The 142,203-nt window shown below is 45.8% G+C and overlaps 1 protein-coding gene, 27 non-coding genes and 5 pseudogenes across 28 annotated transcripts; 17 read left to right on the forward strand and 16 right to left on the reverse strand.

Annotated features, from left to right (window-relative positions):
- Nucleotides 1–729: 729 nt before the first annotated feature.
- LOC115376306 (uncharacterized) lies at nucleotides 730–5,240 on the reverse strand. Its single transcript, XM_030075793.1, has 4 exons — nucleotides 4,750–5,240; nucleotides 2,754–2,897; nucleotides 2,352–2,538; nucleotides 730–941 (listed from the first exon to the last, which is right to left on the reverse strand). The coding sequence occupies exons 1-4, from the start codon at nucleotides 4,882–4,884 to the stop codon at nucleotides 730–732; spliced, it is 678 nt and encodes a 225-aa protein (XP_029931653.1). The 5' UTR covers nucleotides 4,885–5,240.
- An 8,295-nt stretch (nucleotides 5,241–13,535) lies between these two features.
- Nucleotides 13,536–13,699, forward strand: LOC115377168 (U1 spliceosomal RNA). Its single transcript, XR_003929923.1, has one exon. It is a non-coding gene; the product is annotated as a U1 spliceosomal RNA (small nuclear RNA).
- Nucleotides 13,700–17,013: 3,314 nt separating this feature from the next.
- LOC115377173 (U2 spliceosomal RNA) lies at nucleotides 17,014–17,204 on the reverse strand. Its single transcript, XR_003929926.1, has one exon. It is a non-coding gene; the product is annotated as a U2 spliceosomal RNA (small nuclear RNA).
- Nucleotides 17,205–19,377: 2,173 nt separating this feature from the next.
- LOC115377154 (U1 spliceosomal RNA) lies at nucleotides 19,378–19,541 on the forward strand. The gene has a single exon (XR_003929910.1). It is a non-coding gene; the product is annotated as a U1 spliceosomal RNA (small nuclear RNA).
- Nucleotides 19,542–22,083: 2,542 nt separating this feature from the next.
- Nucleotides 22,084–22,274, reverse strand: LOC115377174 (U2 spliceosomal RNA). Its single transcript, XR_003929927.1, has one exon. It is a non-coding gene; the product is annotated as a U2 spliceosomal RNA (small nuclear RNA).
- Nucleotides 22,275–24,460: 2,186 nt separating this feature from the next.
- On the forward strand, nucleotides 24,461–24,621 carry LOC115377171 (U1 spliceosomal RNA). The gene has a single exon (XR_003929925.1). It is a non-coding gene; the product is annotated as a U1 spliceosomal RNA (small nuclear RNA).
- Nucleotides 24,622–29,574: 4,953 nt separating this feature from the next.
- LOC115377169 (uncharacterized) lies at nucleotides 29,575–29,753 on the forward strand (annotated as a pseudogene).
- A 2,928-nt stretch (nucleotides 29,754–32,681) lies between these two features.
- LOC115377175 (U2 spliceosomal RNA) lies at nucleotides 32,682–32,872 on the reverse strand. The gene has a single exon (XR_003929928.1). It is a non-coding gene; the product is annotated as a U2 spliceosomal RNA (small nuclear RNA).
- A 2,147-nt stretch (nucleotides 32,873–35,019) lies between these two features.
- Nucleotides 35,020–35,183, forward strand: LOC115377167 (U1 spliceosomal RNA). The gene has a single exon (XR_003929922.1). It is a non-coding gene; the product is annotated as a U1 spliceosomal RNA (small nuclear RNA).
- Nucleotides 35,184–38,112: 2,929 nt separating this feature from the next.
- On the reverse strand, nucleotides 38,113–38,303 carry LOC115377180 (U2 spliceosomal RNA). The gene has a single exon (XR_003929933.1). It is a non-coding gene; the product is annotated as a U2 spliceosomal RNA (small nuclear RNA).
- A 2,181-nt stretch (nucleotides 38,304–40,484) lies between these two features.
- Nucleotides 40,485–40,648, forward strand: LOC115377155 (U1 spliceosomal RNA). The gene has a single exon (XR_003929911.1). It is a non-coding gene; the product is annotated as a U1 spliceosomal RNA (small nuclear RNA).
- A 2,543-nt stretch (nucleotides 40,649–43,191) lies between these two features.
- LOC115377177 (U2 spliceosomal RNA) lies at nucleotides 43,192–43,382 on the reverse strand. The gene has a single exon (XR_003929930.1). It is a non-coding gene; the product is annotated as a U2 spliceosomal RNA (small nuclear RNA).
- Nucleotides 43,383–45,570: 2,188 nt separating this feature from the next.
- Nucleotides 45,571–45,734, forward strand: LOC115377156 (U1 spliceosomal RNA). The gene has a single exon (XR_003929912.1). It is a non-coding gene; the product is annotated as a U1 spliceosomal RNA (small nuclear RNA).
- A 2,539-nt stretch (nucleotides 45,735–48,273) lies between these two features.
- Nucleotides 48,274–48,463, reverse strand: LOC115377186 (U2 spliceosomal RNA). The gene has a single exon (XR_003929938.1). It is a non-coding gene; the product is annotated as a U2 spliceosomal RNA (small nuclear RNA).
- A 2,186-nt stretch (nucleotides 48,464–50,649) lies between these two features.
- Nucleotides 50,650–50,813, forward strand: LOC115377157 (U1 spliceosomal RNA). The gene has a single exon (XR_003929913.1). It is a non-coding gene; the product is annotated as a U1 spliceosomal RNA (small nuclear RNA).
- A 2,542-nt stretch (nucleotides 50,814–53,355) lies between these two features.
- LOC115377178 (U2 spliceosomal RNA) lies at nucleotides 53,356–53,546 on the reverse strand. The gene has a single exon (XR_003929931.1). It is a non-coding gene; the product is annotated as a U2 spliceosomal RNA (small nuclear RNA).
- Nucleotides 53,547–55,727: 2,181 nt separating this feature from the next.
- Nucleotides 55,728–55,891, forward strand: LOC115377158 (U1 spliceosomal RNA). Its single transcript, XR_003929914.1, has one exon. It is a non-coding gene; the product is annotated as a U1 spliceosomal RNA (small nuclear RNA).
- Nucleotides 55,892–58,434: 2,543 nt separating this feature from the next.
- Nucleotides 58,435–58,625, reverse strand: LOC115377184 (U2 spliceosomal RNA). The gene has a single exon (XR_003929937.1). It is a non-coding gene; the product is annotated as a U2 spliceosomal RNA (small nuclear RNA).
- A 2,137-nt stretch (nucleotides 58,626–60,762) lies between these two features.
- LOC115377172 (uncharacterized) lies at nucleotides 60,763–60,894 on the forward strand (annotated as a pseudogene).
- Nucleotides 60,895–65,975: 5,081 nt separating this feature from the next.
- Nucleotides 65,976–66,136, forward strand: LOC115377170 (U1 spliceosomal RNA). The gene has a single exon (XR_003929924.1). It is a non-coding gene; the product is annotated as a U1 spliceosomal RNA (small nuclear RNA).
- A 2,543-nt stretch (nucleotides 66,137–68,679) lies between these two features.
- Nucleotides 68,680–68,870, reverse strand: LOC115377179 (U2 spliceosomal RNA). Its single transcript, XR_003929932.1, has one exon. It is a non-coding gene; the product is annotated as a U2 spliceosomal RNA (small nuclear RNA).
- Nucleotides 68,871–71,040: 2,170 nt separating this feature from the next.
- LOC115377160 (U1 spliceosomal RNA) lies at nucleotides 71,041–71,204 on the forward strand. The gene has a single exon (XR_003929915.1). It is a non-coding gene; the product is annotated as a U1 spliceosomal RNA (small nuclear RNA).
- Nucleotides 71,205–74,134: 2,930 nt separating this feature from the next.
- LOC115377183 (U2 spliceosomal RNA) lies at nucleotides 74,135–74,325 on the reverse strand. The gene has a single exon (XR_003929936.1). It is a non-coding gene; the product is annotated as a U2 spliceosomal RNA (small nuclear RNA).
- Nucleotides 74,326–76,489: 2,164 nt separating this feature from the next.
- On the forward strand, nucleotides 76,490–76,653 carry LOC115377161 (U1 spliceosomal RNA). Its single transcript, XR_003929916.1, has one exon. It is a non-coding gene; the product is annotated as a U1 spliceosomal RNA (small nuclear RNA).
- Nucleotides 76,654–79,968: 3,315 nt separating this feature from the next.
- On the reverse strand, nucleotides 79,969–80,143 carry LOC115377187 (uncharacterized; annotated as a pseudogene).
- Nucleotides 80,144–87,899: 7,756 nt separating this feature from the next.
- Nucleotides 87,900–88,063, forward strand: LOC115377162 (U1 spliceosomal RNA). The gene has a single exon (XR_003929917.1). It is a non-coding gene; the product is annotated as a U1 spliceosomal RNA (small nuclear RNA).
- A 2,543-nt stretch (nucleotides 88,064–90,606) lies between these two features.
- On the reverse strand, nucleotides 90,607–90,780 carry LOC115377189 (uncharacterized; annotated as a pseudogene).
- Nucleotides 90,781–98,569: 7,789 nt separating this feature from the next.
- Nucleotides 98,570–98,733, forward strand: LOC115377163 (U1 spliceosomal RNA). Its single transcript, XR_003929918.1, has one exon. It is a non-coding gene; the product is annotated as a U1 spliceosomal RNA (small nuclear RNA).
- A 2,543-nt stretch (nucleotides 98,734–101,276) lies between these two features.
- On the reverse strand, nucleotides 101,277–101,467 carry LOC115377181 (U2 spliceosomal RNA). Its single transcript, XR_003929934.1, has one exon. It is a non-coding gene; the product is annotated as a U2 spliceosomal RNA (small nuclear RNA).
- A 2,167-nt stretch (nucleotides 101,468–103,634) lies between these two features.
- Nucleotides 103,635–103,798, forward strand: LOC115377164 (U1 spliceosomal RNA). Its single transcript, XR_003929919.1, has one exon. It is a non-coding gene; the product is annotated as a U1 spliceosomal RNA (small nuclear RNA).
- Nucleotides 103,799–108,307: 4,509 nt separating this feature from the next.
- On the reverse strand, nucleotides 108,308–108,498 carry LOC115377182 (U2 spliceosomal RNA). Its single transcript, XR_003929935.1, has one exon. It is a non-coding gene; the product is annotated as a U2 spliceosomal RNA (small nuclear RNA).
- Nucleotides 108,499–110,638: 2,140 nt separating this feature from the next.
- On the forward strand, nucleotides 110,639–110,802 carry LOC115377166 (U1 spliceosomal RNA). Its single transcript, XR_003929921.1, has one exon. It is a non-coding gene; the product is annotated as a U1 spliceosomal RNA (small nuclear RNA).
- Nucleotides 110,803–113,569: 2,767 nt separating this feature from the next.
- Nucleotides 113,570–113,750, reverse strand: LOC115377190 (uncharacterized; annotated as a pseudogene).
- Between the last annotated feature and the right edge of the window lie 28,453 nt (nucleotides 113,751–142,203).

Genomic DNA, 142,203 nt, shown 5'->3' on the forward strand with positions numbered 1-142,203 from the left:
CAGTCTCCATCATGGCTCAGTAGGAGCCATTTGTTAATCCTGCAAAACGACTTTTTTTTCCAAATAAGGAGACAGAATAATAACACTTCCAACACAGCGGTCTCCATTGTAAATAAGTCCTCAAAACAGCCTGTACTAAACCAAAAGGTTGAAAAATAATTAAGTATATAATAATACTAAGTACGTAAGTGTTTGAAAAACAACACAAATGTTAACACATGACTCTTAACAAGAGAAACTAATAAACAGAGAGGTCCATTGTTTTCTAACTCCTCAAGACGTGGCGTAGCTCTACCACCCTCTTCTCAATTTCACAGTCTAGGTCCATCAACTCCCCTCTCTTGTCCTTGCATCTTTTTCTTATGGAGTTGGATTTAGTGACGAGTTCTGCCATCTTGGTCCCTGCTGTATTCTCAGCCTTCTTTGCAAGGCTATCTGCATCTTTTTCTAGAGTTTCGCACACAGTTGAGACTGTTCTTCTTTTCTTGCATAGCTCTTCAAGCTCATTTTCAGTCCCTTTTCTCTTGTCCATCTGTTTTGTCTTTTCCTTTTTCTTCCTCTCATCATCCAAGAAGATCCTGTACTGGCTGCGTGCAGTTGCACACTCATTTAGCAGCTCTTTAGTCAGTGGCACTTTGACCACTCCACCACACACCCTCACGTAGTCACAGATCAGTCTCTGTGAGACTATAGTGTCCTCATTCATATTGCACATCTCCACCTCCTTGTTTATGGAGAATCCACATTCCACTGCTGCTTCTGTCCATGGGACAGAAGCAGCAGCTTTTCCACAAAGCTCCAAAGTACTGCATATCCATTCATGGCCTTATGCAGGAAGCTGTCAACTCTCGATTTTCCATCCAATGCACCGAAGGCCATGAAATCCTCTCCTCTGGCCTCAGTGAACAGGAACTTCTGAAATTGTTGTGCAATCTCATCACCTGCATTTAGATAAAGACAAGCACATATATAATAATTCCGGTTAAAATTATATTTTTTGGAAATCACAAGACATTTTTTGTATTCAGTATACCCTGGAAAATGAATCTCAGATTTCCAACTATATTTCAATTATTATGTCAAAGAATATATATTAGGCCTGCAAAATAATAGGCTAGTATAGCTTGACATCTAAAATATGACAGTTTGCTGATTACAACATCGGGCTCTAGTTTCCCGGCGCAGCGCGGGGTGGCGCAGTGAGGCGAACCCCGCGCAGAGCTAGTTTCAACCGGCGAAACGGCAGAGGCGGACAGTTTCCAAGTTTCGCAGGCGGAGGTTCGCCGAGATGGGAGTGGCGGCGCAGCGGGGGGAGGTGCCGACAGATTCGGCTTGGCGCAGTGACAGTTTCGTGCCAAAAGGCTTCGCCGAGGTGCGCCAAAAGCTCGCCATCTGAAACCACGTCTACTTTCAGCGCAAGGCGGAGCGGAGCTGGCGCAGTGGAAGTTTAGCTGCCTGGCGCACATTACCAAAACCTCACAATCAGCACAAACGGTGCCAATCTCCTTTGATCTGACATCAGCTGTGACGGGACAGTTGATATGGAGATATATGTATGTGCTGATTATGATCGTAGCATTGAATAGTGTTTTTTTCGGTATTAATTGCATTGTTCATGTGTCTGACATTCCGGAAGCCTGCCTGTGAGGTTTTGGTGACGTGTGCGCACTGCTCGCCGGTCTCCGCTCCGCGCCTGTCTCCTGAGCTCCGCTCCGCCTGCGGCAATAGACCTCCATGTCAGCTATGTAAACTTTCATTACGCCTTCACGCAGCGCATTTTAAAGGCAAGGACAGGGGCTCATTTGATTGGTTACATGTGAATCGGCTGTGTCAAACCCACTCCATGCCTTCTCTCCTCCCCTCCGCCGGTAGGAGGGACGGCGGAGTACTTGCGCCACCGAGAACGGCGTGCCAAACTTGGAAAATCCGCCTGGCCACACCCAGTTGGCGAAGCGCATCTGCGCTACGCCCTCGCCTGGTCTGCGAAACTAGAGCCCATCATCTTAGTGAAAGACATTGAGAAGAGAGACACAAAAACATTTAGAGCAGTGGTTCTCAAACCAAGGACCCCGAAACTGGCACAAATTAGACCACAAATCCCCATCTTTTAAGATTTCGGCATTTAGATATTTTAATACAAAAAGTGTATGAATCCCATTACCAAAATAGTCATACATTCTGTCACTATTTATGGATGGAATTATAGTGAAAATAAAGGTGAGGTGAAGGTGCCCAAAGACTCCCTTTGCTAAACACAAGGTAACTGTTCACATTTCTATATGTCTACACATATTACCCGCTGTGACTCCTCCTGACAATTTCTTGTCCTGCACAAATTTCATGATGAGGGCCTTCATTTTTTGCAGGCACCTGTCTGGTCTTTTGGGGGTCCAGGCACATCATATTTCGGTCAGCGGGGTATTTCAGGGGGCACTCCAATAGAATGTTCTGACAAATTTTTGACAGAGCACTCTGGCTGTCTCGCATGAACTGAAACACATCACGCTCACTTCCACCACTCTGACTGCCTGGCATTCCCTGACAAAAGCACAAAAGTCACGTGTCCTGAAACATCAAATAAATCTCCCTATGTGTAACTTACACTACACAATATTCAACAAATCATGTTACTATGTTAACTGCTTGATGTATAAAAAATGAATCTAATCTCTTAATTTTTCAGCATAAATACTTCACTAGTCATAGAATTTGCAGTTGATATAGCACATTGTTATCTAAGATAATAAAGTTACCTTGAGGACAGCTGTGGCTCCCATGCCAATGTCCACTTGCTTTGGACTGACCCAAAGCTTTTGGTCTGTCACATCAAGCTTGACCAGCTTTACTGGGGAAACATCAACCTGGACATCTTGCTTTATGAAGCGTCTGAGAAGGCTCTGAAAGTAGAATAGCACAGGCATAATAATTATTATTAGAATCAAAATTGGAATAAGTATTACAGTATTTACAATACTTTCTACAAACATCAACATGCTGACGACTCATTATTTTATTTTAGTGTTCATATCCTCTGTAAGTAACTGTGCTTAAAAGACTAAAGGGTCATTCCATGTCATTTCACCAGTAAAGTACCCATTCTGAATTTCACCATACATAAAATATGCATGACTAACCATTACTGGTTTGAACAGTCCATGTATGTATCTCAAAGCTCTGCAAAGTTGTTTTCTGAAGACCCAAACATGGTCGACCACAAAACCTGTGTAATTTTTTTTTCCATTTTTGAGGTGCTGGCATGCCAACCAGTTATGATGTATGACAGATGTTTTTGTATATTCTGAGAGAGTAGGTAGAGGTCTATTATAGTACCAAATTTCAGTTTCCTATGTGGTGTAGATCCTGAGATATTGCCACCTGAAAATAGAGGAAAAATAAGGACGCGCCAAAATCGCACCAAATTTGACACATACTCCCCTCACTAAATTGGCCGTATCTCAAAAAGTGTCCATCCGAGCAAACTAAAATTTTACAGTGTGCCTACTGGATACTAGACCTGCCGAAAATAATCGATTCTTGGATGCATCGAGATTCTTTACTGGATGATGCAGCATCGATGCTGTGACGCCAGAGAATCAATTTTTTATTAAATAAATAAATAAATAAGTAAACGGCAGCTGATTTTTCCCCATTATATATTAGACACATTATACTTTTTATATTATATAATATTATATGTTATGACCAGAATACATTTCATGCACGCGTTGAAATGGTGCATTCGGTGCATGCGCATGCGCCATCAGAACAACCTGATTTTGACATGTCATGACACGATCAGTCAGTCAGTTGGCGAATGGCGCTGGCTGAGGCAGATACCAACAGCGTCGTCCATCGGACGATTAGAAACACTGACACCCTAAAAGCGGACATATGGAAACACTTCCAATTTCATGAAGTTGAAGGAAAGAGAGCGCTTGACAAAACGTTTGCCATTTGCAAAGAGTGCCACGCCAAAATAAAATACTTCAGAAACACGACGAACATGCGGAATCTCCTCAGCAGATGGCATGACGAACTAGCCAAAGGCCTAGCTACCGGCGGTAGCAGCAGCAGTGCTAGCGATTGCACACCCGACCAACCAAAAATCACCGAATCGATGAAGAAATTGCCACCGGGGTCAGTGCGAGCTCACTCACACACTCACTCACTCACTCACTCACACTCACTCACTCATTCACTCTCACTGTGAATAATCCTGTTGACTTGACTTTTTGTAAGGATTTTATGTTAAACAGTCCTGTGACTGACTACTCTTTATTTTCAGAGTCGACTCATGTTGCACTGAATGTTGCACTTGAATGTTGCATTTGAATAATTTTGCACCGAAGAATTTATTTTTAAGAATAAATTAATACAGAATCAGCTGCATGTGTTCTAAATAAACAATCATTTAATGAATCATCTGCTGACTAAAACAGGCTTTTTGGCTGTTGCAGCCTTTACCATTTTGCTTTGATATCTCCAAAAATGTTCTGGTCTAATATGGAAAATGCAGGATGTGTTGCATCGAGATGCATCGGATAATCGGATCAAATCGAATCGCAGACTGCTGAATCTTAATCAAATCGAATCTTCAGGAGGGGGAAGATGCACACCCCTGCTGGATACACAAGGAACAACTGGTGAATTTTTCAGAATTTTTTGAGACCCAAGTGTGTTGGCCATTTGGTGAAATGACGTGGAATGACCCTAAACCATTAATACATTTTTAGTAGTCATTAGGCCTACCCTGATCAGATCCTCCAAATCTCTGCCGAGGAAGGGAATCATCAGGGCATCTGTCTGGTACTTGCTGAGAAATAGCTGAAAACTTCTTGAGATAGTCATGAAGAAGTGCAACTTCGCCAGGATAATGGGATCCATCCGGGCTTCTGCGATGGTGTCATATGATGATGACCTTGGATTGGGGAGCTTCTTGGCTTCGACTTGATCCACATAGGTGACAGTATATGGCCAAATTTCAATGGCTTTCTCCACTGCTGGAAGGTTTTCCAGCCAACGATGTCCACAAAATGGTAGAGGAAATGTATCACACTTAGTCACTAACACAGTCTTCTCTCCTTACAGGTGCACAATGAAACAAGTTGTGCAGGGCTTTCAGGACTTTCTCAACTTGCCACACCGTGATGCCATTCTTGAATGAGTTGTACATCGTATGAAGGCCACAACTCCCAATTATTTGTAGTTGGGCTCCACCACACTAATCTCTGTGTTCCTCTTGTAAGAGTTCAACAAATTTCCAGTTAACACTGGGCTCATCCATTGACAGTGAGAGCATATTGTTTGGATTCAGCTCCTTTGTAATTTCTTGCACATATGGAAAAAAAGGAAATTATCAATTCAATGTGCCAAGTAATCATTAGTGTAATGATGATAAAAATATTACTACTACTAAATTTACACTTCCGCATCTTTGCATCTTTACGCTCTCCTTGACAACCGCGAAATGGCAACATGCCCAGTGTCAGCGTCTGTCGCTGACGGTACGTCGCTTAACATCTATTAATCGCTAAGTCTCCAATTTGCTGCACGGTAAGTTAATGAAACAAATACACACTATTAGAAGTTTTACAGTGGGCCACAGTGCTTTCTCAATGGCATTAAATGCACCGTCTGGAAATTTTGTTTTTTTCAATTGCTTACACACAAAACCTTTATATATCACACTATTTCTAAACTCTTTCACTCAAACCTCACAACTTCACCTCAAATCAGCAAAACCATAAACTAATTCTCAGCCTTGACACAGTTTTCAATTTAGCTATTCACTTTTTGCAAATCAGTGCACACAATTCTCTAGCTAACACACAAAAATCTGTCAGGAAGTAACTTGATTTCCCATTTCAAACACAACCAATCAAAATGCCACACTTATTCATCAGTGCCTCAGACTCTGTCCTCACGTGTAAACAATAATTGCTTTACTGAACACCAACCAATCACTCCTTGACATAGGCCTATAAATAGGCCAAAGGTCAAACTATCTGTCTTGAACAATGTATGACAACAATGCAGAGAGAGCCAGGGGAGTCAGAGGAAGACGCAGAGGACAAGGAGTCCAGGTTCGTGGAGGACGCTTTGGAATAGTGATGGGTCGTTCGAGAACGAACTGGCTCTAAGAGCCGGCTCTTTGAAGTGAACGGCGGGAGCCGGCTCCTGATTGGGAGCCGTATTTTTTTTTTTTTCTTTTAGGAGCCGATTGATTATTTTTTCTGCGAAAGCTGCACTTGATTGGTCAAGATGTGGGGTACCGTCTGTCTGCGCTGAGCGCTTCACCCCGAACCGGCAGGTACACACACACAGTAAACACACACACACACACACACACACTCACACTCTCCTCCATGTGTGATGGTTGGTGTACTTTGCTTTGATTTTTTATTATGCGCTCAATGCTGCATCCACAACAGCAACTGATTTATTCAGAAAATTAAATATTTTTGGTTCCATTATTGCATGTGTTGACTTCTATTTGCATGCTACTGTATTTTCACTCTTATATGGCAATATATCAAGAAAATCCATTGAAATAAAAGAGCTTTAGATTTAGAGCACCAGTGTGTAAATGATATACACAAGTATGTGACACAATGGGAAATGTGTTTGTGATGTGAGACAAATGCTTGCTATTGAGATGTGTTTACAATATTTTGAATACTGTGTTTCATTTTGCAATAGATAGGGCGCTTTTTGCATTTTGTGTGAGCAGTAGTTGGATTTGTGTGTAAAGTTTTGAGAAAAAGACACAGAGCTTTGAAAATGTGTGTAAACAATTGAAAAAACTGTAATACCGACAGCAAATTTATAGTAAATTTAATAGAATTTAAGACCTTAATTACCCAGATTTTAATTTAAGACATTTTAAGACTTTTTAAGGACCCGCGGGAACCATGGCTGTCTGCTGAGACGTTCCCAATCTATTTCAAAACAAGGAAAACAACTTCTAATAATGTGCAAAACAGTGTTTCAACCCACAATACAAAGAGATGAACAATGCTGTAGGATAAATAACTTCAATACTCACACGGCCAAAGTGGACAGCATTCTTAAAAATGCCTGGCAGGACAGTCCTGGTGCCGCCATCTTCATTTCTTCAAATGAATAAAAGATGTCTGTTGAATATATTGTGGCGAAGTGAAGGGTAGCAGGCCAGTAGTCATCTTTAATAAAGTTGTCCAGTCCAGTGTAACACGTAACCCTTCTGAAGAAAGTGGGTAATGGTAATTATAACAGTAACTTAAACTAATGGCCAGATAACAGAAGATATAGGTTTGACTACGGAGCCCAGGATTAACAACAACACCAGGAAGACACAGAAACTGTATGGCTTTTAAGAAACAGTATGCTTCCCTATTTATTACAGTGGGAAAATAGCATGAACACAGGAAATACACAAAACAACCTTACCCGGGTAAGTATGAAAAATAACAAACCAAGTAAAATAAAAATGTTTTTGCAGCTGCGTGAGTCTCTTGTTATTGTTTGGTCAGTTCACTTTACTGTGTGCGCACCGTTCAGGTGGGGATCAGTCACGCCACACTACTGTGTGTGGTGGTGTGTGCATATGTAAAAGTGAAAAAAGGATTCAATTCCGCGGTCGTAGATCTAATGATCCTCCAGGGTCAGGCTCACCATCAACATCACTCTGGCTCCGACATCCAGGCAGATCCAGTCCAAATCCAAGGGTATCTCAAAAAACCTGACCAATGCGATTCTCCTTCCGAGCGAGTCCTCCAGCTGCACTCCTGCAGGTCCGGGTCGTCCGGGGGAATTCCACTGTAGATATTTTTCCGAGCTTTTATCAGTTTTCACAGTTTAATCCACTTTCTTGCATCCACCGTCCTGATATGAGGGTCGTGTCCTAAGCGTGTTCGCGTTCGCGCTCTCTCTTCCAGAGACTTAGGCGGAAGTGACTCTGGGCCGTCAGGGTCACAGGGTGTGTCTGTTCTCATCATTAATTTATTGTTTTTAAGCAACATAAATATTTTTAATACAAAACTATTTTAAATGCAGATTTTTTTAACCCAACATCACAGTGAATTATAATTCTATTTTAACCCAACATCACATCATTACATTACATGAATTATTATTATTTATATTTTTTCTATCACAGATTTTTTAACCTGGGTTACACCAGCACTTCAAGTGGCTTGGCATGCATCACAACCCAATTCAGGCATGCTGAGATCATATCGTCCTAGAAAAATGAAAAACACATCCACTGTAATGTAAAACTTAGCCACTTAATAACGGTTAGGTTTTTTGTATAATGCGGCATACATTACTCGATAGTCCTGTAGATTTCATAATAATAAATAATAATGACTTGAATTTATATAGTGCCTTTCAAGGAGCCCAAGGACGCTGGACAATAAAACAGATACAAAACATGTAGGAATAGATATTTTTTTTAAGCTTCTTTTCAAACGGGACAAAATCTAAGTTCTTCACAACCTCACCATTCATTGTGACCACAGCAACAGCCTTTCCTGGTTTGACTCTAAATGACCCTGGTGGACAACCACAAATTTTGAAAGGCATCTCCAGAGGTACAAGCCGCTCTGAAAAAGATTATACATGTGAATTACTATCATGGGAAATATAACATTGCAATGAGACAAAAAATTCTGGAAGATTTCTGGAACCACTTTAAACTGATAAAAACAGATTTTTTTTCTTTCGAAAGCTTCTTTCGAAGCTCTGCCAGTAGCTCTGTCTCTAATCTACATTTTACCCAGCATTTACCCAGCTTTTAGACAGAATTTTGTATCACGCTTGCCTAAATCCTCTCGTGCTATGCCTATGTTTTAACTTGGTACAACGTTTTTAGTCATCGGAGATTTGGATTTTTAATTATACGACTCGACTGCCACGACCGGCTTGGCTCCGCTTGTTTTCAACTCTGTCAGCACTGGGCTACCTCTCACCACCAACCGAGAGGAATCACACACCGCCAAACCTGCTTACCGGAGGCTGGGTTACCGGTAAGTTTCGATCCGACCCAGGACCCTCTGTGTACAGCTAACTCTGTCAAGTCTACTCTCCGCTGTGGGCTCCCGTTGTGGAGCCCTCACGAGTAAGTCTTGCCCTGTGTCACTGCCTACTGCTAACTTTAGCCGACCACCACCACCACCACCAATCAACAACAACAACATCAATAACAACACTACTGTCTCCCTTGTCTCGACATCCTTACTGGCCACAGCTGTTTTCTCTCCCCAGCAACCACCACCTAACACAATAAGACATGCCTCCACTCACCTCACCTGGATGCGACAGCTGCCTTCGCCTAACCCAGAGGATCTCCGAGCTGGAAGGGAGAATGTCCACCTTATATCAGCTGAGGGAGGAAGAGCAGATCATCAATTCGATGGTTGTCGCCGTGGGTCTTGCTGCCAGCTCTGCAACCGCCGGAGAAATGGACTCAACTGTTCCACTCCCATGTGCGGACGTCGCTGCTGCCTCAGCCACAGAGCACTGGTCCCGGCTGGGCGCTAAGCCCAAGGCTCTGGTTAGCTCCATTCCCACTCCCTGTCAGGAGGAGCCGTGGTGTACTGCCCGTAGAGGTAAACATGGTGGGAGGCCGGCCTCTTGCTCACCTCCGTCTCAGCCCCTCCTGCTGAACAACAAATTTTCCATCTTGGACGAGCAGCACTTTCCCCCACTTATCGATCACCACACCACTCCTCCGTCACTGAAGTCCGAAAAACACGCCAGAAAGTGCCATCTCTCCACGCCAACATGTCAGTCCAGCTGGTCATCCACCATTCCGGCTCCCCCCCGACGTCCAGATGGAACTGGAAAACCTTGTCGGCCCAATACTTGCTACTCCAAGCCTCTGTTTACTCCTGCACCTCGGGCCCCGTCCTTCTCTCCGCGCCCTGCCCGTGCCGCTGCACACCTCCACGACCCCGCCCCCACCGCTGCCCCCTCGTTCTCAGCTGCATCACCTCAAACACCAACCCTCAGTCCAACCACGCTTGTCATCGGGGATTCCATAATAAGAAATGTCCGCAGAAAATTTGCCAAGTGTTTTTGCTTTCCTGGTGCAAAGGTGTCTGATATAACGGAAAAATGCGTTAGCCTTCTGGCCAAATACCCCCGAGCACGCAGCATTGTCATTCATGCGGGATGCAACAACGTTCCGGAGCAGGGGTCTGAAATCTTAAAACAAGATTTCTTAGAGCTGTTTGACTCCCTGAAAGATTGTGGCAGGAGAATCTTTATATCTGGACCTCTTCCTCCTTTCGAGCGAGGATGTGACCGTTTTAGCAGAACTCTCGCCCTCCACACCTGGCTCCAATCTGCGTGTGCAATGCACAATGCACTTTTTATCAACAATTTTAATCTTTTCTGGAATTGTCCGTCTTTTTATAGGAATGATGGCATTCATCCCAGTTCCCTGGGCGGGCGCATCTTAACTGAAAACATGTTTTATACCGTTTTAAACACTCCTCTTCAGCCGTGGTCCTGACACCTGTCCACCACCGGTCACTTCCGGCCCACAGCCAAGTGACTACTTCTCCGCTGTGACACTACCACGACTCCCACTGCCAAACTCATCAGCTCCACCTTGTGGCCTGACGCCCGAAATGACCAAAATCCCTGTTTTAATTAACTATAGACCCCCGTATGCAAACTGGAAAACCCGGTCTATAAATAATCTGATATCTGTGCCTATTGTAAAGTGCACCCCACTCATACCCACCTCTGTAGTCACTAAACCCCCCAAACCTCCCCTACTAGACGCTGCTCAATTTAAGGCCAGAAAAGGCCTTGGGATTTTACATTTAAATATCAGAAGTCTCTGCAGACAAATAGATTATTTAAAGATCCTTGTACAACAGTCTGACCCCGATATTGTAGTTCTGACTGAAACCTGGCTCAAAAAGAGTATCCCTGATTCAGAGGTTTCCCTCCAAAATTATAATCTTTATAGGATGGACAGAACTGGCAGAGGGGGGGGGGCTGTTGCTGTATTTGTAAGATCTAACTTTCCCGTCTCTATTTCAAGTGCTGCTTCTGTGCCACCCTGTTTTGAGCTTATTGTTTTGAAAATCAATTTATCTCATGACAGGTCCTTTAATCTAGTGGGTGTTTATAGACCACCATCGGCTGTCCCTGGCTCTATCAGTGCTTTAGCTGATTTGCTTGCCCAGTTTGAGCAGACTGAGCTATTGGTCCTGGGTGACCTAAACCAGAACTGGTTATCGAATGATTATTCCAGTCTAAAGGAGATGTGTGCAAATCTCAACCTGTCACAGCTGATTGAGGAACCAACCAGACCCAATTTAAAGGATCCATCAAAATCTGATTGACTTAATTTTTACAAACAGGAAGGAAAACATTACAGCCTCTGGGGTTTTCCCACTTGGTTTTAGTGATCATTGTCCTGTGGTATGCATACACAGCTGTAAACGGAAAAAACTGGGCTCTAAAATTGTTTTTAAAAGGAATTTTAAATCTTTTAATGAGCAGTCCTTCCTCAGGGACCTCGCTGACAGTAATTTATGTCACACCTCTGACATTCCAAATGTGGAGGCAGCCTTAGAATATTTCACAAACATTTTACTTGCTGTCATAGATAAACATGCACCACTCAAGAAGCTTAGGATTAAGAAAAGATCAAGCCCATGGTTTAACTCAGAGTTGTCTTTGTTATTCAAGGCAAGGGACAAAGCCCGGTCACAAGCCAGGCGTACTGGAGCAGCAGTTGATTGGCTCATTTTTAGACAACTTAGAAATAAATGCACATCCTCCTTACGGAAATCAAAAGCAAACTGATGCTGAGGTCCCCGCCCCCTTCAATGTAGAGGGTGATGTATTGTGTTGCCTCCCCCCCCCCACACACACATTCATAACCACCACCCCAAAAATTGCACTAAACCAGCTGTTTTAGTCAAACCTCTGCTACGGGGAAAACGTAGGCCAAATGGGAAAACGCTGGGACGGTATCTGTTTTAAGGACCATGACCTCTCCACCGCATGTCAGTTTTCTCCATTTCCATGATGACTAGATCCGTACTCTTAAATCAAGTCAAATGTCAGAACCAAACAACTAATCACATTCATAAACATTCGTCCTCGCTTAAAGGCAGTCAAACTATTGTTTCAGGGATACGACGGCTCCAGCACTTTCCACCCAGCAGCCACACGCTGACTGGACTCTGCCCAGCGGCACAACTGGCCCAGTCTGCTTTTTCCTCCAGGCTTTTCTAAGCAGACACAAATGGCTGAGCAGCCACAGCTGGAAGTCCATCCTCGTAGCAAACAGCAACAACATCACCATTTTCCATGCAACAAATTGTGTGTAAGTTGTACTGTGTTTCTTGCAGTCCTTCTTTGCATAATGTTTGTTACTTGCTGGGATCCACGGGCACCGTCCATGGCTCTGTTCAACTCCATCACTGATCGTGGGATTCCATTTACAGTGCATGATGGGAAATCAAGCACTGACATTATTCCAACTAGAACAATAAGAACAGCACTGGTGCCTTGAAATAGAATGCTAGTGTAAAGACAGTGTGTTGGAGCGCTGTTTGAAAAAATGAACAGTGTGAATCTACAATTGTTTTCTTGGGTGCTTTCATGCAGCAATGCTGCATTGCATGATGGGAAGTAGAATCAAGGCATTTGATCACAATTCAACCTTCTCTTTCAAAATTATTTTCATTGATTTTTCCATGGATGCATGTTCATATCAACTGACAGGGTAAACAGGATTTAATCCAATACATCCACAAAGTTGTGAGGTACAATAATAATAATGATATTACCAAGATTATATAGAATCAAACTATTCCAAAACAGTGCAAGTAGAATATAACATGAAAAATAACCGTACATGAGAAGGAAAAAAAAACAACAACAACAACAGAGGAATGAAATGAAACTGAAATAATAACAATAATTAGAAGAAAAAAAAAGATATAAATGAAAGACAGGCAAGAGACACACGGACAGACAGACAAGGAGGGAACACATAGAGGAAGGGAAAGATTGGGGGTGGGGGGTCCAGTTGCACGTTGAATTGTTCTTACTCAGGGAAAGATTGGGGATGGGGGGTCCAGTTGCACGTTGAATTGTTCTTACTCAGCCAGGGTTCACGACGTTGTTACTGGTCAGCTGGTAGTCCATCACTCTACTTGTAGTCCATCTAGTTGCTTAACAAATCCAATAAGGTCATCCCATGTCTTGTGAAAGTTCTGAAGAGCACCATTAACATTATACCTGATCTTGTCTAGCTTGAGATTGCACATGATACTCTTGATGAGATGTGTGTGGGTGGGTGCACAATTCAAACTTCTCAAGGAAATAATTGCAACTCTTAGTGAGCCTTGGAAAAGCAGGGATGTAGAGTGGATGTGAAGTGATGTTCCAGGCTGTGTGTGTGTGTGTGTGTGTGTGTGTGTGTGTGTGTGTGGTTTTGTTCCACTGTGCCAGTGTGAGCACCATGAGACAGAGTGGTGTGTGTGTGTGAAGGGGGCTCCAGCGTGCGTGTCGGTGACTTCATACTTACCTGGCATGGGAGATACCATGATCAAGAAGGTGGTTCACCCAGGGCGAGGCTCAGCCATTGCACTCCGGCTGTGCTGACCCCTGCGAATTCCCCAAATGTGGGAATCTCGACTGCATAATTTATGGTAGTGGGGGACTGCGTCCGCGCTCTCCCCTGATCAGCGTGTCCAAAGACAACAGCCTTACAAATACACACGCCACGGCTTGCCCAATGCACGGCCTTATACGTCATGCTCGCTTGGGCAACAAACATCACTGCCCGTTTCACATTTCTCCTTCTATTTCTTATCATTCCACATGCTTGGACTATGTTCTTCTCTTAACCGTTTCATCAACCGCGTTTGCCTGCCAGTCACATACGCACAAGTCAAAACATGGATGACTGGACATTTCTCTTCAGCACAATCCTAGTTCCATCTTTAAACTGGAGCCCGTGCGATCAAGCTATTTGTCACTGAAAAGGATTGTTGAAGGTCAGCCCTGCATCAGCCTGTGATTGGTCCTCCTCACCGTCTGAACTAGCTCCGCCCTCTGCCCGCATCACCTCGTCCTCGCCCGAGCTCTCCGTTGATGAGGCTGTTGCAGGCCCCTCCCCTTCTCCCGCCTCACCCGCCTCCTCTACTCCAGTCACAGGATTTGGCGGGAGATTTGAACTTGCTTGGTCTTGTCTGCCGTTTCCTCCATTTTCATTTTGTTTGGCTGCCTTCAGTTTGTTGGCAAAAGACTTTGGGCAACCTCTGAAGAGGTGGTTTGACTCTGCACAGAGGTCGCACCTCCTGCCATTGGAGCACTCCTCCTAGGTGTGCCCACTTTCCTGGCCATTGCTGGATGGGGACTTTGTCAACCTTACAAGAAGAACAGCCTCTCCAGCCAGAAGCTATGAGCCCTGTGATATTCATCATCTATGATGACATGATGGTTTATGATGTCATAAGGGGGCTTTGTTGGCAGCTGTGAGCCCTGCGACATCATCATCATCTATGATGACATGATGGTTTATGATGTCATAGGGGGCTTTGTTGGAACACTGGTGCTTTTGTGTTTATTCAAGCTTTACAACGGCGGCGAATGGAGGCCTGCTGGAGTGGGTGATGTCACAGCCTTCTGACCAATCAGCTCTCAGTATTCAGTGATGACCTCATCTCCGAGGTCAGGCAGAGCCTATATAGGCGGGGGCCTCTCCTCACCTCATTTGGTCACGTGCACAACTCCTCCCGGGGACTTTGTCAACCTTACAAGAAGAACAGCCTCTCCAGCCAGAAGCTATGAGCCCTGTGATATTCATCATCTATGATGACATGATGGTTTATGATGTCATAAGGGGGCTTTGTTGGCAGCTGTGAGCCCTGCGACATCATCATCATCTATGATGACATGATGGTTTATGATGTCATAGGGGGCTTTGTTGGAACACTGGTGCTTTTGTGTTTATTCAAGCTTTACAACGGCGGCGAATGGAGGCCTGCTGGAGTGGGTGATGTCACAGCCTTCTGACCAATCAGCTCTCAGTATTCAGTGATGACCTCATCTCCGAGGTCAGGCAGAGCCTATATAGGCGGGGGCCTCTCCTCACCTCATTTGGTCACGTGCACAACTCCTCCCGGGGACTTTGTCAACCTTACAAGAAGAACAGCCTCTCCAGCCAGAAGCTATGAGCCCTGTGATATTCATCATCTATGATGACATGATGGTTTATGATGTCATAAGGGGGCTTTGTTGGCAGCTGTGAGCCCTGCGACATCCTCATCATCTATGATGACATGATGGTTTATGATGTCATAGGGGGCTTTGTTGGAACACTGGTGCTTTTGTGTTTATTCAAGCTTTACAACGGCGGCGAATGGAGGCCTGCTGGAGTGGGTGATGTCACAGCCTTCTGACCAATCAGCTCTCAGTATTCAGTGATGACCTCATCTCCGAGGTCAGGCAGAGCCTATATAGGCGGGGGCCTCTCCTCACCTCATTTGGTCACGTGCACAACTCCTCCCACTCTCTGTAGCGCTTTAAAAATGGCAGGCCGCATGGGGACCCTCCAAGCACAGTTCCAAGCGCCATCCTCATCCCTCACTTTGGTAGTGATGTGGAAAACTTCGGTCCAAATCAGGCCAGATTGACTTCAAAAACTTCTTAGACTTGGTACCAAAAACACTAATAAAATAAGTCTTGGAGGCTTCAAAATTAAGACTGAAACGAGGCAGCGTCTCAAGCAGGCAGGTTTATTTTCATTCGAGATCCCAAAATGGAAACAAACAGTGAGTCGATCACAAAAGATAGACGACTGACTTTCTTTGTTTGTGCACTTGATTTTATACCCTCCCAACCACCGTGTCATCGATTCTGTTCATAACAAAGAGATCATACATGATCACAAGAGTAGATGTGCCAGTGTAAGGCTTTCTGGTAAGACAACAATTTTTAATTGGGCCAGATGTACCTTAGGTTTGCAGATCTTGGACTCTGGCCGATGATTAGTGATCTTGTTTTTCTACACAAGGATGGCTGACTGGATACATTCTAATTAGGTAAGACCTTGATATGCCTTTAGGCATGGCAGTTGTGGTCAGTGCAGGCTTGTTCTCTTACAGAATGTTACTTGACCTGTGTGAGCCTTGACGTCATCATAGTGAGAAAGCATCACCTAAGTGCTTATGCTCTTGCTTCAAAGCAATGCTTAAGCCTTGATGTTTCTAGACTAATGCTGACTCCTGTCCTTCATTATGAGCTCTCTCTCTCTTCTTTAATACCCTCTGCAGTGTTGATTTTTTAGGCTCAGAATTACCTCTACAGTAGCCTGGCCTTTAACCGTGCAATATCTACCCGGCCACAGACAAATGTCCTCTGCATTCACCGTCTCATTGAACATTCTGACAATAACTGTTTTAGAAGCATTGTCAGTCAGTTTCTCCACAATGAAAGCAGCAAACTGGGTTTTGGCATTTTCAAATCGTGCCCAGAAGTCCCTCCAAAGGGCAGCAGATCTAAAGCTGACATCAAAACCTTTATTAAATGGCAGTGACAGTATACAGTTCAAGTCGTTTGGAGTAAAGTTTAGGGCTTTCTGGAGGAGCTTCCGGCAGAGATCGAGTCACGACATCACTTGCTCGGCCCGGTCACGGTATTAGTCCGGCAGAGTACAGGGACAGAAGTCCTCTGGGCCACTGAAAGTTGAAAGACTTTCCAACAGGAATGTGTGGAATTTCCTCCCAAGAGCTGGTAATAACCAATGCCACAGGAAGGCAAGGATTTTTACCACCAAGAAGAGGCGATCGCAGCGAAATATTGTACACAAAGCTTTTGGCTGTGTATGCGATGTTGACGGCAAGCATGAGCGCTTGAGATGTAAAGCGTAAGCCCCTGCATACCACACGTCCCGTTGGCAGTGGCTGCAAGTCCAAAGTTATGGGCCGATGTGTGTTTGCAGCTGGAGAAAGAGCTGGGGCGAGCGTAAGCTGTTATTGCACATGGTGAGGGAGGGGGTGCACCGTTCCTGGAGATACTGCAATACCGGGTCGATGCGTGGAGTGGACGGAGCAAGCCCCTATTCCATCTCCCTGTTCCAGAAATCCATTTAATATATGGTCCCCGGGTAGGGGACGTATCAGATATTAAACTGATAAGAACAGATACTACACTTGATCTTAGCCAAAAGGCCGAGAAGCGATAACTCTCACACGCTCAGAGGGAAGCGCCCCTCTCCCGGACAGGTCACTCCCACGGACGGTTTGGACCTCCCGCCACACACTTGAACCACACGTCAGCAAATGGCACACAAAGCACAGCCACTAGCCAAGGACTAACGGGTCATATCATTGCAGGAAAAGAAAGCATTTGGCCAACGCATCTTCTGGACCCCTGCGCATCTCGTGGTGCGTTAAGGTCCAGTCGGAAAATAGGAACCTCTGGGGAGTCAAAGTGGAGCACTGAACCACCAGATCCCAGGGAAAGCTGTAAATATGGGACGCAGATCAAAGCGGACTGTGAATCCCACGACAAGCAGGTGAAGACGGTGCCTTTTCACAAGCCAACAGCTCACCTCCCACAAATCAAACGCAGCTGTATATGCCTCTGGTGGACAATGGAGCCAACTGCCAAACATCTCTCTTCACAGGAGATGCTGAGGTCCCCGCCCCCTTCAATGTAGAGGATGATGTATTGTGTTGCCCCCCCACATTCATAACCACCACCCCAAAAATTGCACTAAACCAGCTGTTTTAGTCAAACCTCTGCTACGGGGAAAACGTAGGCCAAATGGGAAAACGCTGGGACGGTATCTGTTTTAAGGACCATGACCTCTCCACCGCATGTCAGTTTTCTCCATTTCCATGATGACTAGATCCGTACTCTTAAATCAAGTCAAATGTCAGAACCAAACAACTAATCTCATTCATAAAAATTCATCCTCGCTTAAAGGCAGTCAAACTATTGTTTCAGGGATACGACGGCTCCAGCACTTTCCACCCAGCAGCCACACGCTGACTGGACTCTGCCCAGCGGCACAACTGGCCCAGTCTGCTTTTTCCTCCAGGCTTTTCTAAGCAGACACAAATGGCTGAGCAGCCACAGCTGGAAGTCCATCCTCGTAGCAAACAGCAACAACTTCACCATTTTCCATGCAACAAATTGTGTGTAAGTTGTACTGTGTTTCTTGCAGTCCTTCTTTGCATAATGTTTGTTACTTGCTGGGATCCACGGGCACCGTCCATGGCTCTGTTCAACTCCATCACTGATCGTGGGATTCCATTTACAGTGCATGATGGGAAATCAAGCACTGACATTATTCCAACTAGAACAATAAGAACAGCACTGGTGCCTTGAAATAGAATGCTAGTGTAAAGACAGTGTGTTGGAGCGCTGTTTGAAAAAATGAACAGTGTGAATCTACAATTGTTTTCTTGGGTGCTTTCATGCAGCAATGCTGCATTGCATGATGGGAAGTAGAATCAAGGCATTTGATCACAATTCAACCTTCTCTTTCAAAATTATTTTCATTGATTTTTCCATGGATGCATGTTCATATCAACTGACAGGGTAAACAGGATTTAATCCAATACATCCACAAAGTTGTGAGGTACAATAATAATAATGATATTACCAAGATTATATAGAATCAAACTATTCCAAAACAGTGCAAGTAGAATATAACATGAAAAATAACCGTACATGAGAAGGAAAAAAAACAACAACAACAACGACAGAGGAATGAAATGAAACTGAAATAATAACAATAATTAGAAGAAAAAAAAAGATATAAATGAAAGACAGGCAAGAGACACACGGACAGACAGACAAGGAGGGAACACATAGAGGAAGGGAAAGATTGGGGGTGGGGGGTCCAGTTGCACGTTGAATTGTTCTTACTCAGGGAAAGATTGGGGATGGGGGGTCCAGTTGCACGTTGAATTGTTCTTACTCAGCCAGGGTTCACGACGTTGTTACTGGTCAGCTGGTAGTCCATCACTCTACTTGTAGTCCATCTAGTTGCTTAACAAATCCAATAAGGTCATCCCATGTCTTGTGAAAGTTCTGAAGAGCACCATTAACATTATACCTGATCTTGTCTAGCTTGAGATTGCACATGATACTCTTGATGAGATGTGTGTGGGTGGGTGCACAATTCAAACTTCTCAAGGAAATAATTGCAACTCTTAGTGAGCCTTGGAAAAGCAGGGATGTAGAGTGGATGTGAAGTGATGTTCCAGGCTGTGTGTGTGTGTGTGTGTGTGTGTGTGTGTGTGTGTGTGTGTGTGGTTTTGTTCCACTGTGCCAGTGTGAGCACCATGAGACAGAGTGGTGTGTGTGTGTGAAGGGGGCTCCAGCGTGCGTGTCGGTGACTTCATACTTACCTGGCAGGGGAGATACCATGATCAAGAAGGTGGTTCACCCAGGGCGAGGCTCAGCCATTGCACTCCGGCTGTGCTGACCCCTGCGAATTCCCCAAATGTGGGAATCTCGACTGCATAATTTATGGTAGTGGGGGACTGCGTCCGCGCTCTCCCCTGATCAGCGTGTCCAAAGACAACAGCCTTACAAATACACACGCCACGGCTTGCCCAATGCACGGCCTTATACGTCATGCTCGCTTGGGCAACAAACATCACTGCCCGTTTCACATTTCTCCTTCTATTTCTTATCATTCCACATGCTTGGACTATGTTCTTCTCTTAACCGTTTCATCAACCGCGTTTGCCTGCCAGTCACATACGCACAAGTCAAAACATGGATGACTGGACATTTCTCTTCAGCACAATCCTAGTTCCATCTTTAAACTGGAGCCCGTGCGATCAAGCTATTTGTCACTGAAAAGGATTGTTGAAGGTCAGCCCTGCATCAGCCTGTGATTGGTCCTCCTCACCGTCTGAACTAGCTCCGCCCTCTGCCCGCATCACCTCGTCCTCGCCCGAGCTCTCCGTTGATGAGGCTGTTGCAGGCCCCTCCCCTTCTCCCGCCTCACCCGCCTCCTCTACTCCAGTCACAGGATTTGGCGGGAGATTTGAACTTGCTTGGTCTTGTCTGCCGTTTCCTCCATTTTCATTTTGTTTGGCTGCCTTCAGTTTGTTGGCAAAAGACTTTGGGCAACCTCTGAAGAGGTGGTTTGACTCTGCACAGAGGTCGCACCTCCTGCCATTGGAGCACTCCTCCAAGGTGTGCCCACTTTCCTGGCCATTGCTGATGGGGACTTTGTCAACCTTACAAGAAGAACAGCCTCTCCAGCCAGAAGCTATGAGCCCTGTGATATTCATCATCTATGATGACATGATGGTTTATGATGTCATAAGGGGGCTTTGTTGGCAGCTGTGAGCCCTGCGACATCATCATCATCTATGATGACATGATGGTTTATGATGTCATAGGGGGCTTTGTTGGAACACTGGTGCTTTTGTGTTTATTCAAGCTTTACAACGGCGGCGAATGGAGGCCTGCTGGAGTGGGTGATGTCACAGCCTTCTGACCAATCAGCTCTCAGTATTCAGTGATGACCTCATCTCCGAGGTCAGGCAGAGCCTATATAGGCGGGGGCCTCTCCTCACCTCATTTGGTCACGTGCACAACTCCTCCCACTCTCTGTAGCGCTTTAAAAATGGCAGGCCGCATGGGGACCCTCCAAGCACAGTTCCAAGCGCCATCCTCATCCCTCACTTTGGTAGTGATGTGGAAAACTTCGGTCCAAATCAGGCCAGATTGACTTCAAAAACTTCTTAGACTTGGTACCAAAAACACTAATAAAATAAGTCTTGGAGGCTTCAAAATTAAGACTGAAACGAGGCAGCGTCTCAAGCAGGCAGGTTTATTTTCATTCGAGATCTCAAAATGGAAACAAACAGTGAGTCGATCACGAAAGATAGACGACTGACTTTCTTTGTTTGTGCACTTGATTTTATACCCTCCCAACCACCGTGTCATCGATTCTGTTCATAACAAAGAGATCATACATGATCACAAGAGTAGATGTGCCAGTGTAAGGCTTTCTGGTAAGACAAGAATTTTTAATTGGGCCAGATGTACCTTAGGTTTGCAGATCTTGGACTCTGGCCGATGATTAGTGATCTTGTTTTTCTACACAAGGATGGCTGACTGGATACATTCTAATTAGGTAAGACCTTGATATGCCTTGAGGCATGGCAGTTGTGGTCAGTGCAGGCTTGTTCTCTTACAGAATGTTACTTGACCTGTGTGAGCCTTGACGTCATCATAGTGAGAAAGCATCACCTAAGTGCTTATGCTCTTGCTTCAAAGCAATGCTTAAGCCTTGATGTTTCTAGACTAATGCTGACTCCTGTCCTTCATTATGAGCTCTCTCTCTCTTCTTTAATACCCTCTGCAGTGTTGATTTTTTTAGGCTCAGAATTACCTCTACAGTAGCCTGGCCTTTAACCGTGCAATATCTACCCGGCCACAGACAAATGTCCTCTGCATTCACCGTCTCATTGAACATTCTGACAATAACTGTTTTAGAAGCATTGTCAGTCAGTTTCTCCACAATGAAAGCAGCAAACTGGGTTTTGGCATTTTCAAATCGTGCCCAGAAGTCCCTCCAAAGGGCAGCAGATCTAAAGCTGACATCAAAACCTTTATTAAATGGCAGTGACAGTATACAGTTCAAGTCGTTTGGAGTAAAGTTTAGGGCTTTCTGGAGGAGCTTCCGGCAGAGATCGAGTCACGACATCACTTGCTCGGCCCGGTCACGGTATTAGTCCGGCAGAGTACAGGGACAGAAGTCCTCTGGGCCACTGAAAGTTGAAAGACTTTCCAACAGGAATGTGTGGAATTTCCTCCCAAGAGCTGGTAATAACCAATGCCACAGGAAGGCAAGGATTTTTACCACCAAGAAGAGGCGATCGCAGCGAAATATTGTACACAAAGCTTTTGGCTGTGTATGCGATGTTGACGGCAAGCATGAGCGCTTGAGATGTAAAGCGTAAGCCCCTGCATACCACACGTCCCGTTGGCAGTGGCTGCAAGTCCAAAGTTATGGGCCGATGTGTGTTTGCAGCTGGAGAAAGAGCTGGGGCGAGCGTAAGCTGTTATTGCACATGGTGAGGGAGGGGGTGCACCGTTCCTGGAGATACTGCAATACCGGGTCGATGCGTGGAGTGGACGGAGCAAGCCCCTATTCCATCTCCCTGTTCCAGAAATCCATTTAATATATGGTCCCCGGGTAGGGGACGTATCAGATATTAAACTGATAAGAACAGATACTACACTTGATCTTAGCCAAAAGGCCGAGAAGCGATAACTCTCACACGCTCAGAGGGAAGCGCCCCTCTCCCGGACAGGTCACTCCCACGGACGGTTTGGACCTCCCGCCACACACTTGAACCACACGTCAGCAAATGGCACACAAAGCACAGCCACTAGCCAAGGACTAACGGGTCATATCATTGCAGGAAAAGAAAGCATTTGGCCAACGCATCTTCTGGACCCCTGCGCATCTCGTGGTGCGTTAAGGTCCAGTCGGAAAATAGGAACCTCTGGGGAGTCAAAGTGGAGCACTGAACCACCAGATCCCAGGGAAAGCTGTAAATATGGGACGCAGATCAAAGCGGACTGTGAATCCCACGACAAGCAGGTGAAGACGGTGCCTTTTCACAAGCCAACAGCTCACCTCCCACAAATCAAACGCAGCTGTATATGCCTCTGGTGGACAATGGAGCCAACTGCCAAACATCTCTCTTCACAGGAGATGCTGAGGTCCCCGCCCCCTTCAATGTAGAGGGTGATGTATTGTGTTGCCCCCCCACATTCATAACCACCACCCCAAAAATTGCACTAAACCAGCTGTTTTAGTCAAACCTCTGCTACGGGGAAAACGTAGGCCAAATGGGAAAACGCTGGGACGGTATCTGTTTTAAGGACCATGACCTCTCCACCGCATGTCAGTTTTCTCCATTTCCATGATGACTAGATCCGTACTCTTAAATCAAGTCAAATGTCAGAACCAAACAACTAATCTCATTCATAAACATTCATCCTCGCTTAAAGGCAGTCAAACTATTGTTTCAGGGATACGACGGCTCCAGCACTTTCCACCCAGCAGCCACACGCTGACTGGACTCTGCCCACACGCTGACTGGACTCTGCCCAGCGGCACAACTGGCCCAGTCTGCTTTTTCCTCCAGGCTTTTCTAAGCAGACACAAATGGCTGAGCAGCCACAGCTGGAAGTCCATCCTCGTAGCAAACAGCAACAACTTCACCATTTTCCATGCAACAAATTGTGTGTAAGTTGTACTGTGTTTCTTGCAGTCCTTCTTTGCATAATGTTTGTTACTTGCTGGGATCCACGGGCACCGTCCATGGCTCTGTTCAACTCCATCACTGATCGTGGGATTCCATTTACAGTGCATGATGGGAAATCAAGCACTGACATTATTCCAACTAGAACAATAAGAACAGCACTGGTGCCTTGAAATAGAATGCTAGTGTAAAGACAGTGTGTTGGAGCGCTGTTTGAAAAAATGAACAGTGTGAATCTACAATTGTTTTCTTGGGTGCTTTCATGCAGCAATGCTGCATTGCATGATGGGAAGTAGAATCAAGGCATTTGATCACAATTCAACCTTCTCTTTCAAAATTATTTTCATTGATTTTTCCATGGATGCATGTTCATATCAACTGACAGGGTAAACAGGATTTAATCCAATACATCCACAAAGTTGTGAGGTACAATAATAATAATGATATTACCAAGATTATATAGAATCAAACTATTCCAAAACAGTGCAAGTAGAATATAACATGAAAAATAACCGTACATGAGAAGGAAAAAAAAACAACAACAACAACGACAGAGGAATGAAATGAAACTGAAATAATAACAATAATTAGAAGAAAAAAAAAGATATAAATGAAAGACAGGCAAGAGACACACGGACAGACAGACAAGGAGGGAACACATAGAGGAAGGGAAAGATTGGGGGTGGGGGGTCCAGTTGCACGTTGAATTGTTCTTACTCAGGGAAAGATTGGGGATGGGGGGTCCAGTTGCACGTTGAATTGTTCTTACTCAGCCAGGGTTCACGACGTTGTTACTGGTCAGCTGGTAGTCCATCACTCTACTTGTAGTCCATCTAGTTGCTTAACAAATCCAATAAGGTCATCCCATGTCTTGTGAAAGTTCTGAAGAGCACCATTAACATTATACCTGATCTTGTCTAGCTTGAGATTGCACATGATACTCTTGATGAGATGTGTGTGGGTGGGTGCACAATTCAAACTTCTCAAGGAAATAATTGCAACTCTTAGTGAGCCTTGGAAAAGCAGGGATGTAGAGTGGATGTGAAGTGATGTTCCAGGCTGTGTGTGTGTGTGTGTGTGTGTGTGTGTGTGTGTGGTTTTGTTCCACTGAGCCAGTGTGAGCACCATGAGACAGAGTGGTGTGTGTGTGTGAAGGGGGCTCCAGCGTGCGTGTCGGTGACTTCATACTTACCTGGCAGGGGAGATACCATGATCAAGAAGGTGGTTCACCCGCTCAAGAAACATCCTAAGACTCTGCCTGGAAATGGCCTCGGCTTCAGCTGGTTCCCGTAGGAATGCAGTTCGATTTGTGCTCCTTGAAGAATTGGAAATGGACAGACTACAGTTCAGCCGCAATGTCATCCAGAAGGAACTGGGCTTTACACCGCCACAGCTGGACTATGTTTTTGCCCTGCCTGGAAAGAAGACATTTGAGGTGATCTTTACTACTTATACTCTGTTTGAACAATGCCTTGAGCGCTACAACCAGAAGAAGGATAACAACCAAAGACTGAGTAAAGTGCATCTCATCCCCCTTTCAGAGAGGGAAGCAAAAACAGTTACTGTTATCATGTATTCTGAAAAAGTAACGACTGAAGACATCACTACATGGTTGTCTTTCCACTGCACTGTCTTACGCACCATGGAGCTCAGAGATGAGGATGGTATCAAAACTGGGGCTAGACGCTTTTATGTAAGGCTGAAGACTGATGGTGATTCCGGGAAACTCTGCCACCTGCCTTCCACTATTCAGCTGGGACCAGTTAGAGGCCATGTTTTCTATGCTGGGCAGCCAAAAACCTGTAGGAAGTGCGGCTCTACATCCCACCTTGCAGCCGAATGTAATGCTACCTTCTGCAGAAACTGCCAAAGGGTGGATCATTACACCAAAGACTGTGATCAACCAATGAGATGCAACCTATGTGGTTCAAACACCCACACATTTAGGGGTTGCCCCAAGTCATATGCTAATAGAACCAGACGTTTTACCACTACCTTCCAAGACCCTGAACCCATACCAGCAGAGGAACAGCATGACCCTGAGGAGTCAGACAAAAATGAGAGCGAACCAGGATTCCCTCACCACAACCAGCCAAGACATGGTGACCAGCAGCAACCAGTGTCTGTAGGCCAAGGAAGCCTGGAACCTACTGGTGAGGGAATTCAGTTGTGTTCCACCCCCCAAGAAGACCACCAAGGGACTGGAGATGAGGACCACACCTGCCAGGTGACCGCTCACTTTCAATATGACCAGCCAACCTCCGAGCCTCAAGAGATGCAGCTGTCCCAAGAGGATCTCCCAGCAGGCCAGACAGGGCAGACATCTGTAGAGAGCGCTCCTGTCTTAGCCAAAGACTGTAGAGATCTTCTGGACTTTATGCTTGCAGACCTGCCCTCTACTAGTAGCTCAACCAGTACCCCTCAGGGAATGTGCCAAGTCCTACCTGGGGACATGGAGGCCCCGTCTTCTTCCCCTTTACTCCCCAATGTCCCCAACGTACTCCTGGAAGCAACGCCATCCCGGAAGCACCCCCGGAAAACATCAAGTGATTCCTCTTCTCGGAGTCCAGACCTAGAGGTATGGTCTGACCCTTTGCCTATTTCCCCCCCTTTCTTGGACCCCCAGAGCTTGTCTGCCTTTTCTGCTGCCACCCAAATGAATAGTAGTGTGGGGGAAACAGAAAGGGGCTGGAGAAACCAAAAGAAGAAGAAAAAGAAAAAGGACAAACCCCCACCCCCACTGGTATGAAATGTTCTGTAGGCCCTTGATTTCCCTCAACACAAATCCGTAATGTCAACAATTAAGATTTGCACTATTAACACTAGAGGCCTTAATGACTCTGTTAAATGTCAGTCTGTTTTCAGTTTCTTATATAGAGGTGGGGGGGACATATTCCTTCTACAGGAATGTTCCATTGCCTTCAAAGATAATTACAAACTGTATGAAAACAGATGGGCACATGGACAGTCAGTGTGGTCGGGGGACAATAAGAACAGAGCCTCTGGCTTGGCAATCCTATTCAATAGCCAACTCTTTCGCATCCAGAAGGTTGAGAGGGTCATAGATGGTAGATTGCTGTTGGTAGACGTGGAGGGAAAAGGAGCCAAATTTAGAGTTATAAACATTTACTGCCCCACTGAGACTCAAGACCGTATTACTGTATTACAGACTGTACAAACTCTGATTCACTGTGGGAGGGAAGTTATCATCGGGGGGGATTTTAACTGTCTTGTGGACATAACAGACAGAAAATCCACCTCTCCTGTGAAATTAGATGCCAGTTCTTATGTGCTCCAGAATATGATTAAAGATTGTAAACTTGTCGATACCTATAGACAAAAAAATCCTAATACACCAGGGTATACTTGGACAAATGGGAGAACCTTTTCTCGTATAGATTTTCTGTTTACCACACCAGGAGTCACACCAGTGAATTGTGCAATTGAACCAGTGCCTTTCTCAGACCACCATAAACTAGACTGCTTATTAGAAATCAGCAACTCTATTAAGGCTGGGCCAGGTATTTGGAAACTTAACACAAGCCTTTTAGACAATCCAGAGGTGGTGGCAAGATATAAGGATAAACTTAACCAGTGGTTCACTTTGCAGCCCTTGTTTGACTCCATAGGAGAGTGGTGGGAGGACGTTAAATGTAAAACAAGGAAGTTTTTCATGGCCGAAGGCAAAAAAGCAGCAGCAAAGAAACGGGCTTTCCAAAAAAGAATGCAGGCTAAGTTGCAACGTTACTACCTTCTTTCCCTGTCTGGTTTTGAGGTCAATGAGGATATAGCTAAACTAAAAAAAGACATGATGAAATTATATAATGAAAAGAGTAGAGGGGTTCTCATGAGGAGCAGGGTGCAACACTTAGAAGAAAATGAAAAGTGTACTCGTTACTTTTTCAATAAACTGGCCAAATCCAGACATTGTATTGAAGCTGTGTTAGACAGAGAAGGGAAAGAGGTTAGTGATCAACAAGAGGTACTCAGGGTTGTCAGGTCTTTCTACCGCGACCTCTATCAAGATAGTGCCATATCTGAACAGTCAATCAGTTTCTTTTTGACACATTTAACAACAAAACTGAATGATACAGATAGTGATTTGCTTGAGAGAGACTTGACAATCAATGAGTTAACAAAAGCTATGCAGAGTATGCAGAATAATAAATCTCCTGGTCTGGACGGTCTACCCAAGGAGTATTACAGCACCTTTTGGGACCAGCTAAAAAATCCTCTATTGCAAGTGTTTAAAGAGAGTTTCTCTAGAGGTACACTACCCCTTTCACTAAGAACAGGTTCTATCTCCCTTCTTAAAAAAAAAGGAGACAGAAAAGACTTGAAGAACTGGAGACCTTTAACCTTGCTTGGAGTTGATGTTAAAATCCTGTCAAAGGCCCTTTTTTTTCGGATGCAACCAGTAGTCCATCAGCTGGTTAGCATAGATCAAACATGTGGAGTTGTAGGCCGGTCCATGTCCGACAGCCTGGCCTTAGTTAGAGATTCTTACCTGTTTGCCCAAGATCGTCATCTTCCTCTTTGCATTCTGGGGCTAGATTTGGAGAAAGCCTTTGATAGTATTAGTCACCAGTACCTTAAAGCTGTTTTGAACCATCTCAATTTTGGTAATACATTCAGAACCTGGGTAGACCTACTCTATGCAGACATTTCTAGTGTAGTTTTAGTAAATGGAAAATACACAGATCCATTTAAAGTCAAGTCAGGTGTACGACAGGGTTGTTCACTTTCCCCTATGTTATTCATCCTTGCAATTGAACCTCTCGCATGTGTTTTGAGACAAGAGAGAATTATCAGAGGTTTTCCAATTCCAGGGGCATCGGGTAAAGAGGCAAAACTTAGTTTGTACATGGATGACCTAACCCTCCTTCTCACAGATAATAAGTCCGTAAGAGACACTTTAGATATTTGTGATCTTTTTACTGCTGCATCAGGAACAAAAGTCAATAAAGATAAATGTGAATTACTCTACCTCAACTGGAGAGAGCCAGTGGAACACCTAGGCCTTATTAAAAAAAAAGATACGATCAAAATTTTAGGGGTACACATTGGGAAAAACATGGAAAAAATTAATTGGGAGTCAAAATTATCAAAAATTAGAGGAAAACTAATTCAGTGGCAAGACAGGGACTTATCAATAACAGGAAAAGTACTTGTCATAAAAGCAGAAATTCTTGCACCCCTGACTTTCCTAGCAACCACTTTTCCAGTCCCACACAGGTTTATGATGACAATTAGAAAAATGGTTTTCCAGTTCATATGGGAGGGAAAACACGAGAGAATTAAACGTGAAATAATGTGCAGGCCATTAGAGATGGGGGGTAAAGGTGTCCCAGACATTGAGAACAAACTAAAGGCGATGTTTGTGACTCCGATTTTAAAAGCTTGCTTGAAGCCTGAGGCAGGGCCAAGTTGGGCTCATTTTGCCCTGTTTTGGGTAGGGTGTGGTGTGCTTAGAGCGTGGGGGGAAAGGCCACCACAAACCATCCCATACGCACAAACATGGCCAAAAATTTATGATACAGTATTATCATGTTTAAAGAAAGGCATATCTCAACTTGCATACGACAAAATAACAAGAAAGGGTATAGAACAGGCCTTGTCACCCTTTCTCTCAAGGTTAACTCCCGCGGGCACATTAACAGAAGAAGTTTCAAAAATGGCATGGTGTAATATTAATAACTCCAGTTTAACCAATAATCACAAAGATTTAGCTTGGCAAGTTGCCCACAAGTGTTTACCCACGAGAGCTTTCCTTGAGGGAAGAAAATTCAGCCACAGTGCTAAGTGTCCTAGGCCTTCCTGTGGTGATAATGAAACTGTAGAACATCTTTTCTGGTCATGCCCTTTTGCGAAAACTGTGTGGTTTCTTGTGTCACCATGGCTGAAAACTTTGTATAAAGTCCCAGTATGTTTTGAAGATATAGCGTATGGTTGCTTGCAAAAAAACTCAAAAGCTAAGATTATTAAATGGTGGGTTGTTATTAATTGTGTAAAAGAAAGCCTGTGGAAAGCAAGAAATGTATGTGTTATGAAAAAGTATTGTGTATCACAAGAAATTGTTATAAGATCTATGTTAAGTATTTTCAACGATTATATGTTGAAGGATAAGACAACAACAGACAAGAAAACAAAATTGCAATTATGGAAAGTTCCAAAAACTGCATTGTTTGAGAACGCATAATCTGCTTCAGTGGAAAATAATGAAATTTGTGATGATTTTAGGGTGAAACTTTAAATGTAGTGATGTGAAATTAATTGTGTGTTTTTGATTTTTGTCCCTAAGGTAACCCTGTATTGGACTAAATAAACGTTTAAAAATTGAAAATTGAAAATTGGTTCACCCAGGGCGAGGCTCAGCCATTGCACTCCGGCTGTGCTGACCCCTGCGAATTCCCCAAATGTGGGAATCTCGACTGCATAATTTATGGTAGTGGGGGACTGCGTCCGCGCTCTCCCCTGATCAGCGTGTCCAAAGACAACAGCCTTACAAATACACACGCCACGGCTTGCCCAATGCACTGCCTTATACGTCATGCTCGCTTGGGCAACAAACATCACTGCCCGTTTCACATTTCTCCTTCTATTTCTTATCATTCCACATGCTTGGACTATGTTCTTCTCTTAACCGTTTCATCAACCGCGTTTGCCTGCCAGTCACATACGCACAAGTCAAAACATGGATGACTGGACATTTCTCTTCAGCACAATCCTAGTTCCATCTTTAAACTGGAGCCCGTGCGATCAAGCTATTTGTCACTGAAAAGGATTGTTGAAGGTCAGCCCTGCATCAGCCTGTGATTGGTCCTCCTCACCGTCTGAACTAGCTCCGCCCTCTGCCCGCATCACCTCGTCCTCGCCCGAGCTCTCCGTTGATGAGGCTGTTGCAGGCCCCTCCCCTTCTCCCGCCTCACCCGCCTCCTCTACTCCAGTCACAGGATTTGGCGGGAGATTTGAACTTGCTTGGTCTTGTCTGCCGTTTCCTCCATTTTCATTTTGTTTGGCTGCCTTCAGTTTGTTGGCAAAAGACTTTGGGCAACCTCTGAAGAGGTGGTTTGACTCTGCACAGAGGTCGCACCTCCTGCCATTGGAGCACTCCTCCAAGGTGTGCCCACTTTCCTGGCCATTGCTGGATGGGGACTTTGTCAACCTTACAAGAAGAACAGCCTCTCCAGCCAGAAGCTATGAGCCCTGTGATATTCATCATCTATGATGACATGATGGTTTATGATGTCATAAGGGGGCTTTGTTGGCAGCTGTGAGCCCTGCGACATCATCATCATCTATGATGACATGATGGTTTATGATGTCATAGGGGGCTTTGTTGGAACACTGGTGCTTTTGTGTTTATTCAAGCTTTACAACGGCGGCGAATGGAGGCCTGCTGGAGTGGGTGATGTCACAGCCTTCTGACCAATCAGCTCTCAGTATTCAGTGATGACCTCATCTCCGAGGTCAGGCAGAGCCTATATAGGCAGGGGCCTCTCCTCACCTCATTTGGTCACGTGCACAACTCCTCCCGGGGACTTTGTCAACCTTACAAGAAGAACAGCCTCTCCAGCCAGAAGCTATGAGCCCTGTGATATTCATCATCTATGATGACATGATGGTTTATGATGTCATAAGGGGGCTTTGTTGGCAGCTGTGAGCCCTGCGACATCATCATCATCTATGATGACATGATGGTTTATGATGTCATAGGGGGCTTTGTTGGAACACTGGTGCTTTTGTGTTTATTCAAGCTTTACAACGGCGGCGAATGGAGGCCTGCTGGAGTGGGTGATGTCACAGCCTTCTGACCAATCAGCTCTCAGTATTCAGTGATGACCTCATCTCCGAGGTCAGGCAGAGCCTATATAGGCGGGGGCCTCTCCTCACCTCATTTGGTCACGTGCACAACTCCTCCCACTCTCTGTAGCGCTTTAAAAATGGCAGGCCGCATGGGGACCCTCCAAGCACAGTTCCAAGCGCCATCCTCATCCCTCACTTTGGTAGTGATGTGGAAAACTTCGGTCCAAATCAGGCCAGATTGACTTCAAAAACTTCTTAGACTTGGTACCAAAAACACTAATAAAATAAGTCTTGGAGGCTTCAAAATTAAGACTGAAACGAGGCAGCGTCTCAAGCAGGCAGGTTTATTTTCATTCGAGATCTCAAAATGGAAACAAACAGTGAGTCGATCACAAAAGATAGACGACTGACTTTCTTTGTTTGTGCACTTGATTTTATACCCTCCCAACCACCGTGTCATCGATTCTGTTCATAACAAAGAGATCATACATGATCACAAGAGTAGATGTGCCAGTGTAAGGCTTTCTGGTAAGACAACAATTTTTAATTGGGCCAGATGTACCTTAGGTTTGCAGATCTTGGACTCTGGCCGATGATTAGTGATCTTGTTTTTCTACACAAGGATGGCTGACTGGATACATTCTAATTAGGTAAGACCTTGATATGCCTTTAGGCATGGCAGTTGTGGTCAGTGCAGGCTTGTTCTCTTACAGAATGTTACTTGACCTGTGTGAGCCTTGACGTCATCATAGTGAGAAAGCATCACCTAAGTGCTTATGCTCTTGCTTCAAAGCAATGCTTAAGCCTTGATGTTTCTAGACTAATGCTGACTCCTGTCCTTCATTATGAGCTCTCTCTCTCTTCTTTAATACCCTCTGCAGTGTTGATTTTTTTAGGCTCAGAATTACCTCTACAGTAGCCTGGCCTTTAACCGTGCAATATCTACCCGGCCACAGACAAATGTCCTCTGCATTCACCGTCTCATTGAACATTCTGACAATAACTGTTTTAGAAGCATTGTCAGTCAGTTTCTCCACAATGAAAGCAGCAAACTGGGTTTTGGCATTTTCAAATCGTGCCCAGAAGTCCCTCCAAAGGGCAGCAGATCTAAAGCTGACATCAAAACCTTTATTAAATGGCAGTGACAGTATACAGTTCAAGTCGTTTGGAGTAAAGTTTAGGGCTTTCTGGAGGAGCTTCCGGCAGAGATCGAGTCACGACATCACTTGCTCGGCCCGGTCACGGTATTAGTCCGGCAGAGTACAGGGACAGAAGTCCTCTGGGCCACTGAAAGTTGAAAGACTTTCCAACAGGAATGTGTGGAATTTCCTCCCAAGAGCTGGTAATAACCAATGCCACAGGAAGGCAAGGATTTTTACCACCAAGAAGAGGCGATCGCAGAGAAATATTGTACACAAAGCTTTTGGCTGTGTATGCGATGTTGACGGCAAGCATAGCGCTTGAGATGTAAAGCGTAAGCCCCTGCATACCACACGTCCCGTTGGCAGTGGCTGCAAGTCCAAAGTTATGGGCCGATGTGTGTTTGCAGCTGGAGAAAGAGCTGGGGCGAGCGTAAGCTGTTATTGCACATGGTGAGGGAGGGGGTGCACCGTTCCTGGAGATACTGCAATACCGGGTCGATGCGTGGAGTGGACGGAGCAAGCCCCTATTCCATCTCCCTGTTCCAGAAATCCATTTAATATATGGTCCCCGGGTAGGGGACGTATCAGATATTAAACTGATAAGAACAGATACTACACTTGATCTTAGCCAAAAGGCCGAGAAGCGATAACTCTCACACCCTCAGAGGGAAGCGCCCCTCTCCCGGACAGGTCACTCCCACGGACGGTTTGGACCTCCCGCCACACACTTGAACCACACGTCAGCAAATGGCACACAAAGCACAGCCACTAGCCAAGGACTAACGGGTCATATCATTGCAGGAAAAGAAAGCATTTGGCCAACGCATCTTCTGGACCCCTGCGCATCTCGTGGTGCGTTAAGGTCCAGTCGGAAAATAGGAACCTCTGGGGAGTCAAAGTGGAGCACTGAACCACCAGATCCCAGGGAAAGCTGTAAATATGGGACGCAGATCAAAGCGGACTGTGAATCCCACGACAAGCAGGTGAAGACGGTGCCTTTTCACAAGCCAACAGCTCACCTCCCACAAATCAAACGCAGCTGTATATGCCTCTGGTGGACAATGGAGCCAACTGCCAAACATCTCTCTTCACAGGAGATGCTGAGGTCCCCGCCCCCTTCAATGTAGAGGGTGATGTATTGTGTTGCCCCCCCACATTCATAACCACCACCCCAAAAATTGCACTAAACCAGCTGTTTTAGTCAAACCTCTGCTACGGGGAAAACGTAGGCCAAATGGGAAAACGCTGGGACGGTATCTGTTTTAAGGACCATGACCTCTCCACCGCATGTCAGTTTTCTCCATTTCCATGATGACTAGATCCGTACTCTTAAATCAAGTCAAATGTCAGAACCAAACAACTAATCTCATTCATAAACATTCATCCTCGCTTAAAGGCAGTCAAACTATTGTTTCAGGGATACGACGGCTCCAGCACTTTCCACCCAGCAGCCACACGCTGACTGGACTCTGCCCAGCGGCACAACTGGCCCAGTCTGCTTTTTCCTCCAGGCTTTTCTAAGCAGACACAAATGGCTGAGCAGCCACAGCTGGAAGTCCATCCTCGTAGCAAACAGCAACAACTTCACCATTTTCCATGCAACAAATTGTGTGTAAGTTGTACTGTGTTTCTTGCAGTCCTTCTTTGCATAATGTTTGTTACTTGCTGGGATCCACGGGCACCGTCCATGGCTCTGTTCAACTCCATCACTGATCGTGGGATTCCATTTACAGTGCATGATGGGAAATCAAGCACTGACATTATTCCAACTAGAACAATAAGAACAGCACTGGTGCCTTGAAATAGAATGCTAGTGTAAAGACAGTGTGTTGGAGCGCTGTTTGAAAAAATGAACAGTGTGAATCTACAATTGTTTTCTTGGGTGCTTTCATGCAGCAATGCTGCATTGCATGATGGGAAGTAGAATCAAGGCATTTGATCACAATTCAACCTTCTCTTTCAAAATTATTTTCATTGATTTTTCCATGGATGCATGTTCATATCAACTGACAGGGTAAACAGGATTTAATCCAATACATCCACAAAGTTGTGAGGTACAATAATAATAATGATATTACCAAGATTATATAGAATCAAACTATTCCAAAACAGTGCAAGTAGAATATAACATGAAAAATAACCGTACATGAGAAGGAAAAAAAAACAACAACAACAACGACAGAGGAATGAAATGAAACTGAAATAATAACAATAATTAGAAGAAAAAAAAAGATATAAATGAAAGACAGGCAAGAGACACACGGACAGACAGACAAGGAGGGAACACATAGAGGAAGGAAAGATTGGGGGTGGGGGGTCCAGTTGCACGTTGAATTGTTCTTACTCAGGGAAGGATTGGGGATGGGGGGTCCAGTTGCACGTTGAATTGTTCTTACTCAGCCAGGGTTCACGACGTTGTTACTGGTCAGCTGGTAGTCCATCACTCTACTTGTAGTCCATCTAGTTGCTTAACAAATCCAATAAGGTCATCCCATGTCTTGTGAAAGTTCTGAAGAGCACCATTAACATTATACCTGATCTTGTCTAGCTTGAGATTGCACATGATACTCTTGATGAGATGTGTGTGGGTGGGTGCACAATTCAAACTTCTCAAGGAAATAATTGCAACTCTTAGTGAGCCTTGGAAAAGCAGGGATGTAGAGTGGATGTGAAGTGATGTTCCAGGCTGTGTGTGTGTGTGTGTGTGGTTTTGTTCCACTGTGCCAGTGTGAGCACCATGAGACAGAGTGGTGTGTGTGTGTGAAGGGGGCTCCAGCGTGCGTGTCGGTGACTTCATACTTACCTGGCAGGGGAGATACCATGATCAAGAAGGTGGTTCACCCAGGGCGAGGCTCAGCCATTGCACTCCGGCTGTGATGACCCCTGCGAATTCCCCAAATGTGGGAATCTCGACTGCATAATTTATGGTAGTGGGGGACTGCGTCCGCGCTCTCCCCTGATCAGCGTGTCCAAAGACAACAGCCTTACAAATACACACGCCACGGCTTGCCCAATGCACGGCCTTATACGTCATGCTCGCTTGGGCAACAAACATCACTGCCCGTTTCACATTTCTCCTTCTATTTCTTATCATTCCACATGCTTGGACTATGTTCTTCTCTTAACCGTTTCATCAACCGCGTTTGCCTGCCAGTCACATACGCACAAGTCAAAACATGGATGACTGGACATTTCTCTTCAGCACAATCCTAGTTCCATCTTTAAACTGGAGCCCGTGCGATCAAGCTATTTGTCACTGAAAAGGATTGTTGAAGGTCAGCCCTGCATCAGCCTGTGATTGGTCCTCCTCACCGTCTGAACTAGCTCCGCCCTCTGCCCGCATCACCTCGTCCTCGCCCGAGCTCTCCGTTGATGAGGCTGTTGCAGGCCCCTCCCCTTCTCCCGCCTCACCCGCCTCCTCTACTCCAGTCACAGGATTTGGCGGGAGATTTGAACTTGCTTGGTCTTGTCTGCCGTTTCCTCCATTTTCATTTTGTTTGGCTGCCTTCAGTTTGTTGGCAAAAGACTTTGGGCAACCTCTGAAGAGGTGGTTTGACTCTGCACAGAGGTCGCACCTCCTGCCATTGGAGCTCTCCTCCAAGGTGTGCCCACTTTCCTGGCCATTGCTGGATGGGGACTTTGTCAACCTTACAAGAAGAACAGCCTCTCCAGCCAGAAGCTATGAGCCCTGTGATATTCATCATCTATGATGACATGATGGTTTATGATGTCATAAGGGGGCTTTGTTGGCAGCTGTGAGCCCTGCGACATCATCATCATCTATGATGACATGATGGTTTATGATGTCATAGGGGGCTTTGTTGGAACACTGGTGCTTTTGTGTTTATTCAAGCTTTACAACGGCGGCGAATGGAGGCCTGCTGGAGTGGGTGATGTCACAGCCTTCTGACCAATCAGCTCTCAGTATTCAGTGATGACCTCATCTCCGAGGTCAGGCAGAGCCTATATAGGCGGGGGCCTCTCCTCACCTCATTTGGTCACGTGCACAACTCCTCCCGGGGACTTTGTCAACCTTACAAGAAGAACAGCCTCTCCAGCCAGAAGCTATGAGCCCTGTGATATTCATCATCTATGATGACATGATGGTTTATGATGTCATAAGGGGGCTTTGTTGGCAGCTGTGAGCCCTGCGACATCATCATCATCTATGATGACATGATGGTTTATGATGTCATAGGGGGCTTTGTTGGAACACTGGTGCTTTTGTGTTTATTCAAGCTTTACAACGGCGGCGAATGGAGGCCTGCTGGAGTGGGTGATGTCACAGCCTTCTGACCAATCAGCTCTCAGTATTCAGTGATGACCTCATCTCCGAGGTCAGGCAGAGCCTATATAGGCGGGGGCCTCTCCTCACCTCATTTGGTCACGTGCACAACTCCTCCCACTCTCTGTAGCGCTTTAAAAATGGCAGGCCGCATGGGGACCCTCCAAGCACAGTTCCAAGCGCCATCCTCATCCCTCACTTTGGTAGTGATGTGGAAAACTTCGGTCCAAATCAGGCCAGATTGACTTCAAAAACTTCTTAGACTTGGTACCAAAAACACTAATAAAATAAGTCTTGGAGGCTTCAAAATTAAGACTGAAACGAGGCAGCGTCTCAAGCAGGCAGGTTTATTTTCATTCGAGATCTCAAAATGGAAACAAACAGTGAGTCGATCACAAAAGATAGACGACTGACTTTCTTTGTTTGTGCACTTGATTTTATACCCTCCCAACCACCGTGTCATCGATTCTGTTCATAACAAAGAGATCATACATGATCACAAGAGTAGATGTGCCAGTGTAAGGCTTTCTGGTAAGACAAGAATTTTTAATTGGGCCAGATGTACCTTAGGTTTGCAGATCTTGGACTCTGGCCGATGATTAGTGATCTTGTTTTTCTACACAAGGATGGCTGACTGGATACATTCTAATTAGGTAAGACCTTGATATGCCTTTAGGCATGGCAGTTGTGGTCAGTGCAGGCTTGTTCTCTTACAGAATGTTACTTGACCTGTGTGAGCCTTGACGTCATCATAGTGAGAAAGCATCACCTAAGTGCTTATGCTCTTGCTTCAAAGCAATGCTTAAGCCTTGATGTTTCTAGACTAATGCTGACTCCTGTCCTTCATTATGAGCTCTCTCTCTCTTCTTTAATACCCTCTGCAGTGTTGATTTTTTTAGGCTCAGAATTACCTCTACAGTAGCCTGGCCTTTAACCGTGCAATATCTACCCGGCCACAGACAAATGTCCTCTGCATTCACCGTCTCATTGAACATTCTGACAATAACTGTTTTAGAAGCATTGTCAGTCAGTTTCTCCACAATGAAAGCAGCAAACTGGGTTTTGGCATTTTCAAATCGTGCCCAGAAGTCCCTCCAAAGGGCAGCAGATCTAAAGCTGACATCAAAACCTTTATTAAATGGCAGTGACAGTATACAGTTCAAGTCGTTTGGAGTAAAGTTTAGGGCTTTCTGGAGGAGCTTCCGGCAGAGATCGAGTCACGACATCACTTGCTCGGCCCGGTCACGGTATTAGTCCGGCAGAGTACAGGGACAGAAGTCCTCTGGGCCACTGAAAGTTGAAAGACTTTCCAACAGGAATGTGTGGAATTTCCTCCCAAGAGCTGGTAATAACCAATGCCACAGGAAGGCAAGGATTTTTACCACCAAGAAGAGGCGATCGCAGAGAAATATTGTACACAAAGCTTTTGGCTGTGTATGCGATGTTGACGGCAAGCATAAGCGCTTGAGATGTAAAGCGTAAGCCCCTGCATACCACACGTCCCGTTGGCAGTGGCTGCAAGTCCAAAGTTATGGGCCGATGTGTGTTTGCAGCTGGAGAAAGAGCTGGGGCGAGCGTAAGCTGTTATTGCACATGGTGAGGGAGGGGGTGCACCGTTCCTGGAGATACTGCAATACCGGGTCGATGCGTGGAGTGGACGGAGCAAGCCCCTATTCCATCTCCCTGTTCCAGAAATCCATTTAATATGTGGTCCCCGGGTAGGGGACGTATCAGATATTAAACTGATAAGAACAGATACTACACTTGATCTTAGCCAAAAGGCCGAGAAGCGATAACTCTCACACGCTCAGAGGGAAGCGCCCCTCTCCCGGACAGGTCACTCCCACGGACGGTTTGGACCTCCCGCCACACACTTGAACCACACGTCAGCAAATGGCACACAAAGCACAGCCACTAGCCAAGGACTAACGGGTCATATCATTGCAGGAAAAGAAAGCATTTGGCCAACGCATCTTCTGGACCCCTGCGCATCTCGTGGTGCGTTAAGGTCCAGTCGGAAAATAGGAACCTCTGGGGAGTCAAAGTGGAGCACTGAACCACCAGATCCCAGGGAAAGCTGTAAATATGGGACGCAGATCAAAGCGGACTGTGAATCCCACGACAAGCAGGTGAAGACGGTGCCTTTTCACAAGCCAACAGCTCACCTCCCACAAATCAAACGCAGCTGTATATGCCTCTGGTGGACAATGGAGCCAACTGCCAAACATCTCTCTTCACAGGAGATGCTGAGGTCCCCGCCCCCTTCAATGTAGAGGGTGATGTATTGTGTTGCCCCCCCACATTCATAACCACCACCCCAAAAATTGCACTAAACCAGCTGTTTTAGTCAAACCTCTGCTACGGGGAAAACGTAGGCCAAATGGGAAAACGCTGGGACGGTATCTGTTTTAAGGACCATGACCTCTCCACCGCATGTCAGTTTTCTCCATTTCCATGATGACTAGATCCGTACTCTTAAATCAAGTCAAATGTCAGAACCAAACAACTAATCTCATTCATAAACATTCATCCTCGCTTAAAGGCAGTCAAACTATTGTTTCAGGGATACGACGGCTCCAGCACTTTCCACCCAGCAGCCACACGCTGACTGGACTCTGCCCAGCGGCACAACTGGCCCAGTCTGCTTTTTCCTTCAGGCTTTTCTAAGCAGACACAAATGGCTGAGCAGCCACAGCTGGAAGTCCATCCTCGTAGCAAACAGCAACAACTTCACCATTTTCCATGCAACAAATTGTGTGTAAGTTGTACTGTGTTTCTTGCAGTCCTTCTTTGCATAATGTTTGTTACTTGCTGGGATCCACGGGCACCGTCCATGGCTCTGTTCAACTCCATCACTGATCGTGGGATTCCATTTACAGTGCATGATGGGAAATCAAGCACTGACATTATTCCAACTAGAACAATAAGAACAGCACTGGTGCCTTGAAATAGAATGCTAGTGTAAAGACAGTGTGTTGGAGCGCTGTTTGAAAAAATGAACAGTGTGAATCTACAATTGTTTTCTTGGGTGCTTTCATGCAGCAATGCTGCATTGCATGATGGGAAGTAGAATCAAGGCATTTGATCACAATTCAACCTTCTCTTTCAAAATTATTTTCATTGATTTTTCCATGGATGCATGTTCATATCAACTGACAGGGTAAACAGGATTAATCCAATACATCCACAAAGTTGTGAGGTACAATAATAATAATGATATTACCAAGATTATATAGAATCAAACTATTCCAAAACAGTGCAAGTAGAATATAACATGAAAAATAACCGTACATGAGAAGGAAAAAAAAACAACAACAACAACAACAGAGGAATGAAATGAAACTGAAATAATAACAATAATTAGAAGAAAAAAAAAGATATAAATGAAAGACAGGCAAGAGACACACGGACAGACAGACAAGGAGGGAACACATAGAGGAAGGGAAAGATTGGGGGTGGGGGGTCCAGTTGCACGTTGAATTGTTCTTACTCAGGGAAAGATTGGGGATGGGGGTCCAGTTGCACGTTGAATTGTTCTTACTCAGCCAGGGTTCACGACGTTGTTACTGGTCAGCTGGTAGTCCATCACTCTACTTGTAGTCCATCTAGTTGCTTAACAAATCCAATAAGGTCATCCCATGTCTTGTGAAAGTTCTGAAGAGCACCATTAACATTATACCTGATCTTGTCTAGCTTGAGATTGCACATGATACTCTTGATGAGATGTGTGTGGGTGGGTGCACAATTCAAACTTCTCAAGGAAATAATTGCAACTCTTAGTGAGCCTTGGAAAAGCAGGGATGTAGAGTGGATGTGAAGTGATGTTCCAGGCTGTGTGTGTGTGTGTGTGTGTGTGTGTGTGTGTGGTGTGTGTGTGTGTGTGTGTGGTTTTGTTCCACTGTGCCAGTGTGAGCACCATGAGACAGAGTGGTGTGTGTGTGTGAAGGGGGCTCCAGCGTGCGTGTCGGTGACTTCATACTTACCTGGCAGGGGAGATACCATGATCAAGAAGGTGGTTCACCCAGGGCGAGGCTCAGCCATTGCACTCCGGCTGTGCTGACCCCTGCGAATTCCCCAAATGTGGGAATCTCGACTGCATAATTTATGGTAGTGGGGGACTGCGTCCGCGCTCTCCCCTGATCAGCGTGTCCAAAGACAACAGCCTTACAAATACACACGCCACGGCTTGCCCAATGCACGGCCTTATACGTCATGCTCGCTTGGGCAACAAACATCACTGCCCGTTTCACATTTCTCCTTCTATTTCTTATCATTCCACATGCTTGGACTATGTTCTTCTCTTAACCGTTTCATCAACCGCGTTTGCCTGCCAGTCACATACGCACAAGTCAAAACATGGATGACTGGACATTTCTCTTCAGCACAATCCTAGTTCCATCTTTAAACTGGAGCCCGTGCGATCAAGCTATTTGTCACTGAAAAGGATTGTTGAAGGTCAGCCCTGCATCAGCCTGTGATTGGTCCTCCTCACCGTCTGAACTAGCTCCGCCCTCTGCCCGCATCACCTCGTCCTCGCCCGAGCTCTCCGTTGATGAGGCTGTTGCAGGCCCCTCCCCTTCTCCCGCCTCACCCGCCTCCTCTACTCCAGTCACAGGATTTGGCGGGAGATTTGAACTTGCTTGGTCTTGTCTGCCGTTTCCTCCATTTTCATTTTGTTTGGCTGCCTTCAGTTTGTTGGCAAAAGACTTTGGGCAACCTCTGAAGAGGTGGTTTGACTCTGCACAGAGGTCGCACCTCCTGCCATTGGAGCACTCCTCCAAGGTGTGCCCACTTTCCTGGCCATTGCTGGATGGGGACTTTGTCAACCTTACAAGAAGAACAGCCTCTCCAGCCAGAAGCTATGAGCCCTGTGATATTCATCATCTATGATGACATGATGGTTTATGATGTCATAAGGGGGCTTTGTTGGCAGCTGTGAGCCCTGCGACATCATCATCATCTATGATGACATGATGGTTTATGATGTCATAGGGGGCTTTGTTGGAACACTGGTGCTTTTGTGTTTATTCAAGCTTTACAACGGCGGCGAATGGAGGCCTGCTGGAGTGGGTGATGTCACAGCCTTCTGACCAATCAGCTCTCAGTATTCAGTGATGACCTCATCTCCGAGGTCAGGCAGAGCCTATATAGGCGGGGGCCTCTCCTCACCTCATTTGGTCACGTGCACAACTCCTCCCACTCTCTGTAGCGCTTTAAAAATGGCAGGCCGCATGGGGACCCTCCAAGCACAGTTCCAAGCGCCATCCTCATCCCTCACTTTGGTAGTGATGTGGAAAACTTCGGTCCAAATCAGGCCAGATTGACTTCAAAAACTTCTTAGACTTGGTACCAAAAACACTAATAAAATAAGTCTTGGAGGCTTCAAAATTAAGACTGAAACGAGGCAGCGTCTCAAGCAGGCAGGTTTATTTTCATTCGAGATCTCAAAATGGAAACAAACAGTGAGTCGATCACAAAAGATAGACGACTGACTTTCTTTGTTTGTGCACTTGATTTTATACCCTCCCAACCACCGTGTCATCGATTCTGTTCATAACAAAGAGATCATACATGATCACAAGAGTAGATGTGCCAGTGTAAGGCTTTCTGGTAAGACAAGAATTTTTAATTGGGCCAGATGTACCTTAGGTTTGCAGATCTTGGACTCTGGCCGATGATTAGTGATCTTGTTTTTCTACACAAGGATGGCTGACTGGATACATTCTAATTAGGTAAGACCTTGATATGCCTTTAGGCATGGCAGTTGTGGTCAGTGCAGGCTTGTTCTCTTACAGAATGTTACTTGACCTGTGTGAGCCTTGACGTCATCATAGTGAGAAAGCATCACCTAAGTGCTTATGCTCTTGCTTCAAAGCAATGCTTAAGCCTTGATGTTTCTAGACTAATGCTGACTCCTGTCCTTCATTATGAGCTCTCTCTCTCTTCTTTAATACCCTCTGCAGTGTTGATTTTTTTAGGCTCAGAATTACCTCTACAGTAGCCTGGCCTTTAACCGTGCAATATCTACCCGGCCACAGACAAATGTCCTCTGCATTCACCGTCTCATTGAACATTCTGACAATAACTGTTTTAGAAGCATTGTCAGTCAGTTTCTCCACAATGAAAGCAGCAAACTGGGTTTTGGCATTTTCAAATCGTGCCCAGAAGTCCCTCCAAAGGGCAGCAGATCTAAAGCTGACATCAAAACCTTTATTAAATGGCAGTGACAGTATACAGTTCAAGTCGTTTGGAGTAAAGTTTAGGGCTTTCTGGAGGAGCTTCCGGCAGAGATCGAGTCACGACATCACTTGCTCGGCCCGGTCACGGTATTAGTCCGGCAGAGTACAGGGACAGAAGTCCTCTGGGCCACTGAAAGTTGAAAGACTTTCCAACAGGAATGTGTGGAATTTCCTCCCAAGAGCTGGTAATAACCAATGCCACAGGAAGGCAAGGATTTTTACCACCAAGAAGAGGCGATCGCAGAGAAATATTGTACACAAAGCTTTTGGCTGTGTATGCGATGTTGACGGCAAGCATAAGCGCTTGAGATGTAAAGCGTAAGCCCCTGCATACCACACGTCCCGTTGGCAGTGGCTGCAAGTCCAAAGTTATGGGCCGATGTGTGTTTGCAGCTGGAGAAAGAGCTGGGGCGAGCGTAAGCTGTTATTGCACATGGTGAGGGAGGGGGTGCACCGTTCCTGGAGATACTGCAATACCGGGTCGATGCGTGGAGTGGACGGAGCAAGCCCCTATTCCATCTCCCTGTTCCAGAAATCCATTTAATATATGGTCCCCGGGTAGGGGACGTATCAGATATTAAACTGATAAGAACAGATACTACACTTGATCTTAGCCAAAAGGCCGAGAAGCGATAACTCTCACACCCTCAGAGGGAAGCGCCCCTCTCCCGGACAGGTCACTCCCACGGACGGTTTGGACCTCCCGCCACACACTTGAACCACACGTCAGCAAATGGCACACAAAGCACAGCCACTAGCCAAGGACTAACGGGTCATATCATTGCAGGAAAAGAAAGCATTTGGCCAACGCATCTTCTGGACCCCTGCGCATCTCGTGGTGCGTTAAGGTCCAGTCGGAAAATAGGAACCTCTGGGGAGTCAAAGTGGAGCACTGAACCACCAGATCCCAGGGAAAGCTGTAAATATGGGACGCAGATCAAAGCGGACTGTGAATCCCACGACAAGCAGGTGAAGACGGTGCCTTTTCACAAGCCAACAGCTCACCTCCCACAAATCAAACGCAGCTGTATATGCCTCTGGTGGACAATGGAGCCAACTGCCAAACATCTCTCTTCACAGGAGATGCTGAGGTCCCCGCCCCCTTCAATGTAGAGGGTGATGTATTGTGTTGCCCCCCCACATTCATAACCACCACCCCAAAAATTGCACTAAACCAGCTGTTTTAGTCAAACCTCTGCTACGGGGAAAACGTAGGCCAAATGGGAAAACGCTGGGACGGTATCTGTTTTAAGGACCATGACCTCTCCACCGCATGTCAGTTTTCTCCATTTCCATGATGACTAGATCCGTACTCTTAAATCAAGTCAAATGTCAGAACCAAACAACTAATCACATTCATAAACATTCATCCTCGCTTAAAGGCAGTCAAACTATTGTTTCAGGGATACGACGGCTCCAGCACTTTCCACCCAGCAGCCACACGCTGACTGGACTCTGCCCAGCGGCACAACTGGCCCAGTCTGCTTTTTCCTCCAGGCTTTTCTAAGCAGACACAAATGGCTGAGCAGCCACAGCTGGAAGTCCATCCTCGTAGCAAACAGCAACAACTTCACCATTTTCCATGCAACAAATTGTGTGTAAGTTGTACTGTGTTTCTTGCAGTCCTTCTTTGCATAATGTTTGTTACTTGCTGGGATCCACGGGCACCGTCCATGGCTCTGTTCAACTCCATCACTGATCGTGGGATTCCATTTACAGTGCATGATGGGAAATCAAGCACTGACATTATTCCAACTAGAACAATAAGAACAGCACTGGTGCCTTGAAATAGAATGCTAGTGTAAAGACAGTGTGTTGGAGCGCTGTTTGAAAAAATGAACAGTGTGAATCTACAATTGTTTTCTTGGGTGCTTTCATGCAGCAATGCTGCATTGCATGATGGGAAGTAGAATCAAGGCATTTGATCACAATTCAACCTTCTCTTTCAAAATTATTTTCATTGATTTTTCCATGGATGCATGTTCATATCAACTGACAGGGTAAACAGGATTTAATCCAATACATCCACAAAGTTGTGAGGTACAATAATAATAATGATATTACCAAGATTATATAGAATCAAACTATTCCAAAACAGTGCAAGTAGAATATAACATGAAAAATAACCGTACATGAGAAGGAAAAAACAACAACAACAACAACAGAGGAATGAAATGAAACTGAAATAATAACAATAATTAGAAGAAAAAAAAAGATATAAATGAAAGACAGGCAAGAGACACACGGACAGACAGACAAGGAGGGAACACATAGAGGAAGGGAAAGATTGGGGGTGGGGGGTCCAGTTGCACGTTGAATTGTTCTTACTCAGGGAAAGATTGGGGATGGGGGTCCAGTTGCACGTTGAATTGTTCTTACTCAGCCAGGGTTCACGACGTTGTTACTGGTCAGCTGGTAGTCCATCACTCTACTTGTAGTCCATCTAGTTGCTTAACAAATCCAATAAGGTCATCCCATGTCTTGTGAAAGTTCTGAAGAGCACCATTAACATTATACCTGATCTTGTCTAGCTTGAGATTGCACATGATACTCTTGATGAGATGTGTGTGGGTGGGTGCACAATTCAAACTTCTCAAGGAAATAATTGCAACTCTTAGTGAGCCTTGGAAAAGCAGGGATGTAGAGTGGATGTGAAGTGATGTTCCAGGCTGTGTGTGTGTGTGTGTGTGTGTGTGTGTGTGTGTGTGTGTGTGTGTGTGTGTGTGTGTGTGTGGTTTTGTTCCACTGTGCCAGTGTGAGCACCATGAGACAGAGTGGTGTGTGTGTGTGAAGGGGGCTCCAGCGTGCGTGTCGGTGACTTCATACTTACCTGGCAGGGGAGATACCATGATCAAGAAGGTGGTTCACCCAGGGCGAGGCTCAGCCATTGCACTCCGGCTGTGCTGACCCCTGCGAATTCCCCAAATGTGGGAATCTCGACTGCATAATTTATGGTAGTGGGGGACTGCGTCCGCGCTCTCCCCTGATCAGCGTGTCCAAAGACAACAGCCTTACAAATACACACGCCACGGCTTGCCCAATGCACGGCCTTATACGTCATGCTCGCTTGGGCAACAAACATCACTGCCCGTTTCACATTTCTCCTTCTATTTCTTATCATTCCACATGCTTGGACTATGTTCTTCTCTTAACCGTTTCATCAACCGCGTTTGCCTGCCAGTCACATACGCACAAGTCAAAACATGGATGACTGGACATTTCTCTTCAGCACAATCCTAGTTCCATCTTTAAACTGGAGCCCGTGCGATCAAGCTATTTGTCACTGAAAAGGATTGTTGAAGGTCAGCCCTGCATCAGCCTGTGATTGGTCCTCCTCACCGTCTGAACTAGCTCCGCCCTCTGCCCGCATCACCTCGTCCTCGCCCGAGCTCTCCGTTGATGAGGCTGTTGCAGGCCCCTCCCCTTCTCCCGCCTCACCCGCCTCCTCTACTCCAGTCACAGGATTTGGCGGGAGATTTGAACTTGCTTGGTCTTGTCTGCCGTTTCCTCCATTTTCATTTTGTTTGGCTGCCTTCAGTTTGTTGGCAAAAGACTTTGGGCAACCTCTGAAGAGGTGGTTTGACTCTGCACAGAGGTCGCACCTCCTGCCATTGGAGCACTCCTCCAAGGTGTGCCCACTTTCCTGGCCATTGCTGGATGGGGACTTTGTCAACCTTACAAGAAGAACAGCCTCTCCAGCCAGAAGCTATGAGCCCTGTGATATTCATCATCTATGATGACATGATGGTTTATGATGTCATAAGGGGGCTTTGTTGGCAGCTGTGAGCCCTCCGACATCATCATCATCTATGATGACATGATGGTTTATGATGTCATAGGGGGCTTTGTTGGAACACTGGTGCTTTTGTGTTTATTCAAGCTTTACAACGGCGGCGAATGGAGGCCTGCTGGAGTGGGTGATGTCACAGCCTTCTGACCAATCAGCTCTCAGTATTCAGTGATGACCTCATCTCCGAGGTCAGGCAGAGCCTATATAGGCGGGGGCCTCTCCTCACCTCATTTGGTCACGTGCACAACTCCTCCCACTCTCTGTAGCGCTTTAAAAATGGCAGGCCGCATGGGGACCCTCCAAGCACAGTTCCAAGCGCCATCCTCATCCCTCACTTTGGTAGTGATGTGGAAAACTTCGGTCCAAATCAGGCCAGATTGACTTCAAAAACTTCTTAGACTTGGTACCAAAAACACTAATAAAATAAGTCTTGGAGGCTTCAAAATTAAGACTGAAACGAGGCAGCGTCTCAAGCAGGCAGGTTTATTTTCATTCGAGATCTCAAAATGGAAACAAACAGTGAGTCGATCACAAAAGATAGACGACTGACTTTCTTTGTTTGTGCACTTGATTTATACCCTCCCAACCACCGTGTCATCGATTCTGTTCATAACAAAGAGATCATACATGATCACAAGAGTAGATGTGCCAGTGTAAGGCTTTCTGGTAAGACAAGAATTTTTAATTGGGCCAGATGTACCTTAGGTTTGCAGATCTTGGACTCTGGCCGATGATTAGTGATCTTGTTTTTCTACACAAGGATGGCTGACTGGATACATTCTAATTAGGTAAGACCTTGATATGCCTTTAGGCATGGCAGTTGTGGTCAGTGCAGGCTTGTTCTCTTACAGAATGTTACTTGACCTGTGTGAGCCTTGACGTCATCATAGTGAGAAAGCATCACCTAAGTGCTTATGCTCTTGCTTCAAAGCAATGCTTAAGCCTTGATGTTTCTAGACTAATGCTGACTCCTGTCCTTCATTATGAGCTCTCTCTCTCTTCTTTAATACCCTCTGCAGTGTTGATTTTTTTAGGCTCAGAATTACCTCTACAGTAGCCTGGCCTTTAACCGTGCAATATCTACCCGGCCACAGACAAATGTCCTCTGCATTCACCGTCTCATTGAACATTCTGACAATAACTGTTTTAGAAGCATTGTCAGTCAGTTTCTCCACAATGAAAGCAGCAAACTGGGTTTTGGCATTTTCAAATCGTGCCCAGAAGTCCCTCCAAAGGGCAGCAGATCTAAAGCTGACATCAAAACCTTTATTAAATGGCAGTGACAGTATACAGTTCAAGTCGTTTGGAGTAAAGTTTAGGGCTTTCTGGAGGAGCTTCCGGCAGAGATCGAGTCACGACATCACTTGCTCGGCCCGGTCACGGTATTAGTCCGGCAGAGTACAGGGACAGAAGTCCTCTGGGCCACTGAAAGTTGAAAGACTTTCCAACAGGAATGTGTGGAATTTCCTCCCAAGAGCTGGTAATAACCAATGCCACAGGAAGGCAAGGATTTTACCACCAAGAAGAGGCGATCGCAGAGAAATATTGTACACAAAGCTTTTGGCTGTGTATGCGATGTTGACGGCAAGCATAAGCGCTTGAGATTAAAGCGTAAGCCCCTGCATACCACACGTCCCGTTGGCAGTGGCTGCAAGTCCAAAGTTATGGGCCGATGTGTGTTTGCAGCTGGAGAAAGAGCTGGGGCGAGCGTAAGCTGTTATTGCACATGGTGAGGGGGGGGTGCACCGTTCCTGGAGATACTGCAATACCGGGTCGATGCGTGGAGTGGACGGAGCAAGCCCCTATTCCATCTCCCTGTTCCAGAAATCCATTAATATGTGGTCCCCGGGTAGGGGACGTATCAGATATTAAACTGATAAGAACAGATACTACACTTGATCTTAGCCAAAAGGCCGAGAAGCGATAACTCTCACACGCTCAGAGGGAAGCGCCCCTCTCCCGGACAGGTCACTCCCACGGACGGTTTGGACCTCCCGCCACACACTTGAACCACACGTCAGCAAATGGCACACAAAGCACAGCCACTAGCCAAGGACTAACGGGTCATATCATTGCAGGAAAAGAAAGCATTTGGCCAACGCATCTTCTGGACCCCTGCGCATCTCGTGGTGCGTTAAGGTCCAGTCGGAAAATAGGAACCTCTGGGGAGTCAAAGTGGAGCACTGAACCACCAGATCCCAGGGAAAGCTGTAAATATGGGACGCAGATCAAAGCGGACTGTGAATCCCACGACAAGCAGGTGAAGACGGTGCCTTTTCACAAGCCAACAGCTCACCTCCCACAAATCAAACGCAGCTGTATATGCCTCTGGTGGACAATGGAGCCAACTGCCAAACATCTCTCTTCACAGGAGATGCTGAGGTCCCCGCCCCCTTCAATGTAGAGGGTGATGTATTGTGTTGCCCCCCCACATTCATAACCACCACCCCAAAAATTGCACTAAACCAGCTGTTTTAGTCAAACCTCTGCTACGGGGAAAACGTAGGCCAAATGGGAAAACGCTGGGACGGTATCTGTTTTAAGGACCATGACCTCTCCACCGCATGTCAGTTTTCTCCATTTCCATGATGACTAGATCCGTACTCTTAAATCAAGTCAAATGTCAGAACCAAACAACTAATCACATTCATAAACATTCATCCTCGCTTAAAGGCAGTCAAACTATTGTTTCAGGGATACGACGGCTCCAGCACTTTCCACCCAGCAGCCACACGCTGACTGGACTCTGCCCAGCGGCACAACTGGCCCAGTCTGCTTTTTCCTCCAGGCTTTTCTAAGCAGACACAAATGGCTGAGCAGCCACAGCTGGAAGTCCATCCTCGTAGCAAACAGCAACAACTTCACCATTTTCCATGCAACAAATTGTGTGTAAGTTGTACTGTGTTTCTTGCAGTCCTTCTTTGCATAATGTTTGTTACTTGCTGGGATCCACGGGCACCGTCCATGGCTCTGTTCAACTCCATCACTGATCGTGGGATTCCATTTACAGTGCATGATGGGAAATCAAGCACTGACATTATTCCAACTAGAACAATAAGAACAGCACTGGTGCCTTGAAATAGAATGCTAGTGTAAAGACAGTGTGTTGGAGCGCTGTTTGAAAAAATGAACAGTGTGAATCTACAATTGTTTTCTTGGGTGCTTTCATGCAGCAATGCTGCATTGCATGATGGGAAGTAGAATCAAGGCATTTGATCACAATTCAACCTTCTCTTTCAAAATTATTTTCATTGATTTTTCCATGGATGCATGTTCATATCAACTGACAGGGTAAACAGGATTTAATCCAATACATCCACAAAGTTGTGAGGTACAATAATAATAATGATATTACCAAGATTATATAGAATCAAACTATTCCAAAACAGTGCAAGTAGAATATAACATGAAAAATAACCGTACATGAGAAGGAAAAAACAACAACAACAACAACAGAGGAATGAAATGAAACTGAAATAATAACAATAATTAGAAGAAAAAAAAAGATATAAATGAAAGACAGGCAAGAGACACACGGACAGACAGACAAGGAGGGAACACATAGAGGAAGGGAAAGATTGGGGGTGGGGGGTCCAGTTGCACGTTGAATTGTTCTTACTCAGGGAAAGATTGGGGATGGGGGTCCAGTTGCACGTTGAATTGTTCTTACTCAGCCAGGGTTCACGACGTTGTTACTGGTCAGCTGGTAGTCCATCACTCTACTTGTAGTCCATCTAGTTGCTTAACAAATCCAATAAGGTCATCCCATGTCTTGTGAAAGTTCTGAAGAGCACCATTAACATTATACCTGATCTTGTCTAGCTTGAGATTGCACATGATACTCTTGATGAGATGTGTGTGGGTGGGTGCACAATTCAAACTTCTCAAGGAAATAATTGCAACTCTTAGTGAGCCTTGGAAAAGCAGGGATGTAGAGTGGATGTGAAGTGATGTTCCAGGCTGTGTGTGTGTGTGTGTGTGTGTGTGTGTGTGTGTGTGTGTGTGTGTGTGTGTGTGTGTGTGGTTTTGTTCCACTGTGCCAGTGTGAGCACCATGAGACAGAGTGGTGTGTGTGTGTGAAGGGGGCTCCAGCGTGCGTGTCGGTGACTTCATACTTACCTGGCAGGGGAGATACCATGATCAAGAAGGTGGTTCACCCAGGGCGAGGCTCAGCCATTGCACTCCGGCTGTGCTGACCCCTGCGAATTCCCCAAATGTGGGAATCTCGACTGCATAATTTATGGTAGTGGGGGACTGCGTCCGCGCTCTCCCCTGATCAGCGTGTCCAAAGACAACAGCCTTACAAATACACACGCCACGGCTTGCCCAATGCACGGCCTTATACGTCATGCTCGCTTGGGCAACAAACATCACTGCCCGTTTCACATTTCTCCTTCTATTTCTTATCATTCCACATGCTTGGACTATGTTCTTCTCTTAACCGTTTCATCAACCGCGTTTGCCTGCCAGTCACATACGCACAAGTCAAAACATGGATGACTGGACATTTCTCTTCAGCACAATCCTAGTTCCATCTTTAAACTGGAGCCCGTGCGATCAAGCTATTTGTCACTGAAAAGGATTGTTGAAGGTCAGCCCTGCATCAGCCTGTGATTGGTCCTCCTCACCGTCTGAACTAGCTCCGCCCTCTGCCCGCATCACCTCGTCCTCGCCCGAGCTCTCCGTTGATGAGGCTGTTGCAGGCCCCTCCCCTTCTCCCGCCTCACCCGCCTCCTCTACTCCAGTCACAGGATTTGGCGGGAGATTTGAACTTGCTTGGTCTTGTCTGCCGTTTCCTCCATTTTCATTTTGTTTGGCTGCCTTCAGTTTGTTGGCAAAAGACTTTGGGCAACCTCTGAAGAGGTGGTTTGACTCTGCACAGAGGTCGCACCTCCTGCCATTGGAGCACTCCTCCAAGGTGTGCCCACTTTCCTGGCCATTGCTGGATGGGGACTTTGTCAACCTTACAAGAAGAACAGCCTCTCCAGCCAGAAGCTATGAGCCCTGTGATATTCATCATCTATGATGACATGATGGTTTATGATGTCATAAGGGGGCTTTGTTGGCAGCTGTGAGCCCTGCGACATCATCATCATCTATGATGACATGATGGTTTATGATGTCATAGGGGGCTTTGTTGGAACACTGGTGCTTTTGTGTTTATTCAAGCTTTACAACGGCGGCGAATGGAGGCCTGCTGGAGTGGGTGATGTCACAGCCTTCTGACCAATCAGCTCTCAGTATTCAGTGATGACCTCATCTCCGAGGTCAGGCAGAGCCTATATAGGCGGGGGCCTCTCCTCACCTCATTTGGTCACGTGCACAACTCCTCCCACTCTCTGTAGCGCTTTAAAAATGGCAGGCCGCATGGGGACCCTCCAAGCACAGTTCCAAGCGCCATCCTCATCCCTCACTTTGGTAGTGATGTGGAAAACTTCGGTCCAAATCAGGCCAGATTGACTTCAAAAACTTCTTAGACTTGGTACCAAAAACACTAATAAAATAAGTCTTGGAGGCTTCAAAATTAAGACTGAAACGAGGCAGCGTCTCAAGCAGGCAGGTTTATTTTCATTCGAGATCTCAAAATGGAAACAAACAGTGAGTCGATCACAAAAGATAGACGACTGACTTTCTTTGTTTGTGCACTTGATTTTATACCCTCCCAACCACCGTGTCATCGATTCTGTTCATAACAAAGAGATCATACATGATCACAAGAGTAGATGTGCCAGTGTAAGGCTTTCTGGTAAGACAAGAATTTTTAATTGGGCCAGATGTACCTTAGGTTTGCAGATCTTGGACTCTGGCCGATGATTAGTGATCTTGTTTTTCTACACAAGGATGGCTGACTGGATACATTCTAATTAGGTAAGACCTTGATATGCCTTTAGGCATGGCAGTTGTGGTCAGTGCAGGCTTGTTCTCTTACAGAATGTTACTTGACCTGTGTGAGCCTTGACGTCATCATAGTGAGAAAGCATCACCTAAGTGCTTATGCTCTTGCTTCAAAGCAATGCTTAAGCCTTGATGTTTCTAGACTAATGCTGACTCCTGTCCTTCATTATGAGCTCTCTCTCTCTTCTTTAATACCCTCTGCAGTGTTGATTTTTTTAGGCTCAGAATTACCTCTACAGTAGCCTGGCCTTTAACCGTGCAATATCTACCCGGCCACAGACAAATGTCCTCTGCATTCACCGTCTCATTGAACATTCTGACAATAACTGTTTTAGAAGCATTGTCAGTCAGTTTCTCCACAATGAAAGCAGCAAACTGGGTTTTGGCATTTCAAATCGTGCCCAGAAGTCCCTCCAAAGGGCAGCAGATCTAAAGCTGACATCAAAACCTTTATTAAATGGCAGTGACAGTATACAGTTCAAGTCGTTTGGAGTAAAGTTTAGGGCTTTCTGGAGGAGCTTCCGGCAGAGATCGAGTCACGACATCACTTGCTCGGCCCGGTCACGGTATTAGTCCGGCAGAGTACAGGGACAGAAGTCCTCTGGGCCACTGAAAGTTGAAAGACTTTCCAACAGGAATGTGTGGAATTTCCTCCCAAGAGCTGGTAATAACCAATGCCACAGGAAGGCAAGGATTTTTACCACCAAGAAGAGGCGATCGCAGAGAAATATTGTACACAAAGCTTTTGGCTGTGTATGCGATGTTGACGGCAAGCATGAGCGCTTGAGATGTAAAGCGTAAGCCCCTGCATACCACACGTCCCGTTGGCAGTGGCTGCAAGTCCAAAGTTATGGGCCGATGTGTGTTTGCAGCTGGAGAAAGAGCTGGGGCGAGCGTAAGCTGTTATTGCACATGGTGAGGGAGGGGGTGCACCGTTCCTGGAGATACTGCAATACCGGGTCGATGCGTGGAGTGGACGGAGCAAGCCCCTATTCCATCTCCCTGTTCCAGAAATCCATTTAATATATGGTCCCCGGGTAGGGGACGTATCAGATATTAAACTGATAAGAACAGATACTACACTTGATCTTAGCCAAAAGGCCGAGAAGCGATAACTCTCACACCCTCAGAGGGAAGCGCCCCTCTCCCGGACAGGTCACTCCCACGGACGGTTTGGACCTCCCGCCACACACTTGAACCACACGTCAGCAAATGGCACACAAAGCACAGCCACTAGCCAAGGACTAACGGGTCATATCATTGCAGGAAAAGAAAGCATTTGGCCAACGCATCTTCTGGACCCCTGCGCATCTCGTGGTGCGTTAAGGTCCAGTCGGAAAATAGGAACCTCTGGGGAGTCAAAGTGGAGCACTGAACCACCAGATCCCAGGGAAAGCTGTAAATATGGGACGCAGATCAAAGCGGACTGTGAATCCCACGACAAGCAGGTGAAGACGGTGCCTTTTCACAAGCCAACAGCTCACCTCCCACAAATCAAACGCAGCTGTATATGCCTCTGGTGGACAATGGAGCCAACTGCCAAACATCTCTCTTCACAGGAAATGCTGAGGTCCCCGCCCCCTTCAATGTAGAGGGTGATGTATTGTGTTGCCCCCCCACATTCATAACCACCACCCCAAAAATTGCACTAAACCAGCTGTTTTAGTCAAACCTCTGCTACGGGGAAAACGTAGGCCAAATGGGAAAACGCTGGGACGGTATCTGTTTTAAGGACCATGACCTCTCCACCGCATGTCAGTTTTCTCCATTTCCATGATGACTAGATCCGTACTCTTAAATCAAGTCAAATGTCAGAACCAAACAACTAATCACATTCATAAACATTCATCCTCGCTTAAAGGCAGTCAAACTATTGTTTCAGGGATACGACGGCTCCAGCACTTTCCACCCAGCAGCCACACGCTGACTGGACTCTGCCCAGCGGCACAACTGGCCCAGTCTGCTTTTTCCTCCAGGCTTTTCTAAGCAGACACAAATGGCTGAGCAGCCACAGCTGGAAGTCCATCCTCGTAGCAAACAGCAACAACTTCACCATTTTCCATGCAACAAATTGTGTGTAAGTTGTACTGTGTTTCTTGCAGTCCTTCTTTGCATAATGTTTGTTACTTGCTGGGATCCACGGGCACCGTCCATGGCTCTGTTCAACTCCATCACTGATCGTGGGATTCCATTTACAGTGCATGATGGGAAATCAAGCACTGACATTATTCCAACTAGAACAATAAGAACAGCACTGGTGCCTTGAAATAGAATGCTAGTGTAAAGACAGTGTGTTGGAGCGCTGTTTGAAAAAATGAACAGTGTGAATCTACAATTGTTTTCTTGGGTGCTTTCATGCAGCAATGCTGCATTGCATGATGGGAAGTAGAATCAAGGCATTTGATCACAATTCAACCTTCTCTTTCAAAATTATTTTCATTGATTTTTCCATGGATGCATGTTCATATCAACTGACAGGGTAAACAGGATTTAATCCAATACATCCACAAAGTTGTGAGGTACAATAATAATAATGATATTACCAAGATTATATAGAATCAAACTATTCCAAAACAGTGCAAGTAGAATATAACATGAAAAATAACCGTACATGAGAAGGAAAAAAACAACAACAACAACAACAGAGGAATGAAATGAAACTGAAATAATAACAATAATTAGAAGAAAAAAAAAGATATAAATGAAAGACAGGCAAGAGACACACGGACAGACAGACAAGGAGGGAACACATAGAGGAAGGGAAAGATTGGGGGTGGGGGGTCCAGTTGCACGTTGAATTGTTCTTACTCAGGGAAAGATTGGGGATGGGGGTCCAGTTGCACGTTGAATTGTTCTTACTCAGCCAGGGTTCACGACGTTGTTACTGGTCAGCTGGTAGTCCATCACTCTACTTGTAGTCCATCTAGTTGCTTAACAAATCCAATAAGGTCATCCCATGTCTTGTGAAAGTTCTGAAGAGCACCATTAACATTATACCTGATCTTGTCTAGCTTGAGATTGCACATGATACTCTTGATGAGATGTGTGTGGGTGGGTGCACAATTCAAACTTCTCAAGGAAATAATTGCAACTCTTAGTGAGTCTTGGAAAAGCAGGGATGTAGAGTGGATGTGAAGTGATGTTCCAGGCTGTGTGTGTGTGTGTGTGTGTGTGTGTGTGTGTGTGTGTGTGTGTGTGTGTGTGTGGTTTTGTTCCACTGTGCCAGTGTGAGCACCATGAGACAGAGTGGTGTGTGTGTGTGAAGGGGGCTCCAGCGTGCGTGTCGGTGACTTCATACTTACCTGGCAGGGGAGATACCATGATCAAGAAGGTGGTTCACCCAGGGCGAGGCTCAGCCATTGCACTCCGGCTGTGCTGACCCCTGCGAATTCCCCAAATGTGGGAATCTCGACTGCATAATTTATGGTAGTGGGGGACTGCGTCCGCGCTCTCCCCTGATCAGCGTGTCCAAAGACAACAGCCTTACAAATACACACGCCACGGCTTGCCCAATGCACGGCCTTATACGTCATGCTCGCTTGGGCAACAAACATCACTGCCCGTTTCACATTTCTCCTTCTATTTCTTATCATTCCACATGCTTGGACTATGTTCTTCTCTTAACCGTTTCATCAACCGCGTTTGCCTGCCAGTCACATACGCACAAGTCAAAACATGGATGACTGGACATTTCTCTTCAGCACAATCCTAGTTCCATCTTTAAACTGGAGCCCGTGCGATCAAGCTATTTGTCACTGAAAAGGATTGTTGAAGGTCAGCCCTGCATCAGCCTGTGATTGGTCCTCCTCACCGTCTGAACTAGCTCCGCCCTCTGCCCGCATCACCTCGTCCTCGCCCGAGCTCTCCGTTGATGAGGCTGTTGCAGGCCCCTCCCCTTCTCCCGCCTCACCCGCCTCCTCTACTCCAGTCACAGGATTTGGCGGGAGATTTGAACTTGCTTGGTCTTGTCTGCCGTTTCCTCCATTTTCATTTTGTTTGGCTGCCTTCAGTTTGTTGGCAAAAGACTTTGGGCAACCTCTGAAGAGGTGGTTTGACTCTGCACAGAGGTCGCACCTCCTGCCATTGGAGCACTCCTCCAAGGTGTGCCCACTTTCCTGGCCATTGCTGGATGGGGACTTTGTCAACCTTACAAGAAGAACAGCCTCTCCAGCCAGAAGCTATGAGCCCTGTGATATTCATCATCTATGATGACATGATGGTTTATGATGTCATAAGGGGGCTTTGTTGGCAGCTGTGAGCCCTGCGACATCATCATCATCTATGATGACATGATGGTTTATGATGTCATAGGGGGCTTTGTTGGAACACTGGTGCTTTTGTGTTTATTCAAGCTTTACAACGGCGGCGAATGGAGGCCTGCTGGAGTGGGTGATGTCACAGCCTTCTGACCAATCAGCTCTCAGTATTCAGTGATGACCTCATCTCCGAGGTCAGGCAGAGCCTATATAGGCGGGGGCCTCTCCTCACCTCATTTGGTCACGTGCACAACTCCTCCCACTCTCTGTAGCGCTTTAAAAATGGCAGGCCGCATGGGGACCCTCCAAGCACAGTTCCAAGCGCCATCCTCATCCCTCACTTTGGTAGTGATGTGGAAAACTTCGGTCCAAATCAGGCCAGATTGACTTCAAAAACTTCTTAGACTTGGTACCAAAAACACTAATAAAATAAGTCTTGGAGGCTTCACAATTAAGACTGAAACGAGGCAGCGTCTCAAGCAGGCAGGTTTATTTTCATTCGAGATCTCAAAATGGAAACAAACAGTGAGTCGATCACAAAAGATAGACGACTGACTTTCTTTGTTTGTGCACTTGATTTTATACCCTCCCAACCACCGTGTCATCGATTCTGTTCATAACAAAGAGATCATACATGATCACAAGAGTAGATGTGCCAGTGTAAGGCTTTCTGGTAAGACAAGAATTTTTAATTGGGCCAGATGTACCTTAGGTTTGCAGATCTTGGACTCTGGCCGATGATTAGTGATCTTGTTTTTCTACACAAGGGTGGCTGACTGGATACATTCTAATTAGGTAAGACCTTGATATGCCTTTAGGCATGGCAGTTGTGGTCAGTGCAGGCTTGTTCTCTTACAGAATGTTACTTGACCTGTGTGAGCCTTGACGTCATCATAGTGAGAAAGCATCACCTAAGTGCTTATGCTCTTGCTTCAAAGCAATGCTTAAGCCTTGATGTTTCTAGACTAATGCTGACTCCTGTCCTTCATTATGAGCTCTCTCTCTCTTCTTTAATACCCTCTGCAGTGTTGATTTTTTTAGGCTCAGAATTACCTCTACAGTAGCCTGGCCTTTAACCGTGCAATATCTACCCGGCCACAGACAAATGTCCTCTGCATTCACCGTCTCATTGAACATTCTGACAATAACTGTTTTAGAAGCATTGTCAGTCAGTTTCTCCACAATGAAAGCAGCAAACTGGGTTTTGGCATTTTCAAATCGTGCCCAGAAGTCCCTCCAAAGGGCAGCAGATCTAAAGCTGACATCAAAACCTTTATTAAATGGCAGTGACAGTATACAGTTCAAGTCGTTTGGAGTAAAGTTTAGGGCTTTCTGGAGGAGCTTCCGGCAGAGATCGAGTCACGACATCACTTGCTCGGCCCAGTCACGGTATTAGTCCGGCAGAGTACAGGGACAGAAGTCCTCTGGGCCACTGAAAGTTGAAAGACTTTCCAACAGGAATGTGTGGAATTTCCTCCCAAGAGCTGGTAATAACCAATGCCACAGGAAGGCAAGGATTTTTACCACCAAGAAGAGGCGATCGCAGAGAAATATTGTACACAAAGCTTTTGGCTGTGTATGCGATGTTGACGGCAAGCATAAGCGCTTGAGATGTAAAGCGTAAGCCCCTGCATACCACACGTCCCGTTGGCAGTGGCTGCAAGTCCAAAGTTATGGGCCGATGTGTGTTTGCAGCTGGAGAAAGAGCTGGGGCGAGCGTAAGCTGTTATTGCACATGGTGAGGGAGGGGGTGCACCGTTCCTGGAGATACTGCAATACCGGGTTGATGCGTGGAGTGGACGGAGCAAGCCCCTATTCCATCTCCCTGTTCCAGAAATCCATTTAATATATGGTCCCCGGGTAGGGGACGTATCAGATATTAAACTGATAAGAACAGATACTACACTTGATCTTAGCCAAAAGGCCGAGAAGCGATAACTCTCACACCCTCAGAGGGAAGCGCCCCTCTCCCGGACAGGTCACTCCCACGGACGGTTTGGACCTCCCGCCACACACTTGAACCACACGTCAGCAAATGGCACACAAAGCACAGCCACTAGCCAAGGACTAACGGGTCATATCATTGCAGGAAAAGAAAGCATTTGGCCAACGCATCTTCTGGACCCCTGCGCATCTCGTGGTGCGTTAAGGTCCAGTCGGAAAATAGGAACCTCTGGGGAGTCAAAGTGGAGCACTGAACCACCAGATCCCAGGGAAAGCTGTAAATATGGGACGCAGATCAAAGCGGACTGTGAATCCCACGACAAGCAGGTGAAGACGGTGCCTTTTCACAAGCCAACAGCTCACCTCCCACAAATCAAACGCAGCTGTATATGCCTCTGGTGGACAATGGAGCCAACTGCCAAACATCTCTCTTCACAGGAGATGCTGAGGTCCCCGCCCCCTTCAATGTAGAGGGTGATGTATTGTGTTGCCCCCCCACATTCATAACCACCACCCCAAAAATTGCACTAAACCAGCTGTTTTAGTCAAACCTCTGCTACGGGGAAAACGTAGGCCAAATGGGAAAACGCTGGGACGGTATCTGTTTTAAGGACCATGACCTCTCCACCGCATGTCAGTTTTCTCCATTTCCATGATGACTAGATCCGTACTCTTAAATCAAGTCAAATGTCAGAACCAAACAACTAATCTCATTCATAAACATTCATCCTCGCTTAAAGGCAGTCAAACTATTGTTTCAGGGATACGACGGCTCCAGCACTTTCCACCCAGCAGCCACACGCTGACTGGACTCTGCCCAGCGGCACAACTGGCCCAGTCTGCTTTTTCCTCCAGGCTTTTCTAAGCAGACACAAATGGCTGAGCAGCCACAGCTGGAAGTCCATCCTCGTAGCAAACAGCAACAACTTCACCATTTTCCATGCAACAAATTGTGTGTAAGTTGTACTGTGTTTCTTGCAGTCCTTCTTTGCATAATGTTTGTTACTTGCTGGGATCCACGGGCACCGTCCATGGCTCTGTTCAACTCCATCACTGATCGTGGGATTCCATTTACAGTGCATGATGGGAAATCAAGCACTGACATTATTCCAGTAGAACAATAAGAACAGCACTGGTGCCTTGAAATAGAATGCTAGTGTAAAGACAGTGTGTTGGAGCGCTGTTTGAAAAAATGAACAGTGTGAATCTACAATTGTTTTCTTGGGTGCTTTCATGCAGCAATGCTGCATTGCATGATGGGAAGTAGAATCAAGGCATTTGATCACAATTCAACCTTCTCTTTCAAAATTATTTTCATTGATTTTTCCATGGATGCATGTTCATATCAACTGACAGGGTAAACAGGATTTAATCCAATACATCCACAAAGTTGTGAGGTACAATAATAATAATGATATTACCAAGATTATATAGAATCAAACTATTCCAAAACAGTGCAAGTAGAATATAACATGAAAAATAACCGTACATGAGAAGGAAAAAAAAAACAACAACAACAACGACAGAGGAATGAAATGAAACTGAAATAATAACAATAATTAGAAGAAAAAAAAGATATAAATGAAAGACAGGCAAGAGACACACGGACAGACAGACAAGGAGGGAACACATAGAGGAAGGGAAAGATTGCGGGTGGGGGGTCCAGTTGCACGTTGAATTGTTCTTACTCAGGGAAAGATTGGGGATGGGGGGTCTTCTTACTCAGCCAGGGTTCACGACGTTGTTACTGGTCAGCTGGTAGTCCATCACTCTACTTGTAGTCCATCTAGTTGCTTAACAAATCCAATAAGGTCATCCCATGTCTTGTGAAAGTTCTGAAGAGCACCATTAACATTATACCTGATCTTGTCTAGCTTGAGATTGCACATGATACTCTTGATGAGATGTGTGTGGGTGGGTGCACAATTCAAACTTCTCAAGGAAATAATTGCAACTCTTAGTGAGCCTTGGAAAAGCAGGGATGTAGAGTGGATGTGAAGTGATGTTCCAGGCTGTGTGTGTGTGTGTGTGTGTGTGTGTGGTTTTGTTCCACTGTGCCAGTGTGAGCACCATGAGACAGAGTGGTGTGTGTGTGTGAAGGGGGCTCCAGCGTGCGTGTCGGTGACTTCATACTTACCTGGCAGGGGAGATACCATGATCAAGAAGGTGGTTCACCCAGTTCTAGTCTTTGAGTACAGTCTTTGCTGTTGCCGTGCGGTGTATGGGGCACAAGTGAAGAACATTGTTGGAGGTTGTCTTTCCAGAGGGGCTGGTTCTCCGGCCTTGTCCTCTGGTTACCATCATGGCAGCAGTGCAAACCCAAAATAGGCGGAACGCTGTCCGTTTTGAACTCCAAGGAGACCTTGAGATGGACCGTCTACAATTCTCAAGAAATGTCCTACAATCGGAATTAGGGTTTTCAGCTTCTCACCTGGATTATATCTTCGCCCTGCCAGGAAAAAAGGTGTTTGAGGTCATTTTTTCGACCTTTGCTAGTTTTGAGCAGTGTGTGGACAGATTCAGACAAAAACAAGCCAACAGTCTCAGGCTTGAGAATATAACTCTCATCCCATTGTCTGAAAGAGACGCTAGATCTGTCACAGTAATCATGTTTTCAGAGAACATCACGACTGAAGACATCCAAACCTGGCTTTCATACAAGTGTACTGTTCTGAGAGGAATGGAGCTCAGGGACCAAGATGGCATCCGGACTGGGGCACGGCGTTTTTACGTCAAGTTGAAGAGGGACCAGAGCACTGGACAGCTGCATCATCTGCCATCCACCATCCAGCTGGGGCGGGTCAGAGGCAGTGTCTTCTACCAAGGGCAGCCCAAGGTGTGCAGAAGGTGTGGTTCACTGGGTCACCTAGCTGCTGAGTGCAAAAACATTTTTTGCAAGAACTGTAAAAACTCTAACCATGAGACTAGGGATTGCGACCAGCCCATGAGGTGCAATCTCTGTGGGGACAACACACATACCTTCAGGGGATGCCCAAAGTCCTACGCCAACAAGACAAGGCAGCCAGAGCTGTTCCAGGCAGACGAACCAGCACCAGCACCAGTACATGACCAGGCTCCAGAGCAGGAACAGCAGACCAGGCAGGAAGGGGCGACATCTAACATCCAGCAAGCCGAGCTAGCCCAGGATGGCCAAGGAGGGGAACTTTCAACCAGTACAGGGTCCTCAACACCAGCAGTGGAGTCAATCCAAGCTCAACCCAGCCAGGGGGAGCCTCCCATTGAGAGCGGGCGGCTAGACTGGAGTGACACCCCAGTTGACATGGGCGAAGATGAGGAAGACAGCAGCCAGTTGGACCTGCCACCGGCACAACACCAGGCCCCGGCAAACTCCACCGTCATCGCTACAAGCGACTGCAGAGACCTCCTAGACAACTTGCTGGCAGATCTACAGGCAACCCCGGAAGGCCGCCCCGAGTCTTTCGGGTCGAGGGGCAGACCTGAGGGGGCCGGGGGACCACTCCAGCCCATGGCTCCATTCATCGATGGCCCTGCGCAACAACAACCTTCTCCACTGAAGCGCTCGCAGCCAGAGACATCAGAAGAGTCCATCACCCTGGGCTCTCAGGTATGGCCTTCTCCATCATCCGCTTCTGCTTCCTTCTTGGATCCTGAGTGTCTGACTGCCTTCTCCACTGCCACACAAATGAACGTGACAGAGGGGGAGAGCACTCAGTACCAAAATAAGAAAAGGAGAAGGCGTAAGGGTGGAAAGCGAAGCCCCGACACCGACCCCCCCAGAGTGTGAACCCCCCAAGTATACCCCATGACTAACATATCAATCGCCTCCCTCAACACTAGAGGCCTGAATGACCCTGTAAAGTGTGTATCTGCTTTTGACTTTTTACATTCAGAGGGCAGTAACATCTGTCTATTACAGGAGTGTAACATCCCTTACAAGGACAATTATAAAGTGTATGAGGAAAGATGGAGTCATGGGCAGTCAGTATGGTCTGGGGACAACAAAAACAGGTCATCAGGGGTGGCTGTGTTGTTCAAAGGGTGGGGGTATAATATCCAAAGAGTACAGCAAGTGATATATGGGAGGCTTTTATGTGTAGATGTAGAATGGAACAATGTCAGGCTGAGGATAATTAATGTTTACTGCCCAGCAGATCTACAAGAGCGCATAGATACCTTAAAAGCCATTCAGCCTCTGTTACTGTGTGACAGCGAGGTTGTCTTGGGGGGAGATTTTAACTGTTTGGTAGACTCTAAAGACAGAATGACAACCAGTACAGTGAGGCTAGACTCCAGCTCAGTGTCACTAAAAAACATCATAAGTGACTTCAAACTGACAGATACTTTCCGTACAATACACCCCAGACAACCCGGATACACATGGACAAATGGCAGAATATATTCCAGAATAGACTTTTTACTTACCTCTAAAGGTTTGCAGGTTTCAGATGCCTCAGTTACACCAGTCTTTTTTTCAGACCATTCTAAAGTTGCCTGCTCTCTGGTCCTGGCGGACAGAAACAAAAGGGGTAAAGGGTTATGGAAGCTTAATACCTCTTTACTTCTGGATAAAAAGGTGGTTAGCAAACTAAAAGAAAAACTGAATCAGTGGTCTTCCCTACAGTTTGTCTTTGAATCAGTGGGAGAATGGTGGGAGGACGTGAAGGAACGAGTGAAGAGGTTTTTTATTGAGGTAGGGAAAAAGGCAGCCAAAAAGAAACGTTTTAAGCTAAAAAAACAACAGGCAAAATTACAACGCCTATATACAATGGCCCATGTCGGTTTTGAAGTCTCGGAAGACATTGCAAAATTAAAGAGAGAAATGCTTCAACTGTCCACAGAGGTGAGTCAAGGACTATTGGCTCGTAGCAGAGTCCAACATATGGAGGAGAATGAAAAATGCTCCAGATATTTTTTTAGAAAACTAGCCTGTCCCAAAAACAAAATGGAGGCAATTTATGACCAAGATGGTAATGAACAAAGAGAAGAAAAAAATATACATACTTGTGTACATTCCTTTTACTCAGACCTCTACAAGGGGGAAGACCTAGATAGAGCGTCTCTGGACAGACTCCTGTTAAAAGTAAACAAAAAGATAAATGACTTCAATTGTTTGTTGGAATGTGAACTGTCTGAAAAGGAACTCACAAAAGCAGTGGAAAGCATGCAGGATAACAAGGTACCAGGAGCTGACGGCCTGCCCAAAGAGTTTTATACTACCTTTTGGGCGGAAATAAAGGGGCCCCTTCTAGACATGTTTAAAGAGAGCCTTCTCTTAGGTAAATTACCACCATCTCTGAGGGAGGGTATTGTGTCTTTACTGTTTAAAAAAGGCGACAAAAAGGACATCAAGAACTGGAGACCACTCACACTGCTGGGGGTGGATCGTAAAATTCTAGCAAAGGCCCTCTTTTTCAGGCTGCAGGACATGGCAGGAGAGCTGGTGGGCGAGGAGCAGACATGTGTGGTGCCAGGGCGGTCAATGACTGATAGCCTGGCCCTAGTCAGAGACTCTTTTCTATACGCTGTTGACCGAAAGGTCCCCCTTTGCATAGTAGGCCTAGATTTGGAGAAGGCCTTTGACAGAATCAACCACATTTACCTAAAAAAGGTGATTGAGGCCTTTGGTTTCGGGCCAAAAATAAGGGCCTGGATAGACCTCCTCTATAATGACTGTGTAAGTAGAATTACTATAAATGGAAACACTACAGATACCTTCAAGGTACAGTCAGGGGTCAGGCAGGGTTGCCCTCTATCAGTGGTCCTCTTCATCCTGGCAATGGAGCCTTTGGCCTGCGCTATACAGCAGGACCCCTCCATTCATGGCCTCCTTGTACCAGGGAGCAGTGGGAGGGAGGCCAAGTTGACCCTGTACATGGACGACCTGACCATTCTAAGTACAGATAACAACTCGTTAGTCAATGCCCTTGGTTGGAGTGACTGTTTTTCAAGGGCATCAGGAGCCAAGCTCAACAGAACTAAGAGTGAAGCGCTGTATGTGAACTGGAAAGAAAGCAAACTTGACTTGGGACTGGTTGAACAACAGGACAGAATAAAAATTTTGGGAATATTTTTTGGTAAAGACATGGTGAAGGCAAACTGGGACTCAAGACTACCAAAAATAAGAGGCAAGCTTCTAAAATGGGAGGATAGAGATCTAACCATTACAGGGAAGGTTCTCGTCATAAAGGCAGAAGTTTATGCCTCTCTGACCTTTTTGGCTGTCACCTTGCCTGTGCCCAGATCGTTCTTAACAGCACTGAGAAGATTTATGTTTGAATTTATATGGGGTTCTCAGCAAGAAAGAGTAAAGCGTGACATCATGTATCGACCCCTGGATAAAGGGGGAAAAGCAGTGCCAGAGCTAGGTACCAAATTTGATGCATTGTTTTTAACTCCGATTGTAAATGCAGTTTTAAATGTTGATGCCACTACTTTATGGTTCAGTTTTGCCAAGTTCTGGGCGGGCCAAACCATATTAAAAAAGCTTGGGAGAAGACCCCCTCAGAATACCCCCTATGCAGAGTCAAGGCCACCACTTTATGGGAAGGCAGTTATACTTTTTAAGTCTGCAATCTGGGAAAGGCCAGTGGGAGGGAAGGTAAACAGGACTACTGTGGAAAATAGTCTTTCACCTCAATCCACAAGTCTGGTTCCAATTGGTATCTTGAAAGAAATAGAGTGCATTCAAGTTTGGAAAAATGTTAATGCCGGTTTTTTGCTCAATGTACATAAAGATATAGCCTGGAATGCAGTACAGAACAGTTTTCCCACCCGTGTTTTTTTGTACAGGAGGAGATGTTCGCGCAGCTCAAAGTGTCCCAGGGTAAATTGCAATATGGACGAGAACGTAACACATTTATTTTGGCATTGCACTCATTCACAAAGGGTGTGGGCACTTCTGAGACCCTGGTTGACTGACCTTTATAGGCGTCCTAATGTAGTTGATGTTCTGTATGGTGACCTTCAACCTAAAGAACAGGAAAGATGGGTAAGGTGGTGGGCAGCAATCAACTGTGCCAAAGAAGCCATTTGGAAGTGCAGAAATGTACTGGTTTTTAAAAAGTTTTCTGTGCCTCCAGAGTCAGTCGCTAAACTTACTTTATCAGTTGTCCGAGATTATATATTGAGAGACAAAATGAAGCTTGGCAAGGAAGAAACTATGAGGTTATGGAGAATGGAATATGGTTTGGGGAATTTTTTTTTAACAGATGCACTTTCATGTACAGAAATCTAATGTGTTTTGTATCACTGAAATTTTCTCTGAATTCACGATATGTAATTGTAGGTATTCTTGTGACTTATCTTAATTAGTTGCGTATGTCATATTGTAATGAAGTTCATGTAAATCCTTGACAAAATCTCAATAAAATAGCTAAAAAGTGAAAAAGTGAAAAGTGGTTCACCCAGGGCGAGGCTCAGCCATTGCACTCCGGCTGTGCTGACCCCTGCAAATTCCCCAAATGTGGGAATCTCGACTGCATAATTTATGGTAGTGGGGGACTGCGTCCGCGCTCTCCCCTGATCAGCGTGTCCAAAGACAACAGCCTTACAAATACACACGCCACGGCTTGCCCAATGCACGGCCTTATACGTCATGCTCGCTTGGGCAACAAACATCACTGCCCGTTTCACATTTCTCCTTCTATTTCTTATCATTCCACATGCTTGGACTATGTTCTTCTCTTAACCGTTTCATCAACCGCGTTTGCCTGCCAGTCACATACGCACAAGTCAAAACATGGATGACTGGACATTTCTCTTCAGCACAATCCTAGTTCCATCTTTAAACTGGAGCCCGTGCGATCAAGCTATTTGTCACTGAAAAGGATTGTTGAAGGTCAGCCCTGCATCAGCCTGTGATTGGTCCTCCTCACCGTCTGAACTAGCTCCGCCCTCTGCCCGCATCACCTCGTCCTCGCCCGAGCTCTCCGTTGATGAGGCTGTTGCAGGCCCCTCCCCTTCTCCCGCCTCACCCGCCTCCTCTACTCCAGTCACAGGATTTGGCGGGAGATTTGAACTTGCTTGGTCTTGTCTGCCGTTTCCTCCATTTTCATTTTGTTTGGCTGCCTTCAGTTTGTTGGCAAAAGACTTTGGGCAACCTCTGAAGAGGTGGTTTGACTCTGCACAGAGGTCGCACCTCCTGCCATTGGAGCACTCCTCCAAGGTGTGCCCACTTTCCTGGCCATTGCTGGATGGGGACTTTGTCAACCTTACAAGAAGAACAGCCTCTCCAGCCAGAAGCTATGAGCCCTGTGATATTCATCATCTATGATGACATGATGGTTTATGATGTCATAAGGGGGCTTTGTTGGCAGCTGTGAGCCCTGCGACATCATCATCATCTATGATGACATGATGGTTTATGATGTCATAGGGGGCTTTGTTGGAACACTGGTGCTTTTGTGTTTATTCAAGCTTTACAACGGCGGCGAATGGAGGCCTGCTGGAGTGGGTGATGTCACAGCCTTCTGACCAATCAGCTCTCAGTATTCAGTGATGACCTCATCTCCGAGGTCAGGCAGAGCCTATATAGGCGGGGGCCTCTCCTCACCTCATTTGGTCACGTGCACAACTCCTCCCACTCTCTGTAGCGCTTTAAAAATGGCAGGCCGCATGGGGACCCTCCAAGCACAGTTCCAAGCGCCATCCTCATCCCTCACTTTGGTAGTGATGTGGAAAACTTCGGTCCAAATCAGGCCAGATTGACTTCAAAAACTTCTTAGACTTGGTACCAAAAACACTAATAAAATAAGTCTTGGAGGCTTCAAAATTAAGACTGAAACGAGGCAGCGTCTCAAGCAGGCAGGTTTATTTTCATTCGAGATCTCAAAATGGAAACAAACAGTGAGTCGATCACAAAAGATAGACGACTGACTTTCTTTGTTTGTGCACTTGATTTTATACCCTCCCAACCACCGTGTCATCGATTCTGTTCATAACAAAGAGATCATACATGATCACAAGAGTAGATGTGCCAGTGTAAGGCTTTCTGGTAAGACAACAATTTTTAATTGGGCCAGATGTACCTTAGGTTTGCAGATCTTGGACTCTGGCCGATGATTAGTGATCTTGTTTTTCTACACAAGGATGGCTGACTGGATACATTCTAATTAGGTAAGACCTTGATATGCCTTGAGGCATGGCAGTTGTGGTCAGTGCAGGCTTGTTCTCTTACAGAATGTTACTTGACCTGTGTGAGCCTTGACGTCATCATAGTGAGAAAGCATCACCTAAGTGCTTATGCTCTTGCTTCAAAGCAATGCTTAAGCCTTGATGTTTCTAGACTAATGCTGACTCCTGTCCTTCATTATGAGCTCTCTCTCTCTTCTTTAATACCCTCTGCAGTGTTGATTTTTTTAGGCTCAGAATTACCTCTACAGTAGCCTGGCCTTTAACCGTGCAATATCTACCCGGCCACAGACAAATGTCCTCTGCATTCACCGTCTCATTGAACATTCTGACAATAACTGTTTTAGAAGCATTGTCAGTCAGTTTCTCCACAATGAAAGCAGCAAACTGGGTTTTGGCATTTTCAAATCGTGCCCAGAAGTCCCTCCAAAGGGCAGCAGATCTAAAGCTGACATCAAAACCTTTATTAAATGGCAGTGACAGTATACAGTTCAAGTCGTTTGGAGTAAAGTTTAGGGCTTTCTGGAGGAGCTTCCGGCAGAGATCGAGTCACGACATCACTTGCTCGGCCCGGTCACGGTATTAGTCCGGCAGAGTACAGGGACAGAAGTCCTCTGGGCCACTGAAAGTTGAAAGACTTTCCAACAGGAATGTGTGGAATTTCCTCCCAAGAGCTGGTAATAACCAATGCCACAGGAAGGCAAGGATTTTTACCACCAAGAAGAGGCGATCGCAGAGAAATATTGTACACAAAGCTTTTGGCTGTGTATGCGATGTTGACGGCAAGCATGAGCGCTTGAGATGTAAAGCGTAAGCCCCTGCATACCACACGTCCCGTTGGCAGTGGCTGCAAGTCCAAAGTTATGGGCCGATGTGTGTTTGCAGCTGGAGAAAGAGCTGGGGCGAGCGTAAGCTGTTATTGCACATGGTGAGGGAGGGGGTGCACCGTTCCTGGAGATACTGCAATACCGGGTCGATGCGTGGAGTGGACGGAGCAAGCCCCTATTCCATCTCCCTGTTCCAGAAATCCATTTAATATATGGTCCCCGGGTAGGGGACGTATCAGATATTAAACTGATAAGAACAGATACTACACTTGATCTTAGCCAAAAGGCCGAGAAGCGATAACTCTCACACGCTCAGAGGGAAGCGCCCCTCTCCCGGACAGGTCACTCCCACGGACGGTTTGGACCTCCCGCCACACACTTGAACCACACGTCAGCAAATGGCACACAAAGCACAGCCACTAGCCAAGGACTAACGGGTCATATCATTGCAGGAAAAGAAAGCATTTGGCCAACGCATCTTCTGGACCCCTGCGCATCTCGTGGTGCGTTAAGGTCCATTCGGAAAATAGGAACCTCTGGGGAGTCAAAGTGGAGCACTGAACCACCAGATCCCAGGGAAAGCTGTAAATATGGGACGCAGATCAAAGCGGACTGTGAATCCCACGACAAGCAGGTGAAGACGGTGCCTTTTCACAAGCCAACAGCTCACCTCCCACAAATCAAACGCAGCTGTATATGCCTCTGGTGGACAATGGAGCCAACTGCCAAACATCTCTCTTCACAGGAGATGCTGAGGTCCCCGCCCCCTTCAATGTAGAGGATGATGTATTGTGTTGCCCCCCCACATTCATAACCACCACCCCAAAAATTGCACTAAACCAGCTGTTTTAGTCAAACCTCTGCTACGGGGAAAACGTAGGCCAAATGGGAAAACGCTGGGACGGTATCTGTTTTAAGGACCATGACCTCTCCACCGCATGTCAGTTTTCTCCATTTCCATGATGACTAGATCCGTACTCTTAAATCAAGTCAAATGTCAGAACCAAACAACTAATCTCATTCATAAAAATTCATCCTCGCTTAAAGGCAGTCAAACTATTGTTTCAGGGATACGACGGCTCCAGCACTTTCCACCCAGCAGCCACACGCTGACTGGACTCTGCCCAGCGGCACAACTGGCCCAGTCTGCTTTTTCCTCCAGGCTTTTCTAAGCAGACACAAATGGCTGAGCAGCCACAGCTGGAAGTCCATCCTCGTAGCAAACAGCAACAACTTCACCATTTTCCATGCAACAAATTGTGTGTAAGTTGTACTGTGTTTCTTGCAGTCCTTCTTTGCATAATGTTTGTTACTTGCTGGGATCCACGGGCACCGTCCATGGCTCTGTTCAACTCCATCACTGATCGTGGGATTCCATTTACAGTGCATGATGGGAAATCAAGCACTGACATTATTCCAACTAGAACAATAAGAACAGCACTGGTGCCTTGAAATAGAATGCTAGTGTAAAGACAGTGTGTTGGAGCGCTGTTTGAAAAAATGAACAGTGTGAATCTACAATTGTTTTCTTGGGTGCTTTCATGCAGCAATGCTGCATTGCATGATGGGAAGTAGAATCAAGGCATTTGATCACAATTCAACCTTCTCTTTCAAAATTATTTTCATTGATTTTTCCATGGATGCATGTTCATATCAACTGACAGGGTAAACAGGATTTAATCCAATACATCCACAAAGTTGTGAGGTACAATAATAATAATGATATTACCAAGATTATATAGAATCAAACTATTCCAAAACAGTGCAAGTAGAATATAACATGAAAAATAACCGTACATGAGAAGGAAAAAAAAACAACAACAACAACGACAGAGGAATGAAATGAAACTGAAATAATAACAATAATTAGAAGAAAAAAAAAGATATAAATGAAAGACAGGCAAGAGACACACGGACAGACAGACAAGGAGGGAACACATAGAGGAAGGGAAAGATTGGGGGTGGGGGGTCCAGTTGCACGTTGAATTGTTCTTACTCAGGGAAAGATTGGGGATGGGGGGTCCAGTTGCACGTTGAATTGTTCTTACTCAGCCAGGGTTCACGACGTTGTTACTGGTCAGCTGGTAGTCCATCACTCTACTTGTAGTCCATCTAGTTGCTTAACAAATCCAATAAGGTCATCCCATGTCTTGTGAAAGTTCTGAAGAGCACCATTAACATTATACCTGATCTTGTCTAGCTTGAGATTGCACATGATACTCTTGATGAGATGTGTGTGGGTGGGTGCACAATTCAAACTTCTCAAGGAAATAATTGCAACTCTTAGTGAGCCTTGGAAAAGCAGGGATGTAGAGTGGATGTGAAGTGATGTTCCAGGCTGTGTGTGTGTGTGTGTGTGTGTGTGTGTGTGTGTGTGTGTGGTTTTGTTCCACTGTGCCAGTGTGAGCACCATGAGACAGAGTGGTGTGTGTGTGTGAAGGGGGCTCCAGCGTGCGTGTCGGTGACTTCATACTTACCTGGCAGGGGAGATACCATGATCAAGAAGGTGGTTCACCCAGGGCGAGGCTCAGCCATTGCACTCCGGCTGTGCTGACCCCTGCGAATTCCCCAAATGTGGGAATCTCGACTGCATAATTTATGGTAGTGGGGGACTGCGTCCGCGCTCTCCCCTGATCAGCGTGTCCAAAGACAACAGCCTTACAAATACACACGCCACGGCTTGCCCAATGCACGGCCTTATACGTCATGCTCGCTTGGGCAACAAACATCACTGCCCGTTTCACATTTCTCCTTCTATTTCTTATCATTCCACATGCTTGGACTATGTTCTTCTCTTAACCGTTTCATCAACCGCGTTTGCCTGCCAGTCACATACGCACAAGTCAAAACATGGATGACTGGACATTTCTCTTCAGCACAATCCTAGTTCCATCTTTAAACTGGAGCCCGTGCGATCAAGCTATTTGTCACTGAAAAGGATTGTTGAAGGTCAGCCCTGCATCAGCCTGTGATTGGTCCTCCTCACCGTCTGAACTAGCTCCGCCCTCTGCCCGCATCACCTCGTCCTCGCCCGAGCTCTCCGTTGATGAGGCTGTTGCAGGCCCCTCCCCTTCTCCCGCCTCACCCGCCTCCTCTACTCCAGTCACAGGATTTGGCGGGAGATTTGAACTTGCTTGGTCTTGTCTGCCGTTTCCTCCATTTTCATTTTGTTTGGCTGCCTTCAGTTTGTTGGCAAAAGACTTTGGGCAACCTCTGAAGAGGTGGTTTGACTCTGCACAGAGGTCGCACCTCCTGCCATTGGAGCACTCCTCCAAGGTGTGCCCACTTTCCTGGCCATTGCTGGATGGGGACTTTGTCAACCTTACAAGAAGAACAGCCTCTCCAGCCAGAAGCTATGAGCCCTGTGATATTCATCATCTATGATGACATGATGGTTTATGATGTCATAAGGGGGCTTTGTTGGCAGCTGTGAGCCCTGCGACATCATCATCATCTATGATGACATGATGGTTTATGATGTCATAGGGGGCTTTGTTGGAACACTGGTGCTTTTGTGTTTATTCAAGCTTTACAACGGCGGCGAATGGAGGCCTGCTGGAGTGGGTGATGTCACAGCCTTCTGACCAATCAGCTCTCAGTATTCAGTGATGACCTCATCTCCGAGGTCAGGCAGAGCCTATATAGGCGGGGGCCTCTCCTCACCTCATTTGGTCACGTGCACAACTCCTCCCGGGGACTTTGTCAACCTTACAAGAAGAACAGCCTCTCCAGCCAGAAGCTATGAGCCCTGTGATATTCATCATCTATGATGACATGATGGTTTATGATGTCATAAGGGGGCTTTGTTGGCAGCTGTGAGCCCTGCGACATCATCATCATCTATGATGACATGATGGTTTATGATGTCATAGGGGGCTTTGTTGGAACACTGGTGCTTTTGTGTTTATTCAAGCTTTACAACGGCGGCGAATGGAGGCCTGCTGGAGTGGGTGATGTCACAGCCTTCTGACCAATCAGCTCTCAGTATTCAGTGATGACCTCATCTCCGAGGTCAGGCAGAGCCTATATAGGCGGGGGCCTCTCCTCACCTCATTTGGTCACGTGCACAACTCCTCCCACTCTCTGTAGCGCTTTAAAAATGGCAGGCCGCATGGGGACCCTCCAAGCACAGTTCCAAGCGCCATCCTCATCCCTCACTTTGGTAGTGATGTGGAAAACTTCGGTCCAAATCAGGCCAGATTGACTTCAAAAACTTCTTAGACTTGGTACCAAAAACACTAATAAAATAAGTCTTGGAGGCTTCAAAATTAAGACTGAAACGAGGCAGCGTCTCAAGCAGGCAGGTTTATTTTCATTCGAGATCTCAAAATGGAAACAAACAGTGAGTCGATCACAAAAGATAGACGACTGACTTTCTTTGTTTGTGCACTTGATTTTATACCCTCCCAACCACCGTGTCATCGATTCTGTTCATAACAAAGAGATCATACATGATCACAAGAGTAGATGTGCCAGTGTAAGGCTTTCTGGTAAGACAAGAATTTTTAATTGGGCCAGATGTACCTTAGGTTTGCAGATCTTGGACTCTGGCCGATGATTAGTGATCTTGTTTTTCTACACAAGGATGGCTGACTGGATACATTCTAATTAGGTAAGACCTTGATATGCCTTTAGGCATGGCAGTTGTGGTCAGTGCAGGCTTGTTCTCTTACAGAATGTTACTTGACCTGTGTGAGCCTTGACGTCATCATAGTGAGAAAGCATCACCTAAGTGCTTATGCTCTTGCTTCAAAGCAATGCTTAAGCCTTGATGTTTCTAGACTAATGCTGACTCCTGTCCTTCATTATGAGCTCTCTCTCTCTTCTTTAATACCCTCTGCAGTGTTGATTTTTTTAGGCTCAGAATTACCTCTACAGTAGCCTGGCCTTTAACCGTGCAATATCTACCCGGCCACAGACAAATGTCCTCTGCATTCACCGTCTCATTGAACATTCTGACAATAACTGTTTTAGAAGCATTGTCAGTCAGTTTCTCCACAATGAAAGCAGCAAACTGGGTTTTGGCATTTTCAAATCGTGCCCAGAAGTCCCTCCAAAGGGCAGCAGATCTAAAGCTGACATCAAAACCTTTATTAAATGGCAGTGACAGTATACAGTTCAAGTCGTTTGGAGTAAAGTTTAGGGCTTTCTGGAGGAGCTTCCGGCAGAGATCGAGTCACGACATCACTTGCTCGGCCCGGTCACGGTATTAGTCCGGCAGAGTACAGGGACAGAAGTCCTCTGGGCCACTGAAAGTTGAAAGACTTTCCAACAGGAATGTGTGGAATTTCCTCCCAAGAGCTGGTAATAACCAATGCCACAGGAAGGCAAGGATTTTTTACCACCAAGAAGAGGCGATCGCAGAGAAATATTGTACACAAAGCTTTTGGCTGTGTATGCGATGTTGACGGCAAGCATGAGCGCTTGAGATGTAAAGCGTAAGCCCCTGCATACCACACGTCCCGTTGGCAGTGGCTGCAAGTCCAAAGTTATGGGCCGATGTGTGTTTGCAGCTGGAGAAAGAGCTGGGGCGAGCGTAAGCTGTTATTGCACATGGTGAGGGAGGGGGTGCACCGTTCCTGGAGATACTGCAATACCGGGTCGATGCGTGGAGTGGACAGAGCAAGCCCCTATTCCATCTCCCTGTTCCAGAAATCCATTTAATATATGGTCCCCGGGTAGGGGACGTATCAGATATTAAACTGATAAGAACAGATACTACACTTGATCTTAGCCAAAAGGCCGAGAAGCGATAACTCTCACACGCTCAGAGGGAAGCGCCCCTCTCCCGGACAGGTCACTCCCACGGACGGTTTGGACCTCCCGCCACACACTTGAACCACACGTCAGCAAATGGCACACAAAGCACAGCCACTAGCCAAGGACTAACGGGTCATATCATTGCAGGAAAAGAAAGCATTTGGCCAACGCATCTTCTGGACCCCTGCGCATCTCGTGGTGCGTTAAGGTCCAGTCGGAAAATAGGAACCTCTGGGGAGTCAAAGTGGAGCACTGAACCACCAGATCCCAGGGAAAGCTGTAAATATGGGACGCAGATCAAAGCGGACTGTGAATCCCACGACAAGCAGGTGAAGACGGTGCCTTTTCACAAGCCAACAGCTCACCTCCCACAAATCAAACGCAGCTGTATATGCCTCTGGTGGACAATGGAGCCAACTGCCAAACATCTCTCTTCACAGGAGATGCTGAGGTCCCCGCCCCCTTCAATGTAGAGGGTGATGTATTGTGTTGCCCCCCCACATTCATAACCACCACCCCAAAAATTGCACTAAACCAGCTGTTTTAGTCAAACCTCTGCTACGGGGAAAACGTAGGCCAAATGGGAAAACGCTGGGACGGTATCTGTTTTAAGGACCATGACCTCTCCACCGCATGTCAGTTTTCTCCATTTCCATGATGACTAGATCCGTACTCTTAAATCAAGTCAAATGTCAGAACCAAACAACTAATCTCATTCATAAACATTCATCCTCGCTTAAAGGCAGTCAAACTATTGTTTCAGGGATACGACGGCTCCAGCACTTTCCACCCAGCAGCCACACGCTGACTGGACTCTGCCCAGCGGCACAACTGGCCCAGTCTGCTTTTTCCTCCAGGCTTTTCTAAGCAGACACAAATGGCTGAGCAGCCACAGCTGGAAGTCCATCCTCGTAGCAAACAGCAACAACTTCACCATTTTCCATGCAACAAATTGTGTGTAAGTTGTACTGTGTTTCTTGCAGTCCTTCTTTGCATAATGTTTGTTACTTGCTGGGATCCACGGGCACCGTCCATGGCTCTGTTCAACTCCATCACTGATCGTGGGATTCCATTTACAGTGCATGATGGGAAATCAAGCACTGACATTATTCCAACTAGAACAATAAGAACAGCACTGGTGCCTTGAAATAGAATGCTAGTGTAAAGACAGTGTGTTGGAGCGCTGTTTGAAAAAATGAACAGTGTGAATCTACAATTGTTTTCTTGGGTGCTTTCATGCAGCAATGCTGCATTGCATGATGGGAAGTAGAATCAAGGCATTTGATCACAATTCAACCTTCTCTTTCAAAATTATTTTCATTGATTTTTCCATGGATGCATGTTCATATCAACTGACAGGGTAAACAGGATTTAATCCAATACATCCACAAAGTTGTGAGGTACAATAATAATAATGATATTACCAAGATTATATAGAATCAAACTATTCCAAAACAGTGCAAGTAGAATATAACATGAAAAATAACCGTACATGAGAAGGAAAAAAAAACAACAACAACAACGACAGAGGAATGAAATGAAACTGAAATAATAACAATAATTAGAAGAAAAAAAAAGATATAAATGAAAGACAGGCAAGAGACACACGGACAGACAGACAAGGAGGGAACACATAGAGGAAGGGAAAGATTGGGGGTGGGGGGTCCAGTTGCACGTTGAATTGTTCTTACTCAGGGAAAGATTGGGGATGGGGGGTCCAGTTGCACGTTGAATTGTTCTTACTCAGCCAGGGTTCACGACGTTGTTACTGGTCAGCTGGTAGTCCATCACTCTACTTGTAGTCCATCTAGTTGCTTAACAAATCCAATAAGGTCATCCCATGTCTTGTGAAAGTTCTGAAGAGCACCATTAACATTATACCTGATCTTGTCTAGCTTGAGATTGCACATGATACTCTTGATGAGATGTGTGTGGGTGGGTGCACAATTCAAACTTCTCAAGGAAATAATTGCAACTCTTAGTGAGCCTTGGAAAAGCAGGGATGTAGAGTGGATGTGAAGTGATGTTCCAGGCTGTGTGTGTGTGTGTGTGTGTGTGTGTGTGTGTGTGGTTTTGTTCCACTGTGCCAGTGTGAGCACCATGAGACAGAGTGGTGTGTGTGTGTGAAGGGGGCTCCAGCGTGCGTGTCGGTGACTTCATACTTACCTGGCAGGGGAGATACCATGATCAAGAAGGTGGTTCACCCAGGGCGAGGCTCAGCCATTGCACTCCGGCTGTGCTGACCCCTGCGAATTCCCCAAATGTGGGAATCTCGACTGCATAATTTATGGTAGTGGGGGACTGCGTCCGCGCTCTCCCCTGATCAGCGTGTCCAAAGACAACAGCCTTACAAATACACACGCCACGGCTTGCCCAATGCACGGCCTTATACGTCATGCTCGCTTGGGCAACAAACATCACTGCCCGTTTCACATTTCTCCTTCTATTTCTTATCATTCCACATGCTTGGACTATGTTCTTCTCTTAACCGTTTCATCAACCGCGTTTGCCTGCCAGTCACATACGCACAAGTCAAAACATGGATGACTGGACATTTCTCTTCAGCACAATCCTAGTTCCATCTTTAAACTGGAGCCCGTGCGATCAAGCTATTTGTCACTGAAAAGGATTGTTGAAGGTCAGCCCTGCATCAGCCTGTGATTGGTCCTCCTCACCGTCTGAACTAGCTCCGCCCTCTGCCCGCATCACCTCGTCCTCGCCCGAGCTCTCCGTTGATGAGGCTGTTGCAGGCCCCTCCCCTTCTCCCGCCTCACCCGCCTCCTCTACTCCAGTCACAGGATTTGGCGGGAGATTTGAACTTGCTTGGTCTTGTCTGCCGTTTCCTCCATTTTCATTTTGTTTGGCTGCCTTCAGTTTGTTGGCAAAAGACTTTGGGCAACCTCTGAAGAGGTGGTTTGACTCTGCACAGAGGTCGCACCTCCTGCCATTGGAGCACTCCTCCAAGGTGTGCCCACTTTCCTGGCCATTGCTGGATGGGGACTTTGTCAACCTTACAAGAAGAACAGCCTCTCCAGCCAGAAGCTATGAGCCCTGTGATATTCATCATCTATGATGACATGATGGTTTATGATGTCATAAGGGGGCTTTGTTGGCAGCTGTGAGCCCTGCGACATCATCATCATCTATGATGACATGATGGTTTATGATGTCATAGGGGGCTTTGTTGGAACACTGGTGCTTTTGTGTTTATTCAAGCTTTACAACGGCGGCGAATGGAGGCCTGCTGGAGTGGGTGATGTCACAGCCTTCTGACCAATCAGCTCTCAGTATTCAGTGATGACCTCATCTCCGAGGTCAGGCAGAGCCTATATAGGCGGGGGCCTCTCCTCACCTCATTTGGTCACGTGCACAACTCCTCCCGGGGACTTTGTCAACCTTACAAGAAGAACAGCCTCTCCAGCCAGAAGCTATGAGCCCTGTGATATTCATCATCTATGATGACATGATGGTTTATGATGTCATAAGGGGGCTTTGTTGGCAGCTGTGAGCCCTGCGACATCATCATCATCTATGATGACATGATGGTTTATGATGTCATAGGGGGCTTTGTTGGAACACTGGTGCTTTTGTGTTTATTCAAGCTTTACAACGGCGGCGAATGGAGGCCTGCTGGAGTGGGTGATGTCACAGCCTTCTGACCAATCAGCTCTCAGTATTCAGTGATGACCTCATCTCCAAGGTCAGGCAGAGCCTATATAGGCGGGGGCCTCTCCTCACCTCATTTGGTCACGTGCACAACTCCTCCCGGGGACTTTGTCAACCTTACAAGAAGAACAGCCTCTCCAGCCAGAAGCTATGAGCCCTGTGATATTCATCATCTATGATGACATGATGGTTTATGATGTCATAAGGGGGCTTTGTTGGCAGCTGTGAGCCCTGCGACATCATCATCATCTATGATGACATGATGGTTTATGATGTCATAGGGGGCTTTGTTGGAACACTGGTGCTTTTGTGTTTATTCAAGCTTTACAACGGCGGCGAATGGAGGCCTGCTGGAGTGGGTGATGTCACAGCCTTCTGACCAATCAGCTCTCAGTATTCAGTGATGACCTCATCTCCGAGGTCAGGCAGAGCCTATATAGGCGGGGGCCTCTCCTCACCTCATTTGGTCACGTGCACAACTCCTCCCACTCTCTGTAGCGCTTTAAAAATGGCAGGCCGCATGGGGACCCTCCAAGCACAGTTCCAAGCGCCATCCTCATCCCTCACTTTGGTAGTGATGTGGAAAACTTCGGTCCAAATCAGGCCAGATTGACTTCAAAAACTTCTTAGACTTGGTACCAAAAACACTAATAAAATAAGTCTTGGAGGCTTCAAAATTAAGACTGAAACGAGGCAGCGTCTCAAGCAGGCAGGTTTATTTTCATTCGAGATCTCAAAATGGAAACAAACAGTGAGTCGATCACAAAAGATAGACGACTGACTTTCTTTGTTTGTGCACTTGATCTTATACCCTCCCAACCACCGTGTCATCGATTCTGTTCATAACAAAGAGATCATACATGATCACAAGAGTAGATGTGCCAGTGTAAGGCTTTCTGGTAAGACAACAATTTTTAATTGGGCCAGATGTACCTTAGGTTTGCAGATCTTGGACTCTGGCCGATGATTAGTGATCTTGTTTTTCTACACAAGGGTGGCTGACTGGATACATTCTAATTAGGTAAGACCTTGATATGCCTTTAGGCATGGCAGTTGTGGTCAGTGCAGGCTTGTTCTCTTACAGAATGTTACTTGACCTGTGTGAGCCTTGACGTCATCATAGTGAGAAAGCATCACCTAAGTGCTTATGCTCTTGCTTCAAAGCAATGCTTAAGCCTTGATGTTTCTAGACTAATGCTGACTCCTGTCCTTCATTATGAGCTCTCTCTCTCTTCTTTAATACCCTCTGCAGTGTTGATTTTTTTAGGCTCAGAATTACCTCTACAGTAGCCTGGCCTTTAACCGTGCAATATCTACCCGGCCACAGACAAATGTCCGCTGCATTCACCGTCTCATTGAACATTCTGACAATAACTGTTTTAGAAGCATTGTCAGTCAGTTTCTCCACAATGAAAGCAGCAAACTGGGTTTTGGCATTTTCAAATCGTGCCCAGAAGTCCCTCCAAAGGGCAGCAGATCTAAAGCTGACATCAAAACCTTTATTAAATGGCAGTGACAGTATACAGTTTAAGTCGTTTGGAGTAAAGTTTAGGGCTTTCTGGAGGAGCTTCCGGCAGAGATCGAGTCACGACATCACTTGTTTGGCCCGGTCACGGTATTAGTCCGGCAGAGTACAGGGCCAGAAGTCCTCTGGGCCACTGAAAGTTGAAAGACTTTCCAACAGGAATGTGTGGAATTTCCTCCCAAGAGCTGGTAATAACCAATGCCACAGGAAGGCAAGGATTTTTACCACCAAGAAGAGGCGATCGCAGAGAAATATTGTACACAAAGCTTTTGGCTGTGTATGCGATGTTGACGGCAAGCATGAGCGCTTGAGATGTAAAGCGTAAGCCCCTGCATACCACACGTCCCGTTGGCAGTGGCTGCAAGTCCAAAGTTACGGGCCGATGTGTGTTTGCAGCTGGAGAAAGAGCTGGGGCGAGCGTAAGCTGTTATTGCACATGGTGAGGGAGGGGGTGCACCGTTCCTGGAGATACTGCAATACCGGGTCGATGCGTGGAGTGGACGGAGCAAGCCCCTATTCCATCTCCCTGTTCCAGAAATCCATTTAATATATGGTCCCCGGGTAGGGGACGTATCAGATATTAAACTGATAAGAACAGATTTTTTTTTCTTTCGAAAGTATTTATTGATACTTTTCAGTCCTCACATACAATATTCACATTGGATAATAAAGCAACAATTTACCCTTTAAAACACCAGTCAAGTAATAAATAAATACAATCTGTTTAGCAATAATTTAGTTTAAAACAATAAAAGACATTGTTTTAAAAGGCATAACAGATAAGAACATGGTGGTCGTAAAAGGTAAAGGTGCATTTAAAACAAACAATGTATGTGTGCTGAGTTCAATAAAATCTTTTAAAAAGGAGTGCATTTGTTAAAATGTGCAGAAGCGGGGTGAGTCCTTTCCAAGGGTAACTCATTCCGCTCTCCCAAACAGATTAGGTCTCTCGGGATCCTGCCGTGGTGCTCAGCGGAGACCCCCACCCTTTTGCTCCTTCCCACCTGCCACACCCGGAGAGCCAGGCCGCCGCTGCTTTGACCTTTTACTGTGTGGCTTCCGACACCTTCGTCCGAATGAGCAGTGAGGCGAATCTTCTTTGTGGCTGTGTCCTAGGCCCGCCGCCTGCAGCTCCGGCCGCTTGGACCGTCGCTGCTGCCATCCGGATCACAGCCACGGGGGGGCTCTGCCTTTGCCTTCTTACCAGCAAGTTTCTGGAGGTCCATATGGCGTCTTTGATGGCGGCGAGGGTGAGCCACTGTTTTGCAAAGTCCTTTTTGTTTTGTTTTTTTCCTTGGCTCACCCCATACAGCACCATTTGTGCTGTCAGGACCTCCCTAACCGGTAAGTACGGGAATTGCAAGGAGCCGGCTGTCGCCCACTGGTCTACGGCAGCGCTGCACTCCCAGAGCAGATGCCTCACCGACTCAGGCGCGCCACAACCTGGTCGGGGGCAGATTGAGGTCGCGGACATGCCCCGGGAGTGCATTACGGACCTGACTGGGAGGATCTCATGAGCCACCAGCCACGACAGGTCCCGGAGTCTGTTTGGGAGAGCAGAATGGTTCACGTTGCGCCAAACTGTGGAGGGCTCGCCAAAGGCGAGCCCGCGCACTGGACTCACTGGTTCCCGCTCCTGCACAACAGAAATGAGAGAGCGGTGGTTGGTTAAAACATGCAACTCCTCCTGCTCCAAGTTAAAATTCTTTAAAAACTTCTGGATAAAAGCATATGCGTTTGGCAGGCTAAAAGACACAGGTACTCTAAGATCAGTGGGTAAAAGTTTCAGTCTTCTGAGGTAGGACCCCATCCAGAAACGCGTCATGGCTTCAGTCTTGGGGTTTCTGGATGGGGCTGTGGCTTGTTTTATGTGTGTTGTGGTGTATCGGCTTCCTAAAAACAACAAAAGGTCGGGCACTCCTTTTCCTCCTTTCTCCTTTGGCCTCTTCATCACCTCCCTCCTCAGTCGTTCCCACTTGGATCCCCATAAAAAGTAGAACATGGCTCGGTCCAGGTCGAGTAGCACTCTCCTTGGTGGGATAAAAACAGAACTGATCAATAAAAGCAAAGGTAAAATCACTGCTTTGATGATTAAAACCTTTCCTTCCATGGTCAGTCCCCTAAGTCCCCAGTACCCTAGTCTCTGTCTAACTTTCCCTACCAAGTCTGGCCAATTTGTTTTCCCTCCCCCCTCCCGATCAAATTTGACCCCCAGGATCTTTTGGTCAGTCTGGGTCACAGTCAGGGGGAGTCCTGTCATCTCTGTCGCTGTCCACGGTCCGTAAAATTGGGCTTGGGTCTTGCTCCTGTTCAGTTTTGACCCAGAGGCCCGTCCAAACCAGTCAGTCACGTCCAGAGTCCTGTTCACAGATAAAAGGTCAGTGCATAAAATGTTCACGTCGTCCATATATAAAATGCATTTTGTCTCCAGTCCCCCGCTCCCTGGCACTCCCACCCCGTGGATTCGTTGATCCCTTCTCAAGATCTGTGCCAGGGGTTCTATACAGACAACGTAGAGGAGGGCAGATAACGGACAACCCTGACGGACACCGCAGTGTATATTGACTGCTTTTGTCAGATGCCCGTTAACCACAAATCTGCTGGTGATGCCCCGATACAGCAGTCCCACCCAAGCTATAAACCTTTCTGGGAACCCCATCTTTGGCAGTACCTGGAAAAGGTACTGGTGCGAGACCCGATCAAAGGCTTTCTCAAAATCTAAATTTAGGACTACTAGCCGGATGTCTCTGTCTCTCGCATAACAGATGGTGTCTCTGATCAGTACGAGGCTGTCGGTGATCTTCCTCCCCGGGACGGCACAGGCTTGATCCGGGTGAATCAGCTCCTCTAAAAACAAAGACATACGTGATGCTAAAACCTTGCTAAAAAGTTTACAGTCTATATTTAAAAGGGTGATAGGTCTCCAGTTCCTCAAGTCAGTCTTGTCTTTGTCTTTATGGAGGAGAGTCACTATCCCTACTCTAAAACTGTCAGGAAGTCTGTCCAGATGTTCAAAGTCCATAAAAACAGCAAGCAAGTCGGGTGCTAAAATGTCCCAAAAAGTCAAATAAAATTCTAAGGGAAGCCCGTCTTCTCCAGGGGACTTCCCTTTCTTAAAACTCTTGATACATTTACTTAACTCGGACATGGTAAAATCTTGGGTTAAAAGCACTCCGTCTGTCACTGTGTTTTCAATGGCCTCTAAAACATTGTTCATGGTGTCCAATAAAACAGGTTTTTCCTTGTAAAGCTCCCCATAAAAATTTTCTATAGTTTCTTTAATTTCCTCTGTCGTGTTTGCAGTGCACCCGTTGTCTTTTTGTAATTTAAAAATGGATCCTCTGTTATTTACAATTTTCTTAAAAAAATATCTTGTGCACTTTTCCCCTTCCTCAATTTCCTTTTCCCTGCTTCTTAAAATGACACCCTTGCTTTTAATTTCTGCTAAAAGCGACATCTGTGTTTTCACTTCCCGTATCTCTTCATTAAAATCCATACCTTCTTGATTTAGTTTAAAATACCTCTGGAGTCTTTTCTGCAGTCCCAACATGCGTCTGTCGTCCCTATCTTTCTTTTTCTTACCTGCCTGCCTAAAGAAAGTCCGGGTCTTACCCTTCACCATTTCCCACCAGTGTGCGCGTGTATGGTAAAAGTCTTGAAGGGTCTGCCACTCTTGATACTGCTCCCTGTACTGTCTAACTAACTCCCTATCCTCTAAAAGGGAGCAGTTGAGTTTCCACAGACCACTTCCTGCTGTCACACCAGAAGCGAGTGAAAGGGTGCAGGAGAGCATAACGTGATCGGAAAAGAAAACAGGTGTTAATCTAGCATCGGTTGGTGAACAGGCCCGTGTAAAAAGATAGTCTATGCGAGAGGCTCTGGTGCCGTCACCACTGAACCAGGTGAAGCCCTCCTCTCTGGGATGCATGGTTTTAAAACAGTCCTGAAGTTTAAAATCCCTGCATATGCCCTGCAATAAAACCGATGTCTTGTCGACTGTAAAATCCGCCCCTGCCCTTTTCCTGTCTTTCCTACTTAAAACACAGTTAAAATCCCCGCCTACAACTAAAGGTGCCCTACCTAGCATGTGGAACTGCAAGTCTTCTAAAAGGTCATACCTGTCATTCTTGTCATTAAAACCATAAATATTTAAGAGCTTAAAATCTTTTCCCATAAAAGTCAGGTGTGTTAAAAGGGCCCTGCCGTCTCTCACCACAGTGCTGCCCTTCACCAGAACCAGAGGGTTTTTGATTAAAATGGCCACTCCATCGTTTTTGTTGTTATTTGACCCGCTCCATATCGACGCTTGTGGCCACATCTCCTCCCACTCTCTGTAGTGCTTTAAAAACGGTAGGCCGCATTCCTGTATTAAAAACACATCTGACTTAAAAGAATTTAGAAAGGATAAAACAGCCTGGGCTCTAACTCTCGACTTCACGCTTCTCACATTGATGGTTGAGAAGGTGAGTGTCATGAGTATGGTTAAAAGCAACAGGTATGACATTTTAAAAGACTAAAAGGGGGTTAAAATGACTAAAAAAAGCAGTTAGCGGATTTCTTGTGAACAGAGCTCTTCCTTCACTCCTGCAAGCGAAGAGTGGCGGAGTTGAGCACTGTTTCCCTGTCGGACTCTGGGGGTTGGCCTCTGGCGCAGTGCTGCATTCATTTTGGAGTCCTTAGGGGTTGATTGCAGAGCTATTGACAAGAACGACACTTCATTTGGTGAATTGGAGGGGAAGACTCTGGGCTCCTCCACAGATGAACTGTCTGAGAGAGTCCCAACTCTTCCCCTCTTCTCTGAGGCTACAGGAGACTCAGAGGACAATTCTGAAATGGTTCTCTTGGCATGCTGGGCATCGGGGAGGGGGGCATCCTCGCTGTCAGCCTGTGATTGGTCCTCCTCGCTATCTGAACCAGCTCCGCCCTCTGCCTGCATCACCTCATCCTCACTTGAGGTCTCTGTCGATGAGGCCATTGCAGGCCCCTCCCCTTCTCCCGCCTCACCTGACTCCTCTACTCCAGTCACAGGATTTGGCGGGAGATTTGAATTTTCCAGCCCAGCCTCCTCAATTAGCTCTCTAACTGCTTGGTCTTGTGTACCGTTTCCTTCATTTCCATTTTGTTTGGCTGCCTTCAGTTTGTTGGCAAAGGACTTTGGGCAATCTCTGAAGAGGTGGTTTGACTCTCCACAGAGATTGCACCTCCTGCCATTGGTGCACTCCTCAAAGGTGTGCCCAATTTCTCTGCACTTTCCGCATACAATTTGCTGACATGCTTCTACCAGGTGACCATGCTCACCACACTTGCGGCAGAGCTTGGGTTGTCCCTGGTAGTGGATATAGCCCCTGTTATCTCCCAGGACTACCATGGATGGCAGATGTTTCAAGCCCTGAAAGCCCTGGGGGTCCGGCCATTGCTGGATGGGGACCCTCCAGGCACAGTTCCAGATGCCATCCTCATCTCTCACTTTGGTAGCCTGGCCTTTAACTGTGCAATATCTACCCAGCCACAAACAAATGTCATCTGCATTCACCGTCTCATTGAACATTCTGACAATAACTGTTTTAGAAGCATTGTCAGTCAGTTTCTCCACATTGAACTCAGCAAACTGGGTTTTGGCATTTTCAAAACGTGTCCAGAATTCCCTCAAAAGGACAGCAGAGCGAAAACTTACGTCAAATCCTTTGTTAAAAGGCAGTGTCAATATACAATTCAGGTCGTTAGGGGAAAAGTTCAAGGCTTTTTGGATGAGCTTCCGGGAGAAGTCAAGTCTCGACATCCCCATCAGCTTCCCATCTTTCTCTAAAAAGGTAAAACGGACACTGTGGTGCCTCCGCATGCCAGCATGGTTGGCTGACATGGTGGAGGCACCACACTTAAAAAAAATAAAGGAAATTAAAATCTCCACGTACCAATAAATAACAAGAATAAAAAGGGTCCTAAAATACTAAGAAAAGTAAAAGATAGAAAGCAAAAATTAAAAATAACTTACCTTTGCTTCTTTGGCTTGGTCAAGGTCTTACTCCAACAGAGTACAGGTAATAGGTCCTCTGAGCCAATGAAATCCTGAGGATTAAAGATTTTCAACTACAAAAAGTTGAAACAGTTATCAACAGGAATATGTGGAATATCCTCCAGAAAGCTGGTAAGCACCAGTGCCACAAAAAGGCAAGGATTTACCACCAGAAGGAGGCGATCGCTGTCTTAGCCAAAAGGCCGAGAAGCGATAACTCTCACACACTCAGAGGGAAGCGCCCCTCTCCCGGACAGGTCACTCCCACGGACGGTTTGGACCTCCCGCCACACACTTGAACCACACGTCAGCAAATGGCACACAAAGCACAGCCACTAGCCAAGGACTAACGGGGCCCAACTATCATTGCAGGAAAAGAAAGCATTTGGCCAACGCATCTTCTGGACCCCTGCGCATCTCGTGGTGCGTTAAGGTCCAGTCGGAAAATAGGAACCTCTGGGGAGTCAAAGTGGAGCACTGAACCACCAGATCCCAGGGAAAGCTGTAAATATGGGACGCAGATCAAAGCGGACTGTGAATCCCACGACAAGCAGGTGAAGACGGTGCCTTTTCACAAGCCAACAGCTCACCTCCCACAAATCAAACGCAGCTGTATGTGCCTCTGTTGGACAATGGAGCCAACTGCCAAACATCTCTCTTCACAGGAGATGCTGAGGTCCCCGCCCCCTTCAATGTAGAGGGTGATGTATTGTGTTGCCCCCCCACATTCATAACCACCACCCCAAAAATTGCACTAAACCAGCTGTTTTAGTCAAACCTCTGCTACGGGGAAAACGTAGGCCAAATGGGAAAACGCTGGGACGGTATCTGTTTTAAGGACCATGACCTCTCCACCGCATATCAGTTTTCTCCATTTCCATGATGACTAGATCCGTACTCTTAAATCAAGTCAAATGTCAGAACCAAACAACTAATCACATTCATAAACATTCATCCTCGCTTAAAGGCAGTCAAACTATTGTTTCAGGGATACGACGGCTCCAGCACTTTCCACCCAGCAGCCACACGCTGACTGGACTCTGCCCAGCGGCACAACTGGCCCAGTCTGCTTTTTCCTCCAGGCTTTTCTAAGCAGACACAAATGGCTGAGCAGCCACAGCTGGAAGTCCATCCTCGTAGCAAACAGCAACAACTTCACCATTTTCCATGCAACAAATTGTGTGTAAGTTGTACTGTGTTTCTTGCAGTCCTTCTTTGCATAATGTTTGTTACTTGCTGGGATCCACGGGCACCGTCCATGGCTCTGTTCAACTCCATCACTGATCGTGGGATTCCATTTACAGTGCATGATGGGAAATCAAGCACTGACATTATTCCAACTAGAACAATAAGAACAGCACTGGTGCCTTGAAATAGAATGCTAGTGTAAAGACAGTGTGTTGGAGCGCTGTTTGAAAAAATGAACAGTGTGAATCTACAATTGTTTTCTTGGGTGCTTTCATGCAGCAATGCTGCATTGCATGATGGGAAGTAGAATCAAGGCATTTGATCACAATTCAACCTTCTCTTTCAAAATTATTTTCATTGATTTTTCCATGGATGCATGTTCATATCAACTGACAGGGTAAACAGGATTTAATCCAATACATCCACAAAGTTGTGAGGTACAATAATAATAATGATATTACCAAGATTATATAGAATCAAACTATTCCAAAACAGTGCAAGTAGAATATAACATAAAAAATAACCGTACATGAGAAGGAAAAAAACAACAACAACAACAACAACAGAGGAATGAAATGAAACTGAAATAATAACAATAATTAGGAAAAACAAAGATATAAATGAAAGACAGGCAAGAGACACACGGACAGACAGACAAGGAGGGAACACATAGAGGAAGGGAAAGATTGGGGGTGGGGGGGTCCAGTTGCACGTTGAATTGTTCTTACTCAGGGAAAGATTGGGGATGGGGGGTCCAGTTGCACGTTGAATTGTTCTTACTCAGCCAGGGTTCACGACGTTGTTACTGGTCAGCTGGTAGTCCATCACTCTACTTGTAGTCCATCTAGTTGCTTAACAAATCCAATAAGGTCATCCCATGTCTTGTGAAAGTTCTGAAGAGCACCATTAACATTATACCTGATCTTGTCTAGCTTGAGATTGCACATGATACTCTTGATGGGTGGGTGCACAATTCAAACTTCTCAAGGAAATAATTGAAACTGTGAGCCTTGGAAAAGCAGGGATGTAGAGTGGATGTGAAGTGATGTTCCAGGCTGTGTGTGTGTGTGTGTGTGTGTGTGTGTGTGTGGTTTTGTTCCACTGTGCCAGTGTGAGCACCATGAGACAGAGTGGTGTGTGTGTGAAGGGGGCTCCAGCGTGCGTGTCGGTGACTTCATACTTACCTGGCAGGGGAGATACCATGATCAAGAAGGTGGTTCACCCAGGGCGAGGCTCAGCCATTGCACTCCGGCTGTGCTGACCCCTGCGAATTCCCCAAATGTGGGAATCTCGACTGCATAATTTATGGTAGTGGGGGACTGCGTCCGCGCTCTCCCCTGATCAGCGTGTCCAAAGACAACAGCCTTACAAATACACATGCCACGGCTTGCCCGATGCACGGCCTTATACGTCATGCTCGCTTGGGCAACAAACATCACTGCCCGTTTCACATTTCTCCTTCTATTTCTTATCATTCCACATGCTTGGACTATGTTCTTCTCTTAACCGTTTCATCAACCGCGTTTGCCTGCCAGTCACGTACGCACAAGTCAAAACATGGATGACTGGACATTTCTCTTCAGCACAATCCTAGTTCCATCTTTAAACTGGAGCCCGTGCGATCAAGCTATTTGTCACTGAAAAGGATTGTTGAAGGTCAGCCCTGCATCAGCCTGTGATTGGTCCTCCTCACCGTCTGAACTAGCGCCGCCCTCTGCCCGCATCACCTCGTCCTCGCCCGAGCTCTCCGTTGATGAGGCTGTTGCAGGCCCCTCCCCTTCTCCCGCCTCACCCGACTCCTCTACTCCAGTCACAGGATTTGGCGGGAGATTTGAACTTGCTTGGTCTTGTCTGCCGTTTCCTCCATTTTCATTTTGTTTGGCTGCCTTCAGTTTGTTGGCAAAAGACTTTGGGCAACCTCTGAAGAGGTGGTTTGACTCTGCACAGAGGTCGCACCTCCTGCCATTGGAGCACTCCTCCAAGGTGTGCCCACTTTCCTGGCCATTGCTGGATGGGGACTTTGTCAACCTTACAAGAAGAACAGCCTCTCCAGGCAGAAGCTATGAGCCCTGTGATATTCATCATCTATGATGACATGATGGTTTATGAGGTCATAAGGGGGCTTTGTTGGCAGCTGTGAGCCCTGCGACATCATCATCATCTATGATGACATGATGGTTTATGATGTCATAGGGGGCTTTGTTGGAACACTGGTGCTTTTGTGTTTATTCAAGCTTTACAACGGCGGCGAATGGAGGCCTGCTGGAGTGGGTGATGTCACAGCCTTCTGACCAATCAGCTCTCAGTATTCAGTGATGACCTCATCTCCGAGGTCAGGCAGAGCCTATATAGGCGGGGGCCTCTCCTCACCTCATTTGGTCACGTGCACAACTCCTCCCACTCTCTGTAGCGCTCTAAAGATGGCAGGCCGCATGGGGACCCTCCAAGCACAGTTCCAAGCGCCATCCTCATCCCTCACTTTGGTAGTGATGTGGAAAACTTCGGTCCAAATCAGGCCAGATTGACTTCAAAAACTTCTTAGACTTGGTACCAAAAACACTAATAAAATAAGTCTTGGAGGCTTCAAAATTAAGACTGAAACGAGGCAGCGTCTCAAGCAGGCAGGTTTATTTTCATTCGAGATCTCAAAATGGAAACAAACAGTGAGTCGATCACAAAAGATAGACGACTGACTTTCTTTGTTTGTGCACTTGATCTTATACCCTCCCAACCACCGTGTCATCGATTCTGTTCATAACAAAGAGATCATACATGATCACAAGAGTAGATGTGCCAGTGTAAGGCTTTCTGGTAAGACAACAATTTTTAATTGGGCCAGATGTACCTTAGGTTTGCAGATCTTGGACTCTGGCCGATGATTAGTGATCTTGTTTTTCTACACAAGGGTGGCTGACTGGATACATTCTAATTAGGTAAGACCTTGATATGCCTTTAGGCATGGCAGTTGTGGTCAGTGCAGGCTTGTTCTCTTACAGAATGTTACTTGACCTGTGTGAGCCTTGACGTCATCATAGTGAGAAAGCATCACCTAAGTGCTTATGCTCTTGCTTCAAAGCAATGCTTAAGCCTTGATGTTTCTAGACTAATGCTGACTCCTGTCCTTCATTATGAGCTCTCTCTCTCTTCTTTAATACCCTCTGCAGTGTTGATTTTTTTAGGCTCAGAATTACCTCTACAGTAGCCTGGCCTTTAACCGTGCAATATCTACCCGGCCACAGACAAATGTCCGCTGCATTCACCGTCTCATTGAACATTCTGACAATAACTGTTTTAGAAGCATTGTCAGTCAGTTTCTCCACAATGAAAGCAGCAAACTGGGTTTTGGCATTTTCAAATCGTGCCCAGAAGTCCCTCCAAAGGGCAGCAGATCTAAAGCTGACATCAAAACCTTTATTAAATGGCAGTGACAGTATACAGTTTAAGTCGTTTGGAGTAAAGTTTAGGGCTTTCTGGAGGAGCTTCCGGCAGAGATCGAGTCACGACATCACTTGTTTGGCCCGGTCACGGTATTAGTCCGGCAGAGTACAGGGCCAGAAGTCCTCTGGGCCACTGAAAGTTGAAAGACTTTCCAACAGGAATGTGTGGAATTTCCTCCCAAGAGCTGGTAATAACCAATGCCACAGGAAGGCAAGGATTTTTACCACCAAGAAGAGGCGATCGCAGAGAAATATTGTACACAAAGCTTTTGGCTGTGTATGCGATGTTGACGGCAAGCATGAGCGCTTGAGATGTAAAGCGTAAGCCCCTGCATACCACACGTCCCGTTGGCAGTGGCTGCAAGTCCAAAGTTACGGGCCGATGTGTGTTTGCAGCTGGAGAAAGAGCTGGGGCGAGCGTAAGCTGTTATTGCACATGGTGAGGGAGGGGGTGCACCGTTCCTGGAGATACTGCAATACCGGGTCGATGCGTGGAGTGGACGGAGCAAGCCCCTATTCCATCTCCCTGTTCCAGAAATCCATTTAATATATGGTCCCCGGGTAGGGGACGTATCAGATATTAAACTGATAAGAACAGATTTTTTTTCTTTCGAAAGTATTTATTGATACTTTTCAGTCCTCACATACAATATTCACATTGGATAATAAAGCAACAATTTACCCTTTAAAACACCAGTCAAGTAATAAATAAATACAATCTGTTTAGCAATAATTTAGTTTAAAACAATAAAAGACATTGTTTTAAAAGGCATAACAGATAAGAACATGGTGGTCGTAAAAGGTAAAGGTGCATTTAAAACAAACAATGTATGTGTGCTGAGTTCAATAAAATCTTTTAAAAAGGAGTGCATTTGTTAAAATGTGCAGAAGCGGGGTGAGTCCTTTCCAAGGGTAACTCATTCCGCTCTCCCAAACAGATTAGGTCTCTCGGGATCCTGCCGTGGTGCTCAGCGGAGACCCCCACCCTTTTGCTCCTTCCCACCTGCCACACCCGGAGAGCCAGGCCGCCGCTGCTTTGACCTTTTACTGTGTGGCTTCCGACACCTTCGTCCGAATGAGCAGTGAGGCGAATCTTCTTTGTGGCTGTGTCCTAGGCCCGCCGCCTGCAGGTCCGGCCGCTTGGACCGTCGCTGCTGCCATCCGGATCACAGCCACGGGGGGGCTCTGCCTTTGCCTTCTTACCAGCAAGTTTCTGGAGGTCCATATGGCGTCTTTGATGGCGGCGAGGGTGAGCCACTGTTTTGCAAAGTCCTTTTTGTTTTGTTTTTTTCCTTGGCTCACCCCATACAGCACCATTTGTGCTGTCAGGACCTCCCTAACCGGTAAGTACGGGAATTGCAAGGAGCCGGCTGTCGCCCACTGGTCTACGGCAGCGCTGCACTCCCAGAGCAGATGCCTCACCGACTCAGGCGCGCCACAACCTGGTCGGGGGCAGATTGAGGTCGCGGACATGCCCCGGGAGTGCATTACGGACCTGACTGGGAGGATCTCATGAGCCACCAGCCACGACAGGTCCCGGAGTCTGTTTGGGAGAGCAGAATGGTTCACGTTGCGCCAAACTGTGGAGGGCTCGCCAAAGGCGAGCCCGCGCACTGGACTCACTGGTTCCCGCTCCTGCACAACAGAAATGAGAGAGCGGTGGTTGGTTAAAACATGCAACTCCTCCTGCTCCAAGTTAAAATTCTTTAAAAACTTCTGGATAAAAGCATATGCGTTTGGCAGGCTAAAAGACACAGGTACTCTAAGATCAGTGGGTAAAAGTTTCAGTCTTCTGAGGTAGGACCCCATCCAGAAACGCGTCATGGCTTCAGTCTTGGGGTTTCTGGATGGGGCTGTGGCTTGTTTTATGTGTGTTGTGGTGTATCGGCTTCCTAAAAACAACAAAAGGTCGGGCACTCCTTTTCCTCCTTTCTCCTTTGGCCTCTTCATCACCTCCCTCCTCAGTCGTTCCCACTTGGATCCCCATAAAAAGTAGAACATGGCTCGGTCCAGGTCGAGTAGCACTCTCCTTGGTGGGATAAAAACAGAACTGATCAATAAAAGCAAAGGTAAAATCACTGCTTTGATGATTAAAACCTTTCCTTCCATGGTCAGTCCCCTAAGTCCCCAGTACCCTAGTCTCTGTCTAACTTTCCCTACCAAGTCTGGCCAATTTGTTTTCCCTCCCCCCTCCCGATCAAATTTGACCCCCAGGATCTTTTGGTCAGTCTGGGTCACAGTCAGGGGGAGTCCTGTCATCTCTGTCGCTGTCCACGGTCCGTAAAATTGGGCTTGGGTCTTGCTCCTGTTCAGTTTTGACCCAGAGGCCCGTCCAAACCAGTCAGTCACGTCCAGAGTCCTGTTCACAGATAAAAGGTCAGTGCATAAAATGTTCACGTCGTCCATATATAAAATGCATTTTGTCTCCAGTCCCCCGCTCCCTGGCACTCCCACCCCGTGGATTCGTTGATCCCTTCTCAAGATCTGTGCCAGGGGTTCTATACAGACAACGTAGAGGAGGGCAGATAACGGACAACCCTGACGGACACCGCAGTGTATATTGACTGCTTTTGTCAGATGCCCGTTAACCACAAATCTGCTGGTGATGCCCCGATACAGCAGTCCCACCCAAGCTATAAACCTTTCTGGGAACCCCATCTTTGGCAGTACCTGGAAAAGGTACTGGTGCGAGACCCGATCAAAGGCTTTCTCAAAATCTAAATTTAGGACTACTAGCCGGATGTCTCTGTCTCTCGCATAACAGATGGTGTCTCTGATCAGTACGAGGCTGTCGGTGATCTTCCTCCCCGGGACGGCACAGGCTTGATCCGGGTGAATCAGCTCCTCTAAAAACAAAGACATACGTGATGCTAAAACCTTGCTAAAAAGTTTACAGTCTATATTTAAAAGGGTGATAGGTCTCCAGTTCCTCAAGTCAGTCTTGTCTTTGTCTTTATGGAGGAGAGTCACTATCCCTACTCTAAAACTGTCAGGAAGTCTGTCCAGATGTTCAAAGTCCATAAAAACAGCAAGCAAGTCGGGTGCTAAAATGTCCCAAAAAGTCAAATAAAATTCTAAGGGAAGCCCGTCTTCTCCAGGGGACTTCCCTTTCTTAAAACTCTTGATACATTTACTTAACTCGGACATGGTAAAATCTTGGGTTAAAAGCACTCCGTCTGTCACTGTGTTTTCAATGGCCTCTAAAACATTGTTCATGGTGTCCAATAAAACAGGTTTTTCCTTGTAAAGCTCCCCATAAAAATTTTCTATAGTTTCTTTAATTTCCTCTGTCGTGTTTGCAGTGCACCCGTTGTCTTTTTGTAATTTAAAAATGGATCCTCTGTTATTTACAATTTTCTTAAAAAAATATCTTGTGCACTTTTCCCCTTCCTCAATTTCCTTTTCCCTGCTTCTTAAAATGACACCCTTGCTTTTAATTTCTGCTAAAAGCGACATCTGTGTTTTCACTTCCCGTATCTCTTCATTAAAATCCATACCTTCTTGATTTAGTTTAAAATACCTCTGGAGTCTTTTCTGCAGTCCCAACATGCGTCTGTCGTCCCTATCTTTCTTTTTCTTACCTGCCTGCCTAAAGAAAGTCCGGGTCTTACCCTTCACCATTTCCCACCAGTGTGCGCGTGTATGGTAAAAGTCTTGAAGGGTCTGCCACTCTTGATACTGCTCCCTGTACTGTCTAACTAACTCCCTATCCTCTAAAAGGGAGCAGTTGAGTTTCCACAGACCACTTCCTGCTGTCACACCAGAAGCGAGTGAAAGGGTGCAGGAGAGCATAACGTGATCGGAAAAGAAAACAGGTGTTAATCTAGCATCGGTTGGTGAACAGGCCCGTGTAAAAAGATAGTCTATGCGAGAGGCTCTGGTGCCGTCACCACTGAACCAGGTGAAGCCCTCCTCTCTGGGATGCATGGTTTTAAAACAGTCCTGAAGTTTAAAATCCCTGCATATGCCCTGCAATAAAACCGATGTCTTGTCGACTGTAAAATCCGCCCCTGCCCTTTTCCTGTCTTTCCTACTTAAAACACAGTTAAAATCCCCGCCTACAACTAAAGGTGCCCTACCTAGCATGTGGAACTGCAAGTCTTCTAAAAGGTCATACCTGTCATTCTTGTCATTAAAACCATAAATATTTAAGAGCTTAAAATCTTTTCCCATAAAAGTCAGGTGTGTTAAAAGGGCCCTGCCGTCTCTCACCACAGTGCTGCCCTTCACCAGAACCAGAGGGTTTTTGATTAAAATGGCCACTCCATCGTTTTTGTTGTTATTTGACCCGCTCCATATCGACGCTTGTGGCCACATCTCCTCCCACTCTCTGTAGTGCTTTAAAAACGGTAGGCCGCATTCCTGTATTAAAAACACATCTGACTTAAAAGAATTTAGAAAGGATAAAACAGCCTGGGCTCTAACTCTCGACTTCACGCTTCTCACATTGATGGTTGAGAAGGTGAGTGTCATGAGTATGGTTAAAAGCAACAGGTATGACATTTTAAAAGACTAAAAGGGGGTTAAAATGACTAAAAAAAGCAGTTAGCGGATTTCTTGTGAACAGAGCTCTTCCTTCACTCCTGCAAGCGAAGAGTGGCGGAGTTGAGCACTGTTTCCCTGTCGGACTCTGGGGGTTGGCCTCTGGCGCAGTGCTGCATTCATTTTGGAGTCCTTAGGGGTTGATTGCAGAGCTATTGACAAGAACGACACTTCATTTGGTGAATTGGAGGGGAAGACTCTGGGCTCCTCCACAGATGAACTGTCTGAGAGAGTCCCAACTCTTCCCCTCTTCTCTGAGGCTACAGGAGACTCAGAGGACAATTCTGAAATGGTTCTCTTGGCATGCTGGGCATCGGGGAGGGGGGCATCCTCGCTGTCAGCCTGTGATTGGTCCTCCTCGCTATCTGAACCAGCTCCGCCCTCTGCCTGCATCACCTCATCCTCACTTGAGGTCTCTGTCGATGAGGCCATTGCAGGCCCCTCCCCTTCTCCCGCCTCACCTGACTCCTCTACTCCAGTCACAGGATTTGGCGGGAGATTTGAATTTTCCAGCCCAGCCTCCTCAATTAGCTCTCTAACTGCTTGGTCTTGTGTACCGTTTCCTTCATTTCCATTTTGTTTGGCTGCCTTCAGTTTGTTGGCAAAGGACTTTGGGCAATCTCTGAAGAGGTGGTTTGACTCTCCACAGAGATTGCACCTCCTGCCATTGGTGCACTCCTCAAAGGTGTGCCCAATTTCTCTGCACTTTCCGCATACAATTTGCTGACATGCTTCTACCAGGTGACCATGCTCACCACACTTGCGGCAGAGCTTGGGTTGTCCCTGGTAGTGGATATAGCCCCTGTTATCTCCCAGGACTACCATGGATGGCAGATGTTTCAAGCCCTGAAAGCCCTGGGGGTCCGGCCATTGCTGGATGGGGACCCTCCAGGCACAGTTCCAGATGCCATCCTCATCTCTCACTTTGGTAGCCTGGCCTTTAACTGTGCAATATCTACCCAGCCACAAACAAATGTCATCTGCATTCACCGTCTCATTGAACATTCTGACAATAACTGTTTTAGAAGCATTGTCAGTCAGTTTCTCCACATTGAACGCAGCAAACTGGGTTTTGGCATTTTCAAAACGTGTCCAGAATTCCCTCAAAAGGACAGCAGAGCGAAAACTTACGTCAAATCCTTTGTTAAAAGGCAGTGTCAATATACAATTCAGGTCGTTAGGGGAAAAGTTCAAGGCTTTTTGGATGAGCTTCCGGGAGAAGTCAAGTCTCGACATCCCCATCAGCTTCCCATCTTTCTCTAAAAAGGTAAAACGGACACTGTGGTGCCTCCGCATGCCAGCATGGTTGGCTGACATGGTGGAGGCACCACACTTTAAAAAAAAAATTAAAGGAAATTAAAATCTCCACGTACCAATAAATAACAAGAATAAAAGGGTCCTAAAATACTAAGAAAAGTAAAACCTAAAAAGCAAAAATTAAAAATCACTTACCTTTGCTTCTTTGGCTTGGTCGAGGTGTTTCTCCGGCAGAGTACAGGTAAAAGGTCCTCTGAGCCAATGAAATCCTGAGGATTAAAGATTTTCAACTACAAAAAGTTGAAACAGTTATCAACAGGAATATGTGGAATTTCCTCCCGAGAGCTGGTAAGCACCAGTGCCACAAAAAGGCAAGGATTTACCACCAGAAGGAGGCGATCGCTGTCTTAGCCAAAAGGCAGAGAAGCGATAACTCTCACACCCTCAGAGGGAAGCGCCCCTCTCCCGGACAGGTCACTCCCACGGACGGTTTGGACCTCCCGCCACACACTTGAACCACACGTCAGCAAATGGCACACAAAGCACAGCCACTAGCCAAGGACTAACGGGTCATATCATTGCAGGAAAAGAAAGCATTTGGCCAACGCATCTTCTGGACCCCTGCGCATCTCGTGGTGCGTTAAGGTCCAGTCGGAAAATAGGAACCTCTGGGGAGTCAAAGTGGAGCACTGAACCACCAGATCCCAGGGAAAGCTGTAAATATGGGACGCAGATCAAAGCGGACTGTGAATCCCACGACAAGCAGGTGAAGACGGTGCCTTTTCACAAGCCAACAGCTCACCTCCCACAAATCAAACGCAGCTGTATATGCCTCTGGTGGACAATGGAGCCAACTGCCAAACATCTCTCTTCACAGGAGATGCTGAGGTCCCCGCCCCCTTCAATGTAGAGGGTGATGTATTGTGTTGCCCCCCCACATTCATAACCACCACCCCAAAAATTGCACTAAACCAGCTGTTTTAGTCAAACCTCTGCTACGGGGAAAACGTAGGTCAAATGGGAAAACGCTGGGACGGTATCTGTTTTAAGGACCATGACCTCTCCACCGCATGTCAGTTTTCTCCATTTCCATGATGACTAGATCCGTACTCTTAAATCAAGTCAAATGTCAGAACCAAACAACTAATCACATTCATAAACATTCATCCTCGCTTAAAGGCAGTCAAACTATTGTTTCAGGGATACGACGGCTCCAGCACTTTCCACCCAGCAGCCACACGCTGACTGGACTCTGCCCAGCGGCACAACTGGCCCAGTCTGCTTTTTCCTCCAGGCTTTTCTAAGCAGACACAAATGGCTGAGCAGCCACAGCTGGAAGTCCATCCTCGTAGCAAACAGCAACAACTTCACCATTTTCCATGCAACAAATTGTGTGTAAGTTGTACTGTGTTTCTTGCAGTCCTTCTTTGCATAATGTTTGTTACTTGCTGGGATCCACGGGCACCGTCCATGGCTCTGTTCAACTCCATCACTGATCGTGGGATTCCATTTACAGTGCATGATGGGAAATCAAGCACTGACATTATTCCAACTAGAACAATAAGAACAGCACTGGTGCCTTGAAATAGAATGCTAGTGTAAAGACAGTGTGTTGGAGCGCTGTTTGAAAAAATGAACAGTGTGAATCTACAATTGTTTTCTTGGGTGCTTTCATGCAGCAATGCTGCATTGCATGATGGGAAGTAGAATCAAGGCATTTGATCACAATTCAACCTTCTCTTTCAAAATTATTTTCATTGATTTTTCCATGGATGCATGTTCATATCAACTGACAGGGTAAACAGGATTTAATCCAATACATCCACAAAGTTGTGAGGTACAATAATAATAATGATATTACCAAGATTATATAGAATCAAACTATTCCAAAACAGTGCAAGTAGAATATAACATGAAAAATAACCGTACATGAGAAGGAAAAAAAAACAACAACAACAACAGAGGAATGAAATGAAACTGAAATAATAACAATAATTAGAAGAAAAAAAAAGATATAAATGAAAGACAGGCAAGAGACACACGGACAGACAGACAAGGAGGGAACACATAGAGGAAGGGAAAGATTGGGGGTGGGGGGTCCAGTTGCACGTTGAATTGTTCTTACTCAGGGAAAGATTGGGGAGGGGGGGTCCAGTTGCACGTTGAATTGTTCTTACTCAGCCAGGGTTCACGACGTTGTTACTGGTCAGCTGGTAGTCCATCACTCTACTTGTAGTCCATCTAGTTGCTTAACAAATCCAATAAGGTCATCCCATGTCTTGTGAAAGTTCTGAAGAGCACCATTAACATTATACCTGATCTTGTCTAGCTTGAGATTGCACATGATACTCTTGATGAGATGTGTGTGGGTGGGTGCACAATTCAAACTTCTCAAGGAAATAATTGCAACTCTTAGTGAGCCTTGGAAAAGCAGGGATGTAGAGTGGATGTGAAGTGATGTTCCAGGCTGTGTGTGTGTGTGTGTGTGTGTGTGTGTGTGTGTGTGTGTGTGTGTGTGTGTGGTTTTGTTCCACTGTGCCAGTGTGAGCACCATGAGACAGAGTGGTGTGTGTGTGTGAAGGGGGCTCCAGCGTGCGTGTCGGTGACTTCATACTTACCTGGCAGGGGAGATACCATGATCAAGAAGGTGGTTCACCCAGGGCGAGGCTCAGCCATTGCACTCCGGCTGTGCTGACCCCTGCGAATTCCCCAAATGTGGGAATCTCGACTGCATAATTTATGGTAGTGGGGGACTGCGTCCGCGCTCTCCCCTGATCAGCGTGTCCAAAGACAACAGCCTTACAAATACACACGCCACGGCTTGCCCAATGCACGGCCTTATACGTCATGCTCGCTTGGGCAACAAACATCACTGCCCGTTTCACATTTCTCCTTCTATTTCTTATCATTCCACATGCTTGGACTATGTTCTTCTCTTAACCGTTTCATCAACCGCGTTTGCCTGCCAGTCACATACGCACAAGTCAAAACATGGATGACTGGACATTTCTCTTCAGCACAATCCTAGTTCCATCTTTAAACTGGAGCCCGTGCGATCAAGCTATTTGTCACTGAAAAGGATTGTTGAAGGTCAGCCCTGCATCAGCCTGTGATTGGTCCTCCTCACCGTCTGAACTAGCTCCGCCCTCTGCCCGCATCACCTCGTCCTCGCCCGAGCTCTCCGTTGATGAGGCTGTTGCAGGCCCCTCCCCTTCTCCCGCCTCACCCGCCTCCTCTACTCCAGTCACAGGATTTGGCGGGAGATTTGAACTTGCTTGGTCTTGTCTGCCGTTTCCTCCATTTTCATTTTGTTTGGCTGCCTTCAGTTTGTTGGCAAAAGACTTTGGGCAACCTCTGAAGAGGTGGTTTGACTCTGCACAGAGGTCGCACCTCCTGCCATTGGAGCACTCCTCCAAGGTGTGCCCACTTTCCTGGCCATTGCTGGATGGGGACTTTGTCAACCTTACAAGAAGAACAGCCTCTCCAGCCAGAAGCTATGAGCCCTGTGATATTCATCATCTATGATGACATGATGGTTTATGATGTCATAAGGGGGCTTTGTTGGCAGCTGTGAGCCCTGCGACATCATCATCATCTATGATGACATGATGGTTTATGATGTCATAGGGGGCTTTGTTGGAACACTGGTGCTTTTGTGTTTATTCAAGCTTTACAACGGCGGCGAATGGAGGCCTGCTGGAGTGGGTGATGTCACAGCCTTCTGACCAATCAGCTCTCAGTATTCAGTGATGACCTCATCTCCGAGGTCAGGCAGAGCCTATATAGGCGGGGGCCTCTCCTCACCTCATTTGGTCACGTGCACAACTCCTCCCACTCTCTGTAGCGCTTTAAAAATGGCAGGCCGCATGGGGACCCTCCAAGCACAGTTCCAAGCGCCATCCTCATCCCTCACTTTGGTAGTGATGTGGAAAACTTCGGTCCAAATCAGGCCAGATTGACTTCAAAAACTTCTTAGACTTGGTACCAAAAACACTAATAAAATAAGTCTTGGAGGCTTCAAAATTAAGACTGAAACGAGGCAGCGTCTCAAGCAGGCAGGTTTATTTTCATTCGAGATCTCAAAATGGAAACAAACAGTGAGTCGATCACAAAAGATAGACGACTGACTTTCTTTGTTTGTGCACTTGATTTTATACCCTCCCAACCACCGTGTCATCGATTCTGTTCATAACAAAGAGATCATACATGATCACAAGAGTAGATGTGCCAGTGTAAGGCTTTCTGGTAAGACAAGAATTTTTAATTGGGCCAGATGTACCTTAGGTTTGCAGATCTTGGACTCTGGCCGATGATTAGTGATCTTGTTTTTCTACACAAGGATGGCTGACTGGATACATTCTAATTAGGTAAGACCTTGATATGCCTTTAGGCATGGCAGTTGTGGTCAGTGCAGGCTTGTTCTCTTACAGAATGTTACTTGACCTGTGTGAGCCTTGACGTCATCATAGTGAGAAAGCATCACCTAAGTGCTTATGCTCTTGCTTCAAAGCAATGCTTAAGCCTTGATGTTTCTAGACTAATGCTGACTCCTGTCCTTCATTATGAGCTCTCTCTCTCTTCTTTAATACCCTCTGCAGTGTTGATTTTTTTAGGCTCAGAATTACCTCTACAGTAGCCTGGCCTTTAACCGTGCAATATCTACCCGGCCACAGACAAATGTCCTCTGCATTCACCGTCTCATTGAACATTCTGACAATAACTGTTTTAGAAGCATTGTCAGTCAGTTTCTCCACAATAAAAGCAGCAAACTGGGTTTTGGCATTTTCAAATCGTGCCCAGAAGTCCCTCCAAAGGGCAGCAGATCTAAAGCTGACATCAAAACCTTTATTAAATGGCAGTGACAGTATACAGTTCAAGTCGTTTGGAGTAAAGTTTAGGGCTTTCTGGAGGAGCTTCCGGCAGAGATGGAGTCACGACATCACTTGCTCGGCCCGGTCACGGTATTAGTCCGGCAGAGTACAGGGACAGAAGTCCTCTGGGCCACTGAAAGTTGAAAGACTTTCCAAGAGGAATGTGTGGAATTTCCTCCCAAGAGCTGGTAATAACCAATGCCACAGGAAGGCAAGGATTTTTACCACCAAGAAGAGGCGATCGCAGAGAAATATTGTACACAAAGCTTTTGGCTGTGTATGCGATGTTGACGGCAAGCATGAGCGCTTCAGACGTAAAGCGTAAGCCCCTGCATACCACACGTCCCGTTGGCAGTGGCTGCAAGTCCAAAGTTATGGGCCGATGTGTGTTTGCAGCTGGAGAAAGAGCTGGGGCGAGCGTAAGCTGTTATTGCACATGGTGAGGGAGGGGGTGCACCGTTCCTGGAGATACTGCAATACCGGGTCGATGCGTGGAGTGGACGGAGCAAGCCCCTATTCCATCTCCCTGTTGCAGAAATCCATTTAATATATGGTCCCCGGGTAGGGGACGTATCAGATATTAAACTGATAAGAACAGATACTACACTTGATCTTAGCCAAAAGGCCGAGAAGCGATAACTCTCACACCCTCAGAGGGAAGCGCCCCTCTCCCGGACAGGTCACTCCCACGGACGGTTTGGACCTCCCGCCACACACTTGAACCACACGTCAGCAAATGGCACACAAAGCACAGCCACTAGCCAAGGACTAACGGGTCATATCATTGCAGGAAAAGAAAGCATTTGGCCAACGCATCTTCTGGACCCCTGCGCATCTCGTGGTGCGTTAAGGTCCAGTCGGAAAATAGGAACCTCTGGGGAGTCAAAGTGGAGCACTGAACCACCAGATCCCAGGGAAAGCTGTAAATATGGGACGCAGATCAAAGCGGACTGTGAATCCCATGACAAGCAGGTGAAGACGGTGCCTTTTCACAAGCCAACAGCTCACCTCCCACAAATCAAACGCAGCTGTATATGCCTCTGGTGGACAATGGAGCCAACTGCCAAACATCTCTCTTCACAGGAGATGCTGAGGTCCCCGCCCCCTTCAATGTAGAGGGTGATGTATTGTGTTGCCCCCCCACATTCATAACCACCACCCCAAAAATTGCACTAAACCAGCTGTTTTAGTCAAACCTCTGCTACGGGGAAAACGTAGGTCAAATGGGAAAACGCTGGGACGGTATCTGTTTTAAGGACCATGACCTCTCCACCGCATGTCAGTTTTCTCCATTTCCATGATGACTAGATCCGTACTCTTAAATCAAGTCAAATGTCAGAACCAAACAACTAATCACATTCATAAACATTCATCCTCGCTTAAAGGCAGTCAAACTATTGTTTCAGGGATACGACGGCTCCAGCACTTTCCACCCAGCAGCCACACGCTGACTGGACTCTGCCCAGCGGCACAACTGGCCCAGTCTGCTTTTTCCTCCAGGCTTTTCTAAGCAGACACAAATGGCTGAGCAGCCACAGCTGGAAGTCCATCCTCGTAGCAAACAGCAACAACTTCACCATTTTCCATGCAACAAATTGTGTGTAAGTTGTACTGTGTTTCTTGCAGTCCTTCTTTGCATAATGTTTGTTACTTGCTGGGATCCACGGGCACCGTCCATGGCTCTGTTCAACTCCATCACTGATCGTGGGATTCCATTTACAGTGCATGATGGGAAATCAAGCACTGACATTATTCCAACTAGAACAATAAGAACAGCACTGGTGCCTTGAAATAGAATGCTAGTGTAAAGACAGTGTGTTGGAGCGCTGTTTGAAAAAATGAACAGTGTGAATCTACAATTGTTTTCTTGGGTGCTTGCATGATGGGAAGTAGAATCAAGGCATTTGATCACAATTCAACCTTCTCTTTCAAAATTATTTTCATTGATTTTTCCATGGATGCATGTTCATATCAACTGACAGGGTAAACAGGATTTAATCCAATACATCCACAAAGTTGTGAGGTACAATAATAATAATGATATTACCAAGATTATATAGAATCAAACTATTCCAAAACAGTGCAAGTAGAATATAACATGAAAAATAACCGTACATGAGAAGGAAAAAACAACAACAACAACAACAGAGGAATGAAATGAAACTGAAATAATAACAATAATTAGAAGAAAAAAAAAGATATAAATGAAAGACAGGCAAGAGACACACGGACAGACAGACAAGGAGGGAACACATAGAGGAAGGGAAAGATTGGGGGTGGGGGGTCCAGTTGCACGTTGAATTGTTCTTACTCAGGGAAAGATTGGGGATGGGGGGTCCAGTTGCACGTTGAATTGTTCTTACTCAGCCAGGGTTCACGACGTTGTTACTGGTCAGCTGGTAGTCCATCACTCTACTTGTAGTCCATCTAGTTGCTTAACAAATCCAATAAGGTCATCCCATGTCTTGTGAAAGTTCTGAAGAGCACCATTAACATTATACCTGATCTTGTCTAGCTTGAGATTGCACATGATACTCTTGATGAGATGTGTGTGGGTGGGTGCACAATTCAAACTTCTCAAGGAAATAATTGCAACTCTTAGTGAGCCTTGGAAAAGCAGGGATGTAGAGTGGATGTGAAGTGATGTTCCAGGCTGTGTGTGTGTGTGTGTGTGTGTGTGTGTGTGTGTGTGTGTGTGTGTGTGTGTGTGTGTGTGGTTTTGTTCCACTGTGCCAGTGTGAGCACCATGAGACAGAGAGGTGTGTGTGTGTGAAGGGGGCTCCAGCGTGCGTGTCGGTGACTTCATACTTACCTGGCAGGGGAGATACCATGATCAAGAAGGTGGTTCACCCAGGGCGAGGCTCAGCCATTGCACTCCGGCTGTGCTGACCCCTGCGAATTCCCCAAATGTGGGAATCTCGACTGCATAATTTATGGTAGTGGGGGACTGCGTCCGCGCTCTCCCCTGATCAGCGTGTCCAAAGACAACAGCCTTACAAATACACACGCCACGGCTTGCCCAATGCACGGCCTTATACGTCATGCTCGCTTGGGCAACAAACATCACTGCCCGTTTCACATTTCTCCTTCTATTTCTTATCATTCCACATGCTTGGACTATGTTCTTCTCTTAACCGTTTCATCAACCGCGTTTGCCTGCCAGTCACATACGCACAAGTCAAAACATGGATGACTGGACATTTCTCTTCAGCACAATCCTAGTTCCATCTTTAAACTGGAGCCCGTGCGATCAAGCTATTTGTCACTGAAAAGGATTGTTGAAGGTCAGCCCTGCATCAGCCTGTGATTGGTCCTCCTCACCGTCTGAACTAGCTCCGCCCTCTGCCCGCATCACCTCGTCCTCGCCCGAGCTCTCCGTTGATGAGGCTGTTGCAGGCCCCTCCCCTTCTCCCGCCTCACCCGCCTCCTCTACTCCAGTCACAGGATTTGGCGGGAGATTTGAACTTGCTTGGTCTTGTCTGCCGTTTCCTCCATTTTCATTTTGTTTGGCTGCCTTCAGTTTGTTGGCAAAAGACTTTGGGCAACCTCTGAAGAGGTGGTTTGACTCTGCACAGAGGTCGCACCTCCTGCCATTGGAGCACTCCTCCAAGGTGTGCCCACTTTCCTGGCCATTGCTGGATGGGGACTTTGTCAACCTTACAAGAAGAACAGCCTCTCCAGCCAGAAGCTATGAGCCCTGTGATATTCATCATCTATGATGACATGATGGTTTATGATGTCATAAGGGGGCTTTGTTGGCAGCTGTGAGCCCTGCGACATCATCATCATCTATGATGACATGATGGTTTATGATGTCATAGGGGGCTTTGTTGGAACACTGGTGCTTTTGTGTTTATTCAAGCTTTACAACGGCGGCGAATGGAGGCCTGCTGGAGTGGGTGATGTCACAGCCTTCTGACCAATCAGCTCTCAGTATTCAGTGATGACCTCATCTCCGAGGTCAGGCAGAGCCTATATAGGCGGGGGCCTCTCCTCACCTCATTTGGTCACGTGCACAACTCCTCCCGGGGACTTTGTCAACCTTACAAGAAGAACAGCCTCTCCAGCCAGAAGCTATGAGCCCTGTGATATTCATCATCTATGATGACATGATGGTTTATGATGTCATAAGGGGGCTTTGTTGGCAGCTGTGAGCCCTGCGACATCATCATCATCATCTATGATGACATGATGGTTTATGATGTCATAGGGGGCTTTGTTGGAACACTGGTGCTTTTGTGTTTATTCAAGCTTTACAACGGCGGCGAATGGAGGCCTGCTGGAGTGGGTGATGTCACAGCCTTCTGACCAATCAGCTCTCAGTATTCAGTGATGACCTCATCTCCGAGGTCAGGCAGAGCCTATATAGGCGGGGGCCTCTCCTCACCTCATTTGGTCACGTGCACAACTCCTCCCACTCTCTGTAGCGCTTTAAAAATGGCAGGCCGCATGGGGACCCTCCAAGCACAGTTCCAAGCGCCATCCTCATCCCTCACTTTGGTAGTGATGTGGAAAACTTCGGTCCAAATCAGGCCAGATTGACTTCAAAAACTTCTTAGACTTGGTACCAAAAACACTAATAAAATAAGTCTTGGAGGCTTCAAAATTAAGACTGAAACGAGGCAGCGTCTCAAGCAGGCAGGTTTATTTTCATTCGAGATCTCAAAATGGAAACAAACAGTGAGTCGATCACAAAAGATAGACGACTGACTTTCTTTGTTTGTGCACTTGATTTTATACCCTCCCAACCACCGTGTCATCGATTCTGTTCATAACAAAGAGATCATACATGATCACAAGAGTAGATGTGCCAGTGTAAGGCTTTCTGGTAAGACAAGAATTTTTAATTGGGCCAGATGTACCTTAGGTTTGCAGATCTTGGACTCTGGCCGATGATTAGTGATCTTGTTTTTCTACACAAGGATGGCTGACTGGATACATTCTAATTAGGTAAGACCTTGATATGCCTTTAGGCATGGCAGTTGTGGTTAGGGATGGTCCGATCCGATCCACTGGATCGGTATCGGGTCCGATCCAGGCCAAAATGACTGGATCGGGTATCGGATTTTTTATTAGAACCCGTCCGATCCGATCCATAAGCCCAAGCTATCTCATATATCCTCAACTTCACTTTGCGCGACATGCTGTAACACAGACGAGCTGTTGCCATGGTTGCCATGTGCCTGTGTTTTCATCACGTGAGCAGAAGCCTGCAGAGCTGTAGTCATGTCCTCCGTTAACTATATGAGTGTCTCAAGGGGTGGTAGCAAAACCGGACGTTTTAACACAACGGACTTAATAAAGCATCTGAAGAAGCATCATGGAAAGGAGTACGGAGACTTTTTACAGGCGAGTACAAAGAAAAGCGAACCGTTTTTGTTTTGGTGCAGCCAATCTTGGGTTCGTTTCCCAAAGCAGGTTTTCCGTTTCACAAAGGGAGGTAACACAAAGCAGAGAAAGAGGGGTAACTCTAGTCTGTTTCACAGGGGGAGGTAACTTAAGCTCTCGGTCAGTTACCGCAGTAACAGACTCCATGAAACTAACCTGGTCGGGACCAGGTTTTTCTCATGAAACCTCGAGTTTCTCTCTGTGTCCGCCCTCTTTCAGCCACACACCGTATTTAACTTCCTCATTCATTCAGTCAGCAGGCGTGTTTTGGCGTGGCGTATTAGTTCTGCCGTCTGTTACTTTAAAAAAAATAAATAAAAATAAATAAATGATTTTTAAAAACAGTCAGTAGACCTTTATTAGAAGTCCATTAGTAGTTAGATGGCGTCTTTTTTTTTCACGAACATGGCATGTCCTTTCGACAACGATCCCGTGGATGAAGGTGCAGTGTTACTGCGCAGAGAATTAAATATCCGTCGGGAGATGGTTATAAGACCGCGCATAGATGTTTTAGCATTTCCAGACAATTATCTTTTTGAGCATTACCGTTCCACGTCACCTAAATGAAATAAATTAATAGGCCAGCAGTAATTCAAGCAGTTTTCCCCTGTAATATTATTGATTGCAACGGACTACATTTAAACTTACGCATTGACCCTCCCACGCCGTCTCCCTCTCCTTTGCCGCTGCTAAATAAATAAATAAAAAATAACATGTTCAAACTGCTGTATGAATGCATTAAGATTTCCAATTCAATTGGGGTGAAAAACGCCCGACGCTTCCCTGTTGCCTTGGTGACTCTTACAGCTTATAGCTTATAGCTTATAACTTATAGCTGTTGTGCACGTGCTTAACTCCAGGTGAAACTACTCCGAGTTGATAAAACTAACTCAAATGAAAAATTTGCACCAAGTTGCACTTTTATTTAGTGTTACACATGACTTTAGTTGTTGTCACATATTTTCCTTCTTTCTTTAGGGGACCAGAATAGTTGTTGTAAGGTGAATGTGGTGTTTTTAGATGTCAGTATCAAGCAAATTACATCCACGTATTATTAACAACTTTTAAAGTGACAAAATGAATCGGATCGGTATCGGTATCGGCCGATCCTCAAGGCTGCAGCATCGGTATCGGTATCGGATGTGAAAAAGTGGTATCGAGCCATCCCTAGTTGTGGTCAGTGCAGGCTTGTTCTCTTACAGAATGTTACTTGACCTGTGTGAGCCTTGACGTCATCATAGTGAGAAAGCATCACCTAAGTGCTTATGCTCTTGCTTCAAAGCAATGCTTAAGCCTTGATGTTTCTAGACTAATGCTGACTCCTGTCCTTCATTATGAGCTCTCTCTCTCTTCTTTAATACCCTCTGCAGTGTTGATTTTTTTAGGCTCAGAATTACCTCTACAGTAGCCTGGCCTTTAACCGTGCAATATCTACCCGGCCACAGACAAATGTCCTCTGCATTCACCGTCTCATTGAACATTCTGACAATAACTGTTTTAGAAGCATTGTCAGTCAGTTTCTCCACAATGAAAGCAGCAAACTGGGTTTTGGCATTTTCAAATCGTGCCCAGAAGTCCCTCCAAAGGGCAGCAGATCTAAAGCTGACATCAAAACCTTTATTAAATGGCAGTGACAGTATACAGTTCAAGTCGTTTGGAGTAAAGTTTAGGGCTTTCTGGAGGAGCTTCCGGCAGAGATGGAGTCACGACATCACTTGCTCGGCCCGGTCACGGTATTAGTCCGGCAGAGTACAGGGACAGAAGTCCTCTGGGCCACTGAAAGTTGAAAGACTTTCCAAGAGGAATGTGTGGAATTTCCTCCCAAGAGCTGGTAATAACCAATGCCACAGGAAGGCAAGGATTTTTACCACCAAGAAGAGGCGATCGCAGAGAAATATTGTACACAAAGCTTTTGGCTGTGTATGCGATGTTGACGGCAAGCATGAGCGCTTCAGACGTAAAGCGTAAGCCCCTGCATACCACACGTCCCGTTGGCAGTGGCTGCAAGTCCAAAGTTATGGGCCGATGTGTGTTTGCAGCTGGAGAAAGAGCTGGGGCGAGCGTAAGCTGTTATTGCACATGGTGAGGGAGGGGGTGCACCGTTCCTGGAGATACTGCAATACCGGGTCGATGCGTGGAGTGGACGGAGCAAGCCCCTATTCCATCTCCCTGTTGCAGAAATCCATTTAATATATGGTCCCCGGGTAGGGGACGTATCAGATATTAAACTGATAAGAACAGATACTACACTTGATCTTAGCCAAAAGGCCGAGAAGCGATAACTCTCACACGCTCAGAGGGAAGCGCCCCTCTCCCGGACAGGTCACTCCCACGGACGGTTTGGACCTCCCGCCACACACTTGAACCACACGTCAGCAAATGGCACACAAAGCACAGCCACTAGCCAAGGACTAACGGGTCATATCATTGCAGGAAAAGAAAGCATTTGGCCAACGCATCTTCTGGACCCCTGCGCATCTCGTGGTGCGTTAAGGTCCAGTCGGAAAATAGGAACCTCTGGGGAGTCAAAGTGGAGCACTGAACCACCAGATCCCAGGGAAAGCTGTAAATATGGGACGCAGATCAAAGCGGACTGTGAATCCCACGACAAGCAGGTGAAGACGGTGCCTTTTCACAAGCCAACAGCTCACCTCCCACAAATCAAACGCAGCTGTATATGCCTCTGGTGGACAATGGAGCCAACTGCCAAACATCTCTCTTCACAGGAGATGCTGAGGTCCCCGCCCCCTTCAATGTAGAGGGTGATGTATTGTGTTGCCCCCCCACATTCATAACCACCACCCCAAAAATTGCACTAAACCAGCTGTTTTAGTCAAACCTCTGCTACGGGGAAAACGTAGGCCAAATGGGGAAACGCTGGGACGGTATCTGTTTTAAGGACCATGACCTCTCCACCGCATGTCAGTTTTCTCCATTTCCATGATGACTAGATCCGTACTCTTAAATCAAGTCAAATGTCAGAACCAAACAACTAATCACATTCATAAACATTCATCCTCGCTTAAAGGCAGTCAAACTATTGTTTCAGGGATACGACGGCTCCAGCACTTTCCACCCAGCAGCCACACGCTGACTGGACTCTGCCCAGCGGCACAACTGGCCCAGTCTGCTTTTTCCTCCAGGCTTTTCTAAGCAGACACAAATGGCTGAGCAGCCACAGCTGGAAGTCCATCCTCGTAGCAAACAGCAACAACTTCACCATTTTCCATGCAACAAATTGTGTGTAAGTTGTACTGTGTTTCTTGCAGTCCTTCTTTGCATAATGTTTGTTACTTGCTGGGATCCACGGGCACCGTCCATGGCTCTGTTCAACTCCATCACTGATCGTGGGATTCCATTTACAGTGCATGATGGGAAATCAAGCACTGACATTATTCCAACTAGAACAATAAGAACAGCACTGGTGCCTTGAAATAGAATGCTAGTGTAAAGACAGTGTGTTGGAGCGCTGTTTGAAAAAATGAACAGTGTGAATCTACAATTGTTTTCTTGGGTGCTTGCATGATGGGAAGTAGAATCAAGGCATTTGATCACAATTCAACCTTCTCTTTCAAAATTATTTTCATTGATTTTTCCATGGATGCATGTTCATATCAACTGACAGGGTAAACAGGATTTAATCCAATACATCCACAAAGTTGTGAGGTACAATAATAATAATGATATTACCAAGATTATATAGAATCAAACTATTCCAAAACAGTGCAAGTAGAATATAACATGAAAAATAACCGTACATGAGAAGGAAAAAACAACAACAACAACAACAGAGGAATGAAATGAAACTGAAATAATAACAATAATTAGAAGAAAAAAAAAAGATATAAATGAAAGACAGGCAAGAGACACACGGACAGACAGACAAGGAGGGAACACATAGAGGAAGGGAAAGATTGGGGGTGGGGGGTCCAGTTGCACGTTGAATTGTTCTTACTCAGGGAAAGATTGGGGATGGGGGGTCCAGTTGCACGTTGAATTGTTCTTACTCAGCCAGGGTTCACGACGTTGTTACTGGTCAGCTGGTAGTCCATCACTCTACTTGTAGTCCATCTAGTTGCTTAACAAATCCAATAAGGTCATCCCATGTCTTGTGAAAGTTCTGAAGAGCACCATTAACATTATACCTGATCTTGTCTAGCTTGAGATTGCACATGATACTCTTGATGAGATGTGTGTGGGTGGGTGCACAATTCAAACTTCTCAAGGAAATAATTGCAACTCTTAGTGAGCCTTGGAAAAGCAGGGATGTAGAGTGGATGTGAAGTGATGTTCCAGGCTGTGTGTGTGTGTGTGTGTGTGTGTGTGTGTGTGGTTTTGTTCCACTGTGCCAGTGTGAGCACCATGAGACAGAGTGGTGTGTGTGTGTGAAGGGGGCTCCAGCGTGCGTGTCGGTGACTTCATACTTACCTGGCAGGGGAGATACCATGATCAAGAAGGTGGTTCACCCAGGGCGAGGCTCAGCCATTGCACTCCGGCTGTGCTGACCCCTGCGAATTCCCCAAATGTGGGAATCTCGACTGCATAATTTATGGTAGTGGGGGACTGCGTCCGCGCTCTCCCCTGATCAGCGTGTCCAAAGACAACAGCCTTACAAATACACACGCCACGGCTTGCCCAATGCACGGCCTTATACGTCATGCTCGCTTGGGCAACAAACATCACTGCCCGTTTCACATTTCTCCTTCTATTTCTTATCATTCCACATGCTTGGACTATGTTCTTCTCTTAACCGTTTCATCAACCGCGTTTGCCTGCCAGTCACATACGCACAAGTCAAAACATGGATGACTGGACATTTCTCTTCAGCACAATCCTAGTTCCATCTTTAAACTGGAGCCCGTGCGATCAAGCTATTTGTCACTGAAAAGGATTGTTGAAGGTCAGCCCTGCATCAGCCTGTGATTGGTCCTCCTCACCGTCTGAACTAGCTCCGCCCTCTGCCCGCATCACCTCGTCCTCGCCCGAGCTCTCCGTTGATGAGGCTGTTGCAGGCCCCTCCCCTTCTCCCGCCTCACCCGCCTCCTCTACTCCAGTCACAGGATTTGGCGGGAGATTTGAACTTGCTTGGTCTTGTCTGCCGTTTCCTCCATTTTCATTTTGTTTGGCTGCCTTCAGTTTGTTGGCAAAAGACTTTGGGCAACCTCTGAAGAGGTGGTTTGACTCTGCACAGAGGTCGCACCTCCTGCCATTGGAGCACTCCTCCAAGGTGTGCCCACTTTCCTGGCCATTGCTGGATGGGGACTTTGTCAACCTTACAAGAAGAACAGCCTCTCCAGCCAGAAGCTATGAGCCCTGTGATATTCATCATCTATGATGACATGATGGTTTATGATGTCATAAGGGGGCTTTGTTGGCAGCTGTGAGCCCTGCGACATCATCATCATCTATGATGACATGATGGTTTATGATGTCATAGGGGGCTTTGTTGGAACACTGGTGCTTTTGTGTTTATTCAAGCTTTACAACGGCGGCGAATGGAGGCCTGCTGGAGTGGGTGATGTCACAGCCTTCTGACCAATCAGCTCTCAGTATTCAGTGATGACCTCATCTCCGAGGTCAGGCAGAGCCTATATAGGCGGGGGCCTCTCCTCACCTCATTTGGTCACGTGCACAACTCCTCCCACTCTCTGTAGCGCTTTAAAAATGGCAGGCCGCATGGGGACCCTCCAAGCACAGTTCCAAGCGCCATCCTCATCCCTCACTTTGGTAGTGATGTGGAAAACTTCGGTCCAAATCAGGCCAGATTGACTTCAAAAACTTCTTAGACTTGGTACCAAAAACACTAATAAAATAAGTCTTGGAGGCTTCAAAATTAAGACTGAAACGAGGCAGCGTCTCAAGCAGGCAGGTTTATTTTCATTCGAGATCTCAAAATGGAAACAAACAGTGAGTCGATCACAAAAGATAGACGACTGACTTTCTTTGTTTGTGCACTTGATTTTATACCATCCCAACCACCGTGTCATCGATTCTGTTCATAACAAAGAGATCATACATGATCACAAGAGTAGATGTGCCAGTGTAAGGCTTTCTGGTAAGACAAGAATTTTTAATTGGGCCAGATGTACCTTAGGTTTGCAGATCTTGGACTCTGGCCGATGATTAGTGATCTTGTTTTTCTACACAAGGATGGCTGACTGGATACATTCTAATTAGGTAAGACCTTGATATGCCTTTAGGCATGGCAGTTGTGGTCAGTGCAGGCTTGTTCTCTTACAGAATGTTACTTGACCTGTGTGAGCCTTGACGTCATCATAGTGAGAAAGCATCACCTAAGTGCTTATGCTCTTGCTTCAAAGCAATGCTTAAGCCTTGATGTTTCTAGACTAATGCTGACTCCTGTCCTTCATTATGAGCTCTCTCTCTCTTCTTTAATACCCTCTGCAGTGTTGATTTTTTTAGGCTCAGAATTACCTCCACAGTAGCCTGGCCTTTAACCGTGCAATATCTACCCGGCCACAGACAAATGTCCGCTGCATTCACCGTCTCATTGAACATTCTGACAATAACTGTTTTAGAAGCATTGTCAGTCAGTTTCTCCACAATGAAAGCAGCAAACTGGGTTTTGGCATTTTCAAATCGTGCCCAGAAGTCCCTCCAAAGGGCAGCAGATCTAAAGCTGACATCAAAACCTTTATTAAATGGCAGTGACAGTATACAGTTCAAGTCGTTTGGAGTAAAGTTTAGGGCTTTCTGGAGGAGCTTCCGGCAGAGATCGAGTCACGACATCACTTGTTTGGCCCGGTCACGGTATTAGTCCGGCAGAGTACAGGGACAGAAGTCCTCTGGGCCACTGAAAGTTGAAAGACTTTCCAACAGGAATGTGTGGAATTTCCTCCCAAGAGCTGGTGATAACCAATGCCACAGGAAGGCAAGGATTGAGACGTCAAAACAAGTATGTCAAGTCAGAACATGTATGACTGGAGATTTCTCTTCAGCACAATACCAGGTCCGTCTTTGAATTGGAGCCAGTGTGCCGAAGCTATTTGTCACCGAAAAGGACTGCGGATCCACTCGGCGCAAAATCAGGAAAGATGAGGAGAAGTCTTGTCATTTGATTGCCCAGTCCGCGGCGTGCGGTTGTGGAACCCCCGGTTGAATTGGACAGAGCCAGTCGGGGGAGAAATATTGTATACAAAGCTTTTGGCTGTGTGTGAGAGCTGGGAGTTGTGTATGCGATGTTGACGGCAAGCATGAGCGCTTGAGATGTAAAGCGTAAGCCCCTGCATACCACACGTCCCGTTGGCAGTGGCTGCAAGTCCTGCAAGTTATGGGCCGATGTGTGTTTGCAGCTGGAGCGAGCGTAAGCTGTTATTTCACATGGTGAGGGAGGGAGTGCATCGTTCCTGGAGATACTGCAGTACCGGGTCCATGCGTGGAGTGGACGGAGCAAGCCCCTATTCCATCTCCCTGTTCCAGAAATCCATTTAATATATGGTCCCCGGGTAGGAGATGTATCAGATATTAAGAGACTGAAACTTTATAAGAGAAAAATAAATCTAGGAAAAGGTTCAATAGCTATGATGTACATTACCTAAACGTACTTAAGAGATGCTCAAGAAGCTGACTGACATGGAGTATCCACATGAATTCAAGATCAGGCAATATAGACAAAAAGCAATTGTTTAAATAGTCAAAGTGAGCTTAACGAGTTAGAAAATGAGAAATACATTATGTGTATTGTCGAGAATATTTTGTATACTCACAAGCCAAAACTTACCACAATGGGACTTAGCCTTATCCACAGTGACAGTTGTTGGAGGCAATGGCTGAAAGAATCCGGCTGTCATTTCATCTCTGTTATGAAGGACGTGTCTGGTGTGCATGCCGACGTCACATTCAGCACAGAAGAAGGGGCATGGTCGACAGTCACGACAACGGACAGCAGCTGGATTGCTCCCACACTGTTGGCAGATGTGTGCGGCCACATATTCTTGTGAAACAATGGTGTTCACAAGGGGTCTCTCTGCCCTCCAGCTCTCTGACAAGACACTGTTTCGTGTGCTCCGGTTCGAGGAAGCCTGACAAGGAGCTCTTGATACTTCCTGCTCATCACCAGCATCATTCAGTGAGTGCTGGAGATCTCGTAGAAAACATTCTGTTAAAATTGTATGGAATACTCAAAGACAACACTTTTTTACAATACCAAAAGTGTACTGTATGGAGTGGGTGTAGCAGTGAAAGGTCACCTCACAGGTAGTGTCAGGAGCACTGAATGGAGGATCAGTCTTGCGACTGTGACCAGCTGTATCGGAAAGAAAAAACTAATTTCTGAATATATAACATTAAAATTTCCTACACATCAGCCTGAAATGGCACAAGCTCTCTGTGTCATATTTAGATGGAGATTCGGTTATCTGTCTATGAGGCGTCATATACTATATTGTATATATTATATCCCTCTACTGCACACAATTTGATGGTACATGATAAAAAATGATTCCACATTATTTCTTGGTTCATTTTGGGACACTACTGATAAAATAATTTTTTTTTTTTTTTTATGACCCCCTCATTCCAAAATATTTTTTTGTTGCCTGAGGGCAACATCGTGCAACATCATGCAACATCGTGCAACATCGTGCAACAATTGTACAAAGCACAAAACACAAATACATAGTTAGCAAAGACATCTATTGAAAAGTACCCCTTATTGCACAACGTTGCCCTAAAGCAACGTTAAGAAAAACTGATATTCTGAACAAGCTAAATAAAAAAAACTTCATAAAACCTGACAAAAGTCTTCTCTACACCTTCATGGACACACACATATTTTTTATTTACAGTTTTTGTCATTTTAAATAAGATTAAAAAAGCAAATAATCTTACCTTCTTCTCACACCATGTGCGCCTGTGGCCATGTGTCAGAAAAGGAAGTCTCACCCTCAAATGGTGCTTGATAGAGAATCCCAAACTTTACTGGACTATTATTTGATACTTTTTCTGTCATTCTAGCTGGCTGCAATTATTTAAAGCGACATATATTGGTCACAGGGCTTAAGAAAACTTTACGTTGCCTGAGGGCAACGCTGTGCAGTAGAGGGATATATATTATATATATATATTCATTACATGAAGATTTTAACATTTATCCGCCAGTGTGGTGGATAGCCTTACGAGTCGAGTCTCTGCTGGTATATGATCGCCAGTCTCTTTTACTTCTCCGGCAGAGAATCGGGAATTTCACTGATTTTAATCACGGTGGTGGAAATACGTTGCCCCCGTTCTTGGCGTGGATTCCGCCTCACCTGTGCCGGGCCTCGGCCCTACCTTCTCGGTGGAAGCGCCCCCGTCGCCGCGGCAGTCGCGGTGGTCGGCTGGTGAAGCTGAAGCTATGGCTGACACGCTCTTCGGCCATTTCCCGAACAGGATATGGATTATTATATCCTCACACTGTGCCCCGACGCTTCCTCGACCCAATCGACGCCTGCCTGGTGCCCGTTGCCGGCTTATTTGACGGACCCCAGCCCCGCCGCCTCTGCCCTCCCCGGGTCTCTCAGCGCTGGGTGGACTATCGGCTCCTGAGGACGTTACCCCGGGCTTCCCGATCCACTGGACTACGGGCCCCAGCCCCCTGCAGGATTGGCTTGGTGAACACCAGATCCCTGGTGAACAAAACTTTCATCCTGAGGGATTTCTTTAGCTTCTGTGCCCTGGATTTTCTCTGTGTGACAGAGACTTGGATCGGTGCCGGTGAGTCCAGCGCTCTAGTCGAACTTTTACCTGCTGGATGTTCATATTTTAACTCCCCGCGGATGTCGGGTCGTGGAGGAGGGACGGCGGTGGTTTATAAAAACGTTTTTAAATGTAAGCAGCGCACCGTTTTATCCCCACTTTCCAGCTTTGAAGTGACTTTATTTGAGGTGGGTCGCTCCGACCCGGTGCTGTGCGCTGTCATATACCGACCCCCCAAATACAATAAGGACTTTCTGATGGACTTTTCTGGTTTCCTGGCTGAAATCATGCCAAAGTATGATCGTGCCATTTTCCTTGGGGATTTTAATATACATGTGTGTTGTCCTGATAAGCCGTTGGTGAAGGACTTTTTAAGCCTTATTGACTCTTTTAATTTGGTGCAGTGTGTGTCTGGTCCCACACATGAACATGGGCACACATTAGACCTTGTCCTCTCTTATGGTTTATCTGTGTCTAACTTGGAGATTTGTGACGATGTGATTTCTGATCATATGCCTGTTGTGTTTGAAGCTGCTTTCTCCTGTGCTGATGTTAAATCTGGCGCCTCTGTTCTGAGTCGTCGGATTTTTAACTCTTTAACTGCTGGTCAGTTCTCTGTGACTTTTAATCAGCGCTGTGTCCGTCCTGCCTCTGCTAACACAGAGGAGCTCAGCTCCTGGTTTAACTCCTCCTGCCGAACCATACTGGACTCTGTGGCTCCAATAAAAACTGTGCAGCCCAAGTCTAAATCTGAGCCCTGGTTTGATGAGACAACTCGTGCAGCTAGACGGGAGTGCCGCAAAGCTGAGCGGAGGTGGAAGAAGGACAAGCTGCAGAGGCCTGTACCATAAAGCTGGATTAACATAGTCGGGCTTTCTCTTACTTATCTGGCTTCACTTAACGAGACATCAGCACTCAGGATTTTCGGTACCATAAAGCCGACTATCAACTCGCTAATTCAACCCAGGCTTTCCAATCTAGATCTGTGCGCGCTCACATAAAAAGGGCGGAGTTTGCTGCATGCGACCAATCGCAGACATGGAAAAATCTACCCGAGCCGCATACGTCACAACCGAGGAGTAGACAATAATCATTAATAAATACGAGGAATATAAATCAATAATCCAGGCAAAAAGCAACTCAGTTGCAGCTGCCAAGAGCCGCAAGGAATGGTGGCAAAAAATCGCCGACTGTGTCAATGCGTAAATTAGTGGGATTATAATCTGACTTCCCCACCATGACGGCAAGAGTCGATCTGACTACACTAAATGAATGTGTCTCCCACTCAACCCCACACTCCTTCAGAGGAACTGGCCCTCTCTCACAGTGAGGGGCGACCCTCGCTGGACCGCTGCCTTCAGTTTGAGTTTCGTCAGAATCGTCACTTTGATTCAACTGATTCTGATATTTCATTTTATAAAGCATCTGACGCCTCGTGATTATTCTGCTGGTTAAAATATTATTTCACTGTCACTTAAAGACAGTAAAACATTTAGCATCAACTCCCATGTGGACTTTTCAGGACAGACCCCCTAAATACTAAATATGAGCAAACTAATGGAAACCTAAAGGAGCCCAGAGGCTGGCGTGTATTTTATCAAACTTTTATTTAACCCTCTGAATTAAATTCCCCTAATTTATTTTCATAAACATTAAAAAAAAAAAAAAAAAAAAATCATTAGGCTACATCAGTCTACAAGATCAATTTTTGGTTGGACAGTGCAGTCATGAGTAAAAAAAAAAAAAAAATAGCCTACAAGAAGAATAGTAAAATGTATTAATTTTAATTTTATAAAAGAAGAAGAAAGGGAAAATGGGCAGGCCATTTTCCAAGAGAGCTGATTGGTCAGTAGGTGGGGCTTTTCTACCTGCTGAGCTCTTATCCTGAACTTAACCTGCTCCGGAGCAGGTTAGGTGTTCAGCATACGTTACCACGGCAACGTAGCCCGATAAAAAGAAAGCCACCTTTATGGTACAGAAAAGCCAGGGTTAAGCCTGAAGTTAGCTCGCTAAGCCGAAATCCAGCTTTATGGTACAGGCCTCAGGTTTCCTTCCAAATCCTCAAGGACTGTTGGTACTGCTACCAGGACACAGTTAAAGAATCTAAAAGAAAATACCTGGCAAACCTCATTGAGTCAAATCGTCATAACCGACGTGTATTATTCAAAACCATTGACACTGTTCTAAATGCCCCACAGCCTGTCAGCTTGGAGGCATCTCCTGAAACTTGCAATAGCTTCCTGCACTTTTTTATTGATAAAGTTGCTACTGCAAGGGCTCTCATCCCAGCTCCTGCATCTGATCCCTCTGTCCCTGTCCCTTGTTCTGCAGCTTTTGAGGAGTTTGAGCCGGTGTCGTTATCATTTTTAGAAGATCTGATTGGCCACATTAAGCCTTCAGGCTCCCCCTGTGACGTGGTCCCTCCTGGTTTCCTGAAAAAAGTTTTTCCCAGTATAGGGCAGTCAGTTCTGGCCATCATCAACAGTAGTCTGGCCTCTGGTGTTGTTCCCCTGAGTTTTAAACATGCAGTGGTCCAGCCCCTACTTAAAAAACCTGGCCTTGATAGCAGCGTGCTGGCCAATTTCAGGCCCATCTCCAAGCTGCCTTTTATTTCTAAAATCTTAGAAAAAGTTTTCCATGCTCAACTCAAATCATATTTAGATGAACATGATGTCCTGGAGGTTTTTCAATCTGGCTTTAAAAATCTGCATAGCACCGAGTCAGCCTTACTAAAAGTGTTTAATGACATCCTCTTAGCAAATGACTCCGGTGACCATGTAGTTCTGGTTTTATTGGACTTAACAGCAGCCTTTGACACCGTGGACCACAACACTCTAGTGGCTCGGTTACGCCACCTAGTGGGCATCTGCGGTACTGCATTGGAGTGGTTCAAGTCCTATCTGGCCGACAGAAGTATGAGTGTGAGCCTTGGTGACTCAGAATCCAGCTCTGCGCCTCTGCCACATGGGGTGCCACAGGGGTCAATTTTAGGGCCTCTGCTTTTCTCCTTGTACTTACTACCCCTAGGATCCATCCTGAGAAGGCATGGCATCTCTTTCCACTTTTATGCTGACGACAGTCAGATATATGTGCCACTCAAAAAGAAAAATGCCTTCTCACTCACACCACTTCTGGCATGTCTTGAAGACATCAAAGCCTGGTTGGCCCTAAACTTCTTAAATTTTAATGAGAAAAAAACAGAAGTGATGGTGTTTGGTCCCAGTGGCCTTTGTGAACCCCCCCCTGTTGACTTGGGCCCTTTGGCAGATTTTTTAAAGCAAACAGTCTCAAACTTGGGTTTTAAAATGGACAGTGATTTTAAATTAGATCGGCAAATCAGCTCAGTAGTAAAGTCCAGCTTTTTCCATATTCGACATCTGGCAAAAGTCAAACCTTTCTTAGCACATCAGCACTTTGAAACAGTGGTCCATGCCTTCATTACATCTCGGCTAGATTACTGCAATGCACTTTATTTTGGAGTCAGCCAGTCCTCCCTCGCACGTCTCCAGTTGGTGCAAAATGCAGCCGCACGCCTTCTAACTGGAGTACGAAAGAGGGAGCATATAACCCCCATCCTGGCCTCCCTCCACTGGCTGCCTGTGCACTTTAGGGTTCATTTTAAGATTCTTTTATTTGTTTTTAAATCCCTAAATGGTCTGGCCCCTCCTTACCTCTCTGAGCTTCTTCACCCCTACGCTCCTGCTCAGTGCCTCAGGTCAGCCGACCTGCTGCTCCTGGAGGTACCGAGGTCAAAACGGAAGCTCAGAGGGGATAGAGCTTTTTCAATTGCCGGTCCGAAACTGTGGAACGAGCTCCCCCTCCACATCAGACAGGCCTCCACACTGTCCATTTTTAAAACTCGTCTTAAAACCCATTTTTATTCCTTGGCTTTCAACCCCGCATGAGACTCCGCTTCTGTTTTAGTGTTTTATGATTTGTTTTAATTATTGGTTTTATTTATTTGTGTTTGTTTGAATTTACTTTTAATTGTTTTAGTGTTGTTTCAGTGTTTTATGGTTTGTTTTATTTATTGTTTTTATTTGTCTGTTTTAATTTACTTTTAATTGTTTTATTCTCTTTATTAAATTGTTTTATTGTTTTATATTGTTTTAAAAACAATAAAAACAATAAACAATTATTTTAATATTTATTTTCCTGTTAGTGCCTATTTTTGTACAGCACTTTGTTGCAGCTGTGGTTGTTTTAAAGGGCTTTATAAATAAAGTTGAGTTGAGTTGAGTTGAGCTATGTTTACAACGAAGTGGCAGCCAGTGGAAAAGGGAATAGTAACAGGGTGTACCATCTCTCCCATCTTGTTCATCATGGGAATGAACCTAATCATCTCTGCAGCGAGTATGAAGTCAAGAGGACCAAAGACTGCTGCAGGAAATCAATTGCCAGCAATCAGGGCATTCATGGATGACCTTACCGTGATAACACCAACTCATGTGCAGGCAAGATGGGTCCTGGCGGAACTGGATCGTATGGCTACCTGGGCGAAGATGATCTTCAAGCCCAAGAAGTCAAGGTGCCTGGTGATCCAAAAAGGTAAGTTAACGGAGAGGTTCAAGCTGCTCGTTCAAGGGGAAGCTATCCCGAACATCCAGGGGAACCCGATTAAGTGCCTTGGAAAGTGGTATGATGATTCCCTGACAGATAAAAACAGCATTTCCAGCATGGAAAAACAAGTTGAGGTATGGTTGAAGAAGGTCGATAAGTCTGGCCTGCCGGGGAAATATAAGTGCTGGATCTACCAACATGGCCTGCTCCAAAGACTTATGTGGCTTCTCACCATCTACAAGGTGCCTATAACATCAGTTGAAGGAATGGAGAGGAAGTTCAACAAGCACCTTCGAAGATGGTTGGGAATACCCCCAAGTTTTACATCTGTGGGGCTGTATATAAGGTCGGGTCAGCTCCAGCTTCCCTTGTCCTCAGTTGTGGAGGAGTTCAAAGTGCAGACTGTCCCTGACATATAGGGACTCCCAAGACCATCTCATCAGGGAAGCAGGAATAAAAACAAGATCCCACAGGAAGTGGGCCGTCAGCACGGCAGTTACCCAGGCAGAATCCTCTCTCAGGACTAGAGATACCATTGGAAAACCCTGCACTGGAAGACGTCTAGGGACATCGCATTTCCAGCAGTGGTCAAAGTCCACTCCCAGGGAAAGGAGGACCATGATCCAGGACGAAGTCCGTAACCTTGAGGAAGAAGGGAGGAGAGCTAAATCTGTGGAGCTCGCAACCCAAGGGGCCTGGACAAGGTGGAACCTGCCCAAGAGGACCATCACGTAGAGTGAACTGTGGCGGCTGGAGCCTTTTCGCATCTCCTTTCTGCTCCGAGCGGTGTACTACACCTTACCAACCCATCAACCTGCACAGATGGGGAATGAGGGAGGACCCGCTGTGCAGGCTGTGTGGTGGCAAAGGAACCATGGCGCACATTCTCTCGGGTTGTAAAACAGCTTTGACCCAGGGGAGGTATAGGTGGCGCCACGATAAGGTGTTAGCATCGCTCGCTGACATCTTGGAGCAGGTGAGAAGAAAGATGTAGCCAGCCAAAGCAAGACCACTGCCAAGTACCATCTCCTTCATAAAAGAAGGCCACAGACCAGTCGCTCAAGGCCAAATCAAGGAAAACCTGCTTCAGTCAGCCCAGGGATGGGAAATGGAGGTCGACTTGGGGAGGAAACTCCGATTCCCAGAGGCGGTATTGTCCACCACTCTGAGACCAGATATTATCATGTGGTCTCCAGAGGGCAAGAAAATCATCCTGGTGGAACTAACAGTCCCATGGGAGGAGGGTTGTGAGGAGGCGGCAGAAAGAAAGAAAGCCAAGTACCAACAGCTGGTCACGGACTGTAAGAGCAAGGGGTGGACGACATTGCTGATGACAGTGGAAGTGGGATGTTGAGGATTCCCAGCTCAATCTGCATGGAATCTGATGACAAGGGTGGGTCTGAGAGGCCACCTGAGGAAAACAGCTGTTCATAGGCTGGAGGAAGCGGCTGAGAGAGCCTCCTGCTGGCTGTGGTTTAAGAGGGAAGACACTAGCTGGAAGCCTGGAGGAGAGGGGCAGTGACCTGGCCAAGCACTGCTGACCCGCCAACTGGAAAGTGTTGTGGATAAGGGTCGAAACACTCTAAGAAGGTTGGGGACCACCTGATGACCTCTCCCCCAGGCCAAGGCTTCATTCATTTGAAATGGATTAGGAGAAGCATCTTGTATGTATTATGAATATAATAAGTTTTTTTCTGGAATAATATGACCAAACAAACACAAATCAATTCAAATCAGATCATCAAAATATCTTGATTGAAAAAACAATACTGACCCTGATTTGACTGATTCCTGCTTGATCTTGGCCTTGGAGAGAGCACGTTTCCATCCCTGTCTCTCTTTTTCCACCTCACCCTTGGTTCAGGTGGTGGTGGTACTGCTGCTGCTGCTGCCCCTTCCTGCACCTCACCAGATAAGTCCCCAAGACTGTGGAGGTGATCATTGAGCTCATACTGATCAACCAGGTAATCCAGGCTCAGAAGTTGATCTTCTGAATCACTCATGGTGACGACTGATCAGAAACACAGACAGACAGACAGACAGGCAGGCAGACAGACAGACTCACAAAGAGATGGACAGATGCAAACAAACAAAAGACAAACAGGCAATCTCTCTCTCTCTCTCTCTCTCTCTCTCTCTCTCTCTCTCTCTCTCTCAGAGTAGCTCTTAAAAGTGCCTTTGTGTTGTTGGTTTTGGTGGAAATACCGATGAAACAAAGAGTTTATAGCAGATCAGAAACACCTGTTAAGAGAAAACAATAGAACTGAGTAACTTATTCTCTTTGTCGTTCATCCCTAAGCTACAGTATGTTTATATTTATGGTTTAAAATAGAGAAATTGTGAATACAGGTCTCATTATAACTACTTAATGTTAATGAAAACTGAATAAAAGTTCACATTTTTCTATCTCCTGGAACACAGTTAAAAATGTCTGAGTTAGGGGTCTGGGGTTGCTCACCCAAATGTAGAACTCTGTCCACTAGTAGTGTGAAGATGTTGTGCTATTAAGGACAGTATTTTGGAATAATTTTTACGCTGAAGCATACTTTTAATTTGAAGAAGATCGGAAGTAGGGAGCATTCTGTTTTATTTATTTTAGCGGGTTTTATCTTTCTGGCGGACTTTTGCCGTCACAAGACCGGGAAAGCACCATGAGAGTATAATGCAGGAATGGTATTAAATAGCCTACTGATGGGTGCTGAACAAATCGTTCAAAGCCCCTGTCTTGACAACTTAACACAGAGCAGAGTTAACCCCCGCTAACAGTTAACGTTAAAAGTGATCCACAATGACAGGTGAAATGTCAACATCTAGAGGAGCTCAGAAAATCAATTTACTCACACATGTTTTAAGTCGTAATTAAGACATCTGCAAATGCTCAACGATACAATTCATTGGATATAATGTTGTATTATGTTACCTTATGTTCAACGGTGCTATCCCGCCAGCAAGGTTAAATTCAAGACTTTTTTTTTTTTTTTTTTCATTTGTGCTGACAAATGGTGAATCACTGCTGGAGATTTAATCTTCACCCTAATATTTAAACCATGCAAGTAATTTATCACATTAAATAAAACATGTAGCAGACGTATAGTCACACAACTTACCTTCACAGTAGTTTGGGAGCGAAAGAGCAAATTCCCAAGAGTGTGCCAGGGCTGACATCAAAATCCGGAAGTTTAGCATTGCGCTGGTTCCAGGAAAAGAAAGTGAATGGGATTTTTGCATTCTGTTTTGGATTATGTCAGAAAATAAGCTCTGTGGTTAACACAAGTTTATGAAACGTATACGTTTTGTTCAGCGAGATTGTATAATGGGGAAATCGGACTGTTTTTACTTGTTGAAGACCCATAAATAACATAAAATAACATACATAAGAACACTCTTGCCTGTTCGGGGGTGATGACGTTTAATGTCCCCGACAGAGTTTGTAGTCATATTGAGCAATTTGTTAACAATCGCCTTTTTTACGACACGTAAAAGCTTCAAAAAGAGTATTTATTGACGTGTTTTATGTCGTAGAACAAAACCTGAAACTTGCTTAAGCTGTTGTTAACCACAGACCTAATTTGAGGTATTTTACCAAAATCCCATTAAAAAAGAAAGTGTTAAAAGCGCTAACGGAGTTCCGGGTTTACTGGCAGACTCTATTACCAAGTTATATGACGCAGAAAATGCCACGTTACCATGACAACAAAGAGTTAGTTGACACCCCAAATGCTTCCTGTGGTGTCTATTTCAGACGTTGTGGGAGTTCTATGTAAGTCTGTCGGTTACCGAACTCGTCAAAAACTGACAAGAAACGGGTGCCTAATGAGTCGGCATGTGACGCTAAGGGACCCTGACCATTCGTCAGGCTGTTGACACATTGGGAGTGAGAATGTGTTGAATAATAAGCCCTGGGTCACCAAGGAGCTGAAACACTGCCTTAACCTAAAAAAATGGCATTTTCTCAAGGAGACAGGGATAGGGAGCTGAAAAAAAGAGATAAAACACAAAACCAGGATGGCCAGACTCCGATATAAAAAAAAGATCGAGGAGAAATTCACCACAGGAAATATCAGAGAGGCGTGGCAGAATCTCAGCATCATGATGGGCAGAGCACAGAGACCAGCAGGGATCAAGTGTACAGATCCTGCTGCCTTTGCAGAGCAGCTTAATACCTTCTATGTCAGGTTCAACAGGACGGACACTGAAGTTTGGACCCCATCCACCACCAGCTCTGCGCCTGCACCAATCAATGAGCACGTTTACATGCACACCTTATTCCTGTATTAACCGGAATATTCGCGATATTCCGGTTGCGCACGTGTCATGTAAACACGCACCGAACCCGATTAAGGTCATATTCCGGTTGGAGAGAATTCCGAATAAGCCCCCTGGAATATTCCTGTTCCAACCGGAACATTGGGGCATGTAAACACCTTAGTCGGAAAACTCCCCGAACCGGAATATTCAGTCACGACTGCGCATGCTCGACTCACAAGGAATTCTGTGGCATCTTTGTTGCTATGGTTACCTGCAAGCAGGGAAAACGGCAGGGCGAACAGCAGCAAGAGCCAGGAGACTGCAGTCCACCTTCAGCCAATGAAAGACTTAAATATCATGGAGTATATCGATGGGAGAAAACATAGAAATAGCGACAGAAGAAGAAGAAAAAGAAGAAGAAGAAGACGAGGAAGAAGACTTCTTCGTCTGTTTTTCCGGCAGACCAGACGCCTATACGCGTACTGCTGCCCCCCCGCGGCTGAGTGTCGCATTACGTCAGAGAGTGGAATACGCCGAAACACGGGGGCATGCCAAGTAACATGTAAGCGGAATATTCCAGTTGCCTTAGCCGGAATATTGAGCCGAACCGGAATATGGTGTGCATGTAAACGTACTCAATGTAGAGGAGCAGAGGGTTATCTCCATCCTCTCCAGGCTGCATCCTAGGAAAGCCCCTGGACCAGATGGGTTGAAGGGACGCATCTTAAAGGAGTGTGCTGCCCAGCTGGGACATGTGGTTGCTCAGCTATTCCAGTTGTTCCTGAGGGCTCTAGTTTCCCGGCGCAGCGCGGGGTGGCGCAGTGAGGCGAACCCCGCGCAGAGCTAGTTTCGACCGGCGAAACGGGAGAGGCGGACAGTTTCCAAGTTTCGCAGGCCGAGGTGCGCCGAGATGGGAGTGGCGGCGCAGCGGGGGGAGGTGCCAACAGATTCAGCTTGGCGCAGTGACAGTTTTGTGCCAAAAGGCTTCGCCGAGGTGCGCCAAAAGCTCGCCATCTGAAACCACGTCTACTTTCAGCACAAGGCAGAGCGGAACCGGCGCAGTCAAAGTTTGGCTGACTTGCGCACATCACCAAAACCTCACAATCAGCACAAACGGTGCCAATCTCCTTTGATCTGACATCAGTTGTGACGGGACAGTTGATATGGAGATATATGTATGTGCTGATTGTGATCGTAGCATTGAATAGTGTTTTTTTTTTCGCTATTTATTGCATTGTTCATGTGTCTGACATTCCGGAAGCCTGCCTGTGAGGTTTTGGTGACGTGTCCACACTGCTCGCCGGTCTCTGCTCCACGCCTGTCTCCTGGGCTCTGCTCTGCCTGCGGCAACAGACCTCCATGTCAACTGTATAAACTTTCATTACGCCGTGATTCACGCAGCGCATTTTAAAGGCGAGGACAGGGGCTCATTTGATTGGTTAAATGTGAATCGGCTGTGTCAAACCCACTCCACGCCTTCTCTCCTCCCCTCCGCTGGTAGGAGGGACGGCGGAGTACTTGCGCCACCGAGAACGGCGTGCCAAACTTGGAAAATCCGCCTGGCCGCACCCAGTTGGCGAAGCGCATCTGCGCTACGCCCCCGCCTTGCCAGGTCTGCGAAACTAGAGCCCTGAGTGTCAGCTTTGTCCCCAGTGCATGGAAGAGAACAACCATTGTCCCAGTTCCAAAGAAGCCTCAGGCCAAGGCTGAGAACTTAGACCCATTACAGTTTGCTTATAAAGCTGGGCGGGGAGTGGAGGACGTCAGCCTGACCCTTCTGTACACTGTGGCAAGGCGCCTGGATTCTCCTAACTCCTTGTTTAGGATTTTATTTTTTTATTTTTACTTTTCATCTGTTTTTAATACTGTTAGCACAAACACACTCCTGCAGCGTCGTGAAAGCCAACTCGTGAAAGCCAACTCGTGAAAGCCAACTCATACAAATCAACTCATCTCTGATTTTATGGATTAGGGAATTTTTAAGGGACAGACCTCAATGTGTTTTAGTGAAAGGTTTTAAATCTGGTGAACTTTTTTGAAACAGTGGGGTTGTGCTTTATCACCTATTCTGTTTTCATTATACACAAATCAAATAACCTGCAACAGTGATGGACTCAGACTTTTAAAGTATGCCGATGACATGGCCCTGATGATGCCCTGATGGCCCATGTCTGACGGATGAGGACTGTGACGGCCCTGGCCGTGTGTTTTCTGCTTGGTTGTCCTCTCTCTTGCTGTAGGTGCCAGGCCTGCTATACCTCCCCCTGCTGGTCTGGCTGCCTGGCTGCTGGGGTTCCGCCCAGCAATTGTGTTTGACAGGCTGCACCTGGGAGGGAGGACGTAAAAGCCCAGCCCCCTCAGCTCTCTCTCTCTCTCTCTCCCTGGACGCCAAGCTCCTGCCAACCTTCTTCAGTTTGTTTCAGATATTATCAATATATTTACAATATATGTGCTCATTTCCCATAATATATTCTAAATTATATGTATAAAAGTCCTCCATAATGTATTCAGATTTATATGTGATGAATGCTGGGTTAATATATTGGAAAAATACATGAGCTGACATTCCTAATACATGGGAACATGTATTGGAAATGTATGTACCAGGGGCGAGCGGTCATAATAAGTTATAAATGCAGCGCATGCCCAAGCTCTTCAATTAAAATCTTTAAAATGTTGGTCTCCTAGTGTGTCCTTTTATAATATACCTTATTTCTATCATTTTGGTTGCAAACCGCGGCCTATATACACGTATCTATCTCAATTTGCTAGCGAAATGCTGGAAAGTTGACAGCTTGACGCGCGCATGCGCTCTGTGATTTCTAGTGTTAACAGTAGTTTTGTAGCCGGTGTTTCTGTACGTGGGCGTTTTGAATGGAAAATAAGCTGTCTGCGAAGCAGCTTTTCAGAAGACGCATGTGCAACACGAGTAGCTACGTAGCAAGCTCGCCTGAAATGTTCAGTGGCAACAGCAAGTCATTCATTTGACAGCTAGCTACCGTTAACGTTGTTAGCTGGCTAGCTAGTACGGAAACGTTAACATTAGTTTGTTCTGTCATCTGCATCGTGCCAATCAAAATGGGTGAAAATACAACTTTAGTTGAGTAACCTGGCATGTTTCATCGATTTAGGCTATTGCAGGTGTTATGAAAAAGAGGTGTTCTCTGACGTTTATCACTTTGGTGCCTGATGGGCAACTGGGCATGTTTGTGTGTCATTTCATTGACCATGTAGGCTAGCTGGAGACATTGCTGTGTGTTTGCATCACCCCGTGGCACGTCCCAATAGCTCCGATCTCATGGTAAATTCCAACATTTTGTTGGTAACATTGTGAGCATGTTCATGTGTCATTTGCTTGACTCTGTAACTGGTTATTACTGCATCATCCGTCCGTTCTAATAGTTTCCGCTTTCATTTACACTGTAAATTCCAACACATTGTTGTTGGTAACATTGGGGCAAAATGCGCACACGTGTCTATCAAAATCGAGTTGTCGAGTTGATATAGTATAATTAAAATCCATATTGTGCGTTTTTATTAATAAATAAATGCCCAAAAATTTTCGAGCTCGAGCCCTCGCGGGCGCTCACATGAAATTGGACCACAGCATGACTACACAAAAACGTCACCGCTCGCCACTGATATGTACAGATATATCGCCAAATGTACTACCTCTTGAAGCTCATCGAGAGAATGCCAAGAGTGTGCAAAGCAGTAATCAGAGCAAAGGGTGGCTCTTTTGAAGAAACTAGAATATAAAACATGTTTTCAGTTATTTCACCTTTTTTTGTTAAGTACATAACTCCACGTGTTCATTCATAGTTTTGATTCCTTCAGTTAGAATCTACCATGTAAATAGTCATGGAAATAAAGAAAACGCATTGAATGAGAAGGTGTGTCCAAACTTTTGGCCTGTACTGTGTATATATATATATACACACACACACACACACACACACACACACACACACACACACACACACACACACATACACACACATATAAATGCACCATGTACGAGCAATATATGTTCAAACCTACATTTAATAACACAGACTAATTGTTAATCCATCAAAAGCCATTTATTTATTTTTTGGAAATCAGGACCCAGGCACAGACACTACAACAAGGCCTATTAAAACCAGGAAAATCTCTGCGGCCGTGCAGAATGTTAATCAACTAAAAGGAGAAATGTTAGACAGTGCAACATTTCTATACAGTGCAATTACATACAAAATATACAATTCAATGCCCAAAGAATATTTCAAACATTCAGCTGTGCTCTTTAAAATATATTATCTATAAACAAAATGTACACATAATACATAAAGAATGAATGCAAGTACTTAACATCCAAGGCATTTTTGTTCTTTTTTTTCAATACAAACTTTCAAGGACCTGTGGAAAGCGTGGTTAACAGTCCATCTTGGTTCTTCACTGATATAAACGTGGTCCAGAACAAAACAAAAAATGAAAATAAAGTGACTTATTTAACCTCAACATTTTTCTGCTTCACTTGGTGCCTTAGCTCGCACATTCTAGTGTTGATGGATTTTCTGATATCTGCTTTCCTGGCCCCTGGAAAGTGGTTTAGAACAGTATCTGTGGAACAGAATAATAATATGATTAGATATTCACAAAATACAAAAATATCTATGACATTCACAAAAGACATCAGGAATTTTAACAATATACATATTCCATAATATCATGAGCTGGCTTGGTGAATAATAATGGAGGAATGGGATTTGTACATTTTGGCCTGAGAATTGGGACTTGACTAGAATGATAAAAAATAATAATAATAATAATAATAACAAATAAAAAACAAACAAACCAAAAAAAAATAAAATAAATAAAGAGCAAAATGATGCTCATAGCACAGGAAACAAATGACACAACCCCGGCTGAGTAGGTACTAAAAATGGGACCTGGTACTAGGTACTACCACATAATGGAGAAGCTCTCAAACCGAGTAGAATTGAGCCGAGTAGTGGAAAAGCGCCATATGAGATTCCCTGTCAACCAACACGAAGGTCACAAGTTCGAACTTAGGGCTCTAGTTTCCCGACGCAGCGCGGGGTGGCGCAGTGAGGCGAACCCCGCGCAGAGCTAGTTTCGACCGGCGAAACAGGAGAGGCGGACACTTTGCAAGTTTCGCAGTCCGAGGTGCGCCGAGATGGGAGTGGCGGCGCAGCGGGTGGAGGTGCTGACACATTCAGCTTGGCGCAGTGACAGTTTCGTGCCAAAAGGCTTCGCCGAGGTGTGCCAAAAGCTCGCCATCTGAAACCACGTCTACTTTCAGCGCAAGGCGGAGCGGAGCCGGAGTAGTGGAAGTTTGGCTGACTGGTGCACAGCACCAAAACCTCACAATCAGCACAAACGGTGCCAATCTCCTTTGATCTGACATCAGCTGTGACGGGACAGTTGATATGGAGATATATGTATGTGCTGATTGTGATCGTAGCATTGAATAATGTTTTTTGTCGGTATTTACTGCATTGTTCATGTGCCTGACATCCCGGAAGCCTGCTTGTGAGGTTTGGTGACGTGTGCGCACTGCTTGCCGGTCTCCGCTCCGCGCCTGTCTCCTGGGCTCCGCTCCGCCTGCGGCAGTAGACCTCTATGTCAGTTGTGTAAACTTTCATTACGCCTTCGCGCAGCGCATTTTAAAGGCGAGGACAGGGGCTCATTTGATTGGTTAAATGTGAATTGGCTGTGTCAAACCCACTCCACGCCTTCTCTCCTCCCTTGCGCCGGTAGGAGGGACAGCGGAGTACTTGCGCCACCGAGCACGGCGTGCCAAACTTGGAAAATCCGCCTGGCCACACCCAATTGGCAAAGCGCATCTGCGCTACGCCCCCGCCTCGCCAGGTCTGCGAAACTAGAGCCCTTAGTGTTACCTCCAGCTTGGTCCAACATCCATACAGGCACGTTTGGGAAGCCAGATTAGGGGTACAATATCCTGGTCACTACACTTGTGTCTTTTCTGTTGTCACTGTTAAACTTAGAATAACTTATTTATTCTAAGTTTAACATTTGGAATAGCAGACCATATCAGGGTACTTACTGTACTGTGGGGCCTATTTAACTTTTCAGGACCCTGCAGCTACCCTGATACAAGCAGTAATTTTGACAAGTAATTGTCTGGAATAGCTTTAAAAATAAAATAATAAAATAATGATTAAATTAAGAAAAACAAAACTGGAAAGCACAACAGCTCTGAGAACAATTTACCAACTAAAGCTTGCAGTTTAATCGGATCAAGAGGCTGTCGACGCTCTGCCGTGGGATTCAGCTTGTTGAGCCCTCCGGTCAGGTTAGACTTCAGAAGAATGTCAACGCTGAAAAGGCCCATCAGCAGCACTCGTGCCATCCCATTGGCTGAAGCACATGATTTAGCAGTCTCCCAACACTGAGCCGAGACAGTAGTGGTGCCATCTTGACCCATTTTCACCTTATTAATTGTAAACAAACAAACAAAAAAGAAGAGAAAAAACAAAGAAAATCACCCCACACAATGGAATGCTATGCTGTAAGTTTTAATGTTAACCTAAAATTTACTGAATAAAAAATTCTTACTACTGAAGGTTTGCAAGGTGTGCAAAGTGTAGTCTCCCCTGGGCTCTCACTCTCAGCTTCACAGTTACCATCGGTGGGACTCTTAATGGCAATAAGCCTTCTCACTTCCACCAACAAAAAAAAATAGTGCAACAAAATGATACCATGATACCAACCATGGAGACTAATATGTGCGTAAACATCCCATCTCCAGTGTTTTATTGATTATTTGAATGGCTGTCTTTTTTATGGTGTATGTACTGTTTGTCCTTTTATGGTATGTGTATTGTGTGTATTATGAGCTGTGGGATACAGAGAATTTCCCTGAGGGGATGAATAAAGTACCTATCTATCTATCTATCTATCTATCTACAGTATCTATCTATCTATCTATCTATCTATCTACTATTAATACAATACACGATACTTGCCTGTAACTACCATGTTGCGCAGTTTGGCGTTTTCCTCCTGCAAATCCTTGACCATCTTCTGAAGGTCTATTGGCCCTTTTCCACTAGTATCTACTCTGCTCGACTCGGCTCAACTCTACTTGCCTCGACACGGTTTAGGTGGTTTTCCATTACAATTAAGTAGCACCTCGCCATGGGGGGAGTCGTCATAGCAAGGCGGCGCACTGTCCAGCTCCCTCTGGATTCTTTCGACCGCCACCAAGCACAGAGAAGTCACTTCAGTGATGATCAATGAGCATGGTCGCTGTTGCCGTTTTTTTTTTTGTTTGTTTGTTTGTTTTTTAAATGTCGGGTTTTGTTTTCGTGCAGGAGTCGCTCTCATGTGTCATCGCTCCCCGTCCAATCAGTTGCCTGCACGGCATTTACGTCACATTTTCGGCCCGACTCAGCTCGACTCAGCTCGCTTGGAACCCCGGCTGAGTAGGTCCTAAAATGGGACCTGCTACGAGTAGAGTCGAGCCGAGTAGGTACTAGTGGAAAAGGGCCATATGATCTGGCAAGGAATTTCCTGGCCTGATGATTCTCCACGGCTCTGGAGTCCGGGGCCAAATTGTCTCTCCTCCGCAAAGACGTCTTCCTCTGCCTGTCCCTGGGCTGCAACTTTGAGCTTTTTCTATAGGGCAAAGATATTCAATTGTAACATTTGATTATGCATGAGCCAATACACAAATGATCCCTAATGTGAAACCAATTTCAGCTGTTTAATTACCTGTGTTGGTATGCCAGAGGCTTTGGCACCAGTGTCCTTCACTTCCCCAAACTCCAGGCATTTTGCTTTCCTGGCTCTCTTTCCTTGTGGCACTTCATCTGCGTACAGGTTCCGCTCCGCAGCTTTAAGTATGGACTCTTTTCCTACATTAATGTAGAAAGATAGATTTTCTTCATGCCAAATCAACACCATTACAATGTTATGAAACACAGTATACCTGAGGGCTAGTGAGCTACAAGGTAAATTAATATTAATGATGTGTCACTTTATAGATTTCTTTAATAAATATCCATGTAAATCTGGGTAATATAAAGCTAGTTGGCCATTATTGCAAAAAAAGTCAAATATGGGATACATAGACCCATTTCAATGACAACAAACATTCTAAATTGCCTTACATTCTGTTGCTGTATTTGCTAATACAATACATATAGGAAATGAGACCAAGACAGACAGTTAACAGTTACTTGTCAGAAGAATTCCTGTGTGTGTGTGTGTGTGTGTGTGTGTGTGTGTGTGTGTGCGCGAAATCGAAAACATTTTATGATGATGAATTTAGAAATACAAGGAAATGTCTGAGCAAACTTAATTTCTACATTTTAATTCCATGTCAGATGAAATGTGTGATTTGACACCAAATTAGCCTACACTTTATTGCACTTACACTTTTCATAGGCTTCCAATCTGTGGTGTTAAAATGTTAAAATTATTCAAACACGTTCAAATATTTTCCAAGATTTTTCAAACATAGCAGCTATACAAGCCTGTATATTAGCTATTTTTTTAATTCGCTCAGTGCACAAGACGAGTGACGCACATCCGGTTTCGCCAGATAGCGGCATTTCAGTTTCCGGTCTGTGTAATGGCTAACCTTAACGCTTACATATTCTCCCGGTGCGTCACGGATTTGCCCAGACTAACGATAAACTATGTCCACCGAAACGTTGCTGCCACTTCCCCTGCCCCCAAAAGCAAACGAGAAAAGGGTTTTAAGTTATACATCTCCAGCTATTTGCACAACATCGAAGGTATGTAATTTAGAGAACGTTAGCTAACGGTCGTTAGCTAGCTTTAGCTAACTAACGTAGATGGTTAGCACCAGGCGAATCACACCGTAACGTTTGTTGTGTAAAATGAATCTCGTTTTTGTATGCAGTGGCAAGTTAGCTGACTATACCTGAGGCTTGTATCACGAAGCAAGCTCAGTTTTCCCCGGATTTCTCAGACCTATCCGGCTACACTAATCGAGATCATGGTGATCGGGAATAACCAGTATCACGACGCCAGTTATCAACTCGCTCACTCAACCCAGGTTTGTCTCATCAAGAGCCGTGAATCTGGCCTGTAGCACTAACATTATAGAGTAAGACCATTATTTGATTTCTGCTAGTATCCACCCAGCTAGCATAAAATACCAAAAACATTGCACCAAGGTGGAAAGTAGGGTGGCCATTTCCACAACACCAAAAAGGAGGACACTTTGGGGGGTGGCGATGCGGGCCCGGGGGAGGGGGGTTGAGTCAGGTCCACCAGTGTTAATTTCATCAGCTATTTTCAATTCGCTCTGTGCACAAGACGAGTGACGCACATCCGGTTTCGCCAGATAGCGGCACTTCAGTTTCCGGTCTGTGTAATGGCTAAGCCTAACGCTTACATATTCTCCCGGTGCCTCACGGATTTGCCCAGACTAACGATAAACTATGTCCACCGAAACGTTGCTGCCACTTCCCCTGCCCCCAAAAGCAAACGAGAAAGGGTTTTAAGTTATACATCTCCAGCTATTTGCACAACATCGAAGGTATGTAATTTAGAGAACGTTAGCTAATGGTCGTTAGCTAGCGTTAGCTAACTAACGTAGATGGTTAGCACCAGGCGAATCACACCGTAACGTTTGTTGTGTAAAATGAATCTCGTTTTTGTATCCAGTGGCAAGTTAGCTGACTATACCTGAGGCCTGTATCACGAAGCGGGATTAAGGCGTTAGCGAGATAACTTCAGGCTCAACTCCAGATTTTCTGTATCACAAAGCTGGTTCACCTCTCATCGGGATAGGATACCTATCCTAAACCTGTTCTGAAAGCTAGCCTGCTAGGGTTAGGGATAGGGTTGACCCTGCTATCAACTTGATGTACTGACATGATTGAATTTTGGCGTCTGCTTTATTTTATTATAGCCTGTAAAACAGACACGAAACACGTCTGTGCAGTGCAGTGAGTTCATAGGTGTCAGCGTCAGATGTGGGCTACTTGAGCCACTGATGTGTAGTTTGCGCATTTATGCCGTGGCTGCCTTCTCTTCGCGGCAGCCACGGTGTTCGATTTAGTGTGTACATTTCGTTTTTCCTCCTCATACTTTTCCAGTCAGCTGCCTCGGAACCCTCCCTTATACGTGCGCGTTCACGGCTCTTGATGAGACAAACCTGGATTGAGTGAGCGAGCTGATAACCGGCGTCATGATACCGGTTATCCCTGATCACCATGATCTCTGTTAGTGTAGCCGGATAGGTCTGAGAAATCCTAGGAAAACTGAGCTTGCTTCGTGATACAGGCCTCAGGTATAGTCAGCTAACTTGCCACTGGATACAAAAACGAGATTCATTTTACACAACAAACGTTACGGTGTGATTCACCTGGTGCTAACCATCTACGTTAGTTAGCTAAAGCTAGCTACGACTGTTAGCTAACGTTCTCTAAATTACATACCTTCGATGTTGTGCTTTTTTGGGGGGCAGGGGAAGTGGCAGCAACGTTTCGGTGGACATAGTTTATCGTTAGTCTGGGCAAATCCGTGAGGCACCGGGAGAATATGTAAGCGTTAGGCTTAGCCATTACACAGACCGGAAACTGAAGTGCCGCTATCTGGCGAAACCGGATGTGCGTCACTCGTCTTGTGCACAGAGCGAATTTAGTTTTAGTCTTAGTCTAGTGTCAAATGCCCTTTTTACTTTTTTTTTTTTTTTTTTTTTTTTTTTTAGTATTTTAGTCTAGTTTTAGTCGACTAAATTACAAAGTATTTTAGTCTAGTTTTAGTCAATATTCTTTTTCAGTCTTTGACCTGCATCATGTTGGCTTTTTTTTTTTTTAATTTAACAATATTTTAAATTATTATTTTAATAATGTAAATTACTTATCTAACAGACCTAACAATTCAGCTACCAATGAATGAGCAGTAGTATGCATGTGATAACATAGATTGAAAAATTAGCCGAAGTGATACCTCTTCTCTGAATAGACAAGCTAAGCCAGTGTGCTGCTGTTAGCCAGTGACTTCAGACTTCAAACAGCGCCACACACACGCACTCCGGCATGAGCGCACAGCAGCGCAGGAGGAGAAAAACTAACGCGCATCCAATTAATGCACTTTCTGGATTGTAATTTAAAAGTCTATGACGAAAAATATAACTGATATCGATGTACAGTCCGGGCCAGCATTGTGTTCAAGTGCAACTCCAAAAAGGAGGACAAATAAGCGTCCGGCTTGAGGCTGCGCCGGACGCCGGACAAGGCATTTAAATTCCGGACTGTCCGGCCTAAATCCGGACGTATGGCCACCCTAGTGGAAAGTTTTGCTAGCCAAAGTATATAGAAGGAGCTGCACACCACCTTGTGGCGAAGGTGGAGTTGTTGAGTAGTTGAATAGAGATTAATATTTGTGGAGTATTTTCGTTAGAGCACATAGTGTAAATTGTAGTTGTGTGTTTATAGCACTTAAGTTAGTTAGTGCAGCAGCAGTATAGGTTTAGTTGAAGAGTACTTCAGAGAGCCTAGGTCCTAGGTCGGCAATTAGTGGCCCCCGGGCCACATGTGGCCCGCAAGCAAAAACATCTGGCCCGTGAGATTGTTTGAACTAGAGAATGAAAATAAAAAAAATAAATTATACTTTTTAAAAATCAGACTGACAGTCTCAAAAAAGCTCTTTATTTGGAAACTTTGAAAACAGAAACATTTCAATCAATCTAAATTCTTATTTAATAAGCGCATCAGCGAGGTGCAGCGTGGACGCTTAACATGCAAAAACAAATGACGTCAGCGGACAGCGCCTGGTGCTGAAATTCCAATAGTCTCTAAAACACAAGTTGTCACTCAAACAACGGACATAGGCGTCATATTATTGTGAAAATTAAAACACTTCTTTCAAACAGGCAAGACATCAAACATAGGTATATACATAGGAACAGAGATGTGAGTAGCACGAGTTTCAAACATAGCGTGCGTGTTATTTAGGCCTTTATATGACTGTGATGGCACAACAAATATGAACCGATAACAATGCATTGCACTGTTGGAAGCAAATCGGAGCAAACCAGAGCAAAAAGGTTGAATCCACTTGACCATGGGCTGCCGGGCTCGGCCCCTGAAACGACAGAGCAGACATGCTTACAGTAGCCCTGAATTGTGTCCAGCCACATTCATAAAAAATACAGTTTTAGACACAATAACTACTCACCTAGTGTGAAAAGTGGCATCTCCCGCTGGTCACTATTTTCTGAATATCTGGTGAAATAGACGTCACTTTAATCCTCAGGCAGTTCTCGAGGTTTTGGTTAGTCAGTCTATTTCTCTTGTGCATCTTTATTGCATTCATTGCTGAGAAGGACGACTCACACACGTAGGTGGAAGGGAACATGGTCAGAATGAAAAGTGCGAGTTTCTTGAGGTTGCTGTATTCCTCGGAGCCTAATAAGCCCACCCAAAAGGCACTAACAGTCTCCGCACTTCTGAGTGCATCTCGCACAACTGAGGTGGTTTGGAAGTCAACCATTTCCATCTCCAGCGCAGCCTGATCTAAAGAGAGGATCATTTCGTTCGCCAGGGAGAAGTTGTCGGCTGGTTTTACTTCAGGGTCACGTATAAAGTCAATGATGTCTTTTGGGATGGAGTAGTCATCAAACCGAGAAGTGAAGTTGGCTCGAAGCCCCTTGATGAAGTCAACCATCAGCTCCGTCACTTCTCCCGCTGTCTTCTTCAGTGTGCTGAAATGGAGGAGCCTGCCGGTAGATATGTCGGCCTCAAGCATCTAAAGCTTCCTCATGAATGACTCCAGTTTTTCAACCATGTCCACGATGGTTTTGTCTCTCCCCTGTAGCTGAAGGTTAAGCAGGTTTAGGTGGCCAAATATGTCAGATAAAAATGCTACATTGGACATGAACTTTTCATCCTCCAGCAGGATAAGGTGGTCAGCTGCTGCCTTGCTTTGATCTCATTCAGTAGCGCACAGAAGCGATCCAGTGCTTTCCCCTTGCTTAACCAGCGCACATCATTGTGAAGCAGCAAGTCGTCGTGGGTGGCATCTGCTGACTCAGCCACAAGTTGTCGGAAAAGCCTATGCTGGGTGCTTGATGTACCTCTGACAAAATGAATGACTTGCATCACTTTGTCCATAACATCCTTGAGCTCACCATTCAGTCTGGCACAGAGGACACTTTGGTGGATGAGGCAGTGCAGCGCATGCATTTGGGGGGTGTGTTCTTTCAGTCTGCTCACCAGACCTCTGTGCTTTCCCATCATAGCAGGAGCCCCGTCTGTCACGATCAGGTTAACCCTCTCAAATGATAAGGAATGCAACTTAGTTTCGCATATATAGCTTCCAGTTCCAGTTTCCAGTTTCGCATATATAGCTTCTCCAGTGGTGTGCCCTTCTAATGGAATTAGAGACAGCAGCTCTTCCTTGAAATCTTTCCCATCAAAATATCTCACATAGACGCACAACTGGGCTACATCTGTGTTGTCAGTGCTCTCATCAATGGCTAAGGAAAAGTAGTTTGAGTGACTAACACCATCGATAATTACACCCTGCACCGTATCAGACAGCGCTTCTATGCGGCGGGCAGCTGACCTGGCAGAGAGTGACATCTGTTTCACTGACTCGATCACACCATCCATCGACTTGTTGGCATCAAGTTCCTCCAAAACTGTCACCATCATCTCCTTGAAGACCTCTGCATCAGTGAATGGCTTGTTGTGCTTTGCGAGCACCCAGAACGCTTTTAGAGATGCGCTAGTTACCTTCTGTTGGGATGTGAGACCTCGCACCAAGATCCTGTTGCTGTGTGCATAAGCACCTTTCAGGGCTTTGAGCTTGCGCTTTCGTGCCTCTGTCTTCTGAGGGAACGCAACCTTGAAGTTAGCATAACTAATATTGTATTCTTTGCATACTGAGACAACTTCATTACAGATCAGGCAGGTGGGCTTTGCATTAATAAAACTGGGCAAGATGAATGCATAGTTCTCTGTCCATTCATCATGAAAGAGTCCTGTTTTCACTGCTAACTTTTCTCTTTAGATTTTTTGATAGTGCCATTTTTTCGCAGCTAACAGCAACACATGGAAATGTGTGTGTGGGGTGGTTGTTGTTGTTTTTTAACAAACATGCAGATAATTAATAGCGCCCCTAATGGCCAGTCAGCAAATTTAACCTACATCAGCCAGCTTGAATGTCTCAGTACGTCTGTTCTGTCATTTCACGAGCGCCTATCATTTTCATCCTCCCCTATTAATTTAATAAATTAGCCATTGTTTTGGTTGTGACCCGCCATGTAATGGTTTGGAAAAAAATCTGGCCCAAGGCCAAACTTAATTGCCGACCCCTGGCCTAGGTTATGTGTTTGTGTGTTTGTCTTAGAAATATCTTATGAACTAGCCATATTACATCTTGGTAACATGCAGGTAATCTGTTTTTTAGGCAACTGATGATTCTGAACCTTGGTCTCCTCTCAGCACACAACAAAGTTTGTCAGGAGCAGATGTCTCTGTAAGTTCCAACTGTGTGGTGTTTAGTTGAACAATGTATTCTTTAGTGGCTGGTAGATTCCCTGACGACAACCACGAGGGTTGCAGGTTTGCACCCCCATGTTACCTCTAGCTTAGTCATGCTACCATATAGGCACTATTGCTTGTGTCTGTCGTATGTTTCAGAACAATGTCACTAGCTCTACTGGATTCCGTGCATTAGTCAAACTTTTGACTAATTCACAGAAGCTACTTAAGAACTAAGTTAATCAAGACGACCTAACAGATGCATTCTGCTTACCCAACAGAACCTGAATGAAAATTCCTCTGACCTTGACCCCCTCAATTGTACTTGTGAAGTTGTACTTGGTCAATTAAACCAAGTCATTCAGATATTCAAAATATCCGTTTCCCCAACTCGTTAAATGTCCAGAGGCCTCATACACTGATTCTGAATATACAGCAGTTCAGTCACTTGGTTAATTTAGTTAATTTAACCAAGTAAACCTACTGTCACATTCATTCAAACCATTGCATTGGGCTGCAGGAGCACTGGCAGTACAGAGTTACAGTATGCAGCGTGTGTGTGTGTGTGTGTGTGTGTTTTTGATTTTCCATTTACTTTCCTAATCTGAATTTGTTTTTGTTTTCATCTCTCCATATATAGAGCCTGCATGCTGACTGTGGAGATTCTATTCCCAAATTTCCTACTTCCCCACTCTTATTTGAGGATGAATGTTCCACAGAGAGTGAACTTCACTTCAGTGATGTACCTGATTGCAGCCTAGCGTCAGAGTCACCAAATACCAGTAACTTCATTCCTGATCACTGGGATAACAGTCTTGGATCCATTATTGGCAGTGAAGAAGCATTTTTCCTTGGATTTGAAGACAGTCCTGATGAGTCAGTAAATGAGGAATCACATTTTGGAGACATCAGTCATGAAAAGTCTCCTCTCGAAAATGAAGACCCACTTTACAGTGGTTCACGACTAACCAAAGCTCAGAGTTTTTTACTTACAGTTTCATTTGTTTTGAGACACAGACTCACAGGCATGGCCCTCTCTGATCTTCTAGAATTGATCAATATTCACTGTCCAGAAAACACACAGTCAACCTCAAAGCATATGTTCTTAAAAGAACTTAAGCCAGTACAAGGTCACCTACAATGTCACATATATTGTCCAAACTGTGAGTACTACATGGGTGACCAGGATAGTAAAGGGCAATGTGTTGTGTGCAACACGTGGGATAAAAACAGCTCGCTGAAGAATGGAAACTTCTTCATATACTTGCCAATCCAAACACAGTTGGAACATCTTCAAAGGGAAGATATTGCTCATTGTCTCCAGCCAAGATGATTTTCTGGACTTTTTTGGTAACAAGGTTGAGGAAATCAGGCAAAAAATTAATTCTGAATCTGCTGTAGCTCCTGCGGACTCATTGGTAGTTGCTAGCTCACCAGTAGTCCCTACTATCTCGGTTTTTGAGGCTGTCTCACTTGATACCTTATCTAAGCTTGTGATAGCCTCTAAACCGACAACCTGCTTTCTTGATCCGCTACCTGCCAAGTTTTATAAAGAATCCTGGCCTTTACTGGGCTCTACAATGCTAGATATTGTTAATTTATCTCTTAGTACTGGCATTGTGCCCAGCAGCTTTAAGACAGCTGTGGTCAGACTGCTTTTAAAGAAACCACATCTTGATTCTAGTTCTTTAAATAGCTATCGCCCAGTTTCCAATCTCCCGTTCATGTCTAAAGTGCTTGAGAGAGTTGTGTTTCAACAACTCTCCACCCATTTGGCAGTGAATCAGCTGTATGAGCCTTTCCAATCAGCTTTCAGAGCCTGTCACTCCACTGAGACAGCACTTACTAGTGTTGCCAACGATCTTCTGTTGGCTATTGATGCGGACTCTACCTCTGTGCTTTTATTACTGGACCTCAGTGCAGCCTTTGATACTGTTCATTACTCCATTCTATTAGAGAGACTAACTGAGAATTTTGGTGTCACTGGCCAGACTCGTGCATGGCTTAACTCATACTTATCTGAAAGAACACAGTGTGTCATGTACAATAATACTAGATCCAAATTCTCCAATGTTAAATGCGGCGTACCTCAGGGCTCAGTCCTGGGTCCTCTTCTCTTTTCCCTGTACATTTCGCCACTTGGACAAATTATACGTAGCCATGGTATTAATTTCCATTGTTATGCTGATGATACTCAGCTATATTTGCCCATAAAGGCTGATGATCCCACAGAGATCAATAGATTAGAGGTCTGTCTGGCTGCGGTAAAAAATTGGATGTCACTAAATTTCCTGCTATTAAACTTAAAGATAAAACTGAGATGTTAGTAGTCGGCCCTCCCAGACATAGACACTGTTTTGAACAGTTAACAGTTCTACTTGACAACTGTGTGATTTCACAAAGTGTGGCAGCCAAAAATCTTGGTGTTACTTTTGATCCCTGCTTATCCTTTGACAGGCACATTAAGGATATCACCAAGACTGCCTATTATCACTTACGTAATATAGCACAAATTCGGTCTTCCCTGTCCATGGCTGACGCAGAGACCTTAATTCATGCATTTGTTTCAGCCAGACTTGATTACTGCAATGTTCTGTTTTCAGGTCTCCCACAGGCCAGCACCAAAAGTCTCCAGATGGTTCAAAATGCTGCAGCTAGGGTCTTAACTAGAACAAGAAAATTTGATCATATTACTCCAATTCTTGCCTCCCTTCATTGGCTTCCTGTGCATATTAGATCTGACTTTAAGGTGCTTCTGTTAACCTACAAAATCTTAAATGGGTTTGCCCCATCTTATCTTTCAGATCTCCTTAAACCCTACATTCCATCGCGGGCTCTCCGCTCTCAAAATGCGGGGCTGCTTTGCTTACCTAGGATTAAGAAGAAGTAAGCAGGTGGCCGGACCTTTTCCTATCGTGCCCCGCTGCTATGGAATAACGTCCCTGCTGACGTCAGGCAATCTGAATCTGTTGATTCTTTCAAATCT

This window comes from Myripristis murdjan, chromosome 18 (genome assembly GCF_902150065.1).
Source record: "Myripristis murdjan chromosome 18, fMyrMur1.1, whole genome shotgun sequence".
Lineage (NCBI taxonomy): Eukaryota > Metazoa > Chordata > Actinopteri > Holocentriformes > Holocentridae > Myripristis > Myripristis murdjan.

Excerpts from the sequence above, each read along its gene's own strand:
- LOC115376306 (XM_030075793.1), bottom strand. The coding sequence starts at position 4,884 with ATGGATCCCATTATCCTGGCGAAGTTGCACTTCTTCATGACTATCTCA. Across the intron at positions 2,539-2,753 it reads GAGCCACAGCTGTCCTCAAG|GGAATGCCAGGCAGTCAGAG; the intron begins GTAACTTTATTA and ends TGCTTTTGTCAG. Across the intron at positions 942-2,351 it reads GGTGCCTGCAAAAAATGAAG|GTGATGAGATTGCACAACAA; the intron begins GCCCTCATCATG and ends ATCTAAATGCAG.